Below are 144,179 nucleotides of genomic sequence, written 5' to 3' on the forward strand. Positions count from 1 at the left end.
ACTCAATCTACAAGGAAGCATTTAGTTATATCTTAAAAACTTCGCATGTTGCATATAACATGTAAAGCGGTTGTTTGAAGCTGCATTATACGACAGTGTGCACATTGTAAACACTTATGTTAAGAAAACATTTATTAAAGCTGCCTTGCTGAAGAGAATTATTTTGTCTAGAATTCTCTAGTTTATGTAGCGATGTACCATTATCACCTGCATATGGATTTGTCTCCCAATTGATTCGATACGCAAGAGCTTGCTCTAAGCTACATACGATTAATTCTAAAACGATGCAAGCTATTAAAAAATAAGTTGATGATACAAGGATATCAACAGTCTCCTTTAAAGTCAACATTTCACAATTCTATGGTTGATACAGCGATCCTGTATCAGCAAATACGATTTATCAATAATGAAATAGTGTACAATATTGTGCATTACTTGTAAAGAAAATTACTATTAGTAATTTACGATGGACAACGAGTATATTTTTGAGTTGTGAGAATGGTTCTTTCACCAAATACATCTTTGATATTCCAATGATATTTATAGGTTTAACAGGTGTTTTGACTTCCTTATCTTGTTTTATTGAAATGTTTTACTTTTCAATTTCTGAATATAAATTGTTCATCTGAATTTAAAATGGACCTGTTAAAAATTAGGTGAAATGCGCCTGTCTGTATTTGCATTTTAAAGGCACACATTTGATGTTTTGCAAGTAAACCCAATTTATAATATCGTAAAAGCAATTCGCAAGGCTATCCTGCCAAAGAGAATTACTATATCTAGAATTCCTTCAAATCATAATTTATCAATTATTACACTTAAATTACCATTATAGCATTTTGTACGTTTAGGAGAAGGTATAATGCTGAGCGAGAAAATTTTGACCTGAATTTCTTTAATATTCCATATCTTGGAATGTTTCCTTTTCCTTATCATGTGAACGTAATAAGTGTTACTTCTGAACATCAGTTGTTCGTGTGATTGGATTTTAAAATGGACCTATTAAAATTAAAATGACACTTTAAAACACCTCAAGTGCAGCAAGAACAGGAAATGACCAATCAAGCACTAGGGCTATGAACAAGAGAACTTTTTTCCTGGTACAATTTAAGTATTATTTCAATCTCTCTCTCTCTCTCTCTCTCTCTCTCTCTCTCTCTCTTTCTCTCTCTCTCTCTTTTGATGGGTAAAAAGCAAGATGGAGCTCGGCAGTCTAACAGTGTTATGAACAGCACTCCGTGTCTGTCCAAACTAGGCAAGGACGTTAATCCTGGCTGCTGTTATTGGCTGTTTTATGAATAGGAACCTCGTCACATACATGTTACGTTGTTCTTAATAACGAAAATAACGGCAATTGTAAGAGCATTATTTAAATAAGATTTATGTTCTGAAATGTCCTGAAAATATTCTTTCTTCTTTGAATAATAAAACGTAATAAAATTCATTGCCATTCAGTTATTTAAAATATGTTATTTAGCATGCAGTAGCAAATGTCAAACTTTACCCCATCCCACCCACACTTAGAAAAGCATTTTCAGTAAGAGAAGAGCATCTAGGAATTTTTCACTAATTGATTATTTACACGTGACTTTAACTGTACCTACACTGTACTTATAAATCTTAAGATATTTATGATAGTTTCTTTGTTATAAATTACCGTACATTAAAATGTACTTTAAACTATAAACACTGGCAAGAAGTCTAAGTACCTGTTGATAAAAATTTCACAATCATAAGAAGGAAGGTATGAAGACGCTCTCTATTCATTTAGGGGTATTAATGTATGTATGTATATATATATATATGTATGTAGGTTCGTCATTTTGATCAAAACTCATTTAGTATGATCTGATATAGAAGCACATTTAACTAGAGGTAATGTGAGCACTTCAAACTCACAAAATTATACCCCCACCCCGATTCCCATATGAGTATAATTGCAAAGTCTGTTTTTGCTATGGGAAACCCCAAATATCTGTCTGATCAGAACATAAACATACATATTTGCCTCTAAATGTACTCTAGCTCCTTTGTACATGGGTAGCAAAGAAGCCACAAAACTTATTCTATAAATTACATAAAAAATGTATACATATATCAAATTGAGCATAAGGTACACAGGTGAGCATATATGACCATGGGCTTCTTGTGTCTGAAATTAAAGATTGTGATGAAGTAATTTCTGTTTTAAAGAGGAAGTTTCAGAAAAAATAATTTCTGTAAAGAAGAAAAAGAAGATGTGTTTGTGAAACACTGATGCCCCCGTATGGCAACTTATAGCGAAGGTTAAACTTTCTCAAATGCAAATCAAATATGCTGGTACCCAAATTAAGGTCTTGTCCCGAGGAATATACCTGAAAAATATGAAAGCCCTAGCAGCAACCATTGAAAAGACATGGAAAAAGGTTAAAGTTTTTCAAAAGTAAGTCAAACATCAAGGTCAAATAGTCAAAATTAATGGTGCCCAAGGAAAGTCTTTCTCATAAGAAATACACACGTGAAATATGAAAGCCCTAGACCAACCATTTAAAAGATATGGCCAAGATTAAAGTTTTTCAAAAGAAGGTCAAACTCCAAAGTCACGGTCAAAGGGTCAAAGTTGTTGGTAAGGTCTTGTCACAAGGATTGCAAATGCAAAGTATGAAAGCCCTACATGTAGAACCAGCTGTACAAAAGAAATGGCCAAGGTTAATGTTTACCAAAAGTAGGTCTACCTCCAAGGTCAAGGTCAATGAGCTATAATTGTTGATATCTAAAGGAAGGGCTTGTCACAAGGATTACATATGTGAAGAATGAAAGCCCTAGCACCAACCGTTCAAAAGATATGGCCAAGGATAAGTTTTTCAAAAGTAAGTCAAATTCGTAGGTCAAGGTCAAAGGGTCAAAGTTGTTGGTATCCAAAGGAAGGTCTTGTCAGAAGGATTGCAAATGTGAAATATGAAAGCCCTAGCATCAATCGTTCAAAAGTTATAGAAAATGTTAAAGTTTTTCAAAAGTAGGTTAAACTTCAAGGTCAAAGGGTCAAAGTTGTTGGTATCAAAAGGAAGGTCTTGTCACAAGGATTACACATGTGAAGAATGAAAGCCCTAGCACCAACCGTTCAAAAGTTATGGCTAAGGTTAAAGTTCGGTAAAATTTTGTAAAACGGGGTCAAACTCCAAGGCCAAGATAAAAAGGTCAAATATGATGGTACTCAAAGAAAGGTCTTGTCACAAGGAATACACATGTGAAATATGAAAGCCATAGCTCCAACCAATCAAAAGTTATGAGCAATGTTAAAGTTTTTGCGGACAAACAGAAAAACACACAGACAGACAGACAGACGGACAAGACAAAAACTATATACCCCCGAATCATCGATACGGGGGCATAAAAAGAATAAACCGGAACTTAATAACGACATTTTTCGACCCCAATTTGGCCCAAAAGGTGTGAATGAAAATTCTGAAACCTTAAAGCACATCTGCAGGACATTTCCATTCATCTTGAAAAAAATGAAATGGCTAATGTGTAATATGTACATGTATGAGGATTTCTGGGAGCAAGGTTTTTGTAGAATGAAAAACTTTTTTGCCCCCATCTGGCCCTCAAGAAGAAAATGAAAATTCTAAAACCTTATTGCACATTTACAGGTCACCTCTAATCATCTTGCAAAAGAACTGTAAATGTAAGAGGAGTTTTGGGAACCAGGTTTTTGTAGGAAAACGTCATTTTTCAACTTCTATTTGGCCCCCAGGATGAAAATAAAAACTCTGAAACGTAATTACACATTTACTGTACACCACCAGATTTTTAGAAAATATGCAGGTATAATAAAGATATCCATAAAAGTCTCATTAAGTTTTATTCATTTGTAAAGGAGGAGTTGCTGATACAAAATAGCTAATCTAATGTTAAAGAAAGAATGATGGAGTGTCCATGTTTCGCTATGGGAAATCCCAAATATCTTTCTATCGAAAATTAAAACAGGAGATGCTTGTTGGCACTATGTAATAAAGATTCTGTGAAAGTCTCAATAATTTATTGGGGGTATAGGAAGAGTTGCAGATAAGAGATGGATCGTATCGTCAATATTATAAAAAAAAGAATGGCATTGTCCATGTTTTGCTATAGGAAACCCCAAAATGTGTCCGAACGAAATGTAAAATAGACACAAAGCCAATATAAAATATAAAAACATTAGTTGAAAGTTTCATTAAGTTATGGTTGAAAATTTCATTAAATTACATTCAGTGGTGTACAGGAGTTGCGAATAAGTGATGGCTACTCTCAAGTGTTACTAACTTAACGGATGTACGGACGGACACCCCCATCACTTTATACCCCCCCCCCTTTTTCAAGCGGGGGTATAAAAAACCATAAGACCACTAACAATACAGAACACTGATAGAAAGGAGGAAAAAAATAGAGCACTGAGCACCGAAATCACTGCATCTTCAGGAAGTTATTAGTTATACAACTATCTTAAAGCCGTATCATTTATGCCGTATCAAAGGTAACTTTGCGATGTATGAAAGCATCCTAAATTTTGTTCAAACCATATAGCATGGAGTCTTCTTGCACTATATATAACTAATTTAGCTCGATGAAAAACTATATATATATTGAAATGAAAAAAGAAACGCAGGGTAACATAATAGATCTATGCCAAAACTGTTTGACTGCATAAGCGAAAATTATGAAAATTGGTCAGAGGGATATCTTTATTGTGTAGGAACGGACTAGGGTAAAGTGCGTTACCCTAGTCCAAGATGGCGACAGGCAAATAAGCTTCGACTATTTTGCACATAGTTTACGCCTTATACTGGCTTACATTATGAAATGGGTGGTTTTATTTTAAGTATTTTAAACAGAAGTGCGTCACTATTGCAAAAATTTTGCATGATCTTCGCTAATTGAAGCCAAATTACGGGTAGAAAATTTGAACAAGATTAGGGTAACTCAAATTTACTAGGGTAAATATTTTGTGATCTCTTTGAGTGATTAGGGTAAAGCATGTGTAAAATGTTATTTTGTTTGTTTCAGGGTTTAAAAAATGCTATTTCAGCAGACTCAAAATGCACTCTGTAAGTAAATTCATAGTTCATTGCACCAAACATTATGCAATTGAAAAATTCTCAGTGCGCTGACAATTTCTGGAAGAGCACAATTCCCAAATTTTGTTCAAATCAGTTTATGTTTCTGTTTATAAAAAAAATGAGTCTTGAAAACCGTGTTCTGTTGATTTAAATACGACGAAAAACTTTCCAAATATCTACAGATCAATTAAAAAGTCATCAATGAAATGTGAAAATAACGAACAGAAACGATGCTCAAAATCAAATTTAAACAATACAAATCATGAGCAGAGCAAACACAGACCTCTGAAAAGTGAAAACAGAGGTGGGATCAGGTGCCATGGAGGAGTGAGCATACCCTGTAGACCGGTAAAACCCGCCGTGTACTCTTTGTCATGAATAGGTAAATGGAAAAAATGGCTTAACAATTCGTATGAAAGACGTCATTCAACATTCGACTTAACGATGAATTATATTTGCAAACAAGGTCATTATATCATCCATAGAATTTGTGAAATGTCGACTTTAAACGAGATGGTTAATACCCTTGTGTCATCAACTTATGTGTATACTCTTTCTTTCTCGATTATTTTTTTGTATTTAGATTTTCATATTATACAGAAAATGTTATTATACCCCCCTCCACCCGCTTGAAACGCGGGGGTGTATAGTGATGGGGTGTCCGTCCGTCCATCTGTCTGTACGTCCGTCCATTCGTTTGTCTGTTACGCTTTGGGGTACACATGTTTTATCCGCAATTCCTCTTATACCACTGAATAAGATATAATGAGACTTTCACAGAATCTTTGTTACGAAGTGCCATTGTGCACCTCCTACTTTACCTTTTGATCAGACACATATTTCGGGTTTCCAATAGCACAACATAGAACACTGCCATTCTTTCTATAATGTTGACGGGTACATATCTCTTACCCACAACTCCTCCTATACAACTGAATAAAATCTAATGATACTTGCACAAAATCTTTATCATATAGTGCCATTGTGCAGCTCCTATTTTACTTTTTGATCGGACACTTATTTCGGTTCTCCCATAGCAAAACATGGACTTTGCCATTATAAACATATGGGAGGTGGGGGTATTATTTTGTGAGCTTAGTGCTCACAGTTCCTCTAGTTTTACTAGCACTTATACGCTTAACCCTAGAAAAACGGGCAAAAGAAACTTTGCTGTTCCTATTGAGAAAACGTTGGCAAAGCATTTGTCCAAGAGTAGGATAAATGCATATTAACCTGGGCTTAGATTAAGAAAACTTGTGTGGGTTTTTTTTTTTTTTTTTCATAAAAATTACACCTTAAAATATTCTTAACTAAGAAAAAAAAAGGTATTCAAGCATTCAATAAATTATTCTTAGAAAATCAGTAACAATTGAGTTCAATCTCCATAGCATCGCATAGAAATTCTTTCCGAACAAAAAGTGCGTTCTTCTGTGATGGAAGTGTTTAGTTCGACTACTATATTACATCATATTTGTCAAAATCATTTTGTAAATAGATATTGATAAAACTAGTATAGCTGTCGTCATAATTGCACATTGTCAATACATTTATATGTTCCGTTTTGTTTACGGATTTATGAGATTGATCACTGTTCGATATCGTTACAATTTACACTTTAAAACAAAATCCGACATTTGTTTCCATGTTTGCGATCAAGTGAAAAAAGAAATCTCTTGCTGTGACCTTCAATTTAACAGTTAGATATATTGATGATGTTTTGTCAATAAACAATATTCATTTTCATTCAAACATTGATTCGATTTGTCCCATTAATATCAATAAAAGATCCCACAGATTCTGACACATTACATATTTGGATGTACATGTATTACTCAAAAAAGACATTGATGGTAAACTAACACCTAAGCTTAAAAGTTTACGATAAACGTGATGACTCCAACTCTTCTATCACCAACTTCCCTTATTTGTGTAGGGCTATATTATTTTTACCTGCAATTAGGGTTTATGTAGCCAGTGGAGCATGTTTTCGTACGAAAAATTTCTAAAACGAGGCAGACTGTTGACGAATAAGTTGATAATTAGGGTATCAAAAATTTCGTTTAAAACCAACATTTCGCAAATTCTATGGTCAATGCAATATTCTTGTTAGCAAATACATTATGTTGTTTGCTCGAGTGTTGACTGATGTCTTTTATATAAATTTTAGTTCGTTGTTTTCTTAAAACTGAATTGTGAACACATTTTCTGTTTATCTGATTAAAACAAAGGATACGTGACGGAGGTGTCCGATCGAAATATGGCCCCTACTCCCCATGGTACCTGTTCCCATCTCTGATGTTTTCAGAGGTCCTTGTTTGCTCTGCTCACAATTTGTATTGTTTAATTGGACTTTGAGCATGATAACTTTGTTACTTTCATTTCAGTTGATAAAAGTTTATTTCAATTACCGGCAATGCGAATTTAACTCCGTTACTGTCGAGTACCAACAAATGCAAATTAGCCAACGGTTGTTGGCTCATTTTCGATGATTTGGCCCAAAGTGGGGATTAAAAAATGCAAAGTAAATTTAAATTTATACAGGAAACATACTAAAGTTAAATCAAATAAATTAATTACATCATTTATACATGTATGTTTATTTAACAATAAAATAATATATGTTCCTGAAACGGAAAATATAAGGTTCACAATAGAGTTATATTTTATATGAAAATTGCGGAAATTTAAAAAAATGCAATCGGTATATGATTTGTGGAAGCAACAGTTCTTGAACATTTTCGAGAAAGCCTTTTCCAATTTAATTAATTGTATAAAGCAGTTAAAAAATCAAAATCGTGCATAATCAGATTGTAGAATAAATAACTTTTACCCTTTTCCCAAAAAAACTTTACCCTAATCGTAAATAAATAGTTCGGAAACTTTACCCTAATCTGCAGCAAAACTGTGACGTGCATTCTCTTTTTAATTACGCTAAAAATGAATAAAGTCTCCAAGCGAGCATGTAAAACTGAAGGTGTCCGACAGATTGGCGCAAAATAAAGTAAAATTTTACGCTAGAAATCAACAATATGTGTATGAGAAAATGTGAAATGTTTTTGCCTATCGCCTCATGGACTAGGGTAAAGTGCGTTACCCTAGTTCGTTTCTACACAGTGAAGATCGGGCTATTCATCCTACCACCTGTATAATCATCTCATTACCCTAAAACTGCTATCAAAACAGTGAGCTATCATAATCGTTACATTCACCCCAAAACTGAATGAAATCGATTGCGCGATTTTGGTTAGTGAGCTCGTCAATTTTACGTAGGTGTTCATCTCACTCGCGCACGCGTCGTTTGCCTATTTGTTGGCATGTTAACCCCCGGCGCAATATAGTCTGGGTTTGTCAAGAATCACATTTACGCACTTGACTGATCTCCGTTAAGTCCATCTTTTTCTCATCGAACATCTGTTAAAATTGGACTACGTGGACGATAAGGTTCAAAATGTCCAAGTTGGTCTCGGTCAACTAATGGCTGCCTTGTCGGAAGGATTGTATAATATCCCTATTAGAAGGATAAGCACACTGATAAGCTCCATGCAGAGGAGATTCAAGGTTGTGAGATGCGCGAGGGGGACATGTGAGATAATGAGAATTTTGGATTTTCACTTTTGGGGGGTATGCCATATGAGTTTCAATAACTAATTAATTATTGGTAAAAATCAAGTGAGATTTTGGTTATATTTTAATTATTAAAAAGATGATTTCAAATGTTAGATAGGAATACTAGAAGATGCGTCTGAAACATATAACATTACATGTATTTCACCTAAAACGTTTACCTGTGTTTCTTTTTTCCTTTCAGTATATAGAGAGAGAGAGAAAGAGAGAGAGAGAGTTTTGAGTTGTGAAAATGCTTTCATTAACCTTCACCAAATACATCTTTGATATCCCCATGGTCTTTATATCAGAGGGGATTATCAGTTGTTTCTATTTCCTTATCTTGTTTTTCTGAAATAAGTGTTACAGCTGAATATCAATTGCTCATGTGATTTTTAAAATGGACCTATAAGAAAAGATGATACACTAAAATTAACATCTCAAGAACAGGAAATGGCAAGTCACAAGGATTCTAGATCTGTACAGGAGAAATGCTTTTCCTGGTTCAAATAAATTTAGATTTTTTTCTTTTTATCTTATTGATAGAACCAAGGACACTGTGTGTGTGTCCAAAATAGGTCAGGATGTAAATACAGGCTGTTGTTATTGGTTGGTTTTTAAAGATTTGCTTATTTAATAGGAACCTCGTCTTATACATGTACATTGCTATAAATAACGGAAACTGTTAGAGGCTCCTTTTAAATAAGATTAGAGTGTTATCATTCTCTGTAAACAGTCTGTCCATGAGACAACAACAATGCTTCTTTGAATGCCAGTTATAAAATTCCTTGCAGTTTGGTTATTTAAAATATGTTATTAAACACACAGTAGCAAACTTCAAACTTTACTTTAAAAAGACCCTATGTCAGTTAAGAGTAAGAGGAGAAAAAATGATTTTTTTTTCTTTGATTAATTATTTACACCTGTCTTAAATTGAACCTGCATATACATACACAGGTATTTATATAACGGTTTTGTTGTTATTAAACATTGTACATAAAAAAATGTGCATGAAACATTAAACAATAGCGCCATAACCAGATATAATGAATTCTGATTACCTGTTGATAAGAATTCCGAAAGCGTAAAGAGGAACGCAAGGTACAAAGATGTCTTTATATCCATTTAGAGGATAATGAATGAACTTGACTCCTTTAGCGAAATATTCAAGTATTTTAAGCAGGAAGTGAATTTTTCTGGCGTGACGGTACGGTTTTTTAAAATACATGATCCACGTCATTATCTCCCTTCTCATATCTTCAAATACGGTCACACCCGTTATCAAAATTAATGTAAACAACTCTCTCTCTCTAGTGTGTTCATGGAGGGTGTTTTGTTAAATGAAACAGCATATAGATACACTGTAGGCCTAAATTCTTTCTGGAAGTACATGTAAAATACTGTGTTATCGAAGTTATGATGGAATGTTAACTCAGTAGTAAGGAATATAACAATACATGGATACGTATATACTTAATGAGTAAGACCGGTTTCTTTTAGCGATAACGCCTTACGTATATACTAGAATGTACGACACGCATTAATGGGTCCAATAATTGTCGAATCATTGTCAATACACGGATACGTCAGTTCATTTTCTATAACACTTGGTCCATGGTGCAACAAAGTGTTAAAATAAGAAGAAAAATGACTTTTGAAAAATGATTAGAAATGACGCCGGAATGTGTCATTGAGTGCTTCCTACCACACGCAGCTTAGAAATCAGCATGAAATACATGATAGATTTTATTTCAATCAATAACACAAGAAGTCGCCGACACAGTGGAATGCATATATACATGTAGATCTAAATTAAAAAAAATTGAATGATATAAAAATTAAACTGAAAGGCAAAAATAATTTCTGTATTTTTTATACGCTGAATGTGGAAATTATTACGTGTAAAAGCGTTGTCACATGCAAGCTTGAAAGTGGAGGAAAGGGGGGGGGGATGAGTAGAGATTAAACAAAAAAGAAAAATTACAGGTCATCCTTGTCTTTGTCGTTTACTACGTGCTACATTTAAGTTTAGGTCATGTCATTCAAATAACCTATATTTTCTGAATGTATTTACTATTGCCTCCAAAACATGGGGCGCAAAAATACTCTTTGAAACCTTCTACCCCATTGAAATCCACCTATTCTCTTATCGCATATTCACTCCTTACCTGTGAAAAAAAGTGCTTTTTTCTTGATGAATTACACTGCTTTACAACGATCTTTAAATGGCAGTGGCCGATTAAAGGGGGAGGCTCACCCCTAAAATTGTCAGTTGGCGTAAATCATAGTTTCGTCGAGAAAAAGTAAAAATGTCTACTCAGTAGACCTCATTTTTACCCTACAAAATCTCTGAAATCCAGGAGCTTCCTGGGGCTTCGCTCCCTGGTCCTTACCAAGGCTTCGCCTTGGACCCACTGGGAGCCTAAAGGCGGCCCCCAGACCCCCTGCCTATTTTTTGCAGCCCCCCAACTTCAATTCTTGGATCCGCGCATGAATAGGTAACGCACAGTGCCTTAGAATAAAATGATTGACATCGGAATGTGTTCAAAAACCTACTCCCCCAGCCCTTCAAATCTTAAACTCCAATTCAATGTTTGATGATGCATGACCGATTAAATTTAGATCCGCACACATACATGATTTTTTTTTAGTATAAAAACCAAATTTCTACTATAATATTCAGCCCCTTTTTATATAATGGTTTGGTTGGTTTGAAAATATTTTAATTATAATATTTAATTACAAATGGGTTGGGCATAAGTTCTAACAAGAAGCCTAAGGGCCTTAACGGTCACCTGAGTATGATGTAACGATAAATAGATTAAAATAAAATAAACTAGTGCTAATTGTAACGGGAACCGTTACAGATGTTTCCCAAACACCCCCTCCCCACTCCCATATGGGTCCCATTCCCAACAAGCTTCATTAAATTAAGCAATTCTTTTGTGTAATAAATCTACACTTTATTTTCAGAAGTATTTAATCGAAAAACAACCCCGGTATATTCCTTTGAGTATTAGCCAATCGGATTTCAGAGCCATGTCTTCCTCGTAAAGAGACTCACGATAAATACCTATGTAAGAAATCTCAAACATTTTCATTGAAAACTATGCGAGATACAGCCATATGGATATTAGCCAATCAGAATGCAGCACAAATGCATGCATGTTCTTGCATTCAATTTTGATACTAGCATAATGTAGGAATTTGCTATGCCTATCTACATTCTAAATTTCATCCTTTTTGTTGAAAACTACAAAATTTACAGTCTTTAAAGTTTAAACCAATCAAATTGCAGCACACGTGCATGTGCGCATTTTCACGATATCTCATTTATATCATAATGTAGAACCTTTTTATTAATGACTATGGTTTGAATTTCAAAGTATTTCGTCAAAAACAAGAAGGTTAATAATGAGATTTTTTGTGTCAGCCAATCAGAGTGAAGCACACATGCATGCGCGTGCGTTCTTGCTAATTCAACCACCTCATGTTGCTTACACCACTAATATATATTTATATAATAAGTTTCAAAGCATATAAAATAGGAATTTTAAAGCTGTTTCAATTGTATTAGTCATTTCACTCCTCGCACGCACACGCACGTGCATGCAAGTGCGCACGAAATGACCTTTGTTCCGCACATCTACACAACATGCCATATGCAGTTAACCCTAAAAAGGTTTCATCTCAATCGGATGAGTAGTTTCCGAGAACACTCGCGGATAAAAAAGTACTGGAGAAGAAATTTTGAAAAGAGATTTGTTTGTTTGTGTATTGTTTAACGTCCCTCTCGAGAATTTTTCACTCGTATGGAGACGCCACCACTTGCCGGTGGAGAGCTGCAAATTTTGTCCTATACCTGACACTTACGGCCATTGAGAAGTTAGGGGTCTTCTTCGTGCCAGCACCTACTGCGACACGGGACCTCGGTTTATACGATCTCACCCGAAGGACCGGTCTCCACGTCCCACAGTGGGATTCGAACCCGCGATGTAAGGATCAACTCCTTACTTCGCGACTCTAGAGCAGACGCTCTAACCACTGCGCCACGCGGGCGACTTAAAAAAAGAAAGTAAAAACAATATGTTCCCAAACTTCTTTTGGGGAACATAATAAGCTGATGAATAAAGCTGTGATGCCCAAAAGCAAGAGAAATAGGATAATCAGGGATCAGCAAACTATTAATGTAGTACTCAACAAATCTTTAAGCTGATCTATTTATTTACCTGTACTTTTCTCCATTTCTCACTATCCTCATACGGACTAAACAAAACAATTATAGTTCTAGAGCACTGTTAGTTAATACATGTCATTCCCCCTCACATTGGCCTCATTTGGTCTTTAAAGATTATTCATTGTACAAATATATGGTATTTTTATCCCATTTTCATTTATCTATTAATTAAAAGTTTACCTGACCATTAAAAACTATGAAAGTAGTTTCGTATTAAGTATTATAAAATTTCTTTTCCTTTTAAGTTACATTATTTACAGTGATTAATTATTATAGGTGAATAGCAAAGAGGAATAATGTCTGAAATTATTAAATTGACCAATTGTCAAAGTTATTGGTATTCTAAAAAAGGTCTTGTAATAAGGATAACACATGTGAAATATGAAAGCTCTAGCACCAACCGTTCAAATGTTATGGCCAAGATTAAAGTTTTTCAAAAGTAGGTCAAACTCCAAGGTCAAGGCCAAAGGGTCAAAGTTGTTGGTATCCAAAGAAGGTCTTATCACAAGGATTACACATGTGAAATATAAAAGCTCTAGCATCAACCGTTCAAAAGTTATGGCCATGGTTAAAGTTTTCCTAAAGTAGGTCAAACTCCAAGGTCAAAGGGGCAAATTTGTTCTTATCCGAAGGAAAGTCTCACAAGGATTACACATGTAAAGTATGGAAGCCCTAGCACCAACTGTTCAAAAGTTATGGCCAAGGTTAAATTTTTTAAAAGTAGGTCAAACTTTTAGGTCAAGGTCAAAAGATCAAATTTGTTGGTATTCAAAGGAATGTCTTGTCACAAGGATTTACACATGTGAAGTATGAAAGCACTAGCACCAATTGTTCAAAAGTTATGGCCAAGGTTAAAGTTTGGTAAAATTTTGCAAAACTGGGTCAAACTCCAAGGTCAAGGTCAAAAGGTCAAATATGATGGTACCCAAAGAAAGGTGTTGTCAAAAGGAATACACACGTGAAATATGAAAGCCAGAGCTCCAACCAATCAAAAGTTATGGGCAAGGTTAAAAGTTTTGCGGACAAACAAACAGACAGACAGACAGACAGACGGACAGGAAAAAACTATATACCCCCGAATCTTCGATACGGGGGCATAAAAAACATTTCCACTATATATTAAATTGAACCCCCCCCCCCCGCCAACATGACCCCCTGACCCCAGGGCCACAAATTTCACAATTTTGGAAGAGGCATCGACCGTTCACGGTAGCTCAGTCGGTAGAGCGCTCGCTTCGTGATCGGGAGGTCGTGAGTTCGAATCTCGGCCGCGACAGACCTAAATCGATAAAAAATAGGTAGCAACTGTTCCTTCGCCATGCGCTCGGCACTTTGAAGTGAAAGTTGCGGGTCTTTCAGATGAGACCTTAAAAACCGAGGCCCCGTGTCACGGCAGGCGTTGGCACGATAAAGATCCCTCACTGCTCAATGGCCCTGAGTGCCGAGTAAAGGTCAAAATTTGAAGCCCTTCACCGGTATATGGTGACGTCTCTATATGAGTGAAAAATTCTCGAATGGGACGTAAAACAATATACAATCAATCAATCCTTGATTATCATAACCTTGCACTTAGTTTATCTGCTAAATACCCAGGAGCAGAGACTTTCAAAGAATTAATGCAATTTCACTATATAATCAATAGAGTTCCGCCCTTACACCAGAACCCCTAACCCTGAGGCCAAGATATTCACAATTTTGAAAGAGTTGCCCTTTCTCATCATAAGTAAATATTTGGTTTATCTGTTAAAGATGTAGATATCAAAGAAATAATGCACTTTCACTACTATAGTCTGTTCCACGGTACCAAGGACCTCACTTTTCGCCTCATATCTCAAAACTTGGTCTTCAAATTAGGTTCGATCAATAGATCCTTTTTTTTCCAAACTTCCTCCATTTATCCGAACCCTCGAGTTCAATAGATTATATAGTTATATATGTATAATATAAAGAAAGAAAGGGGTGAAGCATAACTACCTCTGCTCCTAAAACCAGCTGCAGAAGTTTTGAGCAAAGTATTTCTTCCTGCTATAAGACTGTAATTAACCTTCATTGGAACACAGGTACAAGTTTGTGAACAGGACACCCCCATTCCCACTCCTTGGGATGTTCAACCATGGGACTTGTTAAACTTCCTTTCACAAATTCTATTTATTACAGCTATTTATTATGTGTACCATTGGAATATATTTGTAAAACCCCAAAATAATCGTTCCACACAAAAATGTCCCACTATAAATTATCTCTCTTGTATTGTTTAGTGGGGTATTTTTGTGTGGAGCGATTATTTTGGGGGTTTTCCCGATTTTTTCCTATGGTACACAATAAATAAATGTAATAAATATAATTTGTGAATATGTCCAACAGGCCCCGGTTTGAATAGAAGGGGGGGGGGGGGGCTGTCCACAATTACCTGTGTATTGGAATTGATCCTTTATCAGTGGTAAAAATTCATGATCAGCTCTTCGATCTTGTGCGGGATTTCATCCAGTAGGATTATATGGGAAAGGGCTAATTTTTGCACTTGCAATTCAAACCAAATTATGCAAATACTACACATAAACTTTTTGCTCAAAAATGATATGACATTGTGATAAGTAAAATACTATATTGTAGTACATTATATATTAGAAGTATAAAAAGTATACTGTCTGATTTCCAGAAACATCTCAAAATGTCAAAATTTGCGAATTTTTTCCCTTTTTTATGCCCCCGTAACCGAAGATTCGGGGGCATATAGTTTTTGCCCTGTCTGTCTGTCTGTCTGTTTGTCTGCAAAAACTTTAACGTTGCCTGTAAGTTTTTGATTTGTTGGAGCTATGGCTTTCGAATTTAACCAAGAACTTTGACCTTTTGACGTTCGCCTTGGAGTTTGACCTACTTTTGAAAAACCTTAACCTTGGTCATAACTTTGGAACGGTTGATGTTATATTATAGGCCTTTCATATTTCACATATGTATTCCTTGTGACAAAACTCTCCTTTTGATACCAACAATTACGGTCCATTGACCTTGACCTTGATTTTTGACTTACTTTTGAAAATCTTTAACCTTCTCCATATCTTTTCAATGGTTGGTGCTATGGTTTTCATATTTCGCAGGTATATTCCTTGAGACAAGCCCTTACTTCTTGTACCAACATTTTTGATCTCTTGACCTGGAGTTTGACTTGCATTTGAGAAAGTTTAACCTTCGCTATAAGCTGCCAAACGGGAGCATCAGTGTTTCACAAACACATCTTGTTTTTATTTTATTTCCCTTGTTTATCCCATAAATGCAGGCGCGGATTCAGGGTTTTTATTCAGAGGGGGGGTGGGGTGGTTCCACCCCAGTCAAAAAATGTTTCTTGACAAGCCAAAAAACCCGTGAAATTCATTTCCCAGACATGAAAAAACCTATTTTGTAGTGATAATGGTGGGGTCCACGTTTTCTTCAGTAGATACCTTTAATAACTCTGCAAATCCCGGGGCGGGGGGGGGGGGTCCGGACTCCCCCCCCCCCGACCCCCTCTCTAGATCCGCGCATGAAGTGGACTAGTCCAACTAGTTTTAACTATCATAAACAAATTGCCATTTTACAAGTAATGTCGGGATTGAAGATAGAAGTCACATCATATACAGTGGCGGATCCAAAGGGGGTGTTACGGGGGTTGCAAATCCCCCCTTTTGGATTTGCTAAAAGAGAGAGAGAGAGAGATGAGTCCCGAATATTTGTTGTTTTATTTTCCAGAAACGGTTTTGCTTTCGTCTAGTTTTACCCAGGGTTTTATTTTAGGTCTAGAATTCAAGGGCCTTGGACTTTCCAATTGGGAAAAAAATAACAACATTTGTTCGGAATTGGGAAAAACAATTTATACAAAAAAGTACTGAAAAGATCAAACCAGTGCATAAAGCAGGTATAATTGGACTCCTTTTGGCTTTCAATTTGGAAAAAGGTTTACTTAACAATTCTGAGGCAAGAATTGTAATCTGAAGGCTTGTGAAGGAGATTTATGAATAAGACTACCCTGCTATGACATTTGTTCATTGTTTGGGAATTTTAAAGCAAAAATTGGGGGGAAATATCTTCTTTTCAACATTGGGAATGGGGCCTTATTTCGGCCCCGTACAGATCCTATAAAAAACCTGTTACCGCATACTTTTTCGTGAAGTGATGCTTTAATTACCGGTTTTAAGTCAACATCATAAACGTGATATTTTGAATGATCAATTCATAGATTGTCTACATGAAACGAGATGGAGATTGACATCTGATTATAATTATAATACATGTATTTATGTGTAAGTGTCTCTCCAAGTGTATCAAGTTTGAATATCCAAAATACCTGCAGTTGCTGTGAAGCTAAAAATGGCTCATTTACTTCAAAAAATTTGAAATTTTACACAACTTTAAAAGAGCATTTACTGTTTTGAAATCCAATATAACTCCGCTGTGGTCGAGGACACATACTTATATTTCGACTTGCAAAAGCATGTTTCTTGTATTAAAATTTAATAATAACACTTAATATTAAGGACATACTGAGGATACATAGAAAGGCATCAAATCTTGTTTTATGTGAATTGGGTCGTTTCCTTTGTACTATTTATGTTATGAATATATGTTTAAATATTTTAAGAGACTTAAGGAAATGGAAAACAAACATGATTATAATAATTATTTAGTGATTTCTGCATTTAAAGAAGACAAAAAACTTGTATCTAGAATATCTTGGCAAAGAAAACTGTTTTCATTACTACAAAAATTAAACATCACTTCTTTGGATATTTCTCACACAACCTTGAAAAACAAATTACAAGAGCATTACCAAAACAAGATACATGAACAACTGAAAAATACCAGGAAATCAGACTCTGGAAAGTTAGCTTTTTATAGTAAAATTGTAAATCAAAATGAATACAAATTGCAAAGTTATTTAAAGCTGCCTTTGAAAAAAAGTTTGAGATCTGTATTGTCTTCCCACAAATTTTTATTAAAATAGAAAATTTGGTGTTATGACTATATTAACAAAATTAAGGATCAGTACTCATCCATTGTATATTGAAACGGGTAAATACTGTAAACCCCCTATTCCTAGAGAAAAACGTCTGTGCTATTCATGTAAATTATTTATTGAAGATGAAAAACATTTTGTTCTATACTGTTTAAAGTATGACCAATATAGATGCAAGTATACTGATATATTTAATGTAAACACATATACTAGTGATAATACCATTAGAAAAAATTGTCAATCCTACAAATATTACAAATGCTAGAAGGATATGTTGTTTTTTGAAAAAGTGCTTTGACGCCAGAAAATAAAGTCAGCAATGAATACTTAGAAATATGTGAATATACTCTACATTATTTTGTTTACCTCACATTTGTCACTTTGTATATATGCATGTATTAATCGTAATAATTTGTTTTATGTTATTATTGTTCATGACTGTATGCCGACATGGTAATTGTCAATAAAGTGAATTGAATTGAATTGTATTGTTTGTTTTTATTTTTGGCATTTTCCCCCCCTTTTTTCCCCTTTGAAGAACTACTCGATTCAAATAATCACAAAATAAGATCTGGTAGCGAGCAAGATATTTACTTACAGTAACACAAATTTTAGAATTTTCTCATACACTCTTTCTTAAACGGATCGATAGAGATAGATAAAATTAAAGGGCAAATTTCCAGATCTCTAAAGGTGGCCTTATTTCAATTTGACATGCATCTAATCAGTTTCTTATTACAACAAGTGTTGTATCAGGCCCGTAAAACGCAAGGGGGGGGGGGGGCACTTTTTCTGAGTATAATTAACATATTCTATAGGATTTGGACAGTTAATTGTAGGGGTTTTTTCAGTTGGTGCTAGGGCTTTCATTCTTCACATATGTAATCTTTGTGACAAGACCTTCCTTTGAATACCAAGAACTCTTCCTCTTTGATCTTGACCTTGGAGTTTGGAAAACTTTAACCCTAGCCATAACTTTTGAACAGTTGGTGCTAGGGCTTTCATACTTCACATATGTTATACCTGTGACAAGACCTTACTTTGGATACCAACAACTTTGACCCTTTGGCCTTGCCCTTGGAGTTTGACCTACTTTTAAAAAACTTTAAACTTGGCCATAACTTTTGAAAGGTTGGTGCTAGGGCTTTAATATTTCACATGTGTATTTCTTGTGAGAAGGCCTTTCCGTGGGCACCATTTATTTTGACCACGACCTTGATGTTTAACTCACTTTTGTAAAATTTTAACCTTTTCCATATCTTTTCAATGGTTGCTGCTAGCGCTTTCATTATTTGACAGGTATATTCTTCGAGACAAAACCTTACTTTTGGTACCAATATATATTTGATTTGCATTTGAGAAAGCTTAACCTTCGCTATAAGTTGTCATACAGTGGCATCAGTGTTTCACAGACACATCTTGTTTTAATATAGACATCTACTTCAACAATTTAAGGGTAGTTGTTTGTTATCTTTATCGTGATAAATTGTGAACATTTGGTTAAGTTTTTAGTGTGATACTGCATTTTACCAAGCATCTAATACACAACATTGTGACTATCTTTTCATTTAACTTTACCATGCACATCCATATAATAATTATGTCCTATGGAATTCCATATACGAAAGCCAACTACTAACTGCTCACTGTTTACTGCCAACTGCTCACTGCCAACTGCTCTCTTCTTACTGCCAACTGTTCACTGCCAACTGCTCTCTTCTTACTGCCAACTGTTCACTGCTTATAGATGATTATCTTAATATCTTTATACTCATGCTTGAATAGATTCTACAAATCCAATGATAGCAAGAAAAGAACAGCGAACAAGAGTATTGTTCTGTCTCCTACATCCAAGTCAATTTTCAAAAAGTAACATATTTGAATTATACTTTTCATAAACACAACTTATTTGGGAAACCGGCCAAATAAGACCCCCCCCCCCTTGAAACAACAATTCATTTTTACATGTATTACGAATTGTTATTTCACAAATTCATATCAAAGGTTTTATTGTTTTACCAATGGGGGGGGGGGGGGGCATACGTTAAAAACACAAAAATAGTCATTTTATTACCAATTTCAAATGAGATTAAATTTTTTTTTAAAAATGTTCTTTATCAATCTGACATATTCAATTTTACATAAGTTAAACATACAGAGATATTTAAGAGTCTTTTATCCACTCCCATGAGTATTTGAAAAATCTGGTGACGTTTTAAAGCCTGATTTCAATTGATAAAATTTTCTACCCCCTATGAAAGGAGTTGAAAATAAGAAATAAAAAATTATCGCTTTCTTTGCATAAGTTCAAATGTTTTTACATAGCGTAAAATTTTTGCTTTGTATTATGATTTTTCATTAGAGTATTTCTGGTATGAATGCATATATACCAACAAATGTTACCCAGGATACTATACTAAAAGACCCCCCCCCCCCTTCTGCTCCTTCTCCCTATTTATTATACTCACTTTTAAAAAAAAAATTCCTGAATCCGCCAATTTTTGTTATTAGAGTGATATTCTTGCTATCATAGGGTTTAGTCAAGCATGCGGATTAAAGATATTAAAGATAACAAAATAGGCAATATCATCTATATTAAGCAGTAGCAGCCGGAAGTAAGCGGTGAGCAGTTGGCAGTACGCAGTGAACAGTTCGCAGTAAGCAGTCTTCAAAATTCTGTATGGAATTCCATATACGACAGCCAACTGCTTACTGTCAACTGCTCACTGCTTACTGCCAGCTGTTTACTGCCAACTGCATACTGCTTAATGCCAACTGCCACTGTTCATAGATGATATTGCCTATTTAATACGCATGTTTGAATAAATCCTACATGGCCGTAGGAACCGGGGGGGGGGGGCACGGGGGGCCGTGCCCCCCCAATAATTTTGCCGATATATAGATTACTATAGTAAACATAGATACTATAAGCATGTGCCCCCTCAATAAAACCGCCTGAATACCCCTTTTTTTTTTTTTTTTGCTTGTCAACGAATATTTGGTAGTTGACGACCCTTTTTTTTTTTTTTTTTTTTTTGCTTGTCAGAAAATTTTTGGTAGTGCCCCCTCAACTGTCAACTGAAAAATGTTTGGCTGTGTCCCCCCAAACTGAAATTGCTTCCTACGGGCCTGTCCTATGATAGCAAGACCATTACAATAATAACAAAAATTGGCGGATTCAGGAATTTTTAAACAGTGATGGCGAGGAAAGAATAATTAGATAGGAAGAAGGAGCATCTCCTCTAAAATCCGAAACATTTAATTTCCATATTTCCTTGCAGGCAAATAATTCAATAGCCTTTTTTGGCTATGGATATTACTAGATATTTTACCGTAGACAGAAGTTATGTAATATAATTTTCAGTCATATTTCTAGACTTAGTATAAAAACATTTGTTTTATACCAACAAATGTTACCTCCAAATTATTAAGACTCTACTAAAAGTTTGTTCTTTTGTCGTATCTGCCCCCTACCCCCCCCCCCCCCCTTGTCAAAACAGCATTTGCCAGCAAGGAAATGTGGGATTTAAACGTTTTATTTTTAAGAGGAAATACTAATTCTTTCAATTTACTCCTCTCTCCCCGTCAAAGTTCCTAAATCAGCATTTTTTTTAAATATTGTAAGAACTACGCACGCTAACGCTAATTCCCGTTTACATTTTACATGCATATGATTCAATATTAATGGAAATTTGGCCATTAAAACTTGTTTGAATGCAAAGAAAAGTTCATTAGTAATGGATTAATAATATTAAAACCTGTGTCAAAAAGTTAATTGCTCTTATTTACAACTCCTTTCATTAGGAGGGGGTTAGAAAATTTTATCAATTCAAAACATCACCAGATTTTCAAATTCACATGGAAATGGATAAACGATCATTAATGTTTAACTTATGTAAAATTCAACATATCAGATTGATAGAGTACTTTTTTAACTTGTTATTTTGTTTGAAATTGGTAAAAAATACATGTGGCTATTTTTATTGTTTTTGTCTGTAAACATACCTCCCCCCCCCCCCTGAAAAAAAAAGAGAACTTTGGTACGAATTTGTGAAATAACAATTCATAATACCTGAAAAAAGAAGTTTTTGTTTCACGGGGGGGGGGGGGGGGGAGGTTTAAATATCCTGTTTTCGTTGATTTTAAAGTGATATATAAACATAAGTTTTACCTAATTTGTAAACTTAACTCTCTTCGCTTTTCCAGATAAGTTATGTTATATGAAAATTCACATAAATGTCTACATAAATATATAAAAATCATTTAAATATGTTCATAGGATTTATTCAAGCATGCGTATTAAAAATATTAAGATATCAAAATATAGGCAGTATCATCTACAAGCAGTGAGCAGTTGGCAGTAAGCAATTGGCTGTCGTATATGGAATTTCATAATTCTGAGAGTAAAATATTTGTAAAATAATCATGTATTAGTTCAGACGTAGACCCCGTAAAGATATTCATTTCTTTAAATTATGAACTGATGATCATGAATAGTACATAGTTTTATATGTCTCTTGTGTTTTCCCCCTATATCCTTCAAAAGTGAAATGATTGAGTGCCTTGAATACTTAGGGTACGGGTTTGCCAGTAAAATTGACTGTGCAGAGGCATTGTCCCCTGGTACCCTCTGTATTCAAGCTACCTTTTCTACACTAAACAATAGACTAAGTATTAATATTACTTATTTACTGTTAAATATAATGGTATATTTGTGTATGTGTATTATAATAATGTATGTAGGTATGCATATGTATGTACGACTGTGTATATGTATGTGGGTATGTAACTATGTATTTTATACTAGAATGTAAAATACCTATAATCACTTTAAAAAAAAGTTGAATTTAGTAGGTACATAATTACATGTGAAGTATTTTTTATATATGTTATTAGTTTTGCTATCACCTAAATGATTCTGAATGAGTGTCTTGAATACTTAGAGTACAGGTGTGTCAGTAAGATTGACTATGTAGAGGCATCGTCCCCTGGTGCCCTCTGTATTCAAGCCACACTATATACATGTATTAGCACATTGCTATTATTGTCAATTTCTTTATCTTCCTTCAGTTTTCTTCCTACTCAATATTTTTGATCCAGTTTCAGACTATTGTGATTATGTTGCAAATCTTGCATTTTCATGAGTATCCTACTCGTGGTATTGTACATCTTTCATTTGTACCCTTATGATAGATATGATTTATATTCTTTCATATTACAATATACTTTAATATTATTTATATGTAATCATTCTGAAATAATTGTATATATGCCCCCTGAGGCCCTTGATTGGTTAATAAACATATATATATATATATATATATATATATATATATATATATATATATATATATATATATATATATATATATATATATATATATATGTTTTGAGAGGAAAAATAAATCAATTACATTAATTTGTTTTCCTTATTTACTCCTTTTTTTGAATTCAAAAGCATTTAAAGAATCTTCAATTATATCATGTCATATCAAATGTTATCCAACTGCATGAACTGTACAGGCAAACTTTTTGACCTTACAAAAGACAATATTTATTTCCAATCAAGGGCCCCCAGAGAAGCATGAAAGATACATAAGTACATGTACTTGTCACAATTAACGCCACAAACACACTAAATATTACGACGTTCTTTCCATTCATACTTTATTTCTTATTTTTGTTAAATTTTATGATTTATGTGAACAATTGCTTTGTAAATTATACGCAATTTTGAAACCACAGGCGGTTCTATACAATTGGGAACTCTTTTGTTTTTGAAAGCAGAAAAATGACCGCGGGGCGTACCGCGAAAGAACATATCGTGTTTACCTTGACTTCGCACGCGAGAAATATTGATTGGTGTATAACCATTAAGATGCTGTAAGAATCAAGGTGTATAGGCGAAGGATGATGTTGTCATGAATATTTTATCAACTGGACGGGAGAGTCTGCCACAGTATCGGCGTAATGTTGTACACAATCTTCCGTACAGCTGTTCTCAATGACAACTCATTACACTGATATATACATATATGATGGATTGTTGTCTTCGGTGAGCTTGTAAGGTAAAATGCATTCAAAAAAAGTATACGTTTTATTGTTATCCTATATTTAATTGAAGGTTTAAAAGATTTAATTATTTCTGTGTCGGATGTTTCTCATTTCTAAACCCATTTATCAGTTTATGTCATGTTAGAACCCATCTATGTACTGTTATTCCTTTCACAGGTTTCCTGGCCTCCCAAAGATGACCAGGCTTAATGTTCCAAAGTTCTTCTTTTCCCTTCTTCATATATTCTTCATGCATTCAAAGTTTGTCTTCACTCAAGACAATATTGTGGGTAAGTTCACTCTGATAACTCTGAAATCATTCAAAAAATCATATTCTTTAAAACAAAATGAGGATTTGAATGATAATACAGCCATTTTAGCAGTAAACATTGTTACAGATATTACTTGCAGATGCAAGTTTGTGTTTATTTTTATTAATAAAACAAAAAAAATGTTTCAAGAATTTACAGTGAAACCAAAAAGTCAAGCTGTTATGTACAATGGAAGCATAACTCTAAACTGTGAAGCCAAGCTGGTATCTTCCCCCTTGGAACAGCTGTCCTATGCTTGGTATCTGAATGGGGGACCACGTCCCCAGGGTAGCTCTATATTTGTCAACAACTCCCTACTTATACAGAACATCCATGAGGCAGAACTAGGAAACTACACCTGTGTTGTATCCTCAGGTGATGGGAGCTCACAGTTAGCTGTGTCCCCTCCTGCTCAAATCAAACATGCATGTAAGTAATGCAGTATGGGTGACTTGATTTTACTTGGTATATATTTTGTTTACAAAATATGCTTATAATAAATGGTGATAACTATGACAGATGAAGAATACTGTAAAAGAAGAAATATTTGTTGGGGATTAAATTTCATTTATTTTGTTGTTTACAATTATCAACAAAATTTAATCCAACATGTTAAAATTTTAATATGACTATGAATTGAAGAGTTATAATTACTGTATAGACATGGAGAGTGCATATTTGAATAACATTTTTTGATAAGTTTTTAATGAATCTATGCACTTTGAAATATGAAAAAATATGTGTCCGAGTAACCGAGTACCGATTTTAGTATTCATTACTTGGACGTTCCATCGAGTACCCGATTAAACCGGTTATCCCTAATATATATATTTTACTCATTATTTGGTTATGTCAGAGTAGTTTTGAAAGCTTAAATTGAATTTCAAAATTCATATAGGTCTTTAATGCCAGATGAGGAATGTCTTTTTTCTGTCAATATTGAAAATTCACACAAAAAGATCTCTTTTCGAGAACATTATAGGGTTAATTATTGGTATTCTGCTTATTTCTGTGTGTTTGATGTCACATCAATGTTTGTCTTTGATAGATATCCGTTCATTTGTGATGAATCCTAATGGTGGGACTGTGACAGAGGGAGACACAATAACACTGGACTGTGTTACAGGGGAGAGCTCCCCACCCCCAGGGATCTTCTGGGAAAAAGATGGTGTTCTATTCAGGGGTGGATCTCAGTACAATGCCACCTATAAGAGTGCCTCTTCCTTGGGTTTTGTTCAACAGTTCAGCATGAAGTTGGTCCTAGTAGCTACTCCAGAGCACAGTGGGAAGTATAACTGTGCTGCTAGGAACAGCATGCTTGGAATAACTGTTAGAAGTCTACAAGTGTTTGTAGGAGTTACAGGTAAATCATTTTAAAATTTGTTGCATGAGGTTTAAATCTGTGTCTGAAAAATTTTGTTTCCATGACTTTCAGGAGAAATTGGTTAAAAACATTTTGATACTGAGATTATCCATGAAAGTGATGATGTGAATCTCATATTTCTGTTATTTTTTTTCCTTCTAAGCATTTGAGTTTGCAGCAAGAGTTGACTTAAACTTGTATAAGAGGGATATTTTGACTCCAAAGGACCAGCCCTTTATCCTGGACTGCCCAATAATTGGATACCCCACCCCAGTCATCACCTGGAAAAAGGGCCAGGTGCCCCTTACACCAGTCACCACTAACCATACCCTCCTGTCCAATGGTAGTCTCTACTTCCAGTCCTTTCAGCTGGAGGATCAGGGATACTATATCTGCGAGGGGATAAACAAACTAGGGAGGGATACATCACCTGACATTGTATTACAGGCAGCTTGTAAGGAACCAATGCATGAATTTAATTGTAAATCTTTTAAATGTCTCAAAGTAAAGAGGAGATAATTTTTTTAAGCATTCTTGTCAAATTTTTGTACAGTGCAAAACATTTTAATATATTTTTTTTGTAGATATTGACTTTGAATTTTCTCGACATCCAACTTCAAAATATGCCATAGCAGGCCTGCCCACAACCCTGCCTTGTTCTCCTCCTACTTCTAATCCCCCTGCCAAAGTCACATGGTATAAGAACAACCAACCCTTGACCAACAAGTTTAATAATAACAGTAAGACCGTGTTAATTATGGACCCTGACAATGGCGTATGGGACCTGTTTATATCTGATGTACAGAGAATTCATGAGGGGGAATACTTCTGTGTCGCTGAGAATGTTTTTGCTGTTCCAACATCTAGAACATCTAAAGTGGCCACACTTCGAGTAGGAGGTAAAGTGTACTGTTTTCTGTTCAAAATTCCAAAAGGTATGTTCAGTATTAGCAATGAAAGTGATGAAGTGTTTGAACCTCACCCTGCTCAATTTTCAAAAATATTAGACAAAAATGTACTTGCTCTTATGATCAAGTTACATATATTGTGATATTGTATGAAGCATGTAAATTTATGGGGGAAAAACAATGCATTATTACATACTCGTCTCTATCCTGAAAATGTGACTTTTCACTCCCAGATATCTGTACACTGCGTAGAAATTCATCATACAGTCAACATTATTGATTTTTAATTTAATTAATTTGAACCCCCCTAAAAAATGTTCTCTTCTCAATTCTGTGTTATTCTGAGGAGGAACACATAAATTTAAAATAAAAATGTACACATTTGTCTGAGACTATTTTATTTAAGTATTGAATTCTTATTTTTGGATGTTGTCAGTCCTATAACACACCTAGCTGTGCCGACAAATTGAATACTATGCGTTATCTGTGTATGATAATTTGTTGGCACAGCCAGGTGTTTGATAGGACCGACAACATCCAAAAATAAGAATTCAATGCTTATATTTACATTCTCTAATTTTCTATCTTCATAATCGTTTATTTCACTAATCTTTTTAAATATGAATTTAGCGCCTTTCAGGAAAATGCATATAGTTCCTACTGTGTATTCTACCAAGCGGTGACAAGGTTTCGCGTGTGTTATAAAGATTTGAACGCTGTGGATTTCAAATGGATTTCATAAAGAAAATTACACTGAATGTAAATAATTCTCAGTACCAGGTATATCTTATGTTTCTGTTTTGTTTAAGGAGCACCTACATTTGTGCAGCCCCCATTGAGCCAGTCTGTTATCAAAGGTCAAGGTCTAGTGCTGATTTGTCTGGTTCAAGGAGATCCAGAACCAGAAATAACCTGGTTGTTCAATGGACAGCCAGTGACAGATGGAGCCTATACAACAGCATTCAGGTGAGAATTTCTACAGAGCCTATACAACAGCATTCAGTTGAGAATTTCTACAGAGAATGTACACCAGCAGATAAAATTTCTACAGAGCCTATACATTTAGAAGACAATTAGTCAGTGATTTACATGTAGGATAGATTGTTCACACTGGGAATTCTTAACTAAGTATACTGAGCAATGAGAGAGAGTTAATTTAGAAATAATCATTGTCAAGTGAATAAACCCGTATGAAATATATGTACAATTTAGCTATCTCTTCATGTCAGATGGATCACACAATTCTTCCAATTAGTTTTCGTCTTTCAATGCAAATATTTTCTTTTATATCATCATTACTGAGAAGTAATAGACTCTTTAATATCAATAATACATGGTCAATTTCAATGGTTGAAAAATATTTCAACAGCATGAAGAACCAGGAGCTTCACATTGCCAATGTAAACAAAGCATGGGAGGGCTATTTCACCTGTAGAGCCAATAATTCATACGGAAAATCTGAGGCCATGGCGTACGTGACTGTCAAAGGTAATGATGGCAAATGTATAGTTATTTATAAAACTCTATTGGTACAGTAAATTAAACATGGTTATAGTAAAGTGCCAGCCAGTTTGGATTTGATATAAACATAATTTGTTGTTTCTGATAAGTTAATAATACATTTTAAAAGCTTCACAAGGAATAAAAATCTGCTTTGCTGTAAGCATGAATTTGTTATAATCCAGTTAACCATAACTATAATGTTTTACTGTATTAAATTAATAGTTGTTGCATATTGAAGTGGCTTATCATTGTCAAAAAGATGAGTTGAATAAAGTTCTCTAGCTTGTGTAAAATCTAATACATTAGCTTTAGTTATACTTATATCATTTCAGTCCCGGTGGTGATTACCAAGCCAGTGGTCAATTTGACGGTAACTGTTAACAACCAGGTGTTCTTGCCTTGTGAAGTCTATGGAGACCCAGCTCCAAACATAACTTGGTACAAAGGTAGAGAAAAATGTTCTACTTTCAAATTTGTACATGTTCATGTATCTGTGCATAGTTTGATATGTGGTAAATGTATGATTACGCCCCAGGGTGTGGCTACTAAGATGGTCATTTATCGAAAGTAAATTACATCTTTGAAAATCTTCATAAATATTGAAAAATTAATTTCATGATTATAAGGAGCAGCTAGTCCTCTACAAATATAAAGTTTATGATCCTTGATACTAGGGATCAGGACCCAGGCAGGGGCTAAGTTGGTCTTTTATTGAAGTTTATTACACAGTGTACCTTCCTCTAGGAAACAAACTTCAGGAGTATTTTAATGATTATAAAGTCTTCATCAAACTTTAGAATTTTAGTCACTGATTTGTGGGCCCAAACTGGTCATAACCAGTGAGAGACTTATGATACTCAGGCAACCTTCAAGGCCCAGGGGCCTCTTGTTTAATTCCAGATCAGGGCCCTCTATCCCTCAGCAGTCAAGTTCGTCAGACAGTAGATGGACTTTTTATTAATGATGTAAACATGACTGATGAGGGAACTTACACCTGCCTGGCAACCAATGAGGCAGGCACTGCACAATCCTCAGGAATACTGATTGTTCAGGGTACTTCACCGATTTATTGTATGTTTTGTGGCATAATATGCTTAAATGAAAGTTAGAAATAATGCTCTAAATCTCATTTTCTGTTCAAACTAAGAGTATAAATGCTAACAAATATTTAATATAATTATTGTTTGATAACATACTTTTTATTTGTGTGTTAACAACATCAACAATTTGTAAGGTTATGAATATTGGCCTGTACTGTAGTACCTATAAAATTTTACTGATTTCTGAGTAAATTTTCTGTTACATAGAAAAATATTCCATTTTAGATAAGTTTTTCAAAGGGGCTCTAAATTCCTAAAATCTATCAATTTGCATCACATCATTTTAATACATGTATGTTGCTTTCAGCTCCACCAGTATTTAAGATGATCCCAAAGAATGTTACTGTGGTGATCGGTGGCACTGCTAACTTCAATTGTAGTGTAGGCAGCCATCCTGCTTCAACTATTGTATGGCAATTTAATGTAAGCTTTTTGTAGCCAAAAGCAGTAGAAAAAAGCTTAAAACATATAATTTGCTTAAAAGCTTTTATAACTATACAAAGTCTTACAGTATATACAGTCAAACCTCATTATCTTGAACTCGATGGGACCAAGAAAATACTTTGAGATATCAGAGGGCTCGAGATATTGAGGATAAAATACTTAAGAAATACCTGATAAGGACTTCCCAATCACTTTGACATATCCATGGTATTTGAGATATCCGTGTTTGAGATACCTAAGTTCAACTGTATTATTTTGTTCCTTTGGAAAAATCTTTATTTAAGTAATGTGTAAATAATCATTTTCCTAATATGTTACTTTACATCAGGAAGAAAAAATGAAGAAGACTATACCTTTTCCAAATACATTATAAAAACTTAATGTATAAAAAATTGAAGAAAAAAAAATTAGATTTAAAATAGCTACACTTTACAGACTCTATAAATGCATTGAACCATATGTGATAATTGGTATATTGAATGCAATTTCCTTCACTTATTTTTTTATAGGACACCAATCTGCTTCCAGATGGAGTATTTATTAATCTAGACAATAGTGTACACATTACCACGGCAACCTGGCAACATGTGGGAAAGTACACTTGTGTGGCATCCAATGTTGTTGGTTCAGAGAACATGTCAGCAAAGCTCTCTCTCCAAGGTAAATTTGCATGTCTTTTATTACATGCATTTTTTGGGGGGGGGGGGGGGGGGCTCCCATCGTTGAAGATATTGTATTTTGTATTTTATTATCGCAAATTCTTCTTGATTTAAACTTTAAACAAATATTGTCTATTCTTAGTGCCTCCAAAAGTGAAATATATTCAAGGAGATCTAATTGTTGTAAGAAACCGGGCCACCACCCTAACCTGTAAAGCAGAGGGGATCCCTGCCCCACATGTCATTTGGTACAGGCGAGGATCCAAGATTCTCTCCACTGCAGATGGGAGGATTGTAGTAACTAGTGAGAGACAACTCCTCATTAAGGTCGCCAATGCAGGGGATGGAGGTACAGCTTTAACAAAAGTTCATGACGTGTATTTAAGATTTTACATGATTTTATCACTTAAAATTTACAGAAAAAAACAAATAAACCTTTAAATATGGCAATATATAGAATTGATGTTTTCAATATTATCAGGTGACTATACTTGTTCTGCTGTCAATGAAGCAGGATCAGATCAAGCTGAAGTCTCTCTCCATATTGTCCGTAAGTTCTACATATTGTTCGTAAGTTCTCCATATTGTCCGTAAGTTCTCCATATTGTCTATAAATTCTCCATATTGTCAGTAAGTTCTTCATATTGTCCATAAGTTTTTCATATTTTTTATACATGTAAGTTCTCTATATTGTCCATATTAAGTTCTTCCTATTTCTTCAATGTCCATTAAATCTCCTTCACTAAGATCAATATTGAAATTTTTCTGGGGAATATCAAACCATATTTACTACTGATAGAGTCCATAATTGTACATTATGACCAGAAATATAGTGTCTCATAGATTCCATTAATTTGAATCAGAAAAAATGTATTTGTACTATTAAAACATTAAATAAGAATATCAGGAAATATGCTTTACCATGGTTTTGCGTAGATACAGACCTCACAAGCTCAGTCCACTCGACCACACAAAGACCTAAGGCAAGCATATTTCCCAATATTCAGTCAATACCCTATAAATATTGTCCGTAGGTTCTCCTTATTATCCATAAGTTCTCCATATTGTCTTAAGTTCTCCATATTGTCTTAAGTTCTCCATTGTTCTTATTATAAATTCTCCAAACCTCTTTGTAAAAGCTAATGGCTGCTGGCAATTTGTAATTCTAGAGGTGTACATTTTATGTATATTTTATGTTTTGCAATAAATGAGGGATATTCAGATTGATGTCTTTTAAAATTATTTGATTCCTGTAAATGTTTCAAGAGCCACCATTACCACCGACTTTGTTGGACCCCATAGCAACATCTTCGACCTCTGTGACCTTGAGATGGACACCGGTCACACAGAACTGGTACACATCAGTGACCAACTATATAGCATACTATAAACAGAGGTACGCCACATTAAATCTTTATAGGACATAAGAGATTATCTTTTCTGAATTTCTTAGTAATGCTATTTATTCCCTTTATGTTCAATACATGTAACCCAGAACTTTATTTTTTCAGTTGATATTTGTGGAATATTATCCACTTCATTTGCTCCTTGCTTTCATTAGATATACATAATTCCAAAAAATAAAGACTTGTATTTTTATAACAATTTCTATTCTTTTACATGTATACATGTATCTATTCTATACTTCATGTATTCAGCTAATATTAAGAATACAAAGGTGTATCTTTTTAAGCATATGAAGTGAATGCTGAGAGGTAATGACATTGTATGGTCTGGTGGACTTTATATATATATATTGACTGTTATTTTCTTTTTTTTTCTCTGATAGTTTCTAACTTCTTTTGTTGTACTCTAACCATGTCAGTGCAATATTTTGAATTAATTTTTCCAGTAATCTAACATTTTCTGCCTATCCATGCTTGTGTAAGGGGTAATGTCCAAGTATATATCTCCATTCCTTAAAGATAACTGAGCCAAGGCCCCAAAGGGACAAAGGGTCATTGTTTTTAAGGACTGGGGAGGTACAAGGATATTGTTCCACTTAAAATCCACCTTTGCGTAGCCCTCACAAATTTTATGGAATGTTTATTTGGGTATAAAAAGGGAATTTCTACTCTATTGCCTTAAATTTAAATGCATGAAATTAAAATGACAGCTTTTTCTTTACCAAACCATGCAGAATTAAAGGAAGAATGAATTAGTATGATTTAGAAAATTACAGACATTTTCATTCCATTGAAAGTGACAATATTAAGATATAAGGGATCTAGTATGTAATTTTTGAGGATGGAACATGTTTATGAGAATGAAAGAAATGAAAGTTTTCAAAATAAAATCATACAGTATAACATTAGTTTTGAGAATATTTAATGCATGATTCATCCAAAGTGTTTCTTAGAATAAGCTGTCTGTACATGCCAACTTTTGAAAATTCCTATGGGGGGTTTTACACTTACTGATAATTTTGAAAGCTTTAAATTAGCAACATTTTGTCATGAAAATAAATATTATCCTATTTTTTGCCCCTGGCTTTCACTGAAAGTGGGGGATATTAATTTGGGTCTGTCCATCTGTCTAGCTGTATTTCTGTCTATAACACTTATGCTTCCGGGCGATATCTCGAGAAGCCTTTCAGCTTTTGCAATGCAATTTTACATCACAACTCCCTACCACCCATAGAAGACCCCTATTGATTTTGAGGTCAAAAGGTCAAGGTCATAAATTTATACTTTCTCTTTGTGTGTAACACAGCTTTTGAGTTTTAAATTTGCAATGAAATTTTATACCATAACTCCCTAGGGCTTCGCTCGCCCTCTGAAAGTGTCCTGCCCTGTTGTTTTTTGGTCAATTAAGTCACAGGGGTCCATATGTTTTTTTTATTTTGGTCAATTAAGTCACAGAGGTCTATATTTTCGGGAGGGGGGGGGTGTCCAAAGTAACTTTTGTTTATTTATATACCGGTAAGTCTGGAAATCCTTGGGAGGGGGTTCAGACCCTCCTTCTGCCTCTAGATCCACGCAACCTTTTTTTCTCATTAACAAAGAGGGATCTAATTCATTTCTGCAATAGATTTTTTATTCAAATTTTAATATGAGTTGAAGTGACTTTTGGTGAGTTAAAATCAATAAAAAATATCATATGGTCATCGATGTAGATTTTTAATGGGGAGTGTTTCAAAAGTTGGTGATGGAAATTTATAATTACTATAGGAAGTAATGGGAAATTGCCAGCATAGGGTATAAGAGTGATCATTGAAAAAATTCTGCAATAGAATTTTTATTCATATTAAAGGACAATGTTAACAAGAAAATTTACCAGCAAATTATGCCAAAAAATAAATGGGTCATCTGCTTAGATTTTTCAGGGATGGGGCATGTCAAACTCAGGTGTAGGGCACATTTTGGGGGAAATTTTCAATGAAAGGAAATTTTCAGTGAAAGTAAGTTGGCCAAATAAATTATTTATTGATAAAATCAACAAATGAATATAAAGATTTAAAATATTTTTGAATTGAGAGGAAATGTTTGAATGTCTTTAAAAGAATTAAAAATGTATATTTTTTATCTTTTGCAATACATAATTAAGTCAATTTGATTCAAGGTATATGAGCGGTTTTCTGCGCAGTAGTTCGAATTAGGTCCGTCGTCCTTAAGTTAAGAACTCAAATTCTCTGAATTAGCTTGTCAAATATGTAAATTAGATAAAAAGTTTCAAGTCCCTATTATGATGTAGAGTGAATAAAAAAGTTATTTTATTTGATGTACATTTGAAAAAAGTTTGAAAAATTAACATTCATTTTTTAATTATAAAAATGGGGGTTATTATGAAGAATTACTTTCCAACAGTGCTCTCCATAGTTTATAGAAAAATGATAAATGGCGAGAATAGAATATTGTATTGTGAAGGGTGCTCATTGTTCTCAACTCTGCATTCCTAAAAAATAATGAAACACTCGAACAATAGAGTGATATGTCACGGGTGGATTTTAATTTCATTTTCTTTCTGCATTGTACATGTATATATACAATTAATGATGTGTAGTTGGTGTGAATTATGGATAACAATATGAGTATGTTTGAATAATAGATGGTCAGATTTTTTTTTAGACACTGAACAAGATTTCTTCACATGGTCCAAAACACAAAATTAAAGTTAAAAATAACCTGTTTAATTAATTTATTGAAGAGGGAGAGAGAGAATAAGTTCATGCATAGTAATATAGACTGGTGATGTTTGATATTGAAAATTGATTGACTAGTAATTAGAGAGGCAACTCTTTGATCGATACAAAAAAACTGGAAGTAAATTTATTTTTTGTGGTCATTAACATTAGATTGATTGACAATATTTATTTTAGAAGATGAATTTTCAAAGAAACCACATTCTCTGGGAATTCTGAATATTTTCATGATAATATTTTAAGTATATATTTTCAGAAATATTTTATTAAATACACTGTAGTCTTTTAATTTTTTTATAGACATGAGCTGACGTACACTAAATATGATATCCTGGCAGGAGCCAATGATGTGTCTCATAATGTACAGGGTCTGCAGTCTGGGGCGGAATACTTGTTTGTGGTAACAGCCACAAATCAGGCAGGGGAGGGAGGGAGGAGTAACAGTAGATCAGCCAAAACTTTTAATGCAGGTTTGTCTGTATGTCTTAAACTCAAGTTAAATAAGCTACTGTTCTTTGTATAATGACTGTGAATATTGATTTGAAACAAAAGTAAAGAATGCAAGGAAATAGGTAATGATTTAAATGTCTATACATGTATTTCTGTGTATCATGATAGATCCATCAAGCCCCAGAAATGTGCATATTAGTAATGTGGCATCAAGCTCCATCACAGTTAGCTGGGAGGTTCCAGAAAAAACTAATGGAATTATTCAGAAGTACCAGATCTGGTATCAAATTAGCCAATCAAATGAAGGTATGTAATATTTTGTAGTCATAGCTATATAATCGTTGTTTTCATTTTTATCAACACAGCAATTTAGTTTTAAAAAAATAAAAACACCAGTGTGTATATTAATGTCTCAAACAATAAACTGATAAATGCCATGCTGATTATCTAAATTAACTTACAGGGCCAGAGAAAATTCAGGTTCGGGCTCCTACCACTTCCTACACTGTGACAGGGCTACTAGCTTACACCAAGTACCAGTTTAATGTCAGAGCAGCCACAGTGGAGAACGATGTTGATCTGTGGGGAAATTTCTCCACCATGGTGGTCACTAGAACAGAGGCGGCAGGTAAAGAAATCTGATTTCTGTGTAAAGACCTTGACCCGAGGTCATTCTGGCAAGTTCTAGGTCACTGACAAAAAAAAATTACAGTAATTGTGTCTGGTCTATGTATCCCTAATGGAGAAGCAGTGGAAGTTTGTACCTCATATAAAGATTTCTTATCACCTGAGGATGTGTCATGACCTTAACCCAAGGACATTTGATCAAGTTCAAGGTCACTTTTAGAAAAATGTTAAATTCCTGACCTCATCATATCTTGTAATGGAGAGCATTAAAAGCTCACGCTTATCACAAATATTGCTTATTACATGAGTATATGTATTGACATTGATCCAAGGTAATTCAAGGTCACTGATAGTTAAAGAGTATTAATTGTTTTTTGATCTATAATTCCCCTGTGGAGGCTACTTGGAAGTTTATACTTGACAAAAATATTCCTTTTGATTGATCTTGATCCAAGATCATTTTGGCAAGTTGAAAGTCACTGGCAGAAGTAGAGTTGAAGTAGATCTATAACTTACTAATGGGAAAACATTGGAAGTTCTAACTTTACACAAATATTACAAGTCCTAAAAATGTGTCATAGCCTTGACCCAAGGTTATTCTGGCAAGTTCAAGGTCAGTTAATGGATTTGTGTTGGATGTTGATATTTAAACCATCAATTACTAGAACAATGAGGATGTCTTCACGTTGACTCAAGGTTATTCTGGCAAGTTCAAGGTCTCTGGCCAAAAAGTGTAAAATTCATGTCAGGTTTATAACTTTCTTGTTGAGAAATATTGGATGCACAAATTTCACTTTAAGATTACTTGTGAGAATTGTCGTTTTCTTTAACTAAGGTCATTTTGCAAGTTCAAGGTCACATTTAGAAAATTTTATATTGGCAATTAAAAATTGCAGCAAGGGGTAAATTTACTGAGTTTGCTCACAGTACCATTTTTTTTTTATACCCCTGCCATGAAATGTTCAGGGCATATAGTGTAACCCCTTTCCATCAGGCGTATTGTCATTGTCGTTCTGTCATTCTATTATAGTTATTTTCCCAGACTTTTTTTTCCATAGCTTGTAGATAATGAGCTGATTTTTGGTATGTATTTTGATGTTGATGACTTTCAAATCAAATTCAAGTAACATTTTTTTGACCCATTATTATGAAAGTTATTGTGCTTTGATTCAGAAAATTTCTAATTTTTCAGTGTTTTCCAAAATTTTTTTATTGTTCTTGTAGTAAAGAGCTGGTATTCTTGTGTTTCTTTATATTGATGACTTACAGATCAATTTGAGTTTCATGTTAATTGACTCATTTTCCCAAAAGTTACTGCCCTTGATTTTGGAATTATTTTGGTGATGTGTTTGTAGTTGATCACCATTTCCATGCAGATAATTTATATTTGGTATTGACAACTAATTCAAGCAAGAAAACAATTTTAAAGCAGCAATATGTTGTTTTATTTTTGTCTCATTTCCACTCTGTAGTATTTTAATATCGTTGGACTTTCAAAAGATTTAAAAGTTGCAGGGGCATTCGAGTCATACTGACACATGTAGTTTTTATAATGTATCTTTTTATATCAGAATGTATTAATGTGTATGTTCATTGTAGCTCCAGGTGGTGCCCCACTTTCAGTTGAAGTGAGGCCGATGTCTTCCACTGAAGTGCAAGTTTCTTGGCAGGCAAGTTTTCAATTTATTTTGCATTTTTTTCTATGTCATCTAAGGCTCTTTCTATTTTATTTGGCTATTATGAGGCAGTTTTAGTTCCTCTGTTTTGCCATACATGCACATAAATGAATGTAGCATAAACAGAGATCAGTATAATGCTAATTCAGGTTGCCCCCTTTTGCTTCTTTAATTTATACTTGCATCTTATATATCAATGAATAGAGAATGAAGATTTATTTTAAAATTTTATACAATTACATATATCTGACTGAGTATTATATAAATTGTGTATTGTAGGCCCTATCCAATAACAAACATAATGGACCCCTGAAATTCTACCATATAAGATACAAGTCTACAGCGCCTTCTTCTGGCTTCTCGGAGGTGAAGACCGTTAATTTTAGTGAGACTTCTGGGATGATAAATAACCTTCAACCCTGGACAGAGTACGCCATTACCGTGGAGATGGAGAATGTGGCAGGAACAGGTCCCCCCAGTCCAGAGGTCAAAGTTCGTACTTATGCATTAGGTTAGGAGAAGCTCTTCTTAACTGCCTTTAAGACTTATGTTTGTTGGAAATGTTTTATATTTGTATATGAAGAATTTTTGTGGTTTATCTGGCAAGGAAGAGGTGGGGGAGCTACATGTGTATTTGTTTTACATCGAAAATGAATCTTACATGCATTGGTCTTTTTTCATTCTTTTTAATATGTGATTGTATCCTCCTATACTTACATGTATGATCTTCAAATTCATGTTTAAAAATGACCAGCTTTTTATTATAAAAGAATATTTATTTTAACTTTTTCAGCCCCTAGTAGTCCCCCAACAAATATCCGACTTACGGCAGTGTCCAGCAGTGTAGTCAGTATACAGTTTAAGGTACATGTACACAGTTATTGAATTTCTACTATACATACAAACATATTTTCCTACTACGCACTGGATGTTGTGAAACTATATACAGCAATGTAAGTATATGTATGAATTTTGAAATTATGTACTTGATTGTATTTATTGACAGTTCAGCTGATTTAATTTAGCACATTATGATAAATCAGTCTCTTTTAGTTCCATCAGTGATATAAACCATTAAATTACTTTTAGTTACCAGACCCCTCCACTTGGAATAGTGATATTTCTGGTATAGTAGTGGAGGTTCAGAAAGATGGGGATAAATCGTCAAGGGAGGTCACTCTTCCTACAACTCCAGGCCCTCTCCCATACAATATCAGGTGAGAATTTTAATACTGATGAAATTCAGCTGGTGATGAAATGGTGGGGGGTGGAAAGGATTTTTTTTATATCAAATAGATAATAGTGTGATTCAGGGATACATGTTTATTTTCATCAAACTGAAAAAGATATAAAATGTAAGGGGGGAAAAAGTTTTCAGTATTTTAATTCAAAGGTATGGGATAAAAATCTGTGACATTTGTGACTGATGTTCATTTATTCTGATTTCAGTGACCTTGAACCATGGACTTTGTACAATGTTAGAGTTGCACTATACACATCTCAGGCAGACAACGGAACAGGCCCTTGGAGTGAATGGAGGCTAGTTCAGACCCAACAGTCAGGTATATGTAGAGTTTACTTTGCACATTTTTACAGAAAAGGTGTTGTTTTCAAGGAAAAGGTTCTTTTCTTCAGACAATATATCTTTATGTAATTTTTGTATCCTAGAAAAATACAATGTACTACTTTAAATTTTGAATTGTAGAACCAGACAAGGTTAGGCAGTTTGGTTACCAAGGAACCCCTACCAGTATAACCGTTTACTGGTCACCTCCCCTTAAACCTAATGGAGTCCTTGATTTCTATGTAGTTAAGCACTACCCTTTACCAAACGGACAGACAAACAAACAGAATGGTCTCACGGAATCGGCAGAAGCTTACTTGTCACCTGTTCCTTATCCAGTTATATATAATGCCTGTGATTCTCTGATTGATTTGAATTCTTCTTTTTCATCAATCATGGATGACATCCTTCAGGAGATTCTAGAAAACAGAGACTCCATCATGATGAACAATTTTTCTGCATTTGTATTCAATTTTATAAATCTTCATTTGACATCAAATAATGTCACAGATGAGGAGAATTTTAATTTGAGCCTTAGTATAATCAGTGATTCCTTTAGTATACTGGATTTGAATGCACTGACTTGGATATCTGCCTGGAATAGATCAGTGTTTGATCTTTGCAGTGAATTATTGTGGGTCAGAAATGGTAATCAATTCATTTACGCTGCTTTATAAAGATGTTTGAACAGAATTTTCACATCTTTCCAAAATTAAATTTGTCCTTATATATGGTTTTCATATTTTCAGATACACAATTTATATTCTTTTTGTTTAGGTCTGATATACAAAAATACCACAGCGACCCGGACTGTCTTAGAGAACCTGCAGCCCTCCACGGAATACGTGGTGGGAATATCAGCCATCAACCCCAAGGGAGAGGGCACTGTTTCAGTACATACTGCCAAAACTGGTATTTATATAGAATTAATATAGTGTGATTGTTCTTTTTATTCACATGGATATTATTTTATTATTATTTAGAAATACTATTTATAACTTTTTACAAGAGTACTAATAATGCAGCATTAAGTTGTGCAAATATACATTTAAAATGTATCAACATACATGTATTTATCTGGGTATAATACAAAATTAAAGTTTCTGCTTTTGTAGACTCTCTTCCCCCACCTCCATCAACACCAAACACCACAGACAGTACCACCACAAACACCACCACTGCCCTTAGTAACTCCCTGCCCCAGGGTCAGGAGGACAAACTACCAGTGTACTTAGGGGGTGTGGCAGCAGGGGCTGTACTGGTCATCTTCATACTGGCCATAGTTCTGTGTATCTGCATCAAGCAGAGAGAGAGGCAGAATCTGGTGGCTTATGGAAACTTTGGTAAGTTGATTGGACATTTGTTTTCTTTGTCTTTGATTCTTATGAAGGCTTTTAATCATAGCATATCAAAAGTTTTCGAGAAAAAAATTTAATTTATCATCTTGTTTTTATAGAAACAAGGTCATCTGAAGGGAAATTTGGGGAAATGCCCAGAGACAGGTCACCAAGGTAAAAAGAAAAAGTTTTTAAAAAAATCCAAAGACAGGATTGTTTAAATTGGTCTATGTATAATGTATTTGAGGAATGGACATATATGGTATTTTTTAGCTTGTCAACCAAAGATGCTTCTGAGGATAATAATAACAGAGATACTAGGCACTCCACATCCAGAATCCACTTTCTGGGGGATGCAGTCAAATATGGTACCAACTCTACAGTATCTGAAACACAGGTATTGTACTTTATCTTTCACCGAGTTGAGATTGAAAATCGCTAAAATCCAAGGTATTTAAAGTTTAAATTGTAGGTAAGAGTTCACCAATTATACTCTGTGCAGATAAATTTTGGATATAGAAAAGAAATGTCTTTTTGTCAGACTGTCCATCTAACCTCATGTTTGGTTAGAATGTTGTAATAGAGAAGTGCAAGATGTACACACGATATACAAATGTTACAATGAACCAGGTGAAATGGGTATATTTGGACATGGTGAAATGGATTTTGCATTCTTTCCAGATTATAACTTTTGTGACTCTTACCCTGTACTTCCTTGTTGTTTTATATTTTACACAGCATATTATTTTATTTGGATTACAGAGCTATGGTCATCTGAAGGAGAGCCAATCAGTGGCTGCTTCCTCCACCTTCCCAGGTATCCGAATCCACAAACCAGACCCAACAGGTGAGTACGTTAACTGTGTATGACTAAGTACTTGTACATATTGTAGTACTTAATGTTAATGTAAAATGGACATCCACATGTATCTTCAAATCCAAGAAATGCTTCTTGTTGAAAAAAAAATGAAATTTTATATGAACAGCTGATTCTGGGTAATAACAATATCCATATAAATTATGCTTTCCAGAGTAAAAATTGGTATTTATGCAATTATTGCACACTACATGTACACATCCTTCCCATGGCCTAAGTATAAAAATGCCCAAAGCCAAAAACAGAGATTCTGACCCCCTATTCAGAGTCTCAGGGGGTCATATTTAGAATGAATCAAAAGAGGAAGCTTTTGATCAGTTCTGAAAATTACAAAGTTCTGCCCTTATTCTATCTAATTTTATAGATCCTCTGATATACATAGGCATAGGAGTTTCATAAAAGCATTTTTCTAGATTTCCATACCTTTGAAATGGGGGGGGGCAGTTTAGGAGCCACTTAATATGCAGGAACACAATCTAGGGATCATAAAAATGAGAAAAACACAATAGAAGATGACAAAGAAAAAGGAAGGAAGAAAAGAGAGGAAAATTGCACCCTTAAAGCAAAAATGAAGCTTTTGAGCATACTTCCAGTTGGAGTGACCTCTAAACACTGTACGATTGATGCTATTGATCATTCATTAGCAAATTAAACATACATTGTCTTAATGCAGAATATTTATTGATAAGGTAGTTTGTTTATTTTATTTATGATTTTTTTATTTTTTTATCAGACCACTCCCCTTCAGATGAACATTTTTTAAAATCTCATCAAAAGATATAGTTTGATTTTGATCTAACATAGATTTATAAACTGTGCATCTAACTTCATTTTTAATAAAACAATTCTTTAGATTTTGACACTGTGATTTTTCACATTTTGCCCTAACTTATTTCTAGGTATAGAAAATCTGTCCTACAAGCAGGGTGTGTCTGACCCTGGGGGTGAGTGGCGACCAGACAGGGAATCTATCTGTGTCTCCATGGATCTCTCTGCGGAGGAAGTCTACTCACGGGTAAGGGAGCTCACTGCTAGGGATGTGTATCAATAGAACTCACTGCTAGGGAGGAGTATCAATAGAGCTCACTGCTAGGGTGGAGTTTCAATAGAGCTCACTGCTAGAGAGGAGTATCAATAGAGCTCACTGCTAGGGAGGAGTATCAATAGAGCTCACTGCTAGGGTGGAGTATCAATAGAGCTCACAGCTAGGAAGGAGTATCAATAGAGCTCACTTCTAGAGAGGAGTATCAATAGAGCTCACTGCTAGGGAGGAGTATAAAATAGAGCTCACTGCTAGGGAGGAGTATCAATAGAGCTCACTGCTAGGGAGGAGTATCAATAGAGCTCACTGCTAGGGAGGAGTATCAATAGAGCTCACTGCTAGGGAGGAGTATAAAATAGAGCTCACTGCAAGGGAACAGTATCAATAGAGCTCACTGCTAGAGAGGAGTATCAATAGAGCTCACTGCTAGGGAGGAGTATCAATAGAGCTCACTGCTAGGGAGGAGTATAAAATAGAGCTCACTGCAAGGGAAGAGTATCAATAGAGCTCATTGCTAGAGAGGAGTATCAATAGAGCTCACTGCTAGGGAGAAGTATCAATAGAGCTCACAGTTAGGGAGGAGTATCAATAGAGTTCACGGCTAGGGAGGAGTATCAATATAGCTTACTTTTAGGGAGGAGTATCAATAGAGCTTACTGCTAGGAAGGAGTATCAGTAGAGCTCACTGCTAGGGTGAAGTATCAATACACAAAAAATGTATTGTCATGCATTAATATTTTGACTTTACATATCATGATACACATCACTTTTCACTTGTTTTATAAAGTTTTTTTTTTTTTTTTTTTTTTTAAAAACTTCTCTAAAGTAATTCTGTAATATTGTTATGAATAAATTTATCTTTCAATCTACAAATACATTTGTTTAACAAATTTAGGATTGAGTGGAATCAATAATTCAAAATTTTATTTCTTAAACAACGTTTTACAATAAGTAAAGCACTTAATTGATGCAAATTCATATTTCTAAACTGTGAAAAAAGGGACACTGATTTCCAAATTTCTGTACTGGGAAGATTTGAGTGAAACATGATATATTGGTACAACACTTATCAGAGCTCTATGGAGCTTCCCTTTTCATGTATATATTCAAAAAAGTGCGTAGTTCAAAGTCATAGTGTAAGAAAATATCTCTCCAATTGACATATAAATTGACTTTTTATTTCATGTTTAATGAAAGTTATCTTTCTTGTCCCAGGCTTCCACACTGCAAAGGAAAGGCCAACTGAAAACAGAGAATGCAGAAGCAATAGCTGTGATGAGGAATAGTAACCTACCACTAGGTGTTGATGATACAGACTCTCTCATACCTAATGATTCTGTAGTCATTTTTGCAGAAAGGACTGCCCTTTGATTTAAAATGTAAATTCTCAGTTTAATATTCATGGCATAAAATGACAAACTTTGTCAAAGTTTGTTGTTCACAGCCATATTGAAACACAAGCTGTTTAACACAGTATGTTGTTCAATCAGTTCCTACCGTATATACTCGCCTATAAGTCGGTCCGCCTATAAGTCGGCTGTATTTTTTAAGCTTATATTAGAGGGCTTGAAACTCTAAAATACCAATCTTTTTATAACTCGCCTATGAGTCGGATATAGAGTTTTGGACCAATATTTAACTCCCAAAAAACCGACTTATAGGCGAGTATATACGGTAGTTTTAAGACTTGCAGATCACTTATCATTGCTGGGTTTTTTTTATGCCCCCATAATTGAAGACTTGTGGGCTTATAGTTTTTGGTATGTCTGTTTATCTACAAAAACTTTAACCTTGCCTATAACTTTTATATGGTTGGTGATGGGGCTTCTAAATTTCTAATGTATATTCCTTGTGACAAGACCTTCCTTTGGGTACCAAAATGTTTTAACTCTTGACCTTGGAGTTTGACCTACGTTTGAAAACTTTAGCCTTGGCATTGAACTGCCATATAGGGCCACCATTGTTTCACAAACACAATTTGTTTATACATTACATTAAGATAGCCTCTCAAGTTTGCAATTCTTGTTACTTCTCAACTTATCACTAAATTCTCTTTGCTAATAATTCACATCATGGTTTGTCCATTCTTCGCTGTATTACCTACATATATGACGCCTCCAGTTGAGATTCAGGGTGCATTGAACATGTTCCTCAGGTAATTTTGAAAAGACAAAATCACTGTTGTCAATATCATGGTTGTCTGTGAAAGAACTATGTGGTTAGACAAGATTTCTAAATTCCAAGTGTACTGTCTCACAAGGAAGGAGATGACACCTTTGCTGTGAGGAAGCCACATTAACAAAGAAAGATAAATTTTTTTTTTATTTCTAGACAGTAGAGCAGTTTTTCAATTGTCTATGCAAGAACTACAGTATCTGGTTCAAAACAAGGTTTCAATAACACAATTATATGGAATTGTGTTTGTCTTCTGTTGTTTAAATATTGATGTATTTAAATTAAGTATTGATTAAAGCAGAGTAAGGAATTGATATTTTTATGAAAGATTCATATATGCTGTTGTATGAAATTGTAATTAAGTTGGTAATTTTAGTTAAGTCTATTGACATTCCAAAATATTTGCATGATTGTATGTAAATAGATTTAAGGGTTAATGAAATGTGTTAGCATTCCAAATAATTGTAGGTTGTGTTTTACAAAGAAAATCCACCAGAATAATGACCAATAATCAATATTCCTTTTGTGCTTACAAGCATGTACACATTTATTGCTGACATGATTTTGTGTGGTTGTTTTTATATTTTGATAAAAAGTGTGCTATTGAAATGATGCATTTACATTTTCTCCATAATTGAATGTCATCTTTCTTTTTTTAACTGATGGGCAACCAAGTATACATGTATCATTGTTGTGTATTAGAGCACAAGTACTTATACTTCCCGTAATAAACACACTTTCTCTGATGTTTTCAAAATATTTTATAGCTATAATTATCTTTCAAATGTACAGATCACTGTTAAAGTCATATATGGTGTATTTTTTATAAATTCAGACTAACTAAAATTAAAAAGATCTTTCGATTTGTTTTGTCACTTTATATAAAGATAGAACTTTCCTGTAAATTTCACAATTAAAATCAATCACATTTCAAGGATATTAGAATTTTAAAACAAGAACTGATTTATTTACCGACTCCGCATTTAATTACAGGCACGGTTTAAAATCAATTTAACTACAGAAACATGAGATTATTTAAGTTCAAAATCGGTGAAAATTTTAATTTGAACGTAAATAACATATATCATGTTTATCCAACTCAATCTCGTATTTTTATTTTTTAGCTCAGATACAGCATATATAGTTTTAATTATGAAAGAATATTAAGAAAAGTAAATGAAGGTGTTTTATGTGTATTGAGATTGTGATTTTTTATATGTGTGTTTGTTACAAAATTTCAACTATCACTTGATTTTGAATTTCTATATGAATTAAAGTTTATACTTGCACAGGATATTAAAAGATGAATAGACTTGTTTTCCATTTCTCATATGGTATCTTGAGATGCAAGGATCTAGTCTGTACAATTTTTACCCGGAGGGCCTAAAATTCAAAAATATCCCTAATCCCAATATTGATTGTTATTAAGCGGAATTTGCTTGATTGTAGCAATAATAATTTTGAGACAGTTTTCCTCAAAAAGCATAAAATTTTAAATCAAATGCCTTAAAATAATGCAGCAGTCTCAAAATCATGATATCAGTCGCTTATACAGTACATTATGTATAATGCCCTGCATCGAGTCCCATAGTAATCACTGTCAACACTGTCATATGATGCAAGAATTTGAGTATGTTACACTTTCTAACCTTCAGACTTCATAATTTCTAAAAAGGTTACAAACATGTATGTAATTGCTACAACCAAAGAGTTATTGAATGCAATAACTTGCAGACTTCACATCAACTGCCCATGCTGAGAATGGTTAGAAGTGGACTCGTTATTATATTATTATTGATCAAGACACAGCCAAAGACTGTAATAATTGATACAGCTATAGAGATGATATATGTAGAATTTTATAAACTACAGAATTCATATTTAACTACACGTAGGCATAGAATTCTATCATCAATTAATGGTCTTCATCAATAATTTCATACACAAGTTTCCCTCTGTTCCCTTAGACTTCACCCAGCCTTTTTGTAATTTTTTCAAGTTGAGAAATCCTTCCTAAGCTTTGCCATTACATCTACAGATTAAACAGTAAGAATCATATTGACCTCCACCCGGTTATTTTCCACTATCTTTTTCTCCTGGTGTTGTATAGACTAAGACATTTGACCAAGTTGTAAAAGGCAAACAGACTCTTAAGAACAATGCCCCCTTTCTTTCTTCTATTTTTTATAATCATTAAAAAAAGAAACGCTGTTCTTCTCCTGATTTAATTTTACAACAGATTTATGTATATATATCAACTAAATTATAAATAATATCTTTTATTTGTAATTCATCTCTAAAACCTGAGCACTTAAATGGATCAACAATATTAATTCCCACAAATCACAGATCACTGAAACTCCAATGAGTGAATCAACTTGCATTGTACTGTGCTAATGTCAGAGGTTATTGAATGATGATTTTATAATTCACTGCATGATGGTCAGATGTAATAAAATTCTTTAGCTGTTGGCTTTGGCCAATAATTCCCTGGAAATGATCACCCTCTGTATCTGTGCTGTGCCTTCATAGATCTGGAAAAGAAATTAAACAGTCTTTGAGCTCACAAAGTCACAACTATAAATAAATCCTCTTATTTAGGCCATTGAAACAAAATCTATGATTTCATGAATTTTAATTTACAGTATATATCTAGGCTTGATGACAACAAACAGCATACAAACTCCATATATACATGTATCTCTGTACAAATCTTTGTTCCATGATTGTGGCCCTTACAGAGTCCTGAGGGCAATATGTTTTGAACAAACTTGATTTTGCTTTTGCAAAAATGAAAAAAAAAAAGCTTGTACAGATCACTACAACAGAACTAAGCTTGTGTATCTCTCTAAGACAACTTGCCTGATAAATTTTAGCATCTCTCATTAACTTCTCAACTGGATATTCTGAATTGAAGCCATTTCCTCCAAATACCTGAAATGGATTAATTTCAGAAAAATATAAATGTATTTTCATTTTCTTGCAAAATGTTCAATCAATGTAACAGGAAAGGAGAAAATGTGACAGACCAGACTGGAACTCAAACTAGCTATCTGACCAGCCTGTCTGATTTCTATCTTTCTCCCCTTTAAATGTCTCTTTTTCTTAAGGACAACAAATTCCTCCCTCTTTTTAAAAGTATTTTCATCACCCCAAAACACTAATTCAGTCTCAATCTTGGCAGGCTTTACACATATGAATTCCAAAGCAGGGTGACAGCAATGAATATAATAGGGAGGGTGTTGATATGACAGGCTTGTTCAGGATTCAAATCTAAGGCTTCCTGAACTCAATACAGTGCTCAATCATATGACTTACACTGTATATAGCCAACAGCAATCTAATCAGCCTGATTGCCACATATTAACCCCCCCCCCCACCTTCCAAAGTCTCATGGTTATTCTTAATGATTATTAAATGTAAATGTTACCATATAAATGAATACTGAGAGATATAAGGAATTGTAACATTTAGACACCCCATCCATAAAATACTGAGAAAACGAGAACTAGAGTTAATCATCACCTGTACAGCATCAGTGGCACATTTGTTGGCAACGTCGCCAGCTAAGGCCTTGGCAATGGAGGCGTAGTATGTGTTCCTCCTGCCTTGGTCAATCTCCCAAGCTGACCTCTGTGTGGCGAGCCTGGCCGTCTCCACACCTATAGCCATGTCTGCCAGTATAAATGCTACAGCTTGGTGCTACCAAGTTTAAAATAGAAAAGGAGAATGACTATGTAATTTTGATTCTAATTTTAAACAATAAGGTTTACCCATTGTACCTTTGCTTACATGTAATTAATTTTTCTTTTTAAGAATTAAAATTACATGAAAGTACACATGAACAGAAACAATTACCTCACAGATAAGTTTTCCCATGGTTTTCCTTTCCATAGAGTATTTTGTGGCCTCATCCAGAGCTCTTTGTGCCAGCCCAACAGCTCCTGCTGCCACCTACACAATCAAATCCAGAACACTTATATTTATAGAAGACAAAGAGAATATAAGTAGAATTTTTGTAGAACTTATCCAGATCAAACAAAAAATAAATGAGAGGCTCTCCAAAGTTGCTTGATTTCATGAAAATTTCAAATTCATTGGAAAGTTTGACATCTTTCCTTTTTTCAAAAAAGATTTGATGTGTCACTTCATATTAGCACAATAAATCTGCTACATACAGACTCTATTCCTCTGCAATTAAAACTTACTGGAGGTCTTGTTTTGTCAAAAGCTCCCATTGCTATCTTGAATCCCATGCCTTCGGAGCCCAGCACATTCTGCAATAACAAAAGTAGGAAGCTTCATCTGTAAATTCAGTAAAATCAGTTTAAAAGTACAAGACACTGACTCTTGTTAATTCTGTAAAGAATGGCAAATATTTCTAAAAACAACTGTATAAAACCAACCTCTGCTGGAACTACTACATCTTCAAAAGTTATTCCCCTTGTGTCAGATGCTCTTTGGCCCATATTCCACTCCTAAAATATATAAACATTGTCTAGATTTAATTGGTACATTAATTAGACAGCTTATTCATCAGAAAAGACCCAAATGATACATATATTATACGAGTGTCAGTCTCCTGTCTATAAATATCTCCATTGTATTAAAATGGTCTGTGTTTTATAATTGGGGGTATTGAAAGCAATACTTTTTATTTATAGTTGTAGTTTGTCAGAGTGAATAATTATGTTACCAATCACCAAGAAATGAACATCTTTTTAGACAATTTATTTCAATGTGCCAACAAAGAAAAACAAGAGACCCAAGGGCCTAAACGGTCACCTGAGTATAATACAACAATTTAGAGGATCCACAGAGTATAAAATGAACTGAAAGGTGAAACTTTATTGCTCAAAAGCAAGAAAAATAGGGTGATCAGGATCAACAAAATAATTAGTCTAGTATTTATTAACAGTTCATAAATTAGGTTCTAATCTGTTCCCCATTTATCACTATCACTATACAGTATATTAACAAGAAACATATTGACGCAGGCATCAAAAAATCAATTCTCTTTTCTGAGGCAAGAAACTGAAATGTGTGATCTGTTGTTAATATATCTGATATTAATCTGTTAATATAACCCAGTGACATAAAATATTGCATGTGTGGATTTCATTTTTCAACAACCGAATCTTTCTCATACATAATTTGCGTTTCACGGAATATCTTACTTTAATAGTAAAACAAAACAAATATTTGGGACTCCTCTCTCTCTCTCTCTTTTTTTTCTCTCTCTCTTAAGCAAATCCAAAGGAGAATGTTGAAACCCCAACAACCCCCTTTAGATCCACCACTGCATTTCTTCTCTCAGTTTCTTTGTTGTGGTGTTGAGATGTGGCAGGAAAATGCTTGGCACATTGTAAAACGCGCTTTATCCTTGTTTGCTGGAGCAAAAAATTCTTAACAATCTGTATTTTGTCTTTTAAGAAGTCAAAACTTTTTTTTTTTTAAATCCCATATGAAATGTTTATTTTACGCCATTTTAAATCAAATATAATAAATCCTGTTTAAACTGAGAAAGTAATATTGATTATATATATCTTGGTCTTTGCTTTAGATAATGCCAAACACGTGTGCTGATAGGATTCTCCACACTTCAAAATTCGTCAATCAGGATTCGATCAGATAAAATACTTACCCCATTATTTATTCATTTTTTAATTTTATAAATTTTTGTGCGTTTTTGTTAAACATTTAGACATTTAGACACTCTTGATTAATATTCTATATGAATGTTAAATACTTTTATTTGTTTTAGCTCTGCAGAAATGCATGGCTACTTAAAACTTTCATATCAAATAACTGACCGCTTCCTGGCGGCCGGTAACAAACTACTAGTGCTTCTGTACTATTTTAAATCCTTGTTGAAATCTCTTACATTTGCCTCTCTTGGTCTTTGGTAAACAATAAATAAGACAAGTTATTTTTGTCTCATTTTTATTAATCTATTACTTACAAGTCTACCTGATCATTAAAACTATGAAAGTACTTTTTGTATTATACAATAAAAATTCTTGCATAATTCTATTATTCTATTAACCTTTCAAGTATGTTATTTACAGTGATTAATTATCAAAAGTAAATGAAAAGGGGAATAATAGTAAAATACAAATTAAAAGAGCCCTGGCTAGGACCAGAACACTTGACCAAATGATCCAGATATTCAAAAATTTGGTAAAAATACCCTTTCTAATTTTAAAAAACTTTACTCTTTTTGCCTCTGATATGCCGAAGTGCAGAGAAGATTTTCAAAGAAATAATGCATTTTTACTACAGATTCACTATATTATCAATAGAGCCCCCCCCCCCCCCCTCCCCACCGAGAAACACCAGAGCCTTTCAACCTGGGACCAAAAGTTTGCTCATCATAAGTAATCACTTTGTTTATCTGCTTAGCACCAGAACCCCTGTCCCTGGGGCCATGAAATTCAAAATTTCAGAAGAGGCATCCTTGCTTATCATAAAAATGTACTTAGTTTGTATAAATAATACCCATCAGCAAAGAAGAAGATTTTTAAAGCATTAATGCATTTTCACTATATAATAAATAGAGCCCCACCCTAATACATGTACCAGAACCCCTGATCCAGGGGCTATGAAATTCACAATTTTGGAAGAAACATCCTTGCTTATCATAAATATGTATTTAATTTGTTTTAATAATACCCAGGAGTAGAGAAGAAGATTTTCAAAGAAATAATGCACTTTCACTATATGATCTAAATAGCCCCGCCCTAGCACCAGAACCCCTGACCCTGGGGATATGAATTTCATAATTTTGGTAGAGTCACTCTTGCTTATCATAACTATGTATATAATTTGTTTAAATAATACAAAGGAGTAGAGAAGAAGATTTTCAAAGAAATAATGCATTTTCACTATATGATCTATATAGCCCCACCCTAGCACCAGAACCCCTGACCCTGGGGCCATGAATTTCACAATTTTGGTAGAGGGCTCAATGCTTATTACAATCATGCCAACAGTTTGACTGCTTGATGTTCAGGAGTAAAGAAGAAGATTTTTAAAGATTGCATTAATTTTGGTGATTTTAGCCCCACCCCTCAGGCCCCGGGGGGGGGGGGGGGGGGGGGGGGGCAGAGACCATGAGATTCACAAATTTTGTTCCCCTTCACACATAATTGTCATATGCTTAAATTGGCTGAAATTGGTTCAGCGGTTTCTGAGAAGAAGCTGAAAATGTTCAAATGTTAACACACGACGGACGACGCACGACGGACAAAGTCAGATAGCAATAGGTCACCTGAGTGACTCAGGTGACCTAAAAAATCAAAACTGGACTGCATGAATTTTGGACAGCATGAAAGACCTTGCAAGAATTTGCAAAATTAATTATAAATAATGAATATCCTTTTAAGATTTTTTAGATTAAAGATGACCTCTAACCTTTCTTCCAACAGTAAGTCCTGGAGTGTCCCTGTCTACAATAAACCCTGTAAAAGCTTTGCCTGCTGATGTTTTGGGGTCCTCGGCAGTACGTGCTAACACAAAATACCAATTAGCATGGCCACCATTTGTGATCCACATCTTTTGACCATTAATAACATACTCATTTCCTTTCTTTACAGCTTTAGTTTTGATCCCCGCTACATCTGAGCCTGCTCCAGGTTCTGTGACACAATAGGCCTATAAAAAAAGAAAAAAGATTACGCATGTAAAACTAAAAAATAAGATAGACTTGTAAAACAAAAAATATAGGCCTGTAAAACTAAACACAAAAAACTTAGGTTGCATATCTGTAAAATGAATAGTAAGATAGGTCTGTAAGACTATAAATAATAAAGACCTGAAAAACGGAAAACAAGATAGGACTGTCAATTAACTGAACATATAAGACAAGCTTGTAAAACATAAGATATTCCCGTTAATAAAAAAATTAAAATGATGTGTAAAACAAACTATAAGCTAGACCATTAAAATGAACAAGAGGCCCAAGGGCCTTGAATCACTCTTCTGATAAACTGTACAACCTATCACTTCTATTTGAAGCTTCTAAGTATCCTGTATATTTAGATAATGCCTTGAAATTCCAAATGTAGGTCACCATGACCTACATTTTAGATGAAACACTCTGAGAACCCAAGATGATTTTAAGCCAATTAGTACCTGAGAGTAGATCATGGTGACCTACTTATCACTTGTCATTCTCTGGGGACCCAAGATGCATCAACTAAGTTTGATGATTCTTAGCCAATTAATACCTAAAATATTTAGTTACGGGTATAACCATAAAATTTCAAAAGTAGGTCACAGTGACCTACTTTTCAGATGACACACTTTGAGGACCCAAGATGCATCAACTGACAAATTTTGATAATTCTAAGCCAATTAGTACCCAATCTAATTAAAACTAGAACTGTCCAAAAGGGACAAATACCCCCCGCTGGGTTTTTCAGAGAAAGTACCAAATCACTAATGTTTTCTAGATGTGAGAGGTGTTCACAATTTCCTTAAACATTTACAGTGAAAATTTAATTACTCATTATATATTTTTATGCGTCCGTCTTGCGACGTATTATGTTATAGCGTTCATGTTTGTTCGTCCGTTAGCTTTTTCATGTCTGCCTCATAACTTTAATACAATTATGCCTAGAATTATCAAACTTTGTCAGCTGATACATCTAGGGTAGAAGGTGTGTCGCACATTAAAACCATGTCGTTCTGACCTTTAATAAAGACGCTATGGCCAAATATGGAAAAATCATAACTAGAAAACCATTAGACTTAGAATCAAAAAACTATGTCTTTTAACTTTTAAATTACACAATCCCAAAAGATGTCAGAGTATTGCAGTATCTTTATTAAAAAAGTGTTAAATCAAGAAAATACTAGTCTTATTTTTTTCATTATGTTCTTTACAGCAATCTGTAACAACAAAAATTCCACCTCTCCCATGGGTGTAATGATCAAGCACTGGTCAAGGAAAATTTTGATAGCAGAAAATTGCATGTCAAATTAGAGATAAATTAATGAGTTTAGTGTGAGGAGATAACTGGCAGAGCATCTCTGATCAAGCAGGTGTTATCTACATCTCTTGGGAAATGGGCAAAAGGAATCAGTCTCTTAATTAATTGCTTTTGTTGTATTGAATTGTTCTTGTTGGCTAGTCTTACTTTCAAGATAAATTTGATGTAATTAAAACTAATTTGATATTGTTTATAATAATTAAAACTTATATGATATTGTATAATATAATTTAAACTAATTATTTATTGTACATTTTTTATTTGAATTTTTATATCTTTACAACAAATTGCAGACTGCCTTGTCTCACTAAGATGTCATTCGACCAATTGAATCTAAACTGTTTATGATAATTTAACAATATTTGATGGGCGTATCATGCTGTGGTGGGGCACTTTATTAAATGAATGAAACTAAGGTGCAGCCTAATAAAACATCAATACTAATAATTACAGTGTTTTTTATTACATTGAAAAAATAGTTTGCAACTATCTGCCATCTTTGTGAGACATGACACACAGCAAATTGATTGTTGAAAAAAAAATATCATAATTAATTATAGAAAATCAAATTGATTTTAATACCTTTATATCAAACTCATTTTAAAAATAAAAGGCTGGTTTTAGTAACTATGTATTTTGACAGACATAAATTACAATTAAGAGATCTTTATTTCTTTCTGCCCAATTCCCCGGAGATATAGATAAGACCTGCTTGATCAGAGATGCCCTAACAGCTTCCCACACTGAACTCATTAATTAATCTTTAACTGGATGCATGTCCACTCATTACTCCCAAGGGACAAATGGATTTACACTATCTGCTGTGTAATGTAAAAACTGTTTTTAATACTTTGTGGGTTTTTTTAGCTCTAATGAGTAGTTTTTAGCTGTAGTTCACATTTTTGTACAGATGTTCTAGATTCTATGTCTCAAACCTTAGACATGAACCCGAAATGACTAAGTCAATAAAAATTAAAAATAAAACACCTGTAAAATGCAGAAAAATTATCAAATAATGTTGAAAATACCAGGTGCACATCTTCATATGGTAAATAATAAGTGTACAAATTTTCATACAAATCTATGCAATAGTCTCTGGGAACAGATCCAGACAAAACCACATAATAAAAATGAAAAAAACACCTGTAAAATGCAAAATAATTATCCAATCATAATGAAAATACCAGGTGCACACCTTCATATGGTGAATAATAAGTGTACAAATTTTCAGACAAATCCTTCCAACAGTTTCCAAGAAATGGTCCGGACAAAATCTCGTCTACAGACAGACGGACATTCTGATTCCAATATACCCCCCCTAAACTTCGTTTGCGGGGGGTATAATTAGATGTTCCGAATCCGCTACCGCTTCTCAGACATCTAACAACATCCCATTCGGGGTCACATCAGAGCGACCTTTCGATAACCCAATGAAATCGCTGTCTCCCAAATCTTGGCTTATGATTCGGATGCCTTTCTTTTTTTACTGCCAAACCTAAACGCCCCAGCGGTTTTGTAGTAAACAAAGACTGTGCTATATATGAATGTGACGTGCGGGATACACAGACGTGTAGTTTGTGCATTTTCATTTGCATTATTTGGGTAAGAATGCCAGATTGGCGAACTATACATTCAACAGTTCAATTTATACCAAAATTACTTTAATTCAACGTAAGACAGTCTACTAAGCATTAATAATGTTAAGATGTTAGCCATGGAACTAATTTTAGAATTGTATACAGAAGCTTGAATCTGATTGGCCAAAATTTTTGTTCATTCAGGTCTCTCTAATGTGACCCCGAATGGGATGTTGTTAGATGTTTGAGAAGCGGTAGCAGATTCGGAACATCTAATTTTAATTAGATTGATTAGTACCTGATATATTTAAATATAACCATAAAATTTCAAAAATAGGTCACAGTAACCTCCTTTTCAATCCAGTAACTCTGTGGACCAAAGATGCATCAACTGATAAAGTTTGATGATTCTGAGCCAATTAGAACCCGAAATATTTCATTATAGCCATACAAATTGAAAAGTAGGTCAGGGTGACCTACTTTTCAGTTGTCGTACTCCGAGGACCCAAGATGTATCAACTGACAAAGTTTAATGATTCTAAGCCAATAAGTACCTGAAATATTTAATTAAAGCCATAAATTTCCAAAAGTAGGTCACAGTGACCTACTTTTCATTTGACTTTACTCTGAAGACCCAAGATGCATCAACTATCAAAGTTTGATGATTCTAAGCCAATTAGTACCCGAAATATTTAATTACAGTCATATAAATTGAAAAGTAGGTCACAGTGACATACTTTTCAGTCGACCTATTCTGAGGAGCCAAGATACATCAACTGACAAATTTTGATGATTCTAAGCCAAATAGTACCCGAAAACATTAAATACAGCCATAAAATTTCAAAAGTAGATCACGGTGACCTACTTTTTAGTTGTTGTACTCGGAGGACTCAAGATGCATCAACTGACAAAGTTTGATGATTCTAAGCCAATATTAGTACCCGAAATATTTAATTATAGTCTTATCAATTGAAAAGTAGTTCACGCTGACATTCTTTTCAGTCGATCTTCTCTGAGGACCCAAGATACATCATCTGACAAATTTCGATGATTCTAAGCCAAATAGTACCCTTAATATTTAGATATAGCCATAAAATTTCAAAAAAGTAGGTCAGCTGACATTTTTCAAGGACCCAAGATGCATCAACTTACAAAGTTTTATGAAAGCTCAAATGAAAGCTCTAGCACCAACTGTTCAAAAGTTATGGGCAATGTTAAAGTTTTTCAAAAGTAGGTCAAACTCCATGGTCAAGGTCAAAGGGTCAATGTTGTTGGTATCCAAATGATGGTCTTGTTACAAGGATTACATATGTGAAGTATGAAAGCAATAGTACAGACCATTCAAAAGTTATGGCCAAGGTTAAAGTTTTCCAAAAGTATGTTAAACTCCAAGGTCAAGGTCAAAGGGTCAAAGTTATTGGTATCAAAAGGAAGGTCTTGTCAAAAGGATTACATATGTGAAGTATGAAAGCTCTAGCACCAAATGTTCAAAAGTTATGGCCAAGGTTAATTTTTTTGCAAAACTGGGTCAAACTCCAAGGTCAAGGTCAAAGGATCAAAGTCATTGGTATCCAAATGAAGGTCTTGTCACAAGGATTACATATGTTAAGTATGAAAGCCCTAGCACCAACCGTTCAAAAGTTATGGCTAAGGTTAAAGTCTTTGCAAAACTGGGTCAAACTCCAAGGTCAAAAGGTCAAATATGATGGTACCCAAAGAAAGGGCTTGTCATAAGGAATACACATGTGAAATATGAAAGCCATAGTTTCAACCAATCAAAAATTATGAGCAATGTTAAAGTTTTTGTGGACAAACAGACAAACACACTGACAGACAGACGGACGGACGGACAGGGCAAAAGCAGTAGGTCAAGGTGACCTACTTTTTAGTTGACGTACTCCGAGGACCCAGATACATCAACTGACAAAGTTTGATGATCATAGGCCTTAAATTGTTCAAAATATGCCTCTACATCATTTTGAAAAAGAATGGCCGCAGAATTTAATAAGTAGGTTACTGTGACCTACATCTGAGTCAACATGATATGAGGTCCTTAGATGCATCAACTGACAAGATTTGATGATCCTAGTTCTTATAGTAAGCAAAATATCAACATTTGAATAAAATGTAATTTTTGGTCAACTTTGAAGTGACCTTGAGACCATGGCACACCCTTTGCCCCAGGGTGATTCCCCATGCAAATTTAATCTACAACATATCCTCATCCTTTTGTATAAGTTTGGTGATAATCTGCCCAGTGGTTCTTGAGAAAAGATTTTTTAGCAACCAGTACTTTTGTTTCTATTTTCCTAATTATCTCCCCTTGTTTAAGGGTCACAACCCTAGTTTTAGTATAAATATATAGTATGTCATCTAGTAGCATAATGTTTCTGTTTCTATAAAGGCTGTCCAGTAAAGGTACACCTGTCTACGACAATCTTAATACTACAGGAACTGTGAGAAGTGAGCTCTGCACAAAAATATATCTCCCGCTCCCATATGAGTATAATGGCAAGTCTACTTTTTGCTACGGGAAAGACCAAATATCTGTCTGTCAGATCAAAATATTAAGTAAGAGGTGCACAATGACACTACGATAAAGATTCTGTGAAAGTATCATATTTTATTCAATGGTATCGGAGGATTTGTCAATAAGAGATGGGTACCCCCAATAATATAAAAAGAATGGCAGTGTCCATGTTTTGTTATTTGAAACCCATGCGATCTAAAGGTAAATTAGGAGTGCACAATAGCACTATGTAATAAAGATTCTGTGAAAGTATCAATGTATTTCATTCAAAGGTATAGAAGGAGTTATGGATTAGAGATGGGTACCCCAGATATTAAAGAAAGAATGGCAGTGTCCATGTTTTGCTATGGGAAACCTGAGAAATGTTCCGGATCAAAAAGCAAAATAGGAGGTATACAATGGCATTATGTCATAATTTAATTTTAGTTGTAATGCGTCATTTGATTGGATAAAAATATTACTTTATATCGTATAACACCTGTGTTGCGTACGTCACAATGACTTATGTCAAAAACCTAGCAATCCACTTGACGTTACATTTGAAATATGTACAAATTTTGGCAATCCATGGATTTTAATGATTCCACAGCTTCACACTGTTCACTGATATTTTGAAACATACAATACTAGAGGAGTCCGCATTTTTGCTTATATTGAAACTTGTCATACTTAAGAATATTGTTACTTACGCACATTAATGGTTCTTCCAGCATACGACCTAGATATTTGTCCTTTTGAGCTTTGTTCCCAGCAATTATAACGGGCATTTGCTGTGAATGAAATGAAAGGTTAAATCATTATCAATCTGCTTCACAAATACACTGAGTGGACATTGTCTATAAAAAATATTTTACATATCAAAAATACTGGGCTCAGAAAACAGAGTTTCTATAAGGTTTTTCAAGATACTTGACTGAAAAACTGGGTTTTTAAAACCTCTAGCATCTGAAGAACAAATTTTGTGATGTACTGTTTTAACAAAGATACAAATACATGTACATGTTAAGCTATTTATATTTACATATTTTACATACCCCAAGGGAGTTGGCCTCTATAGCAGTCTGAATCCCTGTACAGCCATATGCAAGTTCTTCTGTGACCAGACAGGTGTCAAAGATGCCAAGATCCAATCCCCCCTGTTCTTTAGGAATGTGCATGTTGATCAAACCCAAACTGTGGGCCTTCTTAATGATATCCCATGGGTACTGATGAATAAATCATATACAAACAATAGATTTTTTCCAATTCAATGACAAGTTTCCAAAGCTCTTTTCATAATGATATATGTATATATTTACATTTGCAAATGTTTTCTTTTATATAACACTATTAAAAGCAACGCGTATCTATATCTGTATCTGTATCCTCGCGTCAAAAACGTTCGACGTAATTTCTCAGTGACGTCATAAAGGACCGACGCGCAATCAGTGGATCAAACACGTGTCGTTGGGTTTAAAAAATAAAACGTTTCACGCGTTAAAGATTATAATCAGGCAAATATAAAATATGAATAAGTCACAAATGTAAATATAAGTAATAAGGTATCATTTTAAAACATCTATTGGGCTATAAATACGGGTTTGTACGAGATCAAATTTACCATAAAGCCCTTTAAAAATGATACCTTATTTCTTAAATATATTTTCATACAATTGAAAAGCTAGAAAACACCAATGTAGTAAGTTCTTGACCAAAAGTCACTGAAAATCAAAGTTAGCTTAAAAATGAAAAATTCTATGATTTCAATCAGTTATCTTCTGCAACTTTCTAGTTATACCTCTGGTAATTCACTGTGCAGCCTCAACCTTTAATAACTGACCTTGAGTCAAGGTCATGACACACCTTAAGGTCTTCAGCATCAACATACTCAAGTTTGAATTCATTTCAATGAAGGGTTCTAAAGTGCAGGAAAATGTTTCATTACCAAATGACCTTGACCTTTGAGATATATGACCTTAATAAAAAAAAACCCACACATTTAGGTCAAATGGGCAAAAACATACTTATCTGTCAAGGATTTAAGGATTATGACACAATTTTGCGATGTTCATACAGACAACATGAACGTACCATTTCATTGACAAGATCAATTTATGTTCTCTTGTTGGTGTGTGGGGGTTGGGGTGGGGTATACATGTAATACAAAATTTTAATGTTTATGCTGTAGAGATGTGCGATTTTATCGGTATACCGGTATATCGTGATTTTTTATTGTGCGATACGTATCGTGATACGGAGACTAAAATACCGGTATTTGGTATATAATTATTAATTCCAGAAATAACTAATTTATCATTTTTATTTGTTCGAACTATTAAATAGAAATTACAGAAAGTATAAAAAATGTTGAAAAAAGTTGAACTACGGCATCCAAACATGCTTTATATTACATAAAATAACTAGAAATATGTCCATAGGACATGAATGCCCCGCCAAGGGTATATTAGTAATGCAACATTTTAACACAAATTGAGAAAAGTGAGGTCAAAGTCAAAGGAAAGGTCAAGGTCAAAAAGTATTGCTGCAGTTGAATACCTTACATCAGTATGTATCAGCATATGACGTTTGATTCAGAAACTAATTTAAGAAAAGTGAGGTCAAGATCAAAGGAAAGGTCAAGATCAAAAAATGTTGATGTAGTTGAAAAGGTTACATCAGTATGTATTAGCATATGAAGTTTGATGAAAATATTATGAATGGTTTCTTTAAAACTGAGCTAAACACTAATTTAAGAAAAGTGAGGTCAAGGTCAAAGGAAAGGTCAAGGTCAAGGTAAAAAAATATTGATGCAGTTGAATAGCTCTCATCAGTATGTATCAGCATATGAAGTTTGACACTAATTTAAGAAAAGTGAGGTCAAGGTCAAAGGAAAGGTCAAGGTCAAAAATCGTTGATGTAGTTGAAAAGGTTACATCAGTATGTATTAGCATATGAAGTTTGATGAAAATATTATGAATGGTTTCTTTAAAACTGAGCTAAACACTAATTTAAGAAAAGTGAGGTCAAGGTCAAAGGAAAGGTCAAGGTCAAAAAATATTGATGCAGTTGAATAGCTCTCATCAGTATGTATCAGCATATGAAGTTTGATAACACTATCTTGAATGGTATCTTTAAAACTGAGCTAAAAACTTATTTAAGAAAAGTGAGGTCAAGGTCAAAGGAAAGGTCAAAGTAAAAAATATTGATGCAGTTGAATAGCTCTCATCAGTATGTATCAGCATATTAAGTTTGTTAAAAATATTTTGAATGGTTTCATTAAAACAGAGCTAAACATTAATTTAAGAAAAGTGCGGTCAAGGTCAAAATAAAGGTCAAGGTCAAAAAAATGTTGATACAATTGAATAGCTTACATCAGTATGTATCAACATATGAAGTTTGATTACACTATCTTGAATGGTATCTTTAAAACTGAGCTAAACACTAATTTAAGAAAAGTGAGGTCAAGGTCAAAGGAAAGGTCAAGGTCAAAAAATGTTGATGCAGTTGCATAGCCCTCATCAATATCTATCAGCATATGAAGTTTGATAAAAATATCTTGGATAGTTTCTTTGAAACTGAGCTTTGAACAGAGCTAAACGCAAAGTGTGACGGAAGGACAGACGGAAGGACGGAAGGACAGAAGGACGGAAGGACGGAAGACGGACATGACAAACACTATATGCCCCGGCCATATTCATGGTGGGGCATAAAAATGGTAAAAAGTAAACTTATATTTTTGCATTGTATTTGTAAGAAAAATTATGGAAATTCATTTGAAAATGAAGTAAAAATTCCTGGTAAAAATATCCCGATTTTATCACGATATTTTGGGAAAAAATCGTGATATATCACGATACAAAATTTTTTGGCGATACCCATCCCTATTATGCTGCACATATATAATTTTAGATCCACATATCACCTATTCATTTTTTTCTTCAACTAGTTCTAGCTTTTAACATCTAGCTTAAATCTCCTGTTTTATTACCATCTAGCTCACCTTCCCGGTTTAATTAACCTCTATTTACCTCCCCTGTTTTATTATCCTCTAGCTTATCTCCCCTGTTTTATTATCCTCTAGCTTACCTCCCCTGTTTTATTATCCTCTAGCTTACCTCCCCTGTTTTCTTATCCTCTAGCTTATCTCCCCTGTTTTATTACCCTCTAGCTTATCCCCCCTGTTTTCTTATCCACTAGCTTACCTTCCCTGTTTTCTTATCCTCTAGCTTACCTCCCCTGTTTTCTTATCCTCTAGCTTACCACCCCTGTTTTATTATCCTCTAGCTTACCTCTCCTGTTTTATTATCCTCTAGCTTATCTCCCCTGTTTTATTATCCTCTAGCTTATCTCCCCTGTTTAATTATCCTCTAGCTCACCTTCCCTGTTTTATTATCCTCTAGCTTATCTCCCCTGTTTAATTATCCTCTAGCTTATTTCCCTTGATTTATTATCCTCTAGCTTATCTCCCCTGTTTTATTATTCTCTAGCTTATCTCCCCTGTTTAATTATCCTCTAGCTTACCTTCCCTGTTTTATTATCCTCTAGCTTATCTCTCCTGTTTTATTATCCTCTAGCTTACTTTCCCTGTTTTATTATCCTCTAGCTTACCTCCCCTGTTTTATTATCCTCTAGCTTATCTCCCCTGTTCTTATCCTCTAGCTTACCACCCCTGTTTTATTATCCTCTAGCTTACCTCCCCTGTTTTCTGTTTTCTTATCATCTAGTTTACCTTCCCTGTTTTATTATCCTCTAGCTTACCTCCCCTGTTTTCTTATCCTCTAGCTTACCTCCCCTGTTTTATTATCCTCTAGCTTACCTTCCCTGTTTTATTATCCTCTAGCTTATCTCTCCTGTTTTATTATCCTCTAGCTTACTTTCCCTGTTTTATTATCCTCTAGCTTACCTCCCCTGTTTTATTATCCTCTAGCTTATCTCCCCTGTTCTTATCCTCTAGCTTACCACCCCTGTTTTATTATCCTCTAGCTTACCTCCCCTGTTTTCTGTTTTCTTATCATCTAGTTTACCTTCCCTGTTTTATTATCCTCTAGCTTACCTCCCCTGTTTTCTTATCCTCTAGCTTACCTCCCCTGTTTTATTATCCTCTAGCTTATCTCCCCTGTTTTATTATCCTCTAGCTTATCTCCCCTGTTTAATTATCCTCTAGCTTATCTCCCGTGTTTTATTATCCTCTAGCTTATCTCCCCTGTTTTATTATCCTCTAGCTTACCTCCCCGGTTTTCTTATCCTCTAGCTTACCTCCCCTGTTTTATTATCAAGTTTCAAGTTTTTATTTAAGACAAAGACCCCAACTGGGGTATATGAATGCAAATGATACAACAAATAACATACAAGCATGAAATGAGTGGCACTAATGTTAATTACTATATACATGTACATGTATAGTTCAAAACATCAAAGTATAGAAGGCCTCTGCTAGTATTAAATAAATCATTACAACATATTTTAAACAGTTGTTTGTTATTATTAATTTATTACTGACAATAAAATTTTGCAAAATTTGGCAAGTCCAAAAATGACCTTAGCGTCCTTACAATTTAACAGGTCATGAAATTTAATAACATTAGGGTTAGAATAAAAAATATATGGAACAAGTTTTTTTCGTTCTCTTTTGAAAAAAGCACATTCTGAAAGATAGTGGAATTCATCCTCTAGCTTACCTCCCCTGTTTTCTTATCCTCTAGCTTATCTCCCCTGTTTTATTATCCTCTAGCTTACCTCCCCTGTTTTCTTATCCTCTAGCTTACTTTCTTATCCTCTAGCTTACCTCCCCTGTTTTATTTTCCTCTAGCTTACCTCCCCTGTTTTATCATCTTGTTGGTTCTAGTTTTAGCTTACCTCCCCTGTTTTATCATAATGAGGGGCAACTGGAATAATTTCTTCTCGGCTGAACTTCCTGGCTAATTCCTGGTACTCTTTTTGCTCGTCTGATAATTCTTTACAGATCATAAAATAGAAAAAATGTGAGTTGTTGTGACATTACATATAGTGGCAAATATAAAAATGCAAATGAATAAATGATAAACATTGTTGACTTACATGCACATATAGTATAACAGGGTTTTTTTCTGTGCGTCACAACTTTGCGAAATATCCGAAAACACTGGTATTTTTACTTTATGTAGTCTTAATTTTAAAATTCTATCAGTGTTTTTTTTTTTTTTTACTTTACCTATGTAATAATCTACAGATCATAACTGACAAGAATTTACAGTGAATTTATTTTTTTGTGATCAAAATAATAGGCTCACAAAGAAAACAAAATTGGATTATAGCAAAAATACTACATTATACAGTAAATCATAAAACTTATAATAGACCTAGAAGTTAAGGAGTGTCAAAAACTTTGTTCTGAGAGCTGTTGTGTCCATGCATTAAGGAATTATAAGCATTATCATGTTTATTAGCATGAACTTACATAAAAAAAAAAAACCACAACGTGCTTAGCTTTCGTTTGGACTATAGCTGGGTGTAATGATGGTTAGAGACTTTATTTAGTGCATAATTAGTGTCCCATCATACATAAAATATCTGACAAAAACATAACCACTGCTTCTGTAAATGGGGATCTGAAGAATTAATCAGGCTTGTTTATCTGTTCATTTAATGCTAAATTGAGGATGATCACTCTAGAACATCCTGTCATTTACCAAATTCCCAGTCTGCACTGTGTGACATCTGATTTTCTTGATTTAGGTATTACATGGATCAATAAAAAGAAAACAATGCCTAGGGTTCATGTCAACTTAATGCAAATCAATTCATATTATTTTTAAGCCTAGAAAAAAAATGTTTGCTTCCACTTTCAGGCTAAAAAAATATTAAGGAAGTAAGTTGGCAATCTTTTTTTTTTATTTTTTTCCCTGGACTTCTGAAAACAAAACATCAAAGTAACACTGATGATAAAAGAAATAGTGCTTTAAGGCTTTTTTTATGAATTAAAGTAGACACTTTCATACACTGGACAAAAATTGAATATTCAGATCTTCACTGGAAAAACATTTTAAAGTTAAGGATCCATGCTATAAATTAAGGTCTTCATAGAAAGTAGAGACAAACATATATTTTTTCTGTCTTATTTTCCTTTGTCAAATCAGGGCTTTCAAAAAGATTAAAAACAGTTGGTACTTTTACAAAAAAAGGATGTACATTATGGAAGTGATTTTAATTAAATATCTACTGAATTTTTCTCCATGGAATATTTTATCCAACATTTTGGCCAGTACAATGACTTCAATCACAATTCAGCCAGGTAAAAGAACTGGGTATTTTGAAAGGCCTGTCAAATTCATTGAAAATTAATGAACACTAAAATACTGGCAAATTTTCTTTAGAAAATACATGTACGAGAAATATTATCAAAACTACACATATATATCTTTTCCATTAGTTTTACTATCAATGCTTGATTAATAAGGATGTAATTACCAAAGTTAACTCCTGCGCTAGCCTGGGCAGCAGCTGTGTAATGTCTTCTTGGAATTTGTCTCAACAGATGGCCAAACTTCTGAGAAAGCTAACAAAAAAGTAGAACCGTCATATACTGAAACGCAAAGGAAATGCAACATCCTATTTTATGGGAAAATATTACATATAGGATATAATTTTGTATCTAAAACATAAGGACATCTTCAACTTTGTAAATATCGGTAATTTAACGGATGAATGATATTCATACCATTACCGGAAGTTAAGTTTGAGTCCGCTTAACAGAAATCAAAAATTGCATGTTTAACAAAACATTTGGCAATAATATGGGGTTTTAAGGATTTGTATCTGTTTCGAAAAATAAATTCTCCTTTCTTTTCCATAAGCGATGCCAAGCTTCCTAAAAATGACTTAAGCGTTCATTTCTATTTCTCTAGCTGGAAAATCTCAAAATAAAGGTGATGGAGAGTTGCAGATGCAAATATGCACCACATCACGCCTCAATAGGCTCTTACGTATCACTAGCATTAATGACAGTCCTTGGACTGGAAGTCCAAGGGTAAATACACTGCGCTTGGCTAGAGAAAATTCGACCACATCATCTCAAAAACAGGCATTTGAAAATGGCAAAGAATATTTCTTTCGCTAAGATCTCGAGGTTGATGAACCTATTGCATCGTAGAAATCAAGCTGCAACTGTTGCACATGGAAGTCTTGCACGCTGTAATTGAATGGCCGGGGTGGGAGTTGTTTCAACATTCATGTGTTACTTTCTAAAGTTAAAAGATAATAATTAAACATTTTTATCAAATCTCTGATGCTTTTAAATTGAGTTTTACCTTACTGTAATCATTTTTGAAAATCATTAGATAAAAAATTCAAATATTTGTAGATAACTGCTTGTTGCGTTTCTTTTGCGTTTCAGTATATTTATAAAACATTTCCAATTCTGTGACTCTTGACATGTAAATATTTACATAAATGTGATTTCTGGAATTTCTTTTAAAATTCAAATCCTCATGAGCTACAACAAATGGGGAGAAATATTACAGCGCAACTTTAAACCAAAATATTTAAATATCATATTAATTTTTATTAATAAGAGAATCTAAGTAAATTTGATTTGCCTTAGACTAGAAAGACGCTCTGTCATTGGATAAGGCCAAGTTTAAAAAATTTCTTTGTTAACTTTGCAGTTGCTGACCTATAATTCTTAGAGTGGATAGGTAGGTAGGTATTTTTTTTTTTTGAAAAAAAAAAGATCATAGTTTTCAGATTTTTGTTAGATAACAAAAATAGGCTTTCTAACCATACAAAAGCTCTACTTGATATAAGCCACTGATTGATGAAATTAAAAATCAAAAATAGAAAAAGAAAAAGAAAGTTTCAATATCCCCAAAGCTTGAAACTTAAAAATAAAGTGCCCCGCCACAGCATGATACACCCGTCAAATATTGTTCAATTATCAAAAACAGTTTAGAGTGCAAGAAAATCATGTCAACCTTGATACCGGTAGGAGCTAGAATTTCCATGATTTTTCCATTCCTTATAATATTTGTTTATACATCTCCTGTGGTGTAGGCATTAATTTTAACAAATATTACATTATAGATCCTCAACTGGTTGTGTTAGAGCTTGACAAATGCCCATCTGCAGCTCCCCCCCCCCCCCCCCATCTTTCATATTTGTGAGACATGATGCTCTAGTTGATATTTTCAAAAAATATAAAAATATCATATTAAGCAATATCAATTTAGTCTTAACAACTTAATCTATACCAAATTAATTTTGAAAATAAAAAGGCTGGCCATCAAATGACATATGCTATAAACTGACCAGCATTTCTTCTGTCTAATCCCCAAAGGATACAGATAAGAGCTGCTTGATCAGAGATGCTCTAACAGAAATGACTGAGATACCTAGCCTTTCTACATTGAACTCATTAATTAATCTTTAACTGGATGCATGTCCACTCATTACTCCCAAGGGATGAATGGATCTGCACTATTTGCTTTGTAGTGCAATAAAAATGCATATTTATGTCATCCTGAAGTTAAATTTGAAAACAAAGATTTTTTTTAAAATTTGTTTCAAAGATTTCTAAAAAGAAAAAAAAACTTTTGTCATCTTGAAGCAACATTATTAATAAGGTTCCTGCATGACTCTTAGATTTGTAGTGGCTATCTACCATAATTAAAACATTTTTTTTAAATACTTGATTTTTTTTAGATTTAATGTCACACTAGCTGGTTTTAAGCTGCAATCATATGGACAATGGGCATGCTGATTTCAACATTAACCCCCCCCCCCCCCCCAGTATAATTAGTTTTAAATAATTAGTTTATTATAAAATATCAACAAATTTTATTTAATTATCATGCAGTATCAAATTAGTTTTAATTACTTTTCACCAAATTCATTTTAAAAGTTAGGCTAGCCTGTGAACAAGAACTACATGTATTTAATCCAACATTTGCACAGTTTCCAAGAGATATAGATAACACCTGCTTGCTCAGAGATGCTCTATCAGTTAGCTCCTCACACTAAACTCATTAATTTCTCTCTAATTTGACATGCAATTTTCTGTTATCAAAATTCTACTTGACCAGTGCTTGATAATTAAACCCATGGGAGAGGTGGAATTTCTCTTATAACATTACATTTGTTATAGATTGCTGTAAAGTATATGATGGAAAAAATAAGTATTTTCTTGATTTAACATTTTTTTAATATGTATACTGCAACACTCTTACATTTTTTGGGATTGTGTAATTTAATAGTACAAAGACATTTTTTTTTTAAAATTGCACTTAAATTAAAGGTCACAGTGACCTTGAAATAGGTCGCGACACACCTTCTACCTAAGATGCATAAATTGGCCAAGTTTGATGATTCTAAGTCTCATAGTTTTCTAGTTATGAGCCGGACAGGATTTTTCCATATTTGGCCATAACATCTTAATTAAAGGTCGGAGTGACCTACTTTTAATGCATGACATACCTTCTACCCAAGATGCATCAGCTGACAAAGTTTGATAACTCTAGGCCTAATAGTATTAAAGTTATGAGCCGGACACGAAAAGCTAACAGACGGACGGACATGAACGCTATAACATAATACGTCCCGTCCTAAAGACCCAATTTTTTTACCGTACGGTTACCTGAGGAGGGGGAGTGGTCTTGGTAGTACTGGTGTTTAATTTACCTGGAGAGCCCCAATGCTCAAGATGTCAAAAATCCATATACACACTGCATTACACAGGAAGTCCGGCTTTTGGTAATCAGGGTCAACATTACGCGTTTTGGGCATAATTTTGAGTGAAAATATTTAAAATGAATTATGTACTGCAATATAAAATTTGTAGACTTAGCGTTTTCGCCAATATCTTTTGAAGAAAAAATTTTTTTAAAAGACATATCTTTTTTAAAAATCGTAACATTAAAAAAACGGGTAAAAACTACATGAAAGATATCGATATTTTAATCGCCAATAAAAGAAATTATTATGAAATATTAAGTGTGAATATTGAAATAAAAAGATTTCACTTATTGTGTGGACATTTTCCACGATATTATTTACTTTTCTGGCGATCAATGGTGTCCAAATATTCGCCATTTCCGAGGGTCCGTGTTCTTATGCCCTTTTTACAGATTTGCATATAAAAAGAATCTTTCGTAACTCATGGCGTTAGATACACGATACTTTACTTATATTAGTATAAATATCTTTTCTTATTTAATCCATTGCATTTTGTTATAATTTTCAATGGTGGGGAAGGGGGTCGATTGTTTCCAATTACAGCGAATTGAGTTTCTGTGTACCCAAGTGCAAGGTGGCCAAAGGCATTACGGACACTCTTATAATCAAGGCACAGGTTGAATAAAGGGCTCAGAAGAATTATCGGTCTGTGCTCTACAGAAACTTCTCTCTCCGGATCTCAGTTATGGAAGGAAGAGAGGGCCTGCATATCCGCTAAGTATAAAACAGCAGTGGAGATAGAAAAAAAAATCACGAAGTCACTGTTTAATTATCTACTCTCAATTTTTTTTAAAAATAAAATTATCAACCAATATAACAGCGACATGATTTTTTTTAACCAGAGTGTATACAAAGCGACCATTCATGCGGTACATGAAAGCATTTGACGCGTGACCAGGTAATTGTTTTCAAAACATGCAAACTCAGATTATCAGGTAGCCCATGTAGCTGGCCCGTCAATCAAATCAGAAACTATTGTTTTTTTAATGATTGACAGGCGGTATATTATTGATCTTGAATGAGGTAGATTTTGGGGGCGTTAACATAAAATTGGGTGTTTAAGACGGGCGTATAAAAATAATAATACAAAATAGCTGAAAAAAAATTTGGGTTGGGTGCATTTTCAGTAGGTTGGTAGGCAACTGCAAACAAACAAATTTTTATTTCAGGCCTAACTGATATCACGTGCCTCCCTTTAATATTTCTTTGCACAGCGATTAGCAAAATTTTGACTGCAACATGGCAGAATACATGATGCTATGTAATCCATATTTTAAAGAAAAAAATAATGCTCACATTATGTTCCCTTTTAAAAGAAACTGCTATATTTAAACCTTACTGATTTTGCAAAGCTACATTCTTTAATATTGTAACTGATTTTTTTTTTTAGGGGGGGGGGGGGGGGGGAAGGAACTAATCCATAGGATTTCAGTAATTGTGTAATTTGGCTCAAATTTTGAGAGAGTTACTCTTTTATTAATATTTCTTACCTGAACTCAAAAAATGTAGTTATGAAAGACATAAATTGATCCAAGAATTTAATGAATAGTCTATATGTTTTTTTTTTTTTGTTGTTTTTTGTTTATGTCAACATCACAACTTGAATTGTTAACAGGTTAATGTTCTGACCTTGATCAATTTTAAGACAGCCAAAGAGAATTTGAGAGCAAGGGAGCAGATCTTGTGAATGAATATATATGAATTGGTTAATTTAAGCACAAATATCACTGTAAAATAATAAAATTTTACATTATATACTTTTATTTATAGCTGGTTGACTGATAACATATGGCAAAATCATTTATATTTTATCAAGCTATTCTAATGCCCTGTTCACACGGAGAGTTTAATTCGAATTAAACGTAAGTTACTGCGAATTAAATTTGAACCGCGTTCACACGAAAAATTTAATGCGAATTATTTTTATTCGAATTAATTTACTGCGCATTAAATTACTTCGCATTAGCTCCGTGTGAACGCTAAGCGAAGCTAATTCGAATTAAATTTTGACGCATGCGTAAGGGCAGCATTAAGTCACAGGCCACATGTCGATGGTCAGATACAGGTACTTGTGCTATTTTTGAGTGGAAAACAAAGCAAAATTATGATAATCACTAAAATGTGTACAGACACTATGACATTATGTCAAATCAGTGGTCAAATGTATCTGCTCGGCACAATGTGATGTGATTCGCAAAATGACGTCATAATAGCCTTACTGAATAGCCTTATTGTAGAAACAAAAATTTAATTCGCATTAGTTTACTTCGAATTAGCTGTCGTGTGAACGCAATTTAATTCGCATTAGTTTAATTCGCATTAGTTTACTTCGCATTAATTTACTGCGAATTAAACTCTCCGTGTGAACAGGGCATAAGTTTCAAGTACATGTCCCATTACATTGAGCTAGACCTGTCATGGCAGCTGAGGAAAGCAACTGGAAAACATGCAGTTGCATTTTAATTTGTGTTATCATATTAAGAGCTAGGTTGATGATAATAAAAAAAAAATCCATCTTATTCAAAGGAAGTCAAATCTAAAAGCAATTGATTTATTTTGCCTGAAAATGTCTGTATCATGAAAATATTTTTGTACCATAATGGAGATCTGATGGAATTGTAGTTCTCTTCTGAAAACATCAGATTAAAAATCTCGAAGAGGGCTACATTAATATTGCAGCATACATGACCATAAGTCTGTAATAAAAACTGTGGCAAAAAATCAACATACTTAAAGCCAATTTTCATTTCTTTACTTTTGGACATAAATTCAACAAAACAAGTTGTCATTGACTCTGGGTAGCTTAATAGAGTGTATAATTATGGTAATTTAATGAAGTCATTTTAATATAAACATAGGTAATCAGAGATTACAGAGCTCATCATATTGCGCCATTTCCACTTTTTGTCACGAAATGCAAGTAAAGCAAAAAGTAGGTAAAAATAGCTACCTGGAATAGGTTTAAATACCTAGGAAGCTATTACTAGCTACACAGGTAGTTCTAAATAGTCCTTGGACTGGACTCGTTATATGGCCAGGTACTGTAGGTTTTGGGGTCAAATGCTGGTTTGGGTCTCAAGGGGTGATACTTATGTCACTAAGTTTCGCCACTTAAAACTTTGAGTTAATGCCCACCATCTCTAAATAGGTTCTGCCAGCAGGTCACATGCCACACCTCCTTGTGGTGACTCTGGAAATGCTTTAGTAGCTAAGTGGCAGTGGTAAAAGGTGAGTGTCCAGCACCTTGAAATAACTGGAACCTGTGGGCTAAGGGAAGGGCATCCTGACAGAAAAACCACTGGCACTCCGAGTCCAGGGGGTTGAGCTTAGGGCTTACAACCCTAACTCGTAACAAAAAATTATTGTTACAGAAACAGTAACGAGGAATATATCTATACCTGTGAATGAGAGCCTCTCTGGGACCTGCATTGGAACCAGTATGACTGTAGGTAGTGAAAGACATTGGGAAACCACCAACATGAATAGGGAGGCCCTCAACATGGCAGGCTGTCAACATTCCTTAAAAAGTCCCTGAGAAGGATTCTTAGAATATTTTGGTCCAATACCTTCTCAAATCATGACCTTCTCAAAAGATGCCAGCAAGAGGACATGGCCAGGTCTGGTACAATCACTAGATTTAGCTACGTAGCTTGAATTACCTACATTGCTTTATTTACCTACCTGAAGTAGCTTTATTTAGCTACTAAATCAAAATTATTTCTTAAATTAGCATTTTTTCCAGAAAGTGCAGAAAATTACAATTTGATGCAGTGATAATTTTCAACTTTGAACTGAAAATAATTCATGAAATAAAGTGCCCCGCCACAGCATGATACGCCCGTCAAATATTGTTCAATTGTCATAAACAGTTTAGAGTGCAAGAAAATCATATCAACCTTGATACAAGGATTTCCATGATTTTTCCATTCCTTATAATATTTGTTTACACATGTCCTGTGGTGTAGGCATTAATTATAACAAGCATTACATTATCGATCCTCAACTGGTTGTGTTAGAGCTTGACAAATGCCCATCTGCATCCCCCCCCCCCAGCTTTCAGATCTGTGAGACATGATGCTCTGAGTTAGTTGATTTTTTCAAAAAATTAAATAAAAATATCATATTAAACAATATCAAATTAGTCTTAACAACTTAATCTATATCAAATTAATATTAAAAATAAAAGGCTGGCCATCAAATGACATATGCTATAAACTGACAAGCTGTTCTTCTGTCTAATTCCCAAAGGATACAGAAAAGAGCTGCTTGATCAGAGATCCTCTAAAAGAAATGATTGAGACAGCTAGCCTCCCTACACTGAACTCATTAATTAATCTTTAACTGGATGCATGTCCACTCATTACTCCCAACGGATGAATGGATCTATACATACTATCTGCTTTGCAGTGCAATAAAAATGCATATTTACAGTCCCTGAAACGTTCTACTTTCCCATTTTTCCGTTCGCTCACCGTTCGTTCAGCGTGCGTTCACCTTTTGCTCTCCGTTCACAGTTTTGCGTTCACCGTGCTCTCGTGTTCACAAAGCGTTCAGCGTTCGCTCTTCGTTCCGTTCACTTTGCGTTCACCTTGCGTTCAGCGTTCACCTATCGTTCAGTTTTCATTGTCATTCGGAACTCCGAAGTGAAAGGACTTATCTTTTTGTAGGGAATGAGTTACAGGTTTTTTAATTTAATAACTAACATATCGTGTTTGAAGAATCATTATTTCATGTTGAAAAATATCTATGATATACATTTTTATTATTCTAACTTAGCTGTTAGGTTATTTATTAAATTACTCTGGGAAATAAATGTTGTTATAAGCACATTCTGTACCTATGTAGAACAATGCTGAAATATTAAATATAACTAAGGGCAATGTGCAAATACTTCAAGCACTGCAACATTTTGTTATTTTGTTAAAGACGACAAATCGTTAATGGTGACATAATTACATATGCATCTAAGTCAAATAATTACGCAGCAAAATTACGAAAATATTTATTTCTGACACGTTTTTTTTTTCAATTACTACAGAAAATATGATAGAACTAGTTCTGAGAGTTATACATAGTACTGCGGATATCCTATTAATATATTATCTTTGGAGCAAATTAAATTGATAGTGTGGTTAAAGGAAATATTTATTTGAAATGTACTGCACTACAGAATTTTCTCTAATATAATATGTAAAGTCTATAGTTATAGAGAAAAAAAAAATCTTTCTTCATCGTAACTTTATATGTTTGCCATTCGATATGATTAATACCCCCCCCCTTTTTTTTCCCCTAGATTAGTTACTTAGTACTGTATTTCCAGAATATTTTAATCAACATTTTTAAAAAATAAGTTAAGGTCTTTTTTAGAACAAAAATTTCAGTCTCAAAACAAACATGCATCTAAAAAAGTCACAAAACAATAGTAGTTTAAAATGTACACGTGTCGGCGGTGGTATTTGAAATTGGCAGAGAGTATGTTTCAAATTCAAGTGTTAATGCCCAATGTATTTTATTCATTTATTATTCAAATGTTGGGATCAAATCTAGAAATGATAAAAATAAATGTTATAACTTGTTGAAAATACTCGCACTTCGTCTTCGATGTGACGAAACTTTCACACCTGCACAGTGTCGAATGATTTTGATTGACAGGACAAGCACGTGGACTTCGTGTGAACTTGAAGCAGGAAAATAAAAACGAGTATGACTTTCAAACAAATGGATATGATTTGTTGATAAAAAAAAAGTTACTTTCACTGTCTGATATATTTAGAAAAAAATTTCAGAGTTTTTGTTTAATATGGGTACAAACATTTAGTGAAGCCTGAAAGGAGGGGGGGACTAAAACGGAATCTCTCTCTCTCTCTCTCTCTCTCTCTCATTTGTCTGTTTAAACATAGGTAATCAGAGATTACAGAGCTCACCTCAACGAATGTTGTCTTTAAGTAAGGTAAAGTCCCACACTAAACTAATAATCTAGGAGTGTGCATCCCTAGATGCAACATTTATGCAATTTTGGTCTGATAGGGCTTGCAGTTACTTGGGAATAGACTTATCTGAAAACTTAAAACTAGTCACTCATCCAGAAAATGTAAGTCAAATCCAGCATCCGAAGCAAGTTTTGAGATTGTTCGTCCCTTGATGCATCATCCATGCAAGTTTGGTTCAGATAGGCCTTATAGTTACTTGGAAATGAGATCTAGTCCAAAAACTTTAACCTGGTTACTCGTCCAGAAAATGTAGGTCAGATCCAGCATCCGAAGCAAGTCCAGTAGTGTGCATCCTTAGATGTATCATACATGCAAGTTTAGTCAATATAGGACTTATAGTTACTTGGAAATGACATCTGCTCCAAAAACTTTAACCTGGTTACTCGTCCAGAAAATGTAGGTCAGATCCAGCATCCGAAGAAAGTCCAGTAGTGTACATCCTTAAATGTATCATCCATGCAAGTTTGGTCAATATAGGGTTTATAGATACTTGGAAATGACATCTGCTCCAAAAACTTTAACCTGGTCACTCATCCATAAAATATAGGTCAGATTCAGCCTCCGAAGCAAGACCAGTTAGTGTGCATCCTTAGATGTATCATCCATGCAAGTTTGGTCAATATAGGGCTTATAGTTACTTAGAAATGACATCTGCTCCAAAAGCTTTAACCTGGTCACTCATCCGGAAAATATAGGTCAAATCCAGCATCCGAAGAAAGTCCAGTAGTGTGCATCCTTAGATGTATCATCCATGCAAGTTTGGTCAATATAGGGCTTATAGTTACTTAGAAATGACATCTGCTCCAAAAACTTTAACCTGGTCACTCATCCGGAAAATATAGGTCAAATCCAGCATCCGAAGAAAGTCCAGTAGTGTGCATCCTTAGATGTATCATCCATGCAAGTTTGGTCGATATAGGGCTTATAGTTACTTGGAAATGACATCTGCTCCAAAAACTTTAACCTGGTCACTCATCTGGAAAATATAGGTCAAATCCAGCATCCGAAGAAAGTCCAGTAGTGTGCATCCTTAGATGTATCATCCGTGCAAGTTTGGTCAATATAGGGCTTATAGTTACTTGGAAATGAGATCTACTCCAAAAACTTTAACCTAGTCACTCATCTGGAAAATGTAGGTCAGATCCAGCATCCGAAACAAGTTCAGCAGTGTGCATCCTTAGATGTATCATCCATGCAAGTTTGGTCAATATAGGGCTTATAGTTACTTGGAAATGAGACCTGCTCCAAACACTTTAACCTGCTCCAAAAACTTTAACCTGCTCCAAAAACATTAACCTGGTTATTCTTTAGCTGAAATTGCAGCATCTGAAACCTTGACTGGTACAATAAAACACACTAAAAGCATCCTCCATGCATCTCTGACTAATATAGGCCATAGAAGTACTTGAAAAAGAAAACTGCTCCAAAAACCTTAACATGGGACGCCGACACCGACGCCGAGGGTATTACATAAGCTCCCCCAACTTCTTTGAGGTGAGCTAATAAAAACTATAACAGCATACTACATAAATATCAAGTTCGGAAAATTGAATTTATAACAAATAATATGAATATGTATCTTAAGTTTGTATTATCTTGTCCAAGTATAACAATGGCCATCTACATATACATGTAGAAGTCTGCTCAATAAATCATCATGAAAAATAGAAATGACACATAATATATTATTGTATTAAAAATTTAAAATACGAGCATATAAATGCAAAACGTCCACTGACCTTTGTAATTTTTTTTTTCATTACTTTACCCGAAATCGCCCTGACACGGAGATATATAAATGGATGTTACAGCCCCTTTAATTCATTCTATTAGTCAGAAGTTTTCTCTGATTTGTTTATACTTCAGCGTTCGGAACAATTGCAATGTTTTAATGCGATAAGAATCATGTGATTAAAAACTTAATGTGCATGCATCGTCTTTCTTAGGACAATTTTGGAGAATTTATTTTTTGACTTATTTATTCATTCATTTATTGGTTTACTTATTTATTATTTTTTTTATTTATTTTTTGGCACCTAACATTTTAATACAATAAAATAGTTTCAATGCAGGAAAAATATCAGAGGCATTCCGAATATATCGTTCATCTTGCGTTCACCGTTCGTTCACTGTTCACTTTGCGTTCGCGTTTGCGCTCCGTTCATGTTCTGCGTTCGCTCACCGTTCACTGTTCACACATTGTTCACCAAGCTCGTTCAGACATCGTTCACTCACCGTTCGCTCTGCGTTCGTTCACCGTTCGTTTACCGTTCGCTCACTGTTCAAGTGAGAAAGTAGAACGTATCAGGGACTGTATGTCATTCTGAAATTAAATTTGAAAACAAAGATTTTTTTTTAATTTGTTACAAAGATTTATGACAAGAAACAAAAAACTTGTGTAATCTCGATGCAACATTTTAAATAGCGAGCGCAGCGAGCGGCACGAAGCGCCACTCGTCACTGCGAGCTCTTACAGCAACGCCTGGGTGAAGAGAAAATTTGGACTTTGCACATTGATCCAAACGAATTTTTTTCCACAGTCACCTGTGGTCCCATAATTCTTTGCGAATTGCATCTCGCCGCAAACAACGTTCTCGCGGTAACAAGAACTTCCAAGAAAAAATAAACTCACCTTGATTTGATGGATGTATAGCAGATAAATAGTAGATTAAGGACATACGCAACGTACCTTAGCTACTGTTAATGTTTCAAGATATTCTTAATTTAAGATTATAGTGTCATCAGATGTTCGTAGACAAAAAATCAGCATGCATTACCAGGGGTTTTTAAAAGATATCAATTGATGAAAATTCTTGTATAATTCAAAGAAAAATATACAAAAATTACTGAACATATATGGGTGAATTAAAAAAAAAATGACGACCAAACTTAATTTTTTTGGCAAAATTCAACTACTTATAACATATTTTTCACTTATATCATCATATTGCAAATGCATTCTAGTTTAAAATCCTGAAGTGGCAATGGAATAGACAATTGGATTAAAAAGTTTCAGAATTTTTATTAGTAAAATTTCTTTTGAAAAAAGAAAATATCATTACACCTTGAAAGACTTTTTAAAATACATAATCACAAGAAATTATAGTTTTTTATGCTTCAAAATGGTAAAAGGGGTATAAATGATTAAATCTATACCTTGAATGAGTATCTTCTCTTGTACATGTGACAAAAAATTGGCTTTTTGATTGTTATTTTACATTATTTTTTCAATTCTGGTTTGAAAAGTTTTAATATGAAAAAAATATGAAGAATAAAATTCCCCAAAGTTCACTTTTTTTCCGTTCAAGTCAATTCTTTAAATCTAGGCCAAAAAAGAATTGTTATATACGAGTTCTCTTACAAAAAATACTAGATTTTGAAGTGACTCTATGTTACATTATTGTGTTGCACTCCTGACATCTGATATGTATTTTATTTAACATTGTTTTAAAAATTATAACACACAATAACCCATTCTTACTTTGTAAATCAATTTGTTGTGTTGATATTTTTCATCGTTTACAGCAGGTTTTTCATATTTTGAAGACCTTAAAACATGATTATTTGCAAAGTGTAATATATATAAATTGTATTTAAAATATATGTGAAATGATGGAAAATTATTCCCTGAATTGACTGTAAATTTTCTGTAATTTGTTGATAGACATAGTGTTTTGAACATCAAATAGTATCAAGCATTTTTTTTCAACTTATTTTTTAGTAAAGATAGTTAAAAAGCATCAGTAATTATGAACCAGTTTTGTTGCACTCCTGACTGCAGTAAAGTTTAAAATTAAAACCATAGAACACAAAAATTCATAAAGTGTTGGCAACATCAAGTGGTAATGAAATTGTGCAATACTTATAGTCCAATACTTCATAATTAAACAGATGAAAGTATTTAAAATTCACATTTTATCTGGAATTATACCCTATTTTATGCCAAAAAAACTAGCTTAAATGTATATTTAGAAGATAAAATATATTTTAAAGCATATTTTCCTTTAGAAGACAAACACAGTAACCCACCAGAAAAATTCTACTCATCATTTTTTTCTTTATTTTTATTCTTATTGGATGATTTATAATTCTAACATATTTGTTGCACTCCTGACCAAAAGCATTGGTGCCTTTAAAGTAGGATTGTGAAGTGAAAATTACATAAGAACTTGTTCTGTTGTTTCAGTGAAGTTGAGGAGGAATTACTTGAATTTAATGACAATGTTTTAGTGTGTTTATTTTTAACGTTCATTAAAAAAATCACAAAAAAGATAAAAACACATCTGAATTGATAAAATTGAAAAAGGAAGGATTTTAATAATAAAACTGTCAATAATTTAGCATTAAATTATACAAAAAGATCATTATTAATTAATGAATACTTCTATAAGCATGAATAGAAGTCTTTTCTTCACACAACTTGAATCTTTAAAAAAATGTGTTGCACTCCTGACCATAGAAATATGGATCTGAAGCACAGACAGATCCTGTAATTGATAAATCTATTTGGTAAAAATGTTCTTAGTGTCTTTATTTTCCAAAATAAAAATCAGAAAATCATATAATGATAATAGTTTTTTCATGCTTGGGAGCAAAACATCAAATGTTGCACTCCTGACATTTTTGGGAATGCACATATACTTGACTCTCATTAATGCTGCTTGTGATTTATATACCATTTTTAAGTTTTAAAATGTATATCAGTTATTATTTTACACTTCCAAAATTCTTTTTTGTCTTAATTTTCTCTAGAATTTTACAATTGATGTTTTTTTGGCAACACTACATTTTTTCTGTTGCACTCCTGACATGGTATAACATTTTTTTAAACATCAGCCATGACCACAACTTGAGTAAACAAAAGTTATGACAGCTCACATTTAAAGCTCAATACTTTGAATATTATCAGGAAAGTCTTTATTTTCAACATGAAGCATTATTTTTTATTTCACAGATCTCCAAAAAATATTGAAATTTCAAAATGTCACAAAAAGGTGTTGCACTCCTGACAATTTTAGCATCATTTTTGGGCATAACTTTTTTGTTAATTGAGATATCAACGAGATATTTGGCAGGTATTTAGACACTATCTAAAGACATATGCTGAGACATAGAAATCTATTTTTAATTGCATGTATTTTTAGTGTGGGTTGATAAATATGTGTTTGGTCATTTTTTTTTAAATCACCCATATTCTAAATGTTTTGTGAATCCAAACTTGTTTTAGAAAAAGTGTACAGCAGCACACATAGACATTAAAATGTAGCACACAGTTCCTTTAAGTATTGGAACTCTTCAACTCCAGGGGAAAAGACAATAAAGTTCAAACTACATTGCGTATGTCCTGAAACCTTCTTTATTAAAATTAGCACTGTTCAGACTTCGTTTTGGTAATGCAACTTACAAGCAACGTCATGTGACGTCAGCGTCTAGACGTACTAAATGTCACGTGCGATTTGAAGAGCCCGATCTAAATAAAACTGAATATAGGTATCTGCGCTTGCCCTAATGGTCGCACCGTCAACATATTAAGGTTCCTGCATTACTCTTAGATTTGTAGGGACTATCTACCATAATTAAAACATTTTTTTTAAATACTTGATTTTTTTTAGATTTTATGTCAGACTGGTTTTAAGCTGCAATTCATAAGGACAACGGGCAGTCTGATTCCAATATCAACCAGTGTATAATTAGTTTTAATTATATTATACAATATCAAATTAGTTTATTATACAATATCAAATTAATACATTATACAATACCAATTAAGTTTTAATTACTTTTCACCAAATTCATTTTAAAAGTTAGGCTAGCCAACTATTTAATCCAACAAGCTGATTCTTTTTGCCCAGTTCCCACGAGATATAGATAACACCTGCTTGATCAGAGATGTTCTACCAGTTAGCTCCTCACACTAAACTCATTAATTTCTCTCTAATTTGACATGCAATTTTCTGTTATCAAATTCTCCTTGACCAGTGCTTGATAATTACACGCATGGGAGAGGTGGAATTTCTCTTGTAACATTACATTTGTTATAGATTGCTGAAAAGTATATAATGAAAAAAAAAGTATTTTCTTGATTTTAACATTTTTTTAATAAGGATACTGCAACACTTTTACATTTTTTGGGATAACAGAAAATTGCATGTCAAATTAGAGAGAAATTAATGAGTTTAGTGTGAGGAGCTAACTGGTAGAGCATCTCTGATCAAGCAGGTGTTATCTATGTCTCTTGGGAATTGGGCAGAGGAATCAGCCATGTTGGATTACATAGTTTTTGTGGGCTAGCCTAACTTTTAAAATGAACTTGGTGAAAAGTAATTAAAACTAATTTGATATTGTATAATAAACTAATCTTATATCTTATGTTAAACTAATTAATTAAAACTAATTATACTCGGAAGGGGGGGGGGGAATATTGGAATCAACATGCCGGTTGTCCATGCATATGAATTGCAGCTTAAAACCAGTCTGACATTGAGTCTAAAAAAAAAATCAAGTATTTCAAAAAAAGTTTTAATTATGGCAGATAGTCCCTACAAATCTAAGAGTCAAGCAGAAACCTTATTAAAAATGTTGCATCAAGATTACAATTTTTTTTTCTTTTTATAAATCTTTGTAACAAATTGAAAAAAAAACTTTGTTTTTCAAATTTAATTTCAGTATGACATAAATATGCATTTTAATTGCACTACAAAGCAGATAGCGCAGATCCATTCATCCCTTGGGAGTAATGAGTGGACCTGTATCCAGTTAAAGATTAATTAATGAGTTCAGTGTAGGAAGGCTAGCTGTCTCAATCATTTCTGTTAGAGCATATCTGATCAAGCAGTTCTTATCTGTATCCTTTGGGAATTAAACAGAAGAACTGCTGGTCACTTTATAGGATATTTCATTTGATGGCCAGTCTTTTATTTTAAAATTAATTTGGTATAGATTAAGTTGTTAAGACTAAATTCATATTGTTTAATATGATATTTTTATTTAATTTTTTGAAAATATCAACTAACAAATTTCAGAGCATCATGTCTCACAAATATGAAAGATGTGTGTGTCACTCTGTGTGTGTGTGTGTGTGTGTGTGTGTGTGTGTGTGTGGGGGTGGGGGGGGGGCTGCAGATGGGCATTTGTCAAGCTCTAATACAACCAGTTGAGGATCTATAATGTAATATTTGTTATAATTCATGCCTACACCACAGGAAATGTATAAACAAATATTATAAGGAATGGGTTTGTGATAATTGAACAATATTTGACAGGCGTATCATGCTGTGGCAGGGCACTTTATTTCAATAAGGATACTGCAACACTCTTGCATTTTTTGGGATTGTGTAATCTAATAGTAAAAAGACAGTTTTTTTTTTAAATTTCACTTAAATTAAAGGTCACAGTGACCTTGAAATAGGTCGCGACACACCTTCTACCTAAGATGCATAAATTGGCCAAGTTTGATGATTCTAAGTCCAATAGTTTTCTAGTTATGAGCCACACAGGATTTTTCCATATTTGGCCATAGCATCTTAATTAAAGGTCAGAGAGACCTACTTTAAATGTGCGACACACCTTCTACCCAAGAAGTATCAGCTGACAAAGTTTGATGATCCTAGGCCTAATAGTATTAAAGTTATGAGCTGGACACAAAAAAAGCTAACAGACGGACAGACGGACGGATGGAGGGACATGAACGCCATAACATAATACATCCTGTCTAAAGATGGGCGTATAAAAATCACTCTTGGAGATGTGACTTTTTCTGCGCAATTTCAATCAAAGTTTTAAAAGTTTTGGGGCTATATACAATAGTCAATTTGTGACCAAACAGTTACTTCTTGAATGAAATAACAAAGAAAACCAGTTCTGGTTAACATGAGCACAATGAGAAGCAATCATACTTATCCACGCCTCATCGCACACAAGGTGGTGTACAGTTACTCAAACAATGGAAATACATCTTTTCCTTAAAGGTGCTCAAACGCAGCAATGTTAAAACTATATCTGCTTTGGATTGCTTTTTAAATAATCCCTAGTACTGGCAGGCCTAGTATAAATATCATTAGTCATTTATTTGCGATTTTTTTTGTCTTTTTAAGATAAAAAGCAAAATTGTGAAAATTAAGTTGCCTTGAAATACCTAAATAAAGCTACATGTACCTGACGTAGGTAAATAAAGCTACAGTAGGTAATTTTAGCTATGTAGCTAAATGTACTGATTGTACTGGACCTGATGGCCACAATCATCATCAGAAGAGTTGGAAATGGCTTGGCAGGGACTCAGACGGCATTGTAAAGACAGCTCTCTTTTGGACACCAGAGGGAAAACGGAAGAGAGGAAGACTCAAAGTCACTTGGCGGCAGACAGTGGAAGCCGAAATTAAATTTTCGTATCAGACCAAGTGACAAAGACAAAATTCATTCATAGAAAACAACTCTGAATCTACGTTGCACAGTTAAGGCCACAAAAAGGAGGCGGGCCTAATTTTTACAGGAAATTATAACTATGACATCACACGAAACTATCAATCCTTAAAAATACCAAAAAATGAAGTGATTTGCGATTTTAAACTGTAAGAGATAATTAAACTACATCAAAACTTACTTTATCGTGCGTTTTTGTCGTTATAGTTAATCCCACATAGCAAGGTTTAAACAAGTCACTGATCGCACTGCACTTGTCGATATGACATCATTCTGTAAAACTTGATGCAGTTTGTATGCAGTGAGAGGCGGATCAAGTAATATTTTCACAACGAAGAAATGTATTTTTATAATTAAATAAAATATTATTTGCAGATTTTTAAGATGCCATTAATTCAGATACAATGTCCTGTTTATGATTTTGTTCATATATTTTCAGTACATTTCCTATTTAACGGATCTGCCATATATTTGTATGCAGGTACATTGGAGGATAACCTAAGGGACTTAATAAATCAATCTAGTGCAAGGGCATACCCTCAACAGGTCTAGGCGGCCTCTGTTTTTGGAGGATAGATTTTATCCTCTGAAAACAGAGGATAGCAGTCTTGCCACCTACCGGAATTTTCAAAACCAAGGGCAATTAACTCTTAACCACACAAATAACCACAACTCTTGCACTTATGAACAGTGCACGATTTGGTAACGGGACGTTTCGCCCCTATTGACGTTTCGCGCCGAGACCATTCGCCCCTAAAGACGTTTCGCGCCGAGACGTTGCGCGCCCAATTTAATCTACATTGTCTACAACGATATATTACGATGTTTTAAGATAAATATTTATATATAAGGTTAATATTGACTGTGTTAAAAAAAAGTTCTAAGGTTACTAAAAAACTTTTATGTTTTAAAAGTTGTTGAAAATAGGCTTATACCATACTTAAATGTATAATTATCCATGTGCAGATATAATTATGTTTATTCAGCAATCATAATTGTCTGATTCAGTTTTGTAATTAAGGTGTTATAACTATAATTTGGAGATTCTTCATCATGTCAAGATAAAGAGGAGAATTTAAATTATGAGACGGGTGTCAAGTTCATTTTACCATTGCTCAATAGCTAGGATGCACACTGACTCCAATTTTCTTTGCGATTTTGAGTAATGCTATATAAGCATGATAAGTTCTTATCAAAAATATACTTCTCAAAAAAATCTTTTTATATAACTAATTTCAAAAGTGACATTTCTATGCCTGTTACATCAAAATAGATATTTTTTTTCTTTTAAATCATCATGTCATTAAAATAATCACGAGTTGCTGTTTTCTCACATCATAAAAAAATATCAGGTCATTTAGAAATATCTTCTTTTTTTTAAGTAACAGGAATTCATTAAAAAAAAAAATCAGGTCTGACAATTTTTTTTTTAATTTTAGTGTGGTTATGGGCGGGTCGGGGGGGGGGGGGGGGGGGGGTATACAGTGAAGTCGCCAATTACGGGTTATTGATTGAACCAATGGATTGGATTTATATAGCACAGTACAAAAGTTATTAAGAAGTTAATAATTGCTGTTAACAAGTGATAATTACCACATAATTGATTAATTGATCTTCGGCGCGAGCCGTCTTGGGGCGAAACGTCTCAGCGCGAATGGTCTTTCGGGGCGAACCGTCCCGCACTCCACGATTTCACAATCAAAACAAATAAAAGGTATAATTTCATTTGATGATGGATAATTCTAGATATTAAATCAATATAACTATATTTTTGTAATTCCCGTCAATCAGTTATTCCATATACAGTTTGGAAAACAAATATTACAGTAACTCTTACCTGCCCATGACTGAGGTTAATTATAACCACACTTATTTTCAAGTAACGTAATTATGTGATAAGCAGTTTAGAAATTTTGACAATCAATTTTTTTTTTTTTTTTTTTGAAAAATTAAATTTAATCATTTATTATTTCTTTCATTAAATAATTCATAAGAACATCACTTTGTAATATTTTATTTGTTTATGTGTAAACATGGCTGTATGAATATATGTTAATTTCTTCTTAAACACGATAAATTATTATTTTATTTATTTATGCTATTCAAATTATTTATTTTTATAATTATTCATTCAATCCATTTTAATTATAGTTTTGATTGCTGAAATCATAACGCAGATTATATTTTGCGTTTTAAATACACTTAAAATATGTTTCCTTTTGTCCTCCATTTTTGAATTAAAAGAAAATATCGAAGAAATATCAAAGTCCTTTTTTTTTATTTGTCTAAGTAGTGAAAAATCATAAAAAATAACACAGAATAACAAGAAATATTCAGCAATAATGGATCGCCAAAAGTGCCAACTTTGAAAATAAATTGCAAAATATCTAGACATAGAATCTCAAATCGCCAAATACAATTGATAGTTTAATGTTTGAACTTTAATTTATTTACATTTACTCTGGTGCTTGCACTTTTTGATTAAAGGTAGGCACCAGGCCTTTGAAAATTACCTGTGATATCCTCTAAAATCAGAGTATAAACTATCCCACAATGCAATGCGGTTTCCATATATGGTAAAAAAAATGGCCGCCATATTGAATCTAGCTATCCTCCAAAAACGGAGGATGCCCAGACCTGCTCAATGGATCATGACAAGTTTTTAAACATAAACACTATAACAATTAAGCTATTTGAAAAGTGATGCGATCCTGTTGAAATCTTGAAACTGAATTAATTATTTCTATATTTAATGAAGCTGACCAGCAAAAAATTTAGTATGCGTTCATACAAATATGATTTTAACAATGAAATAGTAGAATCTATATAGGATCACAGCACTTTTCATAAACTACAATGGGTGTTGAAACTATTTAAAAATTAAACTTCGAATCTTAACTTGTTTATGGCCTTGCACTATTGCAATTTATAGGTGACCTCAATACTGCAAGTATATATGTGCAAAAATCACGTGACTGCCACATCAAGTGACAAGTCTAAATAGAAAATCTAATCGTCCTCAATATGTAGTAAATAACCATAATTACATTTGTCCGATATTAGTAAAGCAGTGATTTTTCTACATTTTTTAAAAGGGGCCTGGGCCTTTACAATTGGGAACAAGAGGCCCATGGGCCACATCGCTCACTTGAGCACATTGGCAAGGCAGAAGCACAAATCAGTTCAGTATTGAAAAGATTATGGGGGGGGGCTTGAATTTTAAACTACCTGATGATGCTTCCATGTCAATATAACAAATGGCTTTGTTGTACTTGAGATGATTTTTAAAAAAATTTCCCATATATTCCTTTGTAAAAATTTGATCCCCCATTGTGGCTCCTCCCTATCCCAGGGGTCATCATTTGAACAAACTTGAATCTACACTACCTGAGGATGCTTCCATATCAATATGACTAAACATAGCTTTTCTGTTCTTGAGAAGAAATTTTTTTCTATATGTTCTTATGTAAAACTTTCGATCCCCCTATTGGGCCCCACCCCACCCTCGGGGGTCATCATTTGAACAAAATTGAATTTACACTACCTGAGGATGCTTCCATATCAAAATGACTAAACATGATTTTCAGTTCTTGAGAAGAAGATATTTTCCTATATATTCCTATCCTATGTAAAATTTTCGATCCCCCATTATAGCCCATCCCTATCCCCTGGGGTCATCATTTTAACAAACTTGAATCTACACTACCTGAGGATGCTTCCAAATCAAAATGACTAATCATGGCTTTGCAGTTCTTCATCAGAAGATATCTTCCTATACATTTCTATTTCAGACTTTTATCCTCCATTGTGGCCCCACCCTAACCCAGGGGGTCATGATTTGAACAAACTTGAATCTACACTACCTGAGGATACTTCCACATAAATATGATCAATCAGGGCTTTGCTGTTCCTGAGAAGAAGATTTTTAAAGATTTTTCCTATATATTTCTATGTAAAACTTTGATCCTCCATTGTGGCCCTGCCCTACCCCCGGGTGGTCAAGATTTGAACAAACTTGAATCTACACTACCTGAGGATACTTCCACATAAATATGATCAATCAGGGCTTTGCTGTTCCTGAGAAGAAGATTTTTAAAGATTTTTCCTTTATATTCCTATGTAAAACTTTGATCCTCCATTGTGGCCCCGTCCTACCCCCGGGGGGTCAGGATTTGAACAAACTTGAATCTACACTACCTGAGGATGCTTTCATATAAATACGACCAATAAGGGCTTTGCTGTTATTGAGAAGAAGATTTTTAAAGATTTTTCCTATATATTCCTATGTAAAACTTTGATCCTCCATTGTGGCCCCGCCCTACCCCCGGGGGGTCATGATTTGAACAAACTTGAATCTACACTACCTGAGGATGCTTCCATATAAATATGACTCATCATGGCTCTGCTGTTATTGAGAAGAAGATTTTTAAAGATTTTTCCTATATATTTCTATATAAAACTTTGATCCTCCATTGTGGCCCCGCCCTACCCTCGGGGGTCATGATTTGAACAAACTTGAATCTACACTACCTGAGGATGCTTCCATATAAATATGACTCATCATGGCTCTGCTGTTATTGAGAAGAAGATTTTTAAAGATTTTTCCTATATATTTCTATGTACAACTTTGATCCTCCATTGTGGCCCCGCCCTACCCACGGGGGTCATGATTTGAACAAACTTGAATCTACACTACCTGAGGATGCTTCCATATAAATATGACTCATTATGGCTTTGCTGTTCTTGAGAAGAAGATTTTTAAAGGTTTTTCCTATATATTTCTATGTAAAACTTTGATCCTCCACTGTGGCCCGCCCTACCCACGGGGGTCATGATTTGAACAAATTTGAATCTACACTACCTGAGGATGCTTCCACATGAGTTTCATCTTCCCTGGCTTTGTGGTTCTTGAGAAGAAGATTTTTAAAAGATGCTATTAATTTTTCACTAATTCTTTATTATCTCCCTTGAAAGAGGGCATGGCCCTTCATTTGTACAAACTTGAATCCCCTACACCCAAGGATACTTTGTGGCAACTTTGGCTGAAATTGGCCCAGTGGTTCTTGAGAAGAAGTCGAAAAGTTTACAGACGGACGGACGGACAGATGGACTACAGACAAAATGTGATCAGAAAAGCTCACTTGAGCCTTCAGCTCAGGTGAGCTAAAAATCATCGACATTTGTGTAAAATTGGGAAAAATCAATAAGATTGAAATAAACCTTAATTGACAGGTAAAATAAAATATATAAGTAAATTTAACATCATTTATTCAAAATATTTACTACAAAATAACAAATTAGACACAGTTCTACATTTTTAACTTTTTTTTAATCTTTGAAAGTTGTCATTAGTTGTGACCGTCCTATATTTCAATTCTTTTTTTTTTTTGCCATAATGGTAGACATAAGAAAAAAATCCTACTCATAATAGCCATTGAAGATGATATAATCTGACATGATTTAAAACAAATCATTTTTCTTCTAGCTTTCTAAATCACCCTAATCATTGTGCTGCAATTACCCTGCAATATTAGTTGCATCTGCCGGGTGTAGAAACAGTTTGATTTTCATGGAATCAGGGATGCTTGTTGTAGAACTACTAGTTCTTGGATTTACAAATAAAGCTATGTTTCGCCTGTTCACATGCATCTTACACTTTCTTACGATGTATTTAGTTTGACGTTTGACATGATCCATGTGTTTTTCTATGTCTTGTAAACGCACAAAATGATCTGCTGTTTTTCACTATTATTTTAAGAGTATGAATGACCGAGAGCAATAGCGTTCCAATTTAGATAAGTCGTACATAAAAAATTCAATATAACAAAGTCAATAATGGTTTTTCTGGGGGGAAAAAGCAACTAAAATTGGGAAAAAATTGGTAATTTTTGATAGGGGAAAGGGCCGATTTGGACCTAAATTGGGTGTATAAAAATCACTGTAAAGTACAAAAAAGAATCGCCATCCTGAAAAAGAATATATTTTGTAACATGAAAAATCGCCGATATTTCCATTGTGCACCTTAACTGTATCCGTAATTCTCATTATATAGCGGGTTCCATTGTATCGCGGTATTTCCCAAAAATTAGGATACATAGCTCATATCCTTTTTTTTGATGGGCTATCTGTCTGTCGTCTGAATGTTGACTTTTGTGATGATTAAAAAGTATGGAACACCCGTTGGAAAAATATTTATTCAAATAAAACGAAATTTTACAGATTTCCATTCCCATTTTTATTTTATTTAGACCATTGAATATATGACCAAGTAAAATCCATAATAAAGTTCATATTTTGAAAATCTTAAGTTTGTATTATACTTAAGTTTTCATGTAGATTTACATCATAAATTTAAAAAATAAAAATTGTACTTTGTGACCGTGCCAAACCTTCATGTTTTCAATACCGCGATACAAAGAGACTCTCCACTTTTGAAGGTAAATAAGACTTCCTGTTATAAAAATAGAATACAAAGTAAACGAAGAAAGCTTAGAAAATAATTAGCCACTGAAAAGTTGGGCCATTAATAGGTTTATGAATAGTATTTGGTGAAAAGTTAATGTAAGAATTTGGAATAACTTTTTTAAGCAAAAGAAATAAATACCGCGATACTATGAGACACCAGTATACTGCGTAGCTCAAAAATAATAACATTATGCTCATTTACATTTATAGTGTTAGAAATTTCATAGACTGGACCGTGAAGACATTGGTTTTTCATGTTTTTGGGGTTCAAAGTTCGAACATTAGAGGCAATTCGAAATTGCACTTTCAATATCGAGCTGGTAGTTGCACAGATGTAATAATACTTATAAAAATTACCTGCTTCAAAGAAGACATTTTTTTTCTTTTAACTATCTTCAAAATTCAGTTTTCACAGTCTAGTGCAACCTTTCGGCTTTCCTTCAATCCTTGTGTAACTCACTAACTGTCGCCGAAAGGGTAGGCCTAGTTGCGTAAAGATGACACCGAGCCCGATCCAAATTGTAGAAGAATGGAAAGTGAGTATTTGTATTTTTTCAAAATCATTGTACGATTATCTCGTTTATCCACAAGACCTCTCAGTATGCAATGACACTAGAAAAAAATTAATTCAAAGCAGGTTTTTTTTTTATTTAAAATATTATTTATTTATATCGTCTAGCATCTGCATGTGTTCTTGTTTTTTTTTTTGTTGTTGTTGTTTTTTTGTTTTTTTTAAAGTCTGTTTTATGAGCTGTTTATACAAATACAAATATTTATTGGCACAAACACAATTACAATAATTGGCAAATGCTCATTGAACAGAATTAGATAATTTTTACATAATTTTTATGTAGTATTAAGTAATTGACTTCTATGTTCAAAACAGTCTCTTATAAATTTATTCACAGTAATTTTGAAGACTTTATGTATATCACTATTTACGTATACTTTTAACATGTATCTTTCATTGTCCGGATTAATATTTTTCTTTGTTATATTATAAATATTTCTAAGTTATGTGTTTCTTAGCTTAGAATAAGATTTACATTAAAAAAGAAAATGAATTTCATCCTCACTCACACCAGTATACAACACCTTTCGCTTCTATCTACCACTTTCTATTGCAAGTTTATGTGTACTTAATCTAATTCTACTAAGAGAGAATCTCCCAGATCTTTTTCTGAGTAAATCAACATATGGATTTCTTTTTCTTGTGTATATTTTTTTTTAATAAAATTCAAGTTTTTCTGAACTAGAGATTTTTTATGTTTGCTCCTGAGTGCACTGGTCAATGATTCTTTGTTTTATGTTGGGTAAAAGGTGTTGCATTGAACTTTTATATTTTGAAATGATTGAAAATCCAAGATTATCTAGAATAGAAAAATATTTTTTAATCGAAGAATTACTGTTACTTTTGGATTGGTAAAGTTTAAAAGCCCAAAGAAACAGAAGTTTTCAGGTGATTCCAATATTTAATACTCGAGAATGAAATTTTAGACCAAAGTGGTAGTCTTTTAAGTTCTGCTAGAAAACCTGCATTGGATGTTCTGCAGCGCACTCCAAGGATATCTTTAATAAATTTTAAGTGAAATTATTTTATATATTTAAGGAATGTTTTAAGTTTTGTGTGAGTTAATAGTGTGAATAAATCACACAGACTTGTCACGAAGCAGGGATGGGGTAATTGAAAAAAGTAATTGTAATTGACTGTAATTAATTACATTTTTTGAAGTAATTGGAAGTAATTTGTAATTGAACATTTTTTCAATTACTTGTAATTGTAATTTAATTAATTACACTGAAAAAATACCATGTAATTTCAATTACTTTTTCAATTACATTCAATTACTTTATATAATACACATTCGTGATATATTCATGATATATCGTCACCACTACCTCCCCATTTTACTGGTTTTTATTTTATTGTTAAACATATCCTCAATCCTTCAATTATACAAAACCTTAGGTTAATTATGCTTACAAAAAATAATTAAATGATTGACTTGATACTAATAAACTAGTTTCTTTCTAATCATTATGTAAATTTTGATTTCTTTTATCTATGTTTATAAATATGAGTTTTGAACCACCCTTCTTAGGTCTATTCAGCTATGAAACACACATTTATTTTATTTCAATCTTTGTTGTTTGATCAATATTAAAGAAAAAGAAGGTGTGTGTCATTAATTAAGTTCTCTCTTGTTAGGAAGAGATAATTGCCCTCCAGATCACAGCTTTAAATTGCAATCAAAACAAATCAACTCCTCTAAAGAGATATTCATTCCATGATTTAGAAGACAAAGCCAATGGAGATAATTATTTCAATTTAAAATGCTCCGCTAGCTTTAGAAAAGAAAAACTTTCAATTTGATATTAATTATTTTAACATCTAAACAGATTTTTATGAATGAATGTTCTATCTGTACAATTCTGATTTATGAAGTAAAATTGTTCAACATAAATAGCAATTTAGGATGTTCAGGTTACCTTCAAAGGAAATATTTAATTTAATTGAGATTGCGACTCATATCACTCTATTAAAATACTCACTTTCAATCAAATATCATAAGCCATGCAATTTATGTACACGTAGGTTTTGTGTGGTGGAAACTGCATCAAACTGATCTCGGATAGTTCTTTAAGAGATTCTTATTGTTTTGTAAATAAATGTTATAAATTAAACCAGAATGATACACAATGCCTATAGCATAATATTTCTTGTACTGTTTGTCAGAGGCTGAGCTTATATACAAATAAATGATGTTCTGTATATTCATTGACAAGGGTTATAAAAATTTTCAAAAAAATTAAAAATGTAATTGTAATTTAATTAATTACTTTTGCAAAGTAATTGTAATTTAATTAATTACATGTCTTAGAAAGCCTGTAATTTAATTGTAATTTAATTGAAGAAAAAGTCAAAGTAATTGTAATTTAATTAATTACTTTTTAAAGTAATTGACCCCATCCCTGTCACGAAGGCATATTTCATGAAGCGCGCTACCAATAATTCACACTAAACTTAATAACATTCCTTATAATTACATTTTACATACTTAATACTCAGTGTTTGAAATATCGTTAATATATATAATATCTGCATGTCCTAAATATAATACCGTATGATAGCATTTTTTTTTAAAGATTTATTTCATTTATTTTTTATTATATATTTTATTATTATTATTATTATTATCATTATTTTAATATTTCAAATGCACATGAAACGTCCGTTATCAATATGTATATTTGATATACATGTATCTTGTGTAAGCCTGTTGATTCCGTAGTTTCTTGTATAAGTTAGCATGTCTAAGGTTTTAATAGATTTCATCTTACTAAGTCGTACTTAATGTCCCTGTTTTCAAGCAAAATAATCCCGTGTTCCAATCAAGTCGTTTTATTATTCACGTAAGACTTCTTCCAATTTCTCGCAGCACCAATTAATGTTATTAAAACGCGGGTTTCATTTCTTCTGAACCATTATCAGCTCTGACATTTTTTCTCCTTATCTAAGTGTTGGTTTTTATTTCTAGTTATATATACACGTATGTGTAAAACTTTGAATATATGACAGGGAAATCACATATTTCATCACAACCTACAGGGTATAGGAGGTGGACAAGGCGCCAAACCAAGTGTTGGAATGTTTAATTGGGGAGGGATCGATGTGATTGTATTCTTTTTTGAGTAACATGTAAATGATAAAAAAAAAGAGAGAGAAAGATCACTAATCACAAATCATGGCATATCCAAAACTCAATTTAAATCTGGGTTCAGATACATGTACATGTATTTTGTAAAGTCGTACAGGAATTAAACTATAAATAAATATCTTTGTTTTTGCTTTCTGAATGAAGACCTGTAAACTCTTATTTATTATTATATGCATTTTCAGTAAGAATGGAAATCGGAAATATAGATCATCTACAAAATTCCTTTGTTAAAAATCATTCTGGTTCTTGACAAAAGTACACTGATGTTGATATTTAAAAGATGATGGAGTTCTTTATTGACAATATCTACATGTACATGTATATGTGGTCTTTGAAGACCAGGTCTTCCAACAACCATTTGGAAAATCGATTGGCATTAACTGTGCTCCTTTATTTGCAAATCTGTTTTAAATTCTTGTGAAGCAGAATTTATGCAAAGACTTCGTGAGAAGAAGAAAACTCTTGTTTTGGCTTTAAATTCGACATAATTTGAGTATAGTTATTTTGATTCGATATATTCAAATAAAAGACACCACAGAGTCTGTCACATTTGTTTTATATTTAGATGTTTTATTGATTATGGACTGATTACTAACGTATGTAGACGTTTATGTCCAACTAACAAGTAAAATATATGACAAACGGAATGACTTCAGCATTTCCATCGTCAACTTCTCTTATTTATGCCTGCATATGGTGTTTATGTCACCCAACTGATGCGATACACAAGTTACGAGAACGATCAAAATTTTCAACAGTGACAGCCAGGCTAATGGCAAATAAGTTGATGTTACAGGGCTTCATGATCTCGTTAAAAGTAAACATTTCGCAATTTCTACCTTCGTTTTAGTGACTTACTTTGTTTATACATACCACCAATCGTTAGGGCTTATTTTGATTGACATGTTTCCTGGTAATTGTTACCCATTGTTTTTAACCAATTTTGATTAAGAGTTAATCCGTTTACCTGATCAAAACATAGAGCTCACGGCAGGTGTAATCGGTCGACAAGGGATGCTTTCTCCTCTTAGGCACCTGATCCTACGTCGCTTAAATGTTTCCAGGGGTCGTTGTTTCTGCTTTTGTTCACGATTCGGTCTGTTACAGGATTTCTGAGATTGATCAATGTCCGTTAACTTAACTTTTTACACATAAACTATTTTTCAATAGATAATTTTATTAAAATGATTAGATAGTCACTCGCTTTCTCTGTAAGTCGCATTTTACATTTACGTCTCTCAAACAAACTAAAACATTTCATGAGGAATTGTGATTGAACTTAACACGAATAGAAATAAATCAATATTATTGTGAACTCTAATGAGTAGCGTGACTTCCTCTTTTAACAGAATAACAACTTCTTCGCTGATCATGAAATTGAAGTCTGATTAATATTTTTTTTAACATGTACAACAGAAACAATTCGTGGGAAACGAAATATATGTACATGTACTCTAATTTGAATGGTAAATATTCTGTAGGCAGAGATAAATATACTATTAATTTTAAAGTCTCACAATGCACTGTTACTTCCAGATTTTGTCAACTGACTGACTCAACTTAATCTTCTAGTAAAAATTTGCAACACTTTGACCAACTAATGAATCTTTTGCATATATAAAGTTCGGTACAGTTATTATATAGAGAGAATAAACTGTCGCAATCACAAGCATATAGCTAAGTACTTTATCTCCAGATTAAACATTACATAATTTTTTAGTCTGAATTTATCCATAAAAAAGTTACGCTAGGAAATTATCCATACAAGTTTACGATTTCATTTGCGAAGTAAATTTTCTTTTCAATGTATATCTATTTTTCTATTCACCGCAAAAGAATTAAGCTCACCCCTTTTAAGTTGTTTAGTATTTTAGTTATGGTTACTGTACTAGTGCAGGGTATTTCATGTACCAGAGTTCTACAAATATAGTATAGGTATATTCTCTGCATGTGCTTGTAAAGCAACATGCAAAAAAATCAACTTTGCATTCAGAGAAATTGAAGGAAAAAATACACTGTGTAACAACAACTACTTTATTTATTGAGACGCTGACAGGAGCTAATGCAAATGAATATTCAGTTTGAAAAAAAAGAACCTTCTCCCCAGATAGATTTATTAGACAAAGTATTAAGAAGTACTCAATGATGCGATTTTTAGCTCACCTCGACGAAGATTTATTGCTTATATGAGATTTATACGAAACTAAGGCTGAATATAAAAAGGTAGTAAAATAACCATTGCCAGCAAACACAGTTTCTTTGGTTTAATATGTACATAATAAAGTTTCATTATTTCATATCTTGTTTACATAATAACTTTGGCTAAGAAGAATATATTGAAAGCTGAGTAATTCTCTATGTGGTAAATAACTGGAAACTCCAAAAGTTATGGAGACAATATTACTTAAAGAAATATAAAAATTCATTCTTTTTTCTCCCAAGCATACTTAATTTTGATAAAAGGAGATTTGGGCTCATACATTTATAATCCTGCATAGCATGTTTCATTGATACATCTTGCACTTAGCCCAATCAGTGTGCGCCACCTATCCCAATTCTGGGTTTTATCAAAGAATATCCGCATTATATATCAAAGACATTTACGCTAAACAACTAAAAATGTTGGCTATGTAGATTGGTAATAAACAGGTAGATCCACGCGTTCGGTTAGACTCCTAATCTGAACTGCATGGTGATTTGCCAAATCACTGCCCTACTGTAGATATGCTTCTGTCATATGAATTTACCGGTGGCAGTAAAGACTGAATACTGCACATTTAGTTATTTACTGCCACTCAGTAAACTCAAAATTTTCAATGTTACATAACACTCTGCTCGACTTTTCTTCACCATAACCAGCTTAATACCTTTTTCGGTAACATTTGACAGTCTTTGTATTTTGTTCTTTCCTGTCGTAGCTCTCAAGATGGACTTTGGTGTGTGATGCTTGCATTGCTAATATACAGTGTCAAATGTCTATGTAATACTCAGTAACTAGCCAAACTTGCCTTGGGTTTCATTGTCATGTTTATCCATTCATATTTAATCATCAGGTACTGTATAAAGTATGGAATCCAGGAAATCTATTTCAGCAAATTATAGGAAGAAAAGTTGTAATCTGGGGTAATGTACATGTACTGATTGATTGATTGTTTGATTGTATGTTGTTTTACGTCCCGTTCGAGAATTTTCACTCATATAGAGACCTCACCATATACCGGTGAAGGGCTTCAAATTTAGACCTTTACTCGACACTCAGGGCCACGGAGCAGTGAGGGTTCTTTATCGTGCTAATGCCTACTGTGACACAGGGCCTCGGTTTTTAAGGCCTCATCCGAAGGACCCGCAACTTACACCTCAAAGTGCCGAGCGCTTGGCGAAGGAACAGTTGCTACCTATTTTTTTTTATCGATTTGGGTCAGTCGCGGCCGTGATTCGAACACACGACCTTCCGATGACGGAGTGAGCGCTCTACCGACTGGGGTAATGTACTGAAGTGATCAGATCACAGCATATTGTGCCTTTCTCCAAACCATTTCATCCTTAACATCTTAAGGAAAGAGGACCCTTTATGTGCAAAATTGGAGCTCTTCAGCAATTGTGGCAATTTTCTAACAAATAATTTAAAAAACGAAATTCAAGTAAATTTAGAATACCTTAAAAAATTAAAAGCAAAATATAGCAATAAGTATTAGAGTTATCTTTGATAATTTTTCCGTAATAAGTTTAGGGTAAGTTTTAATTTTATAAATTTATAATTTTAAACTATGACATATCTAGTTGGTTCAGTATCTGACTTTTAAAAATTTCAACTACAGGATTAAATGATTAGTATTCATTTTATGAATTTATTTTTTTTTTTATTTTACTTGTTCCTGGTGCAGAAAATCAGGTGGATACTAGTTTGAAAGCAACATGTAATGCTAACACAAACAATGTCGTTGAATACTAAATGATGTCGTTTAATCAAATGGGAATTCTAAGATTGTCATGGAAACATCTATTAAGCTTTCTGTATTTCCTCTATTTGGATATTTTGTCCTGTTTTTATCCATATTAATCAGGATTTACAGAATATATGAAAATAAAACTCAAATAAGAAAAACAAAAACAGTATTTGATGGTATATATAATTTCTTCTTCCGGCTTTATCTGTGAACATTAAATCTTCTCACACAGATTCATAAGAGAAAAAGAAATAATGAATTTGAGGAAGATTTTGTCAATAATTAGATATTCACAATAATGATTTTGAGAGCTTTCATGACGAAGCATCCTAATATATTGTCAGTTTTAAAGGCAATTGTTAAACTCTTCACCTGGGAGACTGTGAAGCACCGGCTTCCATTTTATAACAGAATTATAGTCAAGGGATACTAAAAAAAATATGCTACAGAAATCTGTAAGAAAGTTTGCAAAGACTAAATTATTGCTAAAACACATATTTATCAAACATTTCACTATCACACCGGCAGTATGTTTTCATTTTCCATAAATCTATATTTCTTTTATCTACGTGTATATTGATAATTAATGAAAAAACATAAGAAAATGAAATACTCCCAAAAATTGCTCTAATTTACATGTGGCAAATTAATTTGAACTTACAAACATCAAAAACAGAAGATGTGATCAAATCTCCACTTTCTCCGGATTTTGAGTATATTTTGACCTTAAGACAAAGTTCTTTTTTAATTCTCAAAGTGATCTGATCTATAATTTTGCACATATTTGACAACTGATGTAAGTAAAAATATGTTCGTTACACGAGCATGTTTTTAAACTAAAAATTGTGTAATCTAGGTTCATTTTTTTTCTTGTATGTTAGAAGAATTTGGATTTAATTCTGCAATTCGTAATAGAACTTATACTCATAGTTCCCTTTCTATGGACGGAATTCTTCAAAATCATATGTCAGTTTTGAAATTTTTTAATATTATCAATGATAAAATTGAATTTGAATTATTATACTTAGGGTGAATTCACCATGCATCGGACACCCTCGCACATCAACAAGTTCTAGCGATGTCGCTAACGACCGAATATTATCAAAATGGAACTTAACATGTAGCATGTGGTTAAAATATAAATTTTTGACACAAACGTGTGCTATTTATTGAGAAAATATCATTAAAACTCGATTTTTACGAGATAAGTCAAAATTCACCATGGATCGGACAATATTCACCATGCATCGGACACACGGTATTTAAACCAGAAAAATATCATACCTTGATCTCGGTGCTTTAAAATTAATGATATCGAAACATTTTTATCTTTTATTTAAAAATTAACCTTCTAGTTCAATTTGAATGACTATTTCGATCCACAAATGTGAAGAGATTTTAGGTGCATCACATCGCCTTAGAAAGGCTTTACAATGCTAGTTATATGGCAACTCACGCCTTTGTCTCGTAGGTTATCATCATCTAGTTTAAAGAAATAAATTGAGTCTACTCTTAGTCGTCATATATCGATAACTTGTATTTTCATCGAAAATTTAGAGTTTTTATTTTCTATTTCCGTAAAAAACAGCTGTGATTTGGGTTTTAAATTAAAATGGAAGTGATTACCCATGCATCGGAAAGTGTCCGATGCATGGGTAATTTGTGTCCGATGTACGATGAAATAAACATACAAGTAAAAATCAACTCTAAAAAATATACAAACACTGAAGTAAAATTTTTGAAAAATTTCTGTGAAATTATCAATCATTGACAAATTTTACCTAGGTCCGACTCGTTCCGTTGAAGTCTATTTAGAAGAGCGACAACTCTAAAAATTGAAAAATCGTAAAATTCAGGTTACTCCCCTTTGATGATGCAAAATATGACGTAATTTCAAGGCCATTCTTGTGGTATTTTTATCACAACATGAAAATAAAATTCGGCATCATTAAAAAGTTTAAATCTTCACCTTTAAGACAGAAACAAGTAAAAACACGGGGAGACTCATGTTCAATGAAAGTTTATTGCTTAAAGTTGTCCGAAGCAAGGTATGTGTCCGATGCATGGTTAACTCACCCTATACTGGATTCCTAAACTACATAAAAATCCTTACCAAACCTCTTTCTTTACTCCTTACTAAAATATTAACATCAGTGAAAGAAATGCTTCAGGAATACTGTACAACAATACATTCGAGAAGTGGTTTAAATCAGATGTGAATACTTTAAAACTTCAAGGAAATTTTAGAAAATCTGAAATCACAAGATTTTACCAAAATCAATAGCATAACACGTACTCCTTTTCAACCCTTCATACAACCATTCCCCTTGATAAATTAGAGTCATGGCTTTTTCAATATAAAAAAGGAACTCGCAAATTTATTTACCTTGTCCTTCGCCATTTGCAAACTTATTTAAAAACATTCTGATTGTACAAGTACTCCAAAGTTGATGTAAAAAAGATGCTTGAGTTCCTGATTGACATTATCTATGTAGCTATTGGAGTGAAATGTGGAAATAACGAACAGTATTCAAGCTCAAAGTCCACTAAAACAATACAAGTCGGAAACAGAGCAAACACGGACCTCCAAAAACAGAGATGGGATTAGGTGCCATGGAGGAGTGAGCATCCCCTGACGACCGGTCACACCCGCCGTGTGCTCCTTGTCATGATCGGGAAATAACGGAAAAATCCGTCGACAATTCAGTGTGTAAATAATGGCCTAACAATAAGTATGAAAAACGTCAATAAGCATGACTTAATGATAGATTGTATTTCTGACAAGGTCATTGTATCGACCATAGTACTTATGAAATGATGACTTTAAACGAGACTTTTGATATTTTTCTTTCATCAACTTGTTTGTCAGTAACTTTTTTTAGATATTGTTCATACGTAGATCATGCTCTTGCGTGTCGAATCAACTAAGAGACATATACCCCATATGAAGGTGATAAGGGTATATTGCTGCATAAGTAAGGGAAGTTGACGATTGAATATTTAAAGTCATCACGTTTATCATAAAGCTTTGCTGTTAGACTACCAATAACTTCTTTTTCTAGTAAAATATCCAAATATGAAACAGATGTGTCAGACTCTGTGGTATCTTTTATTTCAAGCTCACTGGGATATATCGTGTCGACATATGAATGGAAATAACTATTGTTAATTGATAATACGTCGTCGATAATATCTAAATGTCTAGTTGAAGGCCACAGCAAGTGTTTTCTTCTTCTGATGTATTCTGCTTCATATGAATACAAAAATAGGTCTGCGATTAACAGGGCGCAATTGGTACCCATCGTAATTCCCACAGATTGTTGGAAAACCTGTTCTCCAAAAACCACATAGATATTGTCAATCAGAAACTCAAGCATCTTTTTAATATCAACTTCAGAGTACTTGTGTGTACAATCAGAATGGTTTTTAACAAAATAATTTTGCAAATGACGAATGACAAAATCAAGTCTTCCAACAATCTCACGGAATTTCCATGGGTAGTCATCATTTCGCAAGTTTTATGCTCGATGCAATGATCTTGTCGGCTAATACATCTATCATTAAGTCAAATGCTGACTGACGTTTTTTATACTAATTGTTAGGTCATTAATTACTAGTACACACTGAATTGACTATGGGTTTTCCTGTTTTTCCGGATCATGACATGGAGCACACAGCAGGTGTGACCGGTCGGCAGGGTATGCTCACTCCTATGTGGCACCTGATCCCACCTCTGATGTTTTTGGAGGTCCGTGTTTGCTCTGCTTCCGATTCGTATTGTTTAAGGTTCATCATCCCTCTGCTCACTCATATAAAATAGCTTTTAATGCTTATAATTATCCAAGAGAATTCTAATTTATAATCAAAATGCACACAATTACAGCATACCTTGCGGGGTAAAATTTGACATAAATGGCATGTTAATTTGACGGGTTTGTAACGGAATAATAGTAATTTATATCAGTAAGAGTTATATCTCTTATCAGAGTATCGATTAACCTTAAATGGACTTGGGGCTTGAATACTGTTCGTTATCTCCATATTTCATCCTTTTGAACTCGAAATAAATGACACCATAGTGTCTGACACATATGTTTTATGTTTGATATTTTACAAGCCAGAGACATTGATGGCAAACTAACAATTAAACTTTATTACAAAAGTGATGACTTTAACTTTTCTATCGTCAACTTTCCTTATTTAAGTGGCAATATACCATTATCACCTGAATACGGATCGAGTACATGTATACGCCTCCTAGTTGATTCCATACGCAAGAGCATGCCCTACGCGAGCTAACAATTTCTACAACGAGGCAAGATACTGATAAATAAGTTGAGGAAACAATGCTATCGACAGTATCGTTTATTAAAAGTCAACATTTCGCAAATTCTATGGTCGATACAATGACCTTGTCAGCAAATAGAATCTAATCATCAATCACCAATTGTTAGGTCATTTTTTCACACTGAATTGTTTTCTGTTTGCCCGATCATGACAGGGGGCACACGGCGGGCGTGACTGTTCGACAGGGAATCCTTTCTCTTCCATGGCACTTGATTCACCTTTGATGTTTGTAGAGGTCCGTGTTTGCTCTGTTCCAAATTTATATTTATTGATTCAATAGACTTCTGAGCTTGATAACTGTTCGTTATCTTCGTATTTTATAGACGACAACACTTTTTTGTAACAGGAAAGCTATTTTAAGGTATTCAATGTATAATGAAGGGATTTTGAACAATTTTGAATCATTTTAAACTAGTTAAAATTGCATTGCTAGATAACGATGAAAGTGAAATGAATCAAAGTCACATGACTGATAACATATAAGAAGCACAGGTACTTGTGGACAGGACCCCCCCTGTATTATAAAATACCGCGGGTATGATTTTTTAGTAAAACGTTAATTCTGCGTTATTTTTTGGATTTTTCTTATGGAATACATTGTAAATGTGTACTAGAAGAATAATTTATGAAAAAAACACATAAAAATATTTTGACCTGTGGGGTATATTCGGGGGGGGGGGGGGGGGGGGTTCTTGTCCACAAGTACCTCTATTTTATAATACCGCGGGTATGATTTTTTAGTAAAACGTTAATTCTGCGTTATTTTTTGGATTTTTCTTATGGAATACATTGTAAATGTGTACTAGAAGAATAATTTATGAAAAAAACACATAAAAATATTTTGACCTGTGGGGTATATTCGGGGGGGGGGGGGGGGTTCCTGTCCACAAGTACCTGTGATAAGAAGCTGGTCATTTTGCACACTTAAAGTTTTTGAAGAGTTATCTGCCCTTGATGCAAAGAAGAAAATTTTAATTTCGTCAAAATATCTGTGGTAAATGATTAATTTTATTTCATAATTTAATAATGAGAGAGTGTATGCATATTTTCACCAAGAGCTTTTTATGAAATTCAAAATACTTTTTACAATATCTTAATAATACATGCATTGCCTATAGACTTCAATGTAAAATTCAAGTTGCAATTAATTTGACAATAATCAAAATTGTTTAAATTTCTTTGGTGGAATTTTTTTTCCCCACACCATCAAAATGATACCATAATTACAAATATAGGACCGTTCATTTATTAGATACAAAATATAGTCGTTATACATTGAATACCTTAAATCCTTTTCATTCCTCAATATATTTCTGTAAACGGTACATTCCTCATACTAACACATTATTTTGCTTCCATATACATGTATGGCTAAAGCTGTCGAGGTCGCAACACTGTATTATAATTTCCAGTTTTCTATGAGATCGGAGGTTTTCAATTTCCAGAAACACCATAACGTTGGAAAGGAAGGGACAATACACTTGTTAAGAAATTTTCTCCACTGAAATACCAGTATAAATAAAGTTATTATTATCCTCCTTTATCTAAAATGTTTAGAAAATATGAGGCACGTTTTTTCTTAACGAAATGGTGAGTGCTTGCTCTATGGATGTATGGCAAATGTGTACCTGGTTAACAAATCTGTTTAACTATTTTATGTACATTTAGCTCTGTTGTAGGTGACTATTTTAATACAATTTATAATCATCGGGATGTCAGGTCAATATGTTTGATTGAAATAGGCTGTCAAAGTTAATCTTAAACACTTTTGTCAATGAAGTTGGTACATTGTAGATGTGATCATTAATATTTCTGTCTACTACGACCTTTATCCATCATTGTTTTTGGACAATATTAATGCAGGCAGGTCAGTTTTCCTCAGTAAACATTTTCAGAAGGCATCTAACCCCATCTGTTCTCTACAATCTCATATAAATTTTCATACTTCATTTTATATTATAATTATTATTTTTTTCCCCCATTTAATCACCTATTGTAAATATTTATTATAAACACAACTTTTTTCTGTACTAAATAAACCAGTTTATGTATTCATACTTGCGCACCTACTAAGTAAATTTTGTAGTTCATAAAATAAGATGTCACATATTTCTATGATATCAGAATCAAAGTTGACATAAGATTAAAAAAACTGTTTGGTAATTAAAAAAATAATTTCACATTATGATTTTTGGGAGTTCCTAATCCACTGTTCAACTTCCCTTGGCGGTTCCTTCCAACGGCGCAATAATTCAAAGGCCCTCTACCCAAGCTTGCCCAATGTACCTAAGCTTCACGAAATCTATCAAATACTCCTAGTAAATCAGTGAATATAAATGACAGATAATTCGGCATCCGTCAAACCCTAAATAACTTATAACCCTGATGGATTTTTGTCTCTCCACAGCAGAGGGATTACGACAACAAAAGAAATCCAGAAATCCAGGAAATATCTAATTTTCCGCGCAATAAACTACACAGTTAAGAGAAACAAAATTAATGTTCCAATAAAAGCAAAATTTTCAGAAATCGATTAAACAGTGGCCAAATTTTGTTAATATTCTTCATAAGGGCGGCGTGAGAGGTACATCCCTGCAAATCATTGTTATGAAGTTGACCAAAAAAAGTATGACGTAATAGTTTCCAGGTAAGTGGTTTTTTATGATTATACAAAATTTCTCTTTTAGGTTGTTAATATAGGAAGGTATTCTTGGAAATATCTTTAGATATACATGTATATAATTTTGCCTCGGTGATTATCAACCATATAAAGAACGATAATTTTTGGACGTTTTACATGGTGCACTATTTTTCTACATTTACCATTTCTATAATCTGAAAACAAGTTTACAAATTTGTAAGACTGTTAATAACGTTGATTTTTTCCGGATTTCATAGTTAATACGGACATGATGTTAGCATGTTCACTCACCATATAATGTTCAGAACAAACTGTTTTAAAAATAGTTAAATAATACTCTAAACACTTAAGTTTTAACTAAAATACCATTAATATCAATTAATAACACTTCCTGCAAAGAAAGTAGCAGGTGCGTCTGGTAAAAAAGCACGCATACGTGTTAAATATGTTGTCCTCGAGGGGTTTTCTGTCCTCCAACAATAAGTTCCCCTCTATTGTAAGTGCATCGATCTCAGATGCCGCAATTGAGCAAACATATACTCCTACAAAGACCAATTTGATGAAGCCAAATTAATGTCAATCATACATCTTCTGCGGAGGTTATCAGAGCAACAATTACGTGTTTAAAGTTCAGTCTCCATCCAAAGTCTTTTTACAGCAAGCTGAGTAGTACTTGGAGTGGTATATGCTGTGTAAACCTGAATAAAGAATCTAAATAGTTGCATTATTCAACTGAATAAGATGTAGTTTGAATCCGAATAGCACTTATTTTAAACAAAACCAAGTAAGCTGTAGGTTTTTGTAAAACTGCTGCTATTAGATCGAAATATGATGAAATATATCCTTTTTAACAATTTCTAATAAGGATTTTTCATTGAGTAATTTCTAAGTTACCATATGCTTGATGCTAAGTACATAATCGTCAACCATTAACAGAAATGAACACCGTTTTATCTGTAATTTGAGGAGTTCACTGAGTATTTTAAATCAATTAATCCTGTATTGATTAGTTCGGTAATAAAATGCTTTTAACATGGGGGAGGGGGATTGGGTGGTCACTGACTGTAAATATTGGTTTTTATCTATACTAACCTACATGTATGTGTAAGATAAAAAAAAACTTTCACTAAACTTAAACATTTCAACAGTTTGTTCCTTTTTACCCGACAAAATTGAGTTAATAAAATACTTTTCAAATATTAGATTTTTTTACCCTTACCGATAGCTCATACCATTTAAATGGTTTATATTAATAAAGTTTAAATCTATGCATGATTTTATTCTAGCTAGACAGAAACTGAAGAGGCAAAATTTAAAAATGATTTTCCAATATTCCATTTTTAGCAGCAGTCTGGAAATCGGATAAAGTTGTGTATTTTTATATATTCAAAATTTACAAGAATGATCTAAAGAATTATCTATTCTGATGTAGTCTCCCTGTGTACCAAGCTTTACTGAAATCATCTGTAGGAAGTTTTAAAGAAATTTAAATTATTCTTATTTTAATAACCACGGCAACATGGTTCAATGACATAAACATTAGTGTGTTTGCATATTTCTGCACCTCATATGGAAGTTTACAAAAAAGATTATTTTTACAAACAAGAAAAAAATGTAAACGGATAAGATTTAGATTTTTTTTCTTAAAACATCAAATATCGCCAACATGTGACATCCAACATGCGAGATGCAATTTATTCATGTTAACTTACAGTGTATAATTAATCTGTACTGACACATAATTTATAATTGATATGTGCTGACATATAATTTATAATTAATTAATGTTGACATTCATTCATTTATTCTCTCAAAAACCATATGAATGGTACAAGAGGTACATATATACATATTTACAATAAATTATGGACGAGCAGAAATTACAGGAGGACAGACAGTGTCAAAAATTTTGATGATTAATATACACAATTTTCTTAAGAATGCTGGGTCAGTATTTGCCATTAAATTACAGAATTTTATAATATTTGGGTGTACATAGTTTTTCTTTAACAGAAAATCTTATCGAATATTACAAAATACATTACATTCCAGTAAGTAATGAAATTCGTCTCCAATTTGATTATTATTACATAAATAGCACACTCTTTCATTTCTTTCAACATTATTCCATCTACCCACCTCTATGGGAAAACGATAGTTACTTGTTCTAAATTTTGAAAAAATATTTCTAAATTTTCTTGGTAAAATAGTTAAGTATTTTTCACATTCAAACTTTGTTTTAAAAATTCTATATGTAATACCTTTACTGGAATTATTCATATCACTATACCACTTTTGTAAAAATTGGTCTTTAAGCTTTTGGTTTATTGCAGTCGTAATCCATTTAACACTATGAAAATTTTGATCATTCCAAACATTACATTGTCCTGCAGTGTTAAGTATATTCTGTATGCAAGATATCCATGGATTATTGATTCCATTTTTGGTATATTTATTATAAAGATGTAAATAAATAATTCTACAAATCTTATTCTCATTTCCATGTAACAGTTTCCCCCAGAAAGATATCATTCTTGTATAAATGCGTACGTACATCGGGTAACGTCCAGTCTCCCCGTATACCATAAACATTCAACTTATTTATGCTGACTGGTAAATTTATTATTAAATATACTTCTTGAATATTTATCGTTATATATAAAGATTTTAGGTAATATTATAATATTTTCATCTGTGTAAAGAAGAAAGGCTTTTTTTTTCTATATCAGACTACAGACATTTTAACAAGCTGATTTAAATTAGCTGCAAAATGACATCAATATGTTGCATGTTTGACTAAGATATGGGTGGTGCTGAGGAATCATTTTACTTCGTAATCCAACTTATACATACTCGCACTTCCCTTTCAAAAGATGAAATTCTTCAAAATCAAAAAAAAAATTAAATAATTTTAAAATTCCAATCAATGAATGAATTTGATTAACCGTACTTTTACTGGGCGTCAAAACTTCATAAAAATCCTTACAAACAACATTACATTGCAGGGTCCAGAAAAAAATTCAACCAAGCCATTGTCTTCACACAAAAATATTAACAGCTGTGAAAGAGAAGCTTCAGACGTACTGTGCTCAAACTTATTCAAAAAGTTGTTTTAATCAAATATTGATTCTCAAAAGCTCAGCATAAATGTTAGAAAATCTTAAATCATTTTCCCCAAAAATCAATAACATCAAAACGTACGAATTCCTACACTTTACACAATCATTCTTCAAGAAAAAATAAAGCGCAGGATTTTGACATCATAGACAACAGCTAATTTAATAAAAATGGAATTCGGAAATTTTCATTTCTTGTAATTGTTCACCTACAAAATTACTTTGTTGAAATCATTCTAATTCTACATACAAGTACTCTAAAGTTAAGAAGATGCTGGAGTTAATTTGTGTAGTCTTTGAAAACTGCTGGAGTTTATTTGTATAGCCTTTGAAAACCATGTCTTCCAGTAATCTGTTGGAATTCTTATTGGTTTTATATTCATATGAAGCAGAATTTATTCAAAAACTTGCATTCACTTCGACACTTACACATATTAATTGTTTTCATTCGTATGTCGACTTGATATACTAGTATCCCAGCGAACTTGAAGTAAAAGACACAAGAGTCTGTCCTTGTATCTGTTTAAAATTTGGATGTTTTACATGAGAAGAAGAAAACACTTGCTGTGGCCTTCAACTCAACATTTCGTTATATCGACCACGTATTATCAATTAACAATAGTTACTTTCATTCATATGTCGACTCGATGTATCCCAGTGAGCTTGAAATAAAAGATACCACAGATTCTGACACATCTGTTTCATATTTAAATATTTTACTAGAAAAAGACGTTAAAGGTAGACTAACAACAAAGCTTTATGATAAACGTGATGACTTCAACTTTTCAATAGTCAACTTCCCTTATTTATGTAGCAATATACCCTTATCACCTGCAGATTGGGTTTATGTTTCTCAGTTGATTCGCTACGCAAGAGCATGCTTTATTTATGAACAATTTCTAACACGAGCCAAATTATTGACAAACAAGTTGATGAAACAAGGATACCAACAGTCTCGTTTGAAGTCAACATTTCGCAATTTTTACGGTCGATACAATGACCTTGTCAGTAAATACAACCTATCATTAAGTCAAATGCTGAATGATGTTTTTCATACTAATTGTTAGGCCATTACTTATACACTGAATTGTCTATGGATTTTTCCGGGGGGTTTTCCCGATCATGACAAGGAGCACACAGCGGGTGTGACCGGTCGGCAGGAGAAGCTCGCTCCTCCATGACACCTGATCCCACCTCTAAATTTTGAGGTCCGTGTTTGCTCTGCTCCAAATTTGTATCGTTAAATTGGACTTTCAAGATTGAATACTGTTCGTTATCTTCATATTTCATTACACACTATAGACGTTAATGGCAAACTACCAACCAAACTATATGACAATGATGTGGAACGAATGCGATTTCCATCGTCAACTTCCCTTATTTATTCAGTAACATTCCATTATCACCTGCGTATGGTGTTTATGTCTCCCAGCTGATTCGGTTTGCAAGAGCAGGATCTGAGTACGATCAATTTTTAAACCGAGACAGGTTTCTGAAAAATAAGTTGATGTTACAGGGCTTTCAACAATCTCGTTTAAAGTAAAATTTCGCAAATTCTATAGTCTTTAAAATGACCTCGTTTGCAAATACGAGTTGTTTTTTTCCCTAGGTCATTGTTTTTATACTAATATGGATTACCGATTACCCTTTACCTTTTCAATAAAGAGGGCTCGCGGTAGTGTAGCCGGACGACTAGGATGCTTACTCCTCAAAGGCACCGGATCCCACCTCTGGTGCTTCCAGCGGTTCGTTTTTCTTTGTTAAAAGTATTTTTTGTTGAAAGGAATTATGAGATCGATTATTTTTTAATATCCTTACCTTTATCATTTATTGAAATATTGCAAAATGAAGAAAAGGAAGGCCAGCATTTACAGAAAGAAATATTAAGGTCAAGATCTAGTGAATGAAAGGTGCCCACAGATTTCTCAAATTTGAGATACACAATCTTTTAATGACTCTTTACGAATATAGCTTGGTAAAATAAGGTGTATCCGGACATAATTTTGGGGTAAACTCATCGGAAAAACATATTATAAACTGCCCATTTTCAATGAAAAAATGTATCAGTATTGCCTACAGTCTCTCAGAAAACGGTTTTTCATATCTTCTTGATCTCTACTTTAAAATGATATTAAACGGAATAAGGGTATCGGGGTTACATATGACATGATTTCAAATTGAATTCCATGAAAGTGTTTCATTTTCTACATAATTCCATTGAAGCCGTAAAGTACGGGAAAAATTAATTTGCAATCAATTATGACGTCATAATGAATCAAGCACCAAGAAGAAAGGCTAAACTCATTTACTAGATCTTGACCTTAAGGACACACGAAAGTCACTGCACTCATACAATTGTCTATTATCTTATTTTCTTCCGACTACGACATAATGAGTTTTAGTTAATCTTTTTGATATTTTTAGATTGCTTAAATTTTGAAAATCACTATCAATACTACCAACATATTTACTAAGGATTTCTGTTCTCTTATTTAAATATCTCTTGTATGAAAAAAATGTGTGATTTTGTTCGTGAAAAAAAGCATTTTCATTTGTCCAGCTGGAAGCATTTTGCATCACATCCATTTTGTAGCAATTGCCTGTGAAATTTGATTTCTAATTTCCTACACCTTACCGATTGTAATTGATATATCTAACAGCTCTCTTTCTCTCTCTCTCTCTCTCTCTCTCCATCGATTATTCTAGGTCGTGTATACCATAACTATTTTTCATGATTCATCAAAATCGCAAATTTCGTTGTTTTCTTTAATCATCGTTTCCCAGCGTCATTAAGAGGAAACAATAAGCTAGATATCATTTATTTTTTGATTATTCCTAACCAGAGCCTTTATTTCAGAAAGATAACGTTACAATCCAATTCGGATTCCTAAACATAATTATACAATTAATTGTAAAGAGTCCCAGATTACTATGAAGTATCACTTTCACTGATAAATCTCAAGACATCCATCATTTTATCAGTTTTAGGGGAAAGGTTAATGATATTCAACACCCTACAACTACAGTCCTGCTGGACACTTAAGGACTGGTGACGTTAATATAGTTAATAATGAGGACCTTAAATCAATCATTTTAAAAGGGCCAAAATTTAGGGAATCCCGATCTTTCAACTGGAATCAGAATTTCAAAAATATTGTGAATTCTTTTGAAGATTACGTCAGGCGATGGGCCAGACATGAAAAAGTAGACCTTGACACTTTGTCAGAATGGATTAAGTGTATCAGATGTATGTTAAAATCTCGAATTAAGCGATTGAAGGGGAATATGAAAACCATCTATCCTTCTGTGTTTAATAATTCAGAAGTGAAAAAAAAATTAGATACACTAAACGATCAGTATGTACTAGTCCCAGTTGACAAAGCAGGTAACAACGTTGTCTTTGTTTGTAAGGCTCACCAAGCCTCTTTCTTTATTCCTCACTAAGATATTAACAGTAGTGAAGGAGAAACTACAGGAGTACTGTGCAACAATATATTTGAGAAGTGGTGTAAATCAGATTTGGATACTTAAAAATTCCAAGCAACTTTAGGAAAATTTGAAATCACAAAATTTTACCAAAATTAAAAACATAAAAACTTCCGCCTTTTCAGCTCTGTATAAACCATTCTCCACGATAAATTAAAGTCCAGGCATTTTGACATCATTGAAAGCTGCTTTTTCAAAAAAATGGAATTCGTATATATACTTACCTTGTCATTGGTCATTTTGTTAAAAATATTCTGATTGTACACACAAGTACTCTGAAGTTGATATTAAAAAGATGCTTGAGTTTCTGATTGACAATATCTATGTGGTTTTTGGCGACCAGTTCTTCCAACAATCTGTTGGAATACCCATGGGTACCAATTGCGCCTCGTTCTTAGCAGACCCATTTTTGTATTCAAATGAAACAGAATTTATTCAAAATAATACACCAGAAGAAGAAAAAATCACTTGCTGTCGTCTTCAACTCGACATTTAGATATATCGAGGACGTATTATCAATTAACAATTAATATTCCCATTCATATGTTGACACGATATATCCCAGTGAGCTTGAAATAAAAGATACCACAGAAGCTGACACATACGTTTCATATTTGGATATTTTACTAGAAAAAGACGCTAATGGTAATCTAGCAACAAAGCTTTATGTTACACGTGATGACTTTAGCTTTTAAATAGTCAACTTTCCTTACTTATGCAGCAATATACATGTACCCTTATCACCTGCATATTGGGTGTATATCTCTCAGTTGATTCGATACGCAAAAGCATGCTCTACGTATGAACAATATCTAAAACGAGGTAAGTTATTGACAAGCAAGTTGATGAAACAAGAATATCAACAGTCTCGTTTAAAGTCATCATTTCATAAGTTCTATGGTGGATACAATGACCTTGTCAGCAAATGCAATCTATCCTCAAGTCATATGCTGATGACGTTTTTTAGACTAATTATTAGGCCACTATTTACACACTGAATTGTCGACAGATTTTTCCGTTATTTCCGGATCATGATAAGGAGCACACGGCGGGTGTGACCAGTCGGCATGGGATGCTCACTCCTTCATGGCACCTGATCCCACCTCTGATTTTTTTTGGAGATACATGTTTGTTCTCCTCCCGATTTGTATTGTTTTAATTAACTTTAAGCCTGAATACTGTTCGTTATCTCCATATGTCTTCAACAATATTTTGAAACTAAAATAAATTAATTGAAATGATTTTAAGTGTTTAATCTTGCATTGAACTGGATATCTAGACCCTTTTAAAAACCCTTTTAAATAAAGTTTAAAGACATTGGTAAAATGAGAGACCGTGAATGTTTTCTACAAAATGTCCGTCTGTCCCTTTGAAGTCAGTAACCTCTCTATTGATTAATCTAAATGAAACAAAATCACTTTCATAAAAAAAAACCCTCAAAAATTATTTATGTCCCTCTTTTTAGATAGCAATATTGAGCTCATATGTAAATTCCTAAGAGGACTATAAGGCTATCATGCTTCTATAGATTACTGGTATGTTCCAGTATAGCTCTGAAATGTTTTGTATTGATGCTTAGGTTTAATGACGTTATTAGTGAGATAACATGTTCTGATATGTTTTTATTATGGAGAATTACATCTGGTTCGTTAGGACTGGTATAAGAATATTTTATATTCCTGATAAAAATAAAAATCAATTAACTTTATTTAAACATTCTCAAGTCCACAGAATAATGAAAAGAATTAACAACCCACACAAAAAGATATTCCAACCCAAATTAAGGAGAAATTTTATTCAAAACTAAAAACGACATCACCGAAGGCCAAAAACGTCCACTCTAAACCGAGAAGTCCATAAGCCTTAACAATCATCAAAGCCTCACTATGTGATTTTTTTCTCGAGTCACATGTATTCTTTTTATTTACCTATTTGAAAACCTTGGGAGTCCCGATTTATCTCCACTTGGTCAACAGAGCAATAATTTACACAAATAAGAATATCTCTGCATGAGAACACTTCCATAATAATTTGAAAATTTTAATTCTTGTTTGGAAAAGATTTCTTTTAAATATTGATTTCATACCACAAGTAATGCATATAAATATTGTAGCATCCTTTGCAAGGCAAGTTTAAGCATTTCTTCTATACAACGCATTGCACAATTCATTGCACAATTAAACGGTTGGTCCTACCCAAGTAATATGGTTGGACTTAACCTGAATTTCCACAATGTATTCGGTCTTTCACTTTAGTTTTGCCATTTAAATCTCGGTGAGTCTTGAGAGTTTTAACCGGACATCTTATTTTTCTATATTTCTTAGTTATCTTCCCTGACATAAGACCCTGACCGTTTTTGTCAATGAGGAACTCAAGCATCTTTTTAATCAACTTCAGGGTACTTGTGTGTGGAATCATAATGATTTTCAACACAGAAGATTTGTAGATGACCAGTCACAAGAGTAGATGATTAGTCACAAGATATGAAAATTTCCGATTGTGTCTTCAAAATTTTGTCAAGTTCTTTTGAGTTTTTAAAGAATCCATATGATAAACACAACGTTTTGAATTTGGTGTAACACGGGCAGCACAATTTGATCTTAAAAGACCTTTAAATATACTTGTTATATGACAAAAAAGTAAATTTACCTGTTTTTGTAACTTGCTATTATATATCAAATCATGAATCATATATTCAGCTTAAAAAACTGGTAAAAATTCTTATTTGGATCAGATTTATGTTTAAGCTGAAAATTATCTCTTTTGTTGTTGTTTAAATTTTTCCAGCATTCCCAAATATGATTAGTACAAATAATTTTTAAATCAATATACCAAAATTTTATCTATGCTGCTTTCAAGATATCGGATATATATCAACACAAATAGAAAGTTTCAATGTATTATTATCAGAAAAATCTAACTCAATTTATCTAAGTACAAATGAGAAAGGTGAAGACAGCAAACAGTGATCGATCACAAAAAATAAAAATATTACAAATCTGTAAACAGGGCATAAAACCCCTGGAAATTCCAGAGGTTGGATCTGATACCTAATAGAAGTATCTTTAAGCATCCCCTGTCGACTGGTCACACCCGCCCCGAGTCCTATGTATTGATCAGGTAGAAAGAATTCAGTATAAAAATAAAGGCCTAACAATTGTTATGAAATATGTCAGTCAAAGTAAAACCCGGTGATAGGTTGTATTTGCTAACAGGGTCATTATAACGAAATTCTGACTCTAAATGAGGTGTTGAAATCCCTGTAACATCAACTTATCTGTAAGTAGTCTTGGTTTAAAAATTAATCGTACTCCGAGCATACTTTTTAGTATCAAATAAGTTTGGAGACATAAACACTATATGAAGTGACAGCGGAATATTACTTCATAAAAGAAAGTTGACGATGACAAGCTGAAGTCATCTCATTTGTCATACAAATCAGTTGTTATTTGGCCTTAATCGTTATATCTAGTAAATTATCCAAATATCATATAGATGTGGCAGACCATTTGTGTCTTTTATTTCAAGTTCACTGGGATATATCGAGCCGAAATATAAATGGAAGTAACTTTTGTTAACTGATAAAACGTCGTCGATGCATCTGAATATCGAGTTAAGGCCACAACAAGTGTTTTCTTTTTTTTTTTCATGTAGAAGTTTTTGAATAAATTCTGCTTCATAAGACTATAAAACAGACGGGCTAATGAAAGAGCACAGTTAGTATCCATCCGAATTCCAACAGTTAGTTGGAAGACCTGGTCTCCAAAGATTACATAGATATTGTCTATGAAGAACTCCAGCATCCTTTTAATATCAACTTCAGAGTATTTGTGTGCAGAATCAGATTGATTTCAACAAAGTAATTTTTTGATGACCAATCACAAGATGCCAAAATTCCTGCACCCCAGTTTTATTGAAGAAGCAGTTGTTTATGATATCAAAAAGTCTAGTTTTTAATTTATCGCGAAAAATGGTTGTATTAAGTGTAGAAAAGACGTATGTTTTAATATTACTAACTTTCGAAAAAATTTTGTGATTTTAAATTTTCTAAAAGTTTTTGGGGTTTTTGAGAATCCACATTTAATTTACACCACTTCTAGAATATGCTGCAACAGTTAATATTTTTGTAAGAAGTAAAGATAGGAGCTTGGAAGGGCGCTTGTAGGATCTTGCAATGTATCTTTGTTTGTACAGATTTTTATGAGGTGTAGGAATCTAGTATAGGAAGGGTAGATCGAACCCACCTTCGTTAACTGGAATGTTAAAATCATTTTTAAATATTTAAAGTTAGTATGGTATTATTGTGATACTGAAATTCAATATATCCACTTTCTTGATCATTTTCAAGATGAAGGAATAAAATGTTAAGACAACAATCATAACAGTTTTCATTCTCAAAAGTCCATTTAAATAATACAAATTATGAACAGAGACAACACAGACCTCTGAGATTAGATATGGGATCAGGTGCCATGGAGGAGTAAGCATCATCTGCCGACAGGTCACTATCGCCGTGTGTTCTAAGTTATTAAGGAACACATGATCATAACACAATCAATAAGATTATGTAGGAATTTTGTTAAAAATAATCCAAACTTTAATAGATATCAACCTGTTATAAAGAAGGACGACATAACATATTAATTCTGACGTAAAATCTTAAATATTTAAGAACTTTGTCTCATTGACCATCAGAAATTTAATATTAACTTAATAGTAAAAAACTTTTGTCCTTTACAGTATAAAAAGATGATATCACATAACTTTAGAGGTACATGTATTCAAGAAATTTAAAAAAAAAACATAATAAAATATGAAGACACTGATATACATGTACTTAAATCACAAAAAGGATTTAAAACAAATTGCCATATGTTATTTTATTGGGCTTAGTTCTACACACAGTGCATTTTCACGGAACCATTGCACACTCTGTGTTTGTCCTCGATTATAACGTGTTTTCGGTAGTTGTGACCAGTCAATGTGTGCAAAGATATCTCATCTAATGGATTTGTTCGAACATGAACGTCATCTTTTTCCGTTGCCTTTACCGTTGTTAATGAATGTGAATAATTTCTTCGAATTCTTTCATGCATTTTGTCATCTTGATGAGTTAGACTTGTGGTCTTCCTTGTAAAACTAAGGGACAGTTTTCTGAAAAGAATTCTGCAGACTTTTCGGCAGTTTCTAGCGAGGATACAATAAATTATGAAGTTTAAGGCAGACTGAGAGATGAAAAAGAATCGAATAAATACTGTGGCTTGAATGAACGAATTCACATTTTGAATGACGGAGCTTGATTGAATAAAAGCGATGGTTGCTGCCATTACATGAAATGGCAGTTGGAAAAAGATCAGAACAACAATTGCTACCGTAATGTTGATTTCTGTCCGCTCCGCGTTTATTAGATGTTTGCAGTATTTCAACTTCCTGTGAAGAATAATCAGTTTAACTAACACTGTAATATTCAAACTGAATGTTGCAACGCAAATTAAGAGACTAATCAGGGCATAAAATCTTTCATATTCTTGTCGAATTGGATCAACAAACATTTCACTGTCATCTCCATTTATTTGTGAGGGGTTTGAGTTCGCTATAGAGATTTCCTTGATCATTTGTGGAAGATGTGCACACATGCAAGCGAAAAGTATTACCACTAAAGAAACTCTGGTCTTTCGAATTGTTAGCCATCTAACCGCCTGAAAAGGAAAGTAAATCGCAATGCATCTCTCTATTGCGAGACTAAAGGTGATCAATAACCCAACATTGACGAGGAAATATCCGATAAATCTTTCCACAGCCTTTTCGATGAAATAGCCAATATCCTTATCCGTGGTAAAGTTGTCAGAATTGGAAAGGGAAGAAGATGGAAAATCCACCCGTGGATCATAATTTGATATCGATTTATTTGGCACTTGACCAGGAGATGTTTGAGAGATGCAATTTTCGATAATACATGACCGTTGTCCGTTGATAAAGCTCCCATTCACTAATTGGTCATATACTGGCTTCATTTGGGCTAGGAGTGAATTAGTAGTGTTTACAAAGACATCGATATGACCCATATATGGAGGTAACAAGGAAAAATTGCTTCTACATTTGTTTTGCCACAAAGTATTCATGATATCGTTATCTAAATTTTCTGTTTCCCTGTGCATTTTTATTGACGGAATTATATCCAAATAGATAGAATAGCACATGTTAATGATACCATGAATAGTCAAAGCTTTTACAATACTTACAGGGGAACTCTGTAGTGTTCGATGCATTAATATAACTAAAGCACAACAATTTCCGGGTATTCCAATGCTGATTACAATCGACAAAGCTATCCCATATGTGTAGTAAAGAAAATTATTATGAGCCATGATTTTCTCTGAAATAATTCGTGTGATATTGAATTCCAACAAAAAATCATTCAAATCCGTACTGCACCCATTCATTATCCTTTTTTTCTTTTTCACAATTTATCTGGTTCCTAGGATAAACACTCACGTTCTCTGTCAAGCTCTCCTTCCTATCCTGGGAATTCGACAGACATTTTGTATTTCTGGGAGATAGGAAAATATTCCACACAATGACACCTGCAAAAAGAAAGGACTTCTTAGACTATGATCTTGGTTGTTTTATCCTATGACACGCACATAATTTTAGTCATATAAACTAAGAAGAATTTATTGTTTCCTCACCAAGGATATTTTGGTTGATTTATAACCCTAGAACACACAAATATATGCATTAACTTTTAAAACACTCCAGTCTTTTATTAAGAGACGTCATGCTTCCATTAATAAACATTCAAGAAATATAAATTAACTATCATATGTCAATCAGAACTATAGCAATAAACAACAGATAACTTTAACTAAAGATATACATATTAAAAAAGATTTCAACGAACACATCTTGTAAACTAATTTCTAATCCAGTGTAAAACACTAACATTAGCATGCGTATTACAAATTCTACACAGCAGTGACACAGCTTAATTGCAATTTACATGGAAGTACATGTAATTGTTAGCTCAATTCTTTTTATTCCTTTTTATTCTCTTAAAAATACATATTTAAGAAATCTATGTAAATATGGATTTTTTTTAGAAAATAGAGAATGTCTGATCTTATACTTACATCCCGGCGACCTTGTACACTCTCATTCATATTATGGGATAGATTATATTTTATTACCTACACCCTAACAGAATTAATTATTCTCCATTAATTTGTTATCATTTAATCAACTCTGATAAAGAATGGATATGAATTAACTTCGTCGGCATTCTGACAAGAGAGAAAAAAAGCACCGGCTTCATTCAAAGTATTGTTTTGTGTATGACTTATCAAAGAATATATCATTTGTTAATTGATTCTCCTGATAGGAATACATTTTGCAATATATCCCATAAAGGCATCATTGAAATTGTTCTTATTTCAAATCGGAAAAAATACCTATAATTTTCTTCTTATTAGAGGAAAAAATGACTTGATCTCCCTTAATTTTGTCCGCGGTGTCTTAACTTTGTCTGCGGTGTCTTAACTGCTGAGTACTCTAGGGGATTCTCCTTTATTTTCTCAGACATTATCAAAAGCCTAATTAATAGAGCAGCTGGAACAAATATTTTAGACAGGAAAAATTAGAATATTTGATATCACGGACTTTTCTTTCTCATTTTGCGTAACTTATTCTTTGTGTTACATGATGTTAAACACATCAGGAGATTCTTTTCTTGATCATTGAATATTTTATTGCGTGTAATGCGTTACACTTAACAGGGACACATTATTTTTATTCCTTTCAGTCTTTTTCAATACTTGCATTAATGTCAGAAATTAAAAAAATAAGTGTTAAACAGGAAGAGCTAGGTTCACTCTATGCATGAAAGCCGTTTACTCATACCAATTTATTGACTATCACCCTTTGTCCGATTTCTAACATCAAAATAAAGTTGAGACAGTGCTTTCATTTCCTATAACGGTTTCTTTTAAGACTCAGGTATTGGAAAATAGTCTGTGAAACAGACTGTTCTTGAATTTTGCAGAAACAGGAGTATTTGAGAACCTTCATCAAATAATTAAAATGTGAGCACACCTCTCGATCCAAAAAATAACACGTATTTAATAATCTTCAGAAACAGATCTTTCATTATATAATTGTACATATTAGATCAGAGGTTGTGCTCTATATGAAATATAAAAAAAATACTAAAACTTAAGGCTATTCTTGAAGGAATTTTAAGGATTTGGAAAAATTACCCATTTCATGACGTCATAATGCTTTGACTAGAGAGAACATTACATCATTTTCAAAAGATACAACCAGGGACCCTGTGTTCTGTGTTAACTCGTTGCCGTTGACCATCGGCAATTAGTTGACACAGGACCCCTGACATTGTGAGGATGTTAAAATAAAGATATAAAAATTGAGAAATGTCATCAACTTTTCATATTTTGGTTCTGTCACAAAAAACTTGCATCCAGCATCTTTAAGATGTTCTAACATGACCCCCGATGGAAAAAAGTTATTTTTCGAAATCCATTGAATGATTAAAAGCTATTTATTGATATTTTTGCAATGGTCAAGTTGGTTTTCTGGAGCGTGACAGATCGTGATGGTTGTTGTACGCATCAGGATTTAATTTTTGTTCAATATTTTTCCTCCCCCGAGGATCCATGACCTTAAGCCAGGAGACAAGAAGCATTAGATTCATAATAAGAAATGCCGATGATGAATTTTTTGAAGTCTTTTATGGGATTTTCTGTTTTGACTAAAAAAAGCTTTCTTAATTTTTGAACCACCGGAAAATCCAGAAATGTCATGTTGAAATGAAATACACTTCTCAAGAATATTGTAAACAACAAAAGAAATGATGGATCTGTCAGTTTCAATTCCCATCAGACTGAAACACGAGACTGAAAATTACAACATAATAACAAAACACATATTGATCGTTGTACAGAAATTAACAGAACTGTGTCAAAGATGTTGCAGGAAAATGACAAGTTGTCACAAGTCAAAGTTGAAAGTATATATTTTTAATCAAACATGCGTACTAATCATTATTAGATTTGTAGATAGTTATATCTTCATGACATCACTACAACATTTAACAACATAAATGTTGTTAATGAGGAACTTCAGCATCTTTTAATATCAACTTCACAGTACTTATGTGTAGAATCAGAGTGATTTTTAACAAAGTAATTGTGTTGATGACCAATCACAAAATATGAAAAATTCTTCCATTTTTATTGAAGCAGTTGTCTATGATATCAAAAAACATCGTGAGGAATGGTTTTATTAAATGAAGAAAAGTCGTACGTTTTGATGTTACTGACTTTTGAAAAATGTGGCTATTTTAAATTTTAGACAGTTCATTGGAATTTTTGAGAATCCACATCTTATTTGCACCTTTAAATGGACTTTTGAGCTTGAATACTGTCCGTTCGTCAGTAAATTTATATTTTCTCAGAAGCAGTTTTCACACATACCACAGATGACAATGTGACGACCAGATTCAAACTGTGCTACCAGTCCACAGTGTAGCAATTTAAATGTGATGAGACTTCTTAGCCCTGTCGAAGACTACACCTTGTATTTCTTACAAATATACATTGACTATTGCTTCCAATCTTTTTAATTACAATAAAACTCTACAGAGCCTAGAAAACGAACATCTGAAACATAATCCTCCATAGTGTTCATGTTCTTCTTCACCCTACAAGTAAAGTCCTGCTGGACACGTTATTACTGGTTACGTCAATATAATTATTAACAAGAACCTTATATTACTTATTTTAAAAGGACCAAAATTTAGAGAACCCCGATCTTTCAACTGTCTTCATAATTTCATAAATTTTATGAATTCTGTGGAAGATTACGTCAGGTGATAGACCAGACAAGAAAATGACCTTGACACTTTGTCAGAATGGATTAAGTGTATCAGATGTATGTTAAAAGTTTGCATTAGGCGATTGAAAGGCAATATGAAAATCATCTATCCTTCTATGTTTAATAATTCAGAAGTGAAAAAAAATTAGACTACACACGATCAGTATGTTCTGGTCCCACCTGGCTAAGCAGGTAACAACATTGTCTTTGTTTTAAAGCGCATTTTTTGAATTGTATTTTAGTATTTTAGAGTAACTGGGATTTAATTCTACAACTGATAATCCAACTTGTACTCATAGCTCCCTTTCTAGGGAGAAAATTCCTCAAAATCATATGTCAGTTTTAAATATTTTTAATATTCCCAGCAACCGTAATGAATATGTATTACCATATTTATATTGGATTCCGAAACTTCGTAAAAATCCTTACAAACAAAGATACATAGCGAGTTCCAGTAAACGTTCTATATACGAGAAGTGATGTAAATCCGATGTGGATTCTTAAAAATTCCAGGGAACTTTTGGAAAATTTGTAATCACAAAATTTTATCAAAATCAATGACATCAAAACTCACGACTTTTCAACTCTATATACAACCATTCTCCACGATAAATTTAAGTCCAGTCTTTTTGATATCACTGAGAGCTGCTTTTGCAATAAAATTAGAACTCGTAAACTTATTTACCTTGTCATTGGTCAAAACTTGCAAAATTATTTTGTTAAAAAACATTCTGATTGTACACACAAGTACCATAAAGTTGATATTAAAAAAAGTTGCTTGAGTTTCTGATTGACAATATCTATGTGGTTTTTGGAGACCAAGTCTTCCGACAATCTGTTGGAATTCCCATCGGTTACCAACTGCTCCCCATTATTAGCAGATCTATTTTTGTATTCATATGAAGCGGAATGTATTAAAAACCTTATACATCAGAAGAAGAAAACACTTGTTGTTTCCTTCAACTAGACATTTAGATATATCAACGACGTATTATCAATTAACAATAGTTGTTTCCATTCATATGTCGACATGATATATTCCAGTGAGCTTGAAATAAAAGATACCACAGATTCTGACACATCTGTTTCATATTTGGTTATTTTACTAGAAAAAAGACGCTAATCATAACCCAACAACTAAGCTTTATGATAAACGTGATGACTTTAATTTTTTCAATCGTCAACTTCCCTTACTTAGGTAGCAATATATTATCACCAGCATACGGGGTATATATCTCTTCGATGATTCGATACACAAGAGCATGCTCTATGTATGAACAATTTCTAAAACGAGGTAAGTTATTGACAAACAAGTTGATGAAACACGAGTATCAACAGTCTCGTTTTAAGTCCTCATTTCGTAAGTTCTATATATGGTCGATACAATGACCTTGTCAGCAAATACAGGCCTCTAAGTGGCCTCTAAAATTTAGGCGCCAGCTGGCGTCTTATCAAAGAAACTTAGTCGCCAATGCATATTTTAGTCGCCCTGCAATTTTTCTAAGGCGCCAACTTTAAAGGTTAATAGAATATAAGGACCCATGGCGTGCTTAAGAAAACTTGACATGTCCATTGCTAAAAATAATTTCCTCTTCTTTTAAATTTCTTTTCACTTTTTCAGAAAAATTGTTAAAAATGTGAAAATTTCTTGAATTCCACGATCTCCAGGTCAATTAAAAATGGTCGCCAATTTGGCGACTTATGGAAAAATTTTAGGCGCCATGGCGACTAAATTAGTCGCCAATTAGAGCCCTGAAATACAATCTATCATAAAGTCCAATGTTGACTGGCGTTTTTCATACTAATTGTTAGCCATTATTTACACACTGAATTGTCTGCTGATTTTTCTGTTATTTCCCGATCATAACAATGCGCACACGACGGGTGTGACCAGTTAGCAGGGGATGCTCACGCCCCATGGCACTTGATTCTACATTAGATGGTTGAGAGACCCGTGATTGCTCTGCACCTGATTTGTATTGTTTTAATTGACTTTTGCGCTTGAATACTATTCGATATCTCCATATATTTCATTCTAGAATTTGCCATAGCACAGTCGTGTAATTGGTCAGTAAATGGTCATGCAATTCAATGGACGTATGCGTTCTCCTTTATATTTCCTCAGAAGCATACCACATATGACAATTTGACTACCAGATTCAAAATGTGTTACCATTTTGAATATTATTCTAAATTTATAAAACCTGTAAACAGTCATTCAAATAAACTTTACATCGATTTGAAGTAAAAATGTCACTGTTTTAATGTTTAATGGTGAACCAAATTCAGTATTATTAACATCCATTACACGTATTTATGAGATTTTAAAATTTGCCCGAGTTGTGTGTCACCTTGTTAATTTTCACCTATTTTGGGGAAAAAGAAAAGTAAACGTTGTTTTATGATAATCACTTATCTATTATTTATCAATTTAAGATAAAATGAATTTAAAAATCAGCACAAAACAATTTTTAAATATCTTTATAAACAAATCATTAGATCTTTTATTCTCTTAATCTCCTTCAGAAATAAAACAAAACAAGCGCACATGGAATGTATCTTCTGGAAAGCACTTTCCCGTCTTGATTTTCTAAATGCCTTTCAATTTAGAGGGATTGTTTCTAATGGAGTAAGAAACTAATATTAATTGGGTTCAGGTCCGGGCTATTTCCGATTGCAAAATTGATACTTAATTGTCACTCTCTCTCTCTCTCTCCTTTTTTTGTTTTTAATGCATCTTTCTTCCGAGATCTTCTTGCATGGCCTAGGCTCAGAAGAGATAGATAAACATGTATTAAATCTTACATGTTGACTATTATCAACTGACATGTCTTTATTATACAATTAAAACACACACTTCGATAAAAATAAATACAATAATATTTTTTCTCTCTATACAACCTGTATCTTTTTGCTTATCTGGGATGCTTTTAAAAGAATTATTAATACAATTCACAGGCTAATCAACATAATTGTTTACTTCTACATGAAATCTGACTACAATGAACGAATAACTTTTTTAGTTCTTTTTCCTTAGATTGTAAAATTAACTGCTGTCCTTTTGGAATAAAATTAAAGAATGATGATACGGGATTTATCTACCATACGTTATCCTTGTTTTCTACATGTTTTATATTCTTGCAAAATTAAAGAAGGGACACAGTCGTGACTTGCTTTTTTTTTGTATCGTAATTACTGGAAAAAATTGGGGAGGGGGGCATCAGTTCCAACGGGTCTTGTCGCAGCCTTGTATCGCATTTTTTTTCATGATTATATAATTTATCTAAGTCTTTTTTACTAATAATTGACCCCTAAGCTGGTTAGAATCTTCCCCGCTAAATTTGAGAAAGACTGCACTTATTTTCTTCTGTGTATGTGTATACAACGGATAGTAAATGTTTTCGTAGCAGAAAAATCTCTGATTGCTGATGTCCATAAATAAAACACATATTATATATTTAAAAATCAATGCTTAATGTAGCTTCTCCTCTCTACTTGTATAATTCTATTGATTTCGTGAATAAAGACCCATTCAATGTTCCTCTGTATGGACTTCAGACATTCACGTTCCGGATATATGCATACTTATAGCATATTACAATAAAGTGATATTGAAATACTTCGACAGGAGCACAGCTTCCGGGCAAATTAAATAAACTGTGTACCCGATAATTACAAGATATTTGATTTTCATGCTCTAAAGAAACCTATTGACAGTGTTGCGCATCGAAAGCCAGTAAAATTACATTTTCGTATTTCGAATACATGTAATGAACAAGAAGCTGAAAAGTATAAATCCTCTAGAATCACCCGCGGTGTGTCATGAAATAATATTAACAGATTGATGGAAAAATCCACAGACGCAAAAAAGATAAAATGTTTGTTAATTCTCTATTCTGGGCACGGTATCTGGCAATCACTTAGTTTGATTAAGTTTTCTTAGTTCTGATGGATTTCATTAATACCTTTAGCTGAACGAAGCATCCCAGACAAAGGACGTTTGTGGCTTACCCATCCCGAGTTTTTTGTCAAACCCTGTGGCTTGAAAATTACTCATTCTGTTTCAACAATATTGAACTTGTATTCATTTTTTTTCTTTTATTTACTGAATTTTATTTCCTCATAGCATTTATTTCAGACAAACGGTAATCACACACTGAATAATTACGTATACACTCCTGTTCCTAATCAAAAACATGATCACAATACAGGAGAAAATATTTAAAATTTATTTCCATGGACTAATTAAAAACATGCAATTCGGAAATACCAAGTATTAATTTGAAAAATTCATTTCCTCAAGAAAAAGAAAAAATCCTTAACACATTTAAGTTTTTATTGCATTACAATTAGGTTTAATAGTTAAATTTTTATCCCATTTATTTATTTATTTTTAATTTCATTCTAAATGGTTTTAATCATGCATATCAGGTTCCACTATTTATACCCCCTTCCTCGAAAGGAAAAAAAAAACACGCTCCACTCCCCACCAACCCCCCGAAAAAAAATCACAACAAATTCCTCATTTTAGATTTAAAAAAAAATGTTTTATAAAAAGTCTTACCTGTGCTGGTTTCACATGTGATTTTCCATACTGATATTGGCTCTCAGTCATCTGCAGACAGTCCACAGTAAAAATATACTTCCCTCCGTAGTCTGATCTGCAATAACAGGAAAATATCACGACTGTCGTGTAAGTCGATCGATCTACCAATAAATGTATCAGTTTACGGCACAATAGGAGGTACCGTAAAATGGTAATTAGGAATATATTGACTCCATACCAAATTTAAATATTGTACATGTATCTCGAAAATATCTCTTAGTGTATTTTTGGGTGAATAGAAAACCGTTATTCTGCGGCTTGTTTTTCGTAATTTTACTGAGTATATTATCTCTGATATTTTGCAACCTACACTAAAAACTATAGCATAGAGTGAAGATAAATTAGAAATAATATTTGAGGATAACATTTTTGAAAAGTAATCATAATTTATAAATTAAAATAAATTAATAAAATAATAATTTTGAACTCGTTAAATTTGGATTTTAAAAAAAAAGATCAGAATTGTTAAGTATTTTGCTGCTTTGTTTGTTTGTTTGATTTTTTTGTTTTTTTGTTTTTTTTGTTTTTTTTGTTTTTTTTTTTTTTTTTTTTTTTTGCTTACACAGCTTGTCGAAAGGAAAATATGATCACATTAATGAACGAACTTTTATTGATTTATGATAAAGCCAGTAATTTATGCTCTATTACAATAAGACGAATTTTAATTTGATTTTCTGTGCGGAAAATCCCAATGACTTAGTGGCAAAAAAAGAGGGTGCAAATCGCAAAGGCTTTAAACTACATTTACGTATACACCACTTTAGAAAACAATAAAAAGCAAACAAACCAAAAAAAAAAACAAACAAACAAACAAACAAAACAAAACAAATATATATATATATATATATATATATATATATATATATATATATATATATATATATATATATATATATATATATATATATATATATATATATATATATATATATATATATATATATATATATATATATATATATATATATATATATATATTAAGAAGACTGAAGCAATTTGTATAAGGGTTTATGCACGTCTTATTATTTTTCCCTCAAAGTGGGAAAAAGTATTAAAGCATTTTTTTTCAGAATTACCATGTATAAGATTCAATTATATGAATTTTATTTGTTTTCGAGCACTTTATTGTTATATGCATATATATATATATATATATATATATATATATATATATATATATATATATATATATATATATATATATATATATATATATATATATATATATATATATGTATATATATATATATATATATATATATATCGCCTATAAGTTAGAACCTTAGCTTATACATGTATATGTGATCATCAGAGAAGTGTTACAGGATGCAAGGACGACAGAACTATTCAGAAGATCCACAGTCAATAAATTGTGGATGCCATCAACATCGATTGATAATGACACCTAACTGATCCAATCAAATAAATACCAAATGTGAAAAAGTTTCTGGTCCAGTCCAGCCTACTTCGTACATTTCGTATCATATCTTATAATACTTTTCAGTGTTAAATATAAGTTCCATAACCAGTGTGAGTTAGTAGCCGGTTTTCCTTAGACTTTAGTACCTTCTTTTTTTTAATTCAAGAGACACAAGCAATCGTTATGGGACCTATTTCTCCCATTATGTGAATTTAAGGTTCACTTAGAACAGCAACCAATCAGCACCATCCTGGTGTTTATTTATTTAAGAAATCACTTTCTAGTTTGTTGGGTATGCCAGGGCATCAACGATAGTTGGAAACGTGGGATAATTTGCATAACGAGCCTTTAATAAACCTTTAATACAAGATGACTCTTGCTTCCAAACTTTTTAATTACAAGAAAACTTTACAGAGCCTGGACATTATGCATCTGATACATAATCCTCCTTCGTGTTCATGTTCTTCTTCACTCTACAACTATAGGCCTGCTGGACACGTTATTACTGGTGATGTAAATGTAGCTAATAAAGAGGACCTTAAATCATTAATTTTAAAACAGCCAAAATTTAGGGAACCCCGATCTTTTAACTGACATCAAAATGTCATAAGTAATATGAATTCTGTGAAGATTAGGCCAGGCGATGGGCCAGACATGAAAACGAAGACCTTGACACGTTGATAGAATGGATTAAATGTATTGGATGTATGTTAAATTCTCATTAAGCGACTGAGGGGGAAAAGGAAAACCAACTATCCTTCTGTGTTCAGTAATTCAGAAGTGAAAAAGAATTAGATTACACGATTAGTATGTACTGGTCCCTGCTGACAAAGCAGGTAACAATATAGTCTTTGTAAGGCTCATTATTTAGATTGTATTTTAGAGGAACTGGGATTTAATTCAACAAGTGGTAATCCAACTTATACCCATAGCTAACTTTCCAAGGAGGAAATACTTCAAAATCATATATCAGTTTTGAATATTTTTAATGTACCCAAAAATCAACATGAATTTGAATTACCCTATTTATAATGGATTACGAGACTTCATAAAAATGGCTGAAGGGAATAGCCGATAGTGTTGTCTTATTCCAGATAGTCCTTGCGAAAAAGATCCTGTTCATAAAGTTGTGAATCGAATGTTTTTAACTTGTTTGTTGTTGAAAAAAAAGAGTAACCTCATTGTCTCAGGAGGAGGAACATTGATTCTAATTTCAGAACCTACTCTTTCTTCCAATGTTATGGTATCCAATGATGCAATTTTGATCAAATTGATCAAACCCCTAGCATTTCTTCCTACCTATTCCAATATGATAATGATGTGCTCATTGTCATGATCGGTCAAATGAAAGATAGACAATTCAGTGTGAAAATAATGGCCAAACAAATTGTATGAAAAACGTCAGTCATCATTCGACTTAACGATAGATTGGATTTGCTAAGGTCATTGTACCGACCATAAAATTTTCGAAATGCTGACTTAAGCGGGACTGTTGATATCCTTGTATCATCAAATTATTTGTCAATAGTTTGCTTCATTCTAGAAATTATTTGTACGTAGAGCATGCTCTTGCGTATCGATTCAACTGGGAGACATAACCTCCATATGCAGCTAGGTGATATTGATATATTGCTACATAGATAAGAGAAGTTGACGATAGAAAAGTTGAAGTCATTACGTTTATCATAAACTTTTGTAGTTACATTTCCATTAATGTCTTTTTCTAGGAAAATATCCAAATATAAAACAGATCTGTCAGACTCTGTGGTGTCTTTTATTTCGAGTTCAAAGGGATATATTGAATCAACGTAGGAATGCAAATGGTTATATATTGTTAGTTGATAAAACGTCGTCGATATATCTAAAGGTCGAATTGAAGGTCATAGCAAAAGATTCTTCTTTTCATATAGAAGTTTTTGAATATTAAGTTCTTCTTCATATAAATACAAAAACAGGTAAGCTAATGACGAGGCGCAATTAATACCCTTGGGAATTCCAACAGATTGCTTGAAGATTTGATCTCCAAAACCTACATAGATACAGTGTATTGTTAATTAGCAACTCAAGCATCTTTTTTAAAAAGCTTCGGAGTACTTATGAATGAAATAAAAATATTTTCAACATAGTAATCATGACTAATGATATGGTATGTAAATTGACGAGTTCCTAGTTAGCTATATATAAGTTTACACTACCTACTATCTAAGTATAAGACTTAGTATATATTACCTATATGTAATGTATCACTTTTTCTATAAAGTGCTTCTCTGGAGATTCATTTCGGCACCCATGGATGTAATGTCTTAAGAAATTATTTGAACTCATCTGGGATGAATCCGAGTTATTGTAGTATTACATTGTTAAAATATATTGTTAAAAATGTTAAATCAAATTTACAATACTGGTCTAGCATCCAAGAAAACTCATCAAAATACTTAATTGTTTAAATACAGTTTTGGACGAAAAACTCTATCTCAATACCCCCAAAAGATTTAAGAGTAACGTTAACAAAATATGGAACTTGTAACTACAGACTCTCAGAAAACTGGTAGATGGATTAATATAGACAAACATTTAAAAAAAAAAATGTCCTTAATGTGACAAAAAAAAAATCATTGGGTGATGAATTCCACTATGCTATAGAGATCTTCACCTATTACTAGAACTCATATTGATAAGAAATACTGTACTTATGTAAATACTCATCAATTTGATATCCTTTGTCTACCACGGATGTTGCTTCACTAAAAAACCTGTTTTTATTTGTAGAAAATATTTGCCTGTTTCAAGATATAATTCTATTATTGTCCTACTTCTCCTTACCTTGTATTTTGAAATAAAGTGTATGTAAATATGTTCATGTACCTCATATACCATTGTATGGACTGAGAGTTAAGAAACAAACAACTCAAAGACTGAAGTTGTACAACACAGGTGTCAGTGAATGCTCTCTAGATGGTAACTCGTTTAACCTACATCTTACCAATGGATGCTCGAACATTACCCTTCACTTAAAAGGCGATATCGACTTCGAGAGCAAACACACTAAAACTTAAAGTTTAAATGAACATAGCTGAATAAATTGTCAGTAACACGCAGAATTAACGTTTGCGCCTTGAAAAAAGACTGGATAAAACTCCAATGGACTCCAGATTATTCTTCTATATAGCCTGGGACATCCCAGCATGTCTGCAAACATGACATGTCAGCTCCAGAAGGCGATACATTACAAATAGTGAGGAATTAATCAAATAAAGTTGTTTTTTTTTTTTCAGAGTTTCCAAAACGATAGTTCTGTTTTAGTTTTCTGTTAAGTTTAATCAAAATTTTGTAGGGTGATTCTTCAGCGAACAATAACTACCGGTATATAGAAATAAGGAAAGTATGCATTAAACATAAGTAACCACTTTCATTTTTGTGCTTAATAAATTTTAAAAAAGTGTTTCATTGTATATATGAAGAAAAATTATTTGATTTAAAGAGTAGAGAGCACATGCAAGTATTTTTAGAGGATATACGAATTTGTTCATTTTCAAGTTTAATAAAGTCATAGAAAAATTCGTACAGTAGGAATATTGTTTTTCTTCTATAGTGTTAATGTTAACTGATAGTGTAAACTCTCAGTGCAACACCCTCATTTCATGATTTAGTAGCCATAAGTCTCAGTTTTAAGAGTCTCTTTCAGCAAAATATACTGAAACGCAAAAAAAAAAAAAAAAAAAAAACGCAACAAGCAGTAATCTACAAATATTTGAATTTTTTATCTTATGATTTTCAAAAATGAATACACTAGGGTAAAACTCGATTTAAAAACATCAGAGATTTGATAAAATTAATGTTAAATGATTATCTTTTAACTTTAGAAAAAACACATGACTGTTGAAACACCCCCACCCCGGTCATTCAATTACAGCGTGCAAGACTGCCATGCACAACAGTTGCAGCTTGAATTTCTACGATGCAATAGGTTCATCAATCTCGAGATCTGAGCAAAAGAAGAATTCTTTGCCATTTTTAAATGCCTGTTTTTCAGATGATGAGGTCGAATTTCCTCTACCCAAGCGCAGTAAAGTAACCCTTGGAATTCAGATCCAAGGACTGTCATTCATGCTAATGATACGTAAGAGGCTGTTAAGACGTGGTGTGGATCATATTTGCATCTGCAACCCTCCATCTCCTTTATTTTGAGATTTTCCAGCTAGAGCCTTGGCATTGCTTACGGAAAAAAGGGGGGAATTTATTTTTCGGAACATTGCTGCATTACTTATGATGAACAGATACAAATCCTTAGAACCCCATATTATTGCCGAATGTTTTGTTAAACATGCAATTTTTGATTTCTGTTAAGCAGACTCAAACTTAACTTCCGGTAATGGTATGAAAATCATTTAACCGTTAAATTACCGATATTTACAAAGCTGAAGATGTCTTTACTTTTTAGATACAAAATTATATCCTATATGTTATACTTCCCCCCTAAAATATGATGTTGCGTTTCTTTTGTGTTTCAGTATATATCACATCGATAGCTTGATCATGTATCAAGACGAATTCGACATAACATGCACCGCCAAAATACGACTGAAATATTATCGACTCGGCTTTAAGCAATTACAATCAACATTCCATGCAATGTTAACTATAAAACTATCTCCATTCTGCACCAACTTTTAGCCAAAGAAAATGGTCAAAGACAGAGCCCTGCTCTCCCTGCAAAGACCACACATTCATTATAACACAGATCTAGAAATAACACACTTTTAACAATATTTTACTTTTTGCTGAATAAAACTATTTTACTATCAATTTTTTATTGTCCCCCGCTTTCGCAAGAGCGAGGGGACATTAAATCTCATTCTTCTGTCTGTCAGTCTGTCCGTCTTTCGGTCTGTCCGCCTGTTAGTCTGTCTGTCACAAAAATTTTAATGTTGGTCATAACTTCTGAATGAAAAGAGATACTGCCTTCATATCTCACATGTACATTACCTGTGACAAGACCTTTCTAAATTTACTATGGTTTTTTAACCCCGTGACCATGACCTTAAAAGCTTGAAGTTTGACCTACTTTTCAAAAAAAATTATCTTTGCTTATAACTTTTGATTGGGAAGAGGTAGGGCTTTCACTTGACAGCATTATCTATGCAAACGCAGTTTTGAAATCCAGATATTTGACTAAATTAGACCCAATCCAAAACCATATTTGACATGTGCATTACCTTTAACAAGACCCTTCCAAGTATACTATGATTTTTGACTCCTTTACCTTGAAGTTTGACCTACCTTTCAAACATTTTAACATGACTTAAAATTGGTCATAAAATTTGAATGAGAAAAGATAGGGCTTTCATATTACATATGTACATTACAGGTACCTGTGACAAGGCCTTTCCAAATACACTATGGTTTTTGACCCCCTGACCTTGACCTTGATGTTTGACCTACTTTTCAAAAATAACTTATCTTTGCTTATAACTTTTGATTGAGAAGAGATAGGGCTTTCATAATTGACATGTGCATTATCTGTGATAAGGTGTTTCCGACCATGCTGTGATTTTTGACCCCTTGGCCTTCAAGTCTGACAAAATTTTCAAAAATTATAACTTTGGTGATTACTTGAATGACATATAATAGGGCGTTTATATTTGACAAGTGCATTGCTTGTGTCAAAGTGTATCCGAATGTGCTGTGATATTTGACCCCGTAACCTTGACCTTCAAGTTTGACCTAATTTTCAAACATTTCATCAGTGTTGTTAACTTTTAAAGGAGCGAAGATAGGGTATTCATATTTGACACATGCACCACCTATGACAAGCATTTCAAATGTACTCTGATTTTAACCTCATGACCTTGAAGTTTGACCTAATTTTCAAAAATCTTAACATAGCTGTTAACTTTCGATTGAGAGAAGATATAGCATTTACATTTGACATGTGCATTACCTGTTTTAAGACCTTTCCGACTGTATACTCTTGTTGTTGTTTTTTCACATGTGCTTTACTTGTGAGAAGACCTTTTGCATTGTACTATGATATTTGACCTCATGACCTTGATCTTGAAGTTTGATGTAGTTTTGAGAAGCTATAATCTCTGCCATAATTGTTATTTATTCGATAAGTTATGTTTTTGTATAATGCACAGACAAGACAGGACACACAAACAAGACAGTTACAATATGCAACTAGATGCTGTCATGAGACAGTAATACCAGCACTAAGGTGTTTGCCTCTAAATGCACACTCCTTCATATTGGGCCTACCAAGGAAAAAGCCAAAATAATTCTATAATTTACACAGTACATGTAATTGTCAAATCGAGCATAAAATGCTCAGATGACCATGTGACCTATGAGCCTCTTATAGGTATTTCCTTTACTTAATTCATTACCAGTCTGAAATAACAGAATTTAATTAATGATGTAAATTAGGTTTTGATAAAAGGGGGATATAAATTTTTGGCTCATAATTGAACTTTTTAAATTTCTTTTCTCAACAACAAATCATATTATTTTAGTACAAAGCGTTTTTAATGAATTTATCAAAATGTGCAAACTTTTATTTAGTATTTAATTAGGCAAAAACCCTCTTGAAAAGCCATACTCAATCAATTTTGTCACCCCCCCCCCCAAATAACACACAATTTGCCTGTTTTTGGAAATTAGGCCTAGATGGCAAAGTTATGTTAGAAACATCGTTTGTTATAATAATTCAAAAATTTGTTCTTGTACTGTACATGTATGTGAACACCTTTTTGAAAATTTCTTCATCACATTGGGCTTGCATCACCCTACTTGTACTAGTTTTACCATTATCATTTTTAGATTGCACATGCATTCGGCAAACCTTGGCTGATTCCGTCACCTTCATCAAACGTTAGAACGTTAGATAAGGTACGAATCGGCCGAGGTGTGCCGAGTGATTGCACATGGTGCAGTGTGGTGAAAACAGAATTACATGTATATCAGTAGGAATTAATTCATTCACAGGTACTTGGGTCTTGGTTTATAAATATGTATGTATGATATGTAAAAAAAGTACTTTTTTTACATATCAATAAGGTACATACATATTTATAAACCAAGACCCAAGTACCTGTGAATTCATTTTGTGTTTTAGTTGGATTATATTTCAAGAAGTTGACAGGACCTATGACAGTCGGTAAGTACAAATTTAAGTCTAGATTGGGGTAAAATAAACCGAAATGCAAATGGTTAGGTTAAAGTTTAAAAAGGATCAAATTCAAAGATCATCTGATGCCACAGTAGACGAATTTCACATTATGAAGAGTTATCTCCCGTTGTCGACATTACATTCAATTACATGCACGGATCCAGGAATTTTTTCGGGAGGGGGGGGGGGCACACCTCAGTCAAAGAATTTCCTGTGAAGCAAAAAAAAAAAAAAAAAAACAATGATGGTGGGGTCCTTTTTTTTTAATATGGGGAGGGCGTCCAGTCCTTTTTTAATTTGCTTCTGTAGATCAGTATAATCATAGTCCTATTTAAATAACTATGCAAATTCTCCAGGGGGGGGGGGGGGGGAGGGCAATCTCCCTAGCCACTCCCTATCCCATGTATCCAGGGATTTATCAGCCTATTTTGGGAAACGCTATTTTTGGGGAATTGGGAAAAAATTATCGGCTTTTTGATGAAATTGGGAAAAATTAAAAATGTTGCTTAAATCATGTATTCAGGTGTAATTCATTTAACATTTCAGAATGAACTCTAATTTGGGCAACCAAACAGACAATTCAATCATGATCCAACATCATACAAGATCAATTATGAATAATAGACTAATAAAAGTAAAATTGAATTCAAAGAGTATAAAGTGTTTATACAACTTAGGGTAGTACATGTGTGTATGAGATTCCAATTTAGGTCATTATAGAATCTGATTATAAACCTCCTGTAAAATATTATAAGAAGTACACATTTTCTCAAAGTCCTCTTTTAATATGTATTATTATGCATTGAAAATATATTTTTCTATTTGAAATAATGCCTACAGTCCTTACCATTCACTCATAGATCAATTGAGTAGGTAGAAATAACTTAATAAATCTATATAATAACACAATATCACCATTTTCAGAAAAAACGGAGGAAATTCGGATTAAAAGTTGGCGATGTTTTTACAGTGTTTTTAAACACGTGTTTTGACTGTAGCTTTGCAAAACGAGTTAAATAGATGAAAACTACAGACATTCTGACAATTTTACTTAGTGTTTTTCCAAGATAATTAAATATAAAAGCATTGTTCACCAATTGGGAAAAAATACTGCCAAATTGGGAAAAAAATGAACTCATTTTCAATTGGGAATGGGGCCGAATTTCGGCCCCTGAGAAGGTACTGATAAATCCCTGCTGTCCCTGAAATGACAAATGGTCATGTGACTCCAAAAAAGTAGAAAACTTTTCCATTTGACTATGCATAATTTTGTTTCTTTTGTTATTATGTCATGTATATCTAATGGTTTAAGGTTATGAACCCCTGGAGGTCATCCCCACTCTCTTAATGAACTGGAAATGTTCACAATATGACTACTTTTGTAACATCAAATTAAATAAAAGTGCATCAATGATAAGATTGCTTGACATTTCATTTGTGAATTTGGGTCAACCCATGTTCCCTCCCAGAATTAGGAATGAAAATCACTCAAAGAGATGGACCATTAAACTATTTGTATATATTCACATTTTTTATGTCAAAACAAAGTATTAGTTTGCATACATGAACAAACAGGGGTCTGGGAAGGGGAAGGGGCGAGGGGAAGGAGTTATCTCTTTACGTCTTAATTGTTGAAAACTCCTAAAATGAATGTTAACCTTTAATTCGACTTGTACGTCTTCATTATTTTTAAGTGGTGGTGTCTCCATATGATTGAAAAATATGATTGAGACATTTAACAACAAACAAACAAATGACTTAAAAACACAATATACATGTACATGTTTATTAGTCAACAGATATACTTCTGGTCATATATCTAGTTCTCCCTTGAATCAGAAATGATGATATGAATATTTTAAGAATGATTAAGAGTTGAAAAGGTTGTGCATCTTAAAATTGACTTAACCTAAGCTCTGTAGTTAAATTAGCTCATCCTCGCAAGTCAGGGGTCCTGAGTCAATACGTTGCCGTTGGACCCCTGGCATATTTCATTCAATATTCGTGAGCTTGCTTCTCTCATTGAGAAACACCAATCAAATTAAAGCTTTCATAAATAGTTAGATAAGGATTCCGTTGACACCTCAAATGCACCTGTTACAAGTTGTTTATCATAGAATGGCTTAATGTGATTGGTTGAGAGATGAGAAAAACAATCAAGATTTGTAATTTTTCCAAAAGACGTCGCCACAGTCAGCCCACAAATATTGAATGAAATATGCCAGGGGTCCAACGGTAACGTGTTGACTCGGGACCCCTGGCTTACGAGGATGAAATTAGCTATACCACTTTAGCTTATTTTGCTTAGCTCAAAGCACCTTAACATGCTTAAGATTAATTATTTTTAATCATGCTGTGTTCTAAAATGTGCAGTTTTTTTCAACATGGATACAAGTCATACATTTTCAGCTTCTTAAAACATGAAAAAAAAACTGCTTTTCAAATACTGTAACTCTTTCCAAGTACTTGTGATCACAAGTTTTTAGCTCACTTGAGTTTTTCTGGTTTTCTGATCACATTTTGTCTGTCATCCATCTGTCCATCTGTAAACTTTTCACATTTCTGTCTTCTTCACTAGAACCACTGGGCCAATTTTAACCAACCTACATGCCACAAAGCATCTTTGGGTAAAGAGGATTCAAGATTGTTCAAATGAAGGGTCACACCCTCTTTCAAGGGGAGATAATCAAGAATTAATGAAAATGTGGTGGTATCATTTAAAAAAAGTCTTATCAAGAACCACTGACTGGGCCTAAAAAGTTGAAACTTTCTTTTACATAGACTTAGTGTAGATTCATATTTGTTCAAATTATGACCCATTGGGGTAGGGTGGGGCCACATATGGGGATCCAAAGATTTACATAGTAAAATGCAGGGGATTTTTTCCATCATAAATCTTCTCAAGAACAGCAAGGGCACTATTGTCCCCCGTTTTCATGAAAGGGACCTAGGGGACATTAAATCTCATTTGTCTGTCAGTCTGTCTGTTTGTCAGTCTGTCCGTCTGTCACAATAAATTTAACCTTGGTCATAACTTTTGAATAATAAGAGATAGGGCTTTCATATTTCAAATGTACATAACCTACAAGAACTTTCTAAATATACAATGATCTTTGAACCCATGACCATGACCTTGAAGTTTGACCTACTTTTCAAAATAATTAACATTATTTTAAATTGATCATTTTGAAAGAGAAAAGATAGGGCATTCATATTATACATGTATATTACCTGTGACAAGACCTTTCTAAATATATCATGACATTTGACTCTGTGACATGGACCTTGAAGTTTAACCTACTTTTCAAAAATGTTATATTTCCTTATAACCTTTAATTGAGAAGAGATAGGACTTTCATATTTGACATGTACATTACCTGTAACAAGATGTTTCCGAGCATGCTATGATTTTTAACCCCTTGACCTTGATGTTTTACCTAATTTTCAAAATTTTTTATTTGGTGATTACTTTTGAATGACATATGATAGGGCGTGCATATTTGAAACAATATGCCATTATAAATAATGGCATCCCATCCACTAAGACATGGAAAGCAGGGGACCCAATTCTTTGAATTTGCTTGTTAGTCATTTTGATATGGAAACATCCTCATATAGTGTAGTTTAAATTTTTTTATGCCCCTCCATGAATATGGCAGAGGCATATAGTGTTTGTCATGTCCGTCTTACATCCTTCCATCCTTCTGTCTGTCCTTCCGTCTGTCCTTCTGTCATGCTTTGCTTATAGCTCAGTTCAAAGCTCAGTTTCAAAGAAACCATCCAAGATATTTTTATCAAACTTCATATGCTGATAGATATTGATAAGAACTGTGCAACTGCATCAACATTTTTTAACCTTGACCTTTCCTTTGACCTTGACTTCACTTTTCTTAAACTAGTGTTTATCTCAGTGCTCAGTTTTAAAGATAAAATTAAAGATAGTGTAATAAAACTTAATATGTTGATGCAAACTGATGTAAGCTATTCAACTGCATCAACATTTTTGACCTTGACTTTTCCTTTGACCTTGAATTCACTTTTCTTTAAATTAGTGTTTAGCTTAGTTTTAATGAAATCATTCAAATTACTGTAATAAAACTTCATATGCTGATACATACTGATGTAAGCTTTTTTACTGCATCAACCTTTTTGTCCTTGACCTTTCCTTTGACCTTGACCTCGCTTTTCTTAAATTAGTGTCTAGATCACTTTTTAATAAAAAATTCAAGATATATTTATCAAACTTCATATGCTGAAACATACTGCTAAGAGCTATGATTATCATCAACTTTTTTGACCTTGACTTTTCCTTTGACCTTGACTTCACTTTTTTAAATTAGTGTTTACCTACGTTTTAAATAATCCATTTATGATATTTTTATCAAACTTCATATGCTAATAGTAAATACATACTGAACATCTACAGGACACCACCAACCATCTCCCAAAAGATGATTAGGCTATTGTGTAAAATGTAAGAGGAGTTCAGGGAACCAGGGGCTTTTTGCATAAAAAACGTCATTTTTCTACCCCATTTGACCCCCAGGGTGAAAATGAATATTCCGAAACCTAACTGCACATCTACATGACACCACCAACCATCTCCCAAAAGATGATTTGGCTACTGTGTAAAATGAAAGAGGAGTTCAGGGAACCAGGGGCTTTTTGCATAAAAAACGTCATTTTTCGACCCCCATTTGACCCCCAGGGTGAAAATGAAAATTCCGAAACCTTACTGCACATCTACATGACACCACCAACCATCTCCCAAAAGATGATTTGGCTACTGTGTAAAATGAAAGAGGAGTTCAGGGAACCAGGGGCTTTTTGCATAAAAAAACGTCATTTTTCGACCCCCATTTGACCCCCAGGGTGAAAATGAAAATTCCGAAACCTTACTGCACATCTACATGACACCACCAAACATCTCCAAAAAGATGATTAGGCTACTGTGTAAAATGTAAGAGGAGTTCAGGGAACCAGGGGCTTTTTGCATAAAAAACGCCATTTTTCGACCCCCATTTGACCCCCAGGGTGAAAATGAAAATTCCGAAACCTTACTGCACATCTACATGACACCATCAAACATCTCCCAAAAGATGATTAGGCTACTGTGTAAAATGTAAGAGGAGTTTGAGAAAGAAGAGTGTGACGGACGGACAGACGGACAGACATGAGTAACAACAATATACCCGAACTTTCTTTAGAAAGTGCGGGAATAATAAATAATGGCATCCCATCCACTAAGATACCGAAAGTGGGGGACCACAATTCTTTGAATTTGCTTCTTTGCATACATATGGTACGTAATGTATGTAGAAAAATCTGTTAGTGAACATAAACCTTACTATTTAGTACTAAAATAGGTCAGTTAAGAACATAACAAAACACAAAATGGTCCTAAAAGTATCGAAATCCCACTGGGTATCATTCGAGTTCTTAAAAATCAATACAAAGCTACTGTTAACAAATTTCAATGCACCACTTGTACTGATGCTCAATATATCTAACATTTAAACATCCTTTCTTGATAACCACTTGATTTAAGACATAAGTAACAATTACTACATAATTTTGTTTTAATAGTGCATTTGTATTTGTGTTTATCTGTGAAGCCCCTGCCTTTTATTAATGCTATACATTATTTTCTACTGTCTCTATTGTGCTCTATGTAATATTGATCTTGTACATTATAAGTTTGCGTTTTGTTACCTTCATCAATGTTTTGATGTTTCTAGAGTAGCATAATGCAAATTGCATTGATGAAATGAATAAATTCGGGATTTGATTAAGTTGTTACGACAACATTATTGTATGTATAATAACATTTTCATGTTTGTGTCCTTAGAGTAATTCACCTCTCTGGATATATTTTTTTCTTTAGATCTTATATTTTCATAAAGTATTTTTTGCCAAAACTTCTGTATACTTTTTGACGTTGGTAAAAATTAATGTTAAAATAATAAAAATTAGTTTTCCATAAAGAAAGTTATCTGATCTAGAAACATACAATACAGAGACTAATTGTCCCCCGCTTTTGCGAAAGCGTGGGGACACTAAAACTCATTCAGTCTGTCTGTCACAATAACTTTAACTTTGGTCACAACTTTTGAATGAGAGGAGATAAGATTTTCATATTTCAAATGCACATTACCTGTGACAAGACCGTTCCAAATATACTAAGACTTTTGACCCCATGACCCTGACCTTGAAGTTTGACCTACTTTTTAATAATATTAACATTACTTTTATCTTGGTGATAAATTTTGAATGAGAACAGATAGGACTTTCCTATTTCACATGTACAGTATCTGTGACAAGACTTTTGCAAAAACTATGATTTTTGCCACCGTTATCTTGACCTTGAAATTTGATCTACTAGTAATTTCAAAAGGTTTAACATCGGTGATAATTTTAGTATGAGAGAAGATAGGGTGTTCATATTTGACAAGCGCATTACCTGTGACAAGACCTTTGCAAAAATACTATGACTTTTTTGACCCAATGACCTTGATCTTTACTTTTGAAGGAGTGAAGATAGGACATTCGTAATTGACATGTACATTACCTCAGACAAGAATGTGCCAAAAAGTATTATGATTTTTAAACCATGATCTTGTCCTTGAAGTTTGGATTTTCAAAAATTTTAACATTGCTGAAAATTTTTGAATGAGAGAAGATAGGGTATTTTTATTGTCCCCACATTCACGAAAGCGAGGGGAGATTAAATCTGATTTGTCTGACAGTCTGTCTAGCTGTCTGTCTGTCACAAAAACTTAAACATGTGTATTAGTTCTGACATTGATCTTGACGTTTGATGTAGTTCATCTTCGCTAGCCAAGGGTTTCTGATACGCTACTCTCCTCATAAACCCTTGGCATACGGTGCTGACAAAAGACGGGTTTGTTTTTGTCACATGATCATGATTCTTACTAGGTATGCACAGATTGCGTCATCGACAGAAATAAAAAGCGTATTTAAAAAAAAAATTGTTTTTAAAAAATAATTAACAAGAAGGTATTGAGTTATGTTAATTTGTTATTTAAACATGTAAAAATGCAAATCTACATCTTCAGTATAGATTCTTAATTACATATATTGCACGTTGCTTTAGAAATTGGATGACACCATATTGCTATTCATAGAATGGCATGTTATCCTACGAATCATTGTTTACTTGCGTTTTACATTACTGATATTAAAGAGTCAAGATATATCCCGAACGCAATTATCGTCATTTACAAAAAACAATTGCTGATTGGTCGAACGATGTCGATCAACTCCAATCACAACTTGAGAAAAAAATCCCAACTTTTTTTAACACCGTATGCCAAGGGCTTATGAGGAGAGTAGAATATCAGAAGCCCTTGGCTAGAGAAGATGGATGTAGTTTTGAGAAGCTATAAACTTTGCCATAGCTGTTATTAATTCAATAATTATGTTTTTTTTGTACGATGCACAGACAAGACAGAACACACAAACAAGACAGTTACAATATTTAATATATCAATAATGGCATCCCATCCACTAAGACTCCGAAAGTGGGGAACCACATGTCCTTGAATTTGCTTGTTTGACATGTACATTACCTGCAGCTGTTTCAAAACCTGAATGCACTCTGGTCTTTGACATAGTGACTTTGATCTTGAAGTTTAAATTAGAGTCTTTTTCAATTCTTTTACATTGGTAATAAATTTTGAATGAGAGAAGATAGGACTTTCATATTTTACATGTACATTACCTATGAAAACACTTTTCAGAAAGGTACTAGTATATCATTTTTGATTCATGACCTTGACCTAGACGTTTGACCTATATGTACTTACCAAAAATTTTAACTTTGGCCATAACTTTTGCTCCAGAAGAGAAGGACTTTCAAAATTTTTCACATGAGCATTACTTGTGACAACACCTTTCAGATTGTATTATGATACATGTATTTGACCTCATGACCTTGATCTTCTAGTTTTTGTGAAGCTTTAATCTTTGCCATAACTCTTATTAATCAGTAATTTATATTTTTTTTCTATGATGGACAGACAAGACAGTATACACAAATAAAACAGTTACAATATGCCATAATTAATTCCAAACACCAAGACACCGAAAGCGGAGGATCACAATTCTTTGAATTTGCTTGTTGGGAAACTGATGAATATTCATTCTCAAAAGAATGTCCACGCGTAACACATTTTATATGTATGTTTGATTCCATAGATGGCTAGAGCTGTCGAGGTCGCAACATTGCATTTGAATTAATCTAATTTACCCTTTTCTCCATTATTTAAATCTAAGCATATATACAATGCTTTCTGTGCTTGGTTTTTTTTTATCTTCACACACACGCAATTGTTAAACACTTCATACTATGATTTTCTTTGCATCTCAATTTGATTTTACTGGATGAAATTGATGGGTAAACAATTAAATTTAATCTTTCCTGTTGAATAGCAAGGAAGTGATCCTTCAACACTAAGAAAACGAAATTTTCCACAGGAAGCAATTAAATTTGAATGAATGATATGAATTCAATGCAATAAGACCCTTTGTCGAGTGAGAATATCTTGACTTTTTTAACATCTGATACTTGTACATGGATCTTTACATTGATCAACATTATATTATTATACTTATATAAAATGAAACTCAGTATATTTATAGCTAATTCAGAGAATTTTTGTCCCCCGCTTAGGGAAAAAAGAAGAGCATGCGCAGTTGGGGGGGGGGGGTTCACACACAGTGTACCAACTCATAAAATCATTATTACAGTGTGGTAAATATTCTATATAAAAAGAATCTTCTATACACATATTAAAGAATAAGCAATCAAATCTTCATATCCATATTGGCATTTCCTTCAATATACATGTATACATTTAATAATTCTACAAATCCAGGGGTGGAGTCCGATCCAACCCCACCCCACCCACCCCCCGAACTGCGCTGCTCTTTTTTTTCTCTAAGCGGGGGACACAAATTCTCTGAATTATAGCCGTCTTTCTGTCTAGCTGTCTGTCTGTCTGTTTGTGTGCAAAAACTTTGACCTTGCCCATAAATTTTGATTGGTTGGAGCTATGGCTTTCATATTTCACATGTGTATTTCTTGTGACAAGACATTTCCTTGGGTACCATCATATTTGACCTTTTGACCTTGACCTTGGAGTATGACCCACTTTTGCAAAATTTTATGAGATGTTAACATTGGCCATAACTTTTGAACAGTTGGTGCTTGGGCTTTCAAACTTCACATGTGTATTGTTTGTAACATTTCTTTGGATACCAATAACTTTGACGTTTTGAACTTGACCTTGGAATTTGACCTACTTTTGAAAAACTTTAACCTTGGCCATAACTTTTGAACAGTTCGTGCTTGGGCTTTCAAACTTCAGATGTGTATTAATTATGTCAAGACCTTTCTTTGGATACCAACAACTTTGACCCTTGACCTTAACCTCAAAGTTTGACCTACTTTTGAAAAAACTTTAACCTTGGTCATAACATTTGAAATGTTGATGCCAGAGCTTTCATACTTCACATGTGTATTCCTTGTGACAAAACCTTCTTTCGAATACCAATACGAACAACTTTGACCTTTTGACCTTGAACTTTGAGTTTGACCTACTTTGATTTTGAAAAACTTTTAATCTTGGCCATAACTTTTGAACAGTTGGTGATGGAGCTTTCATACTTCACATCTTTATTCCTGGTGAAATGACCTTAAATTCTTTTGGATACCAACGATTTTGGCATTGACCTTGGAGATTGACCTACTTTTAAAAAACTTTAACCTTGGTTATAACATTTGAATGATTGGTTCTAGGGCTGTCACATTTCACGAACATGTGTATCAAGACCTTCCCTTGGGCACCATTTGACCTTGACCTTGACGTTTTCCTTACTTTTAAAAATCTTTAACTTTCGCCATAACTTTTCAACGGTTGGTGCTAGGGCTTTCAAATTTCACAGGTATATTCCTCGAGACAAGACCTTTGTTTGGGTACCAACATTTTTGATCTCTTGACCTGGAGTTTGACTTCGTTTGAGAAACTTTAACCTTCGCCATAAGCTGCCATTAGGGGGCATAAGTGTTTCACAAACACATCTTGTTTCTTATTAGTTATTAAACAAAGTAGTATTCTTTAAACACAAAGACGACACATTGAAGAGTGTTTCAATACTGATTGTTCATGGTTTGTAGAATTCTTACTTACTAGCATAATTTTCATTGGATCAAACAGATTTTGTGCTGAGTTTCCATCATATAATAATGGCCTTTTATGGAAGGGCATTTACATTCAGTTTTTTGTTCTATTTAAGAAGGAATGTCCATCTTATCCTAGATGCACATATTCTTTCTTTGGTATGTCGCTTTGTGAATTTGCAGAATTTTTAGATTTAATTGAAAGACAAACTTAAATCTCAAGGTTTGGGAAAAAGAATTAAGATATTGTTTTGATATTAGCTCTGAATTCAATAGAATCATCTGTGTAGTGCATTATATTACATGTTGTCAAACATGCAGTCACCTATTAGCCCACCACTGGCGGATTAAGAGGGGGCCAGGGGGGAGGACTCCCCTTTTGTGTCCAAAATATTATACATGAAATATATGGAGATAGCGAACAGTATTCAAGCTCAAAAGTCCATTAAACAATACAAAATAGGAGCAGAGCAAACACGAACCTCTAAACATCAGAGATGGGATCAGGTGCCATGGAGGAGTGAGCATCCCCTGCCGACCGGTCACACCCGCTGTGTGCTCCTTGTCATAATCGGGAAATAAGGGAAAAATCCGTCAACAATTCAGTGTGTAAATAATGGCCTAACAATTAGTATGAAAAACGTCAGTCAGCATTTGACTCAATGATAAATTGTATTTGCTGACAAGGTCATTGTATCGACTATAGAACTTACGAAATGATGACTTTAAACGAGACAGCTGATATTCTTGTTTCATCAACTTGTTTGTCAATAATTTACCTTGTTTTAGAAATTGTACATACGTAGAGCATGCTCTTGAGTATCGAATCAACTGAGAGATATATA

General features: G+C 33.4%; 4 protein-coding genes and 1 pseudogene across 5 annotated transcripts in view; 1 reads left to right on the top strand and 4 right to left on the bottom strand.

Moving 5' to 3' along the window:
* The window catches only part of LOC133174039 (uncharacterized), a 12,753-nt gene extending 10,986 nt beyond the window's left edge, over positions 1-1,767 (bottom strand). The window contains exon 1 of the mRNA XM_061309080.1: positions 1,710-1,767. Within this exon, the coding sequence (XP_061165064.1) occupies positions 1,710-1,767 (58 nt within the window). The remainder of the gene's footprint in view (positions 1-1,709) is intronic.
* Positions 1,768-24,413: 22,646 nt separating this feature from the next.
* On the top strand, positions 24,414-44,969 carry LOC133174040 (cell adhesion molecule DSCAML1-like). The gene is made up of 29 exons (XM_061309081.1): positions 24,414-24,702; positions 25,322-25,636; positions 25,800-26,090; positions 26,221-26,535; positions 27,354-27,510; positions 27,914-28,032; positions 28,380-28,493; positions 28,948-29,100; positions 29,455-29,570; positions 30,101-30,251; positions 30,393-30,599; positions 30,732-30,800; positions 31,517-31,646; positions 34,692-34,861; positions 35,010-35,147; positions 35,305-35,469; positions 37,068-37,138; positions 37,424-37,655; positions 37,938-38,008; positions 38,234-38,361; positions 38,594-38,706; positions 38,850-39,356; positions 39,486-39,620; positions 39,824-40,051; positions 40,165-40,219; positions 40,319-40,442; positions 40,808-40,892; positions 41,822-41,937; positions 43,180-44,969. Exons 1-29 carry the CDS (start codon positions 24,414-24,416, stop codon positions 43,333-43,335), a joined length of 4,920 nt encoding a protein of 1,639 aa, XP_061165065.1. The 3' UTR covers positions 43,336-44,969.
* Positions 44,970-46,350: 1,381 nt separating this feature from the next.
* LOC133174132 (medium-chain specific acyl-CoA dehydrogenase, mitochondrial-like) lies at positions 46,351-89,258 on the bottom strand. 2 transcript variants are annotated; one of them, XM_061309182.1, is made up of 12 exons: positions 89,153-89,258; positions 64,665-64,752; positions 63,075-63,172; positions 58,274-58,444; positions 57,929-58,009; positions 51,553-51,792; positions 48,546-48,617; positions 48,348-48,416; positions 47,998-48,093; positions 47,665-47,841; positions 47,002-47,073; positions 46,351-46,673 (listed from the first exon to the last, which is right to left on the bottom strand). In XM_061309182.1, the coding sequence occupies exons 1-12, from the start codon at positions 89,168-89,170 to the stop codon at positions 46,602-46,604; spliced, it is 1,254 nt and encodes a 417-aa protein (XP_061165166.1). In that variant the 5' UTR covers positions 89,171-89,258; the 3' UTR covers positions 46,351-46,601. The 2 variants fall into 2 exon arrangements, with proteins under 2 accessions (XP_061165166.1, XP_061165168.1); XM_061309184.1 differs by lacking the exons at positions 63,075-63,172; positions 64,665-64,752; positions 89,153-89,258 and adding an exon at positions 61,247-61,257.
* Positions 89,259-89,641: 383 nt separating this feature from the next.
* Positions 89,642-90,389, bottom strand: LOC133174041 (uncharacterized; annotated as a pseudogene).
* A 24,538-nt stretch (positions 90,390-114,927) lies between these two features.
* On the bottom strand, positions 114,928-116,511 carry LOC133174182 (uncharacterized). The gene has a single exon (XM_061309246.1). The coding sequence runs from the start codon at positions 116,492-116,494 to the stop codon at positions 114,947-114,949; it is 1,548 nt and encodes a 515-aa protein (XP_061165230.1). The 5' UTR covers positions 116,495-116,511; the 3' UTR covers positions 114,928-114,946.
* Positions 116,512-144,179: the final 27,668 nt, after the last annotated feature.

Source organism: Saccostrea echinata, unplaced genomic scaffold (assembly GCF_033153115.1).
Source record: "Saccostrea echinata isolate AGI-Se365-2 ecotype Australia unplaced genomic scaffold, CSIRO_AGI_Sech_v1 ptg000057l, whole genome shotgun sequence".
In the NCBI taxonomy this organism is placed as follows: domain Eukaryota; kingdom Metazoa; phylum Mollusca; class Bivalvia; order Ostreida; family Ostreidae; genus Saccostrea; species Saccostrea echinata.

Bases quoted from the DNA above. Each gene is read 5' to 3' on its own strand.
- LOC133174040 (XM_061309081.1), top strand. From the start codon at position 24,414: ATGTTTCAAGAATTTACAGTGAAACCAAAAAGTCAAGCTGTTATGTAC. The intron at 30,252-30,392 runs GTAAATTTGCAT...GTCTATTCTTAG, and splicing joins AGCAAAGCTCTCTCTCCAAG to TGCCTCCAAAAGTGAAATAT. The intron at 40,443-40,807 runs GTATTGTACTTT...TTTGGATTACAG, and splicing joins CTACAGTATCTGAAACACAG to AGCTATGGTCATCTGAAGGA.
- LOC133174132 (XM_061309182.1), bottom strand. The intron at 48,417-48,545 runs GTTGGTTTTATA...TTGTTATTGCAG, and splicing joins ATGTAGTAGTTCCAGCAGAG to AATGTGCTGGGCTCCGAAGG. The intron at 48,094-48,347 runs GTAAGTTTTAAT...TTGATTGTGTAG, and splicing joins TTGACAAAACAAGACCTCCA to GTGGCAGCAGGAGCTGTTGG.
- LOC133174182 (XM_061309246.1), bottom strand. From the start codon at position 116,494: ATGAATGGGTGCAGTACGGATTTGAATGATTTTTTGTTGGAATTCAAT.